We start from the raw sequence: 120,376 nt of genomic DNA, 5'->3' as shown, positions 1-120,376 counted from the left end.
GGATAGTAATTAGTTAAACATATTTTTTTCATTTTACTTGAGCATCTACACTTCACTTGATTATGACATTTCGACTGTTACGTTTAAAACGGCGGAACTTCACTGTATTTGCTACAAGCTGATGCATTTAAATGTTATTTTTCCAAGAAGATCGAGCAACATCGTGAATCCAAATGCACCACGATGTCGGCATTAAAGTTCAAGCCTAGGCAGAGCAACGAAGGCAAAAACCTCAATCAACTGAGGACATTTTATTGTATTTTATGACTTTACTGCCACGTTTGTGTTGGACACAATCAATTATTGATACATATTTCGATTTTTACCAGCATACTACAAAAAAAAGTTTAAAATCCATCATGTCGTCATGAGTTACTTGAGACAAAGCCAGAAGAATGAAGTTGTTGGTGACAAGGAGCCATAAACTGCTTAACTGCTGCCATCTGCTGGTTAAAAGATATTTTTAAGTTCACTCAATAGTTCAAAAGAAATTAAGAGTAATTTATAGCTATAATTAAATTTTTTAAAAAAGCAAGTCTGAGTTAATGCAGTTGTGGTATGACTTAATGTTATACTAGCAATTAAAAGCTTCCATCTTTAATTGTTTGAAGTTAATCTAAATTCATTATAAAAACACAAGACGTGCACAAACAATCCACTGCTTCACCTATGGGGTCCCTCACACAGGAGTCAATCCAACTGAGGGGCCCCTCGTACAGCTCACACACGGATGACCTCCCATGAATCCATTCCGACACCACATGTAGCACAAACACACTGCCATAATTCCTTGTGCCATTTTAATATAGTTAATTCAAAAAAAAAGAATATATAAATCACAATTTTTTTTTATTGGACACAGTGCTGGCATTCAAAAATGACCATCACTTCAAATGGATATGAAAATGACGGCTCACCAAACTGCATCAGGTGGTTTGTGTACAGGAGCTGATGCACGTATTTATCAGGTAGTAGTTTGGTAGTGGGGTAGAGGAAGTTTGCTGCAATTACAACGACGTATGTCAGTTCCCACATTTCTGACATCAGGAGGTTATTAACTCGTCTCTCTCTTTGCCTTGAAGCCGCTGCACTCATCGGTTCTACCAGGGCAGCTCAGCGCCATTCCAGCTGTAAGCTTTGCCCGTCTTTTCAACATCCAGCGCTTCTATGATGCTCATCAGACAGTTGACGGAGTGTTCGGGACTAAATAGATTTTCCTTTGGTACGTTCTTGTGATACGGTCGAGAGAGGTCGGTGTTGACTGTTCCTGGGTGTACGGAGACACACACAACCTGGGGAAACATCAGGGGCGAGTTAGTCAACTCTCTGGAAGATACAGTAAAGTTCATTGGCAAAGACAGGCAGACAGAGGACACCAATTCACCACTGTCACATTTGTTCATTGTGAGACGCAGGATTTTGCGGACTGTTTTAAAGAGGGTTGTTTAAGGTAATCATCCATACTTTGGGTCACCAGGAGTTGTGTTTTAAAATGTAAAAAATGTAGAATCAAAAGAAAAGATTGTCACAAATGGATCTCGTCGCGTGGGTATCCGACCCCACTTCAGTTATTCCCAAATATCCCAGTCAAACCCACCTTGGGTCGAGTGCGGCCCAGCTCTATGGAGAGATTCCTGGTAGCCATGTTGAGAGCCGCTTTAGACATTCTGTAGCTGTACCAGCCACCGAGCCCTGAAGGGAGGAGGAGAGGTGGCGGTGAAGGCACCTTCATTTGCTTTTATTAGCCTCAAAACTGAAATGAAGACCTTTATTTTTTAATTGAAAGGTAAGAATAGTCATTTTTGATAAACATATTTTGCAGCGTATCCAACTTCAGAGTAATGCACGCACAGACGTAATGATTGCGACTTCGCCACAGACTTCTGAAGCAAAGCTAGGATTTGTTTGCCGACCTCCGAGCGTCGGTCAGAGGATTCCTCACCACTCCCTACCATTGTCGCCAATCGATCCCACTTTGGCGGTGATGTTGACGATGATGCCGCTGTGCTGCTTGGCTTTCTGTGACGGCTGCTGACCGAATCCCCCTCCACCCTTCTGAAGGAGGGGCGCAAAATACTTTGCCATGACAAGCGGACCCACTGTGTTGGTGGTCAAGGTGGAAATGATGCCCTGAGGGAGAATACAAGTCATTCAATATATGGGTTGGGCAATTAAGACATTGGGATGGATACTGGGCGGAGCTCCGGGGGACGAATGAATTGGTGTGTTTAAGGTAGACCAGCTGAGGCCGAAACTCAGCAAATAATAAGAAACATAAAAGCAAGCGAGCAAGTTTACTGATAGACAACGCAATTAATGATATAAATGCAGCGTCAAGAGAACATTTAAAGAAAATAATAACACTGTCAAATTCATCAGTGCTTATTGAGTGTTTCTTCTTCCTTCTTATTTGCGATTAGGTAAAAAATGAATAAGTGCAATGAAGGATAATGTAACCTTAAAGGGAAACGAGTTTTTTCAACCTGAATTCTATTGTCATAACTTTTTTGTCCAACCAAGAGATGGAAATAATCTTTTTTTTCTCCCCTTTTCTGCATGCAGCTACAAAGCTGCTATAATCTCATCCGATGGGGCAACTGGCTACTGTCAAATTATTCACTAACAGTGATGCCAGGCAATTATAACACCAACCTGAGCCTGTCTGTGTGAAAAATTCACTTTTTAGGATGTGTAATATCATAAATATGATATTTTGACGGTACAATATGTGCATTATTAACATTACATTAATGTCTCATTCATTACAAGACTGGGTGGCTGTCTAAACCTAGTTTCATCCCAGAGCAGGAAGTAGCTAATGACTCGTAAATTGACCTTTAAAGTGTTTGTTCAAAGTGAGTGTTTTCCTTAAGCAATGGAATTTGACTTGAGAAGAACTCAAATGAGCAAAAACTAAGGGATTTGTGGCTTATTGAGGATAAGTTGTGTATTTTCCCTGATTTCACTGTTAAAACCCCATGAAAAGATCCGGTCACCTGAGCAGAGACGTCCCTCAGGCTGGTCTCTCCTTTCCCGGAGGGGTGGAGCATCGCCGAGGAGTTGACCATCAGATCAAGCCGACCGAAGTTCTCCTTGACCCGCTCAGCGGCTTCACGAATGTCCTCCTCCCTGTTCACGTCCAGCCTGAGGAGGGTAAGCCTGCTCGGGTTTTGACCGACCAGGTCCCGCAGCTCTGCCGCTCCGTTCGGGTTCCGACAGGTCGCGATAACACAGGCGGGAGGGTAGTTCCTCAAGATGTGTTTGCAGAATTCCAGCCCCAAGCCTCTACTCGCACCCTGGATCAGTGCAACAGGGACGGCCATGACTGCTGCGCGTGGTGAGGTTGGAGGTGAAGGGAGAAAAGTAGCATGTGGTGCCTTCATGATCCACCAGGAACGTGGGTTTTTCTATTTTTCGTAAAACAAAAAAGAACGGTGATATTTTATGACAAATAACTTGGCACAGTATTTACTTCGTTTTGCTATGTATTACTGTGGTATTACCTGCAACATTTTTCCAATATATCATTCATATTTTTAGTTAAAGTACGCCGGGGAAGGAAGGCAACGAGGAGTCCGCGAAGGCAGCACGTTTCACAACAAGCACACTACGCCACCCGTAGGTCACTAGGAAGACACTTACACAACTCTACACATGCACTTCCTCCCACAGGAGGATGTCCACGATTTGATGGGCTAAGGAGCAAAAAAAAAAAAAGTAAATAAGACAAAAATAATTCTTCTCTGTTGAAATTTTTATTTACACATTTGGTGAATTGATCCGATGAGTCAGAGGTTTTGCAGTGACACCAATAATCATTGGAGAACTCTGAAAAAAATTGAAGTGTAAATGCTAAAGGCTGTGATGCTAAATCACGATGTGGAAAAGTGTCATATTATGAATTATTCATGAATTGTTTGGAACAAATGAAGTTTTGCTTGTTGGGTTTTTTTTTTTTAAAACACCGTAGGCCAGACTGAAATTTAGTTTGACTGTTTTTAATGTATGAGATGTATTTCATGCCTCTGTGTTTGACTAGTACCTGAATAAAAGTAAGCTCAAATATTTTAAAAAGTGTAAAATTTTATCAAAAAAACGTAACAATTCCATAGCTGGGACAGTGGAAAAGAGTCTAAGTAAAATGATAGGGACGGAAAGTTGAAATATTTGGAACATTGGAGGATTTGACAGTAGTTTCTAGGCCAAATGATGAACTCGATATTCATTGCAGTTGATCACCATGATGTTTGCCTGTCCCTCTGACCTTTGACCTTTGGCCACCAGAATCTTTTAAGCTCACCCTAGAGTCCCTGTGGTTGTTTGTTACAATTTTGAAGGTATTTCCTGAGATATCACAAGATAGAATTAAAGAGCGTGAGCACGTAAAAAAAAAAAAAAAAAAGCAGTTCCAAACTTGAAGATAAAGTAAAAAAGAAGGTCACCAAATTACTTTTGCGCTGGAAATGCACTCTGCTGTACTCGCATCTGTATCTATAAAAGGCTCCAGACTATTCTTCAATAAGGGAAACAAAATAAATGAAAACCCAAAGTGGTCCAGAATAAGCTGTTGCTACTGCTTTGGATAGCTAATATCCCTACATCCCCTGCAGATTGTTCTGCTATAGCATGTAATGGCACTAGATGACCACAGGGGGGCAGACTGAACCAGTTAATCTACAGGAGGAAACAGTTTTTTCGGTTGGCAGGAGGAGAGGGGAGATGGAAGGACTGCAGGCATGACAGGGGTCAGAGGTCTATTCAATGATGTGCAGACATTCTATTCATTCAGTCAGAAGCTATTATGAGCGGGGGGGGGGGCGTAAACAAGTTTATCATTTGAAGCTTAATGTGGTGCATTATTGTACCATTCAGAAGGACTGAAGGTGCAGCTCCTGCCATGTTCAAACTGGTAAAGACACACATGTTGACTCAAAGTTATTTACTGGGGTGTTGCTGAAATCAAATGAGCCCATGCTGCCTAACTGGGTGACGGATTGAGGGAAATCTGTTCTGATTAGCCTTCTCCAACAGACGGGGATTAAGCTTTTAGTCTGTAATTATGATAAAGCATACGTCAGCAAATATCCACCCATTTCAGGGGGGATAGAGGAGCGGAGGGATGTCCTGCGAGGTGACTGCGTCTCCGTCAGTCTACTGAAGACGTGGAGTCTCTGGAATAGCAGCAGCAGCGGCAGCAGCGGCAGTAGCAGCAGTAGCAGAACTGGAAAATCTTCCTGAGTCAGTCAGTGCCACGACGCTGACGCACCGCCGCGCTGCGCCGCGCTCACCGGCAGGCAGGGCCACACCGCCTCCGCTCCCACAACCAGCATCCGAGGCCATTCACGATCAAGATGGCGGTGCAGGCAGCGGAAAACGACGGAATAGTGAGTGTTTTGACGCTGCCGAGTGAGCCGGGCTGATGAATGGGGCGTTGTGTTTATTTCTCTGCATAATTAGAGAGTAGGTTTGATTTAGGCGCACCGTTAGCTCGATTATCCCGTGCTTAACTCTTTAATGCGGGGCGCGTTGCGCAGCGCGTTGAATGCGACTCCTCTTTCATGTGGGAGGAAATTGGAAACTAGATTGAGAAATGTAGCGATGCTGCGTGCTCACCTGGTTCGTTCAGTCGTTGCAATAAATGTGCGCAGTGCAAAATGCGGCCAACTTGGAGCCTGTGTGTGATTTACGAGCAGCAGCGCCGTTAACAACGTGACACCTCGTCTTTGTTGGGGACAGCAGGGCCACACCGCGTGCATTTAAACACAAAAAAGGGTCTCATGTGTGTTTTACTAGTGTTTATGAGATGCCTGATGTATGCACCGTGTGTGTGTTCTGTCACTGCGGGCTTTGTTGAAGAATGTGGAAGACGACCAGCTGAATGACTCGCTAGGGAACCCCGGCCTCATCTCACCTGACAAGGAGGATATATCCCGACTCCTGGTAGGATGAGAGATGATTTATGGCTCTTCTGGAGTGTGTAGAGCTCGCCGGGAGCTGTGCGTCATTCCCTCATTCATTCATTCATTCAACTCTACAGACGGTGCCGTTCAGCGGACGCATCCGGGGCGGCATGCGTCCGGGGAAGAAGATCATAGTGATGGGCATTGTCGACCTGGAGCCAGACAGGTAAGATTACATTTGCACGTTATCTGGATGTGTTTCATCAGCCTGTCATGTGCACGCTGATTAGTTTCGGAGATGGTGGGGGTGGTTTTATTTTTGTTTAGTTTTAAAGGCCAGTCGGACTTGCACAGCCATTCCAGCCACAGAGAATGGTGGCTCCTTAAGTATGCAGAGACAGGGCGTTCCCTCAGCTCCAGGGAGAAGAAAGAAACCCCAGTGACTTGCCTGGGTGTGTCCTAACCCTACATGGAAACTTGTGTCAAACTCTGAAGAAATCTCCCCATGACCTCATCTTGTTCAGTGGCTGCTTGCAAAATTCAAGCCAAAGTTCATGTGAAAAGAATCTCTGGCTGGATATTTTCTTTTGCTGCATCTAAGCTACCAAAATGCTTGTGTGTAAACACAGCTGCAGGGGAGGAGGGTGAACCCAAACTAGCTGCAGGGATTATACCTAATTAGCAAGCAGTTTTGATTTTGTTCCTCCACCAGCAGAATTATGACTGATCCCAGATTAGACTCCTACATCTGACATCACCCCTGCTCCCCGTCTGACTCCTCTGTTCCCCTCTCCTTCAGCTTTGACGTGAGTCTGACCTGCGGCCGGGACTCAGAGAAGGATGACCGTCCGTACGATGTGGCCCTGAAACTCACTGCCCGCTTCACCGACCGCCAGTTCCTGCGTAACGCCCGTGTCTCTGGGAAATGGACAGAGGAGGAGGCGTCAACTGCTTACTTTCCCTTCATCCCTGATCAGCCTTTTAGGGTAAAAAAAAAAAATCCTTTGAATAATTCACACATCAGATTATGCAGAAACCAGTGTGCTAGCATGTTCAGGTTGAGAGTCTTTGTCATGCAGGGACTGAACTTGTGATCTCAGATGTTGTTGGGTGCCTCGAGGCATCATTCTTTGTTGTCCAGACTTCAGTCTATGGTACACTTGGTATTTCACCTCCTGGATTTTACTTTGATTGAACCAAATCTGACAAATCACTTTAGTTGCTGGCAAAACAACTGAGAATACAAAAGTCATCTTCATTACATTTATTTTTTGGGTCATTTTTGGAGCAGAAGTACTCAAACATACTTGTTCTAGTGTTGGTTTTCTGCTACTTTTTTGGTGACAATTTATTGTTTCCATGCAATTTTAGTGGAGGCAAAGGGACAGAAGATAGAGGACATTAAAAAGCATTGATATAGATAATGTACACTTGAATATTTAAGTACAAAATCGTGATAAAGAGAATGTTCAAAGTTATTGGAGCGATTCACATCTATTGTGTATCTCTTGGAACATTCAAGTCTTTGTATACCTGAGTGATTGCCAGTTACGAGAGGAACACAACAGATGTCTTCAGATGCTGCTTCCTGATTGTGAGACTAAATCAAGGGTTAAAAAAGTCCTAGACATTCTTTTGTCCTCATCTTGGGTCGCAGTCTGTGGTACAGAGCTAATATGTCATTTCTTAATTAAAGTGTGAGCTATCCCAGATAGCAGGCACATTTGGGCCTAATCTGGGACACTCTGGCACTTTCGACTTACTTGCAGCATTGACACGTGCAGACATGGCCCAAATATAATGAACCCAACCTGATTCAAGGTCATGGCAGATGTGGTCCCTAAGGTTGGATTCAGACCAAATCAGGTGCTGCAGTAAAGACGGGTACTCGGGTATTTGAATGGGGATAGTACAGTTTAGCTGTGGCGGTCGAGGCCTCAGCGGCGCTATAGTGTAGTAAAAAAGTTGAGGTACAGTCAAAGTGGGAAGAGATGCAATGCGGTGCCGTGCTGGAGCACCTGGCAATCTGCATTCTGCTGTTGCACCGAGTAACTGGGAACATGGAGGAGACTGTCATTGTCATCCGGTGACAGTTTATGTTGATTTGTTGTTGAGGAGATGAAATGGTGGCAAGGATCTGCTGGAGGTGTTGAGAATGTTCTTCCTCTCGTTGATTAATGAGGGATTGTAATCTGCCTGTAGGTGAATATTACCACCACCTTCTGAATTATGGGGGGTAAACTTGATTTGTTGGGTACGTAGAGAATATGTTGCTGTAGCCTTCTGTGTATCCTTATAAGCACCTCCTTGGAAAACGTAACTATTACTTATGTGGATGCAGACCGCAACAGTACCCTGCTACCAACTAATGTTTTGGCGGGTTATCGTCACAGCCAGAAGTTTAGAGGCTCGTCCTCGCCTTAGGTCACATGATCAAGCTATGACGTAGATCCAATGCACAAGTGTAAATCAAACTGTACCAGTGACACTGGTGCACAACCGTCGCAGCGTGTCATTTGGTCTGAGTGCGCCCCAATGCATTGCAGAGAAGGGCTCGACCAAGGCCAGATGTCGGCCATATAAGGTGTGGCTCAGTCATTCAGGGCTAAATAAGTGCCACAGCAGGACTAAACGAGAACAGATGTGTGCCACAAAACATCCGCTGCTATCTGGAATGTGTGCTAAATGGACCGAAACGCAGAGTTGTTAGGAAGTAACTTGTAATCCAGATGTCAGAACCACAAGCAGCCATCATGTTACAGTTGTAATGTGAGCGAAACAGGAAATGCCTCTCCACGCTATATCGTATCGCTGCTTCCTGTGTAGCGGTGTGTTAGCTACGTGATGGGCAACATCAGCTGTTGGTGGTGGATGCGGGGGGGGGGGGGGGGGTAGCGGCACATGTGCACGATGAGTAAATGTCTTCAGACCCGAGGACCTCATAGCACTGTGAGGTCATATATTCTGCTCTAGTAAATCTGAATGTGAAAAACACACATGGTGCTCTACTAAAAATAATTTATACCCTTAAACAGATGAATGGAAATGTCTCTTTTTACTACACAGTGAAGGTTTAGTCTGAAATTCCCCAACAGAAGTGCATCATTATCTCAACCTCAGATGGCAACACAACAAATGCAATCTCAAAATGTGTTTTTAGAGGCCTTCTCTCTGTCTGGTTATGTAATGAAAGCTGTGTGACGGTGTCAGTGTGGTCGCGGTATGACCCGGCAGTCATGACTCCGTTGGAGGCAGGAGGCTGCAGATTAAAGCCTGTCATGCAGATTGCTTCAAGCGAACTGCCTCGTGAATTTGGAGGCATGTGGATGAACATGTGTGACGCAGACGGCCCTGGAGTGCAGCTCCACCGGCGAGTGTGGTTTCTTGTGTCCAAAGTACACAGAGAATTGTTTACACAGTTGAAAATTGACTTCCCGTTAGCAGGTCATGTCTCCGGCGGCGTCTGTTTATTTGTCTGTCAGCAGATTTACACAGAAAGCACAATACCGATTTTCTACAACCATGATAGATGAGCCAAGAAAGAATATTGATTTAAATTTTGGGCCTGTAGCGCCACCTGTGGCAACAACAGGATGTTTCTTAACATTTTGATGTACTCCTGGTTCTAGTGGGTCAACAGATCCATCCAGATTTCTGAAGAATCTGGTGATTGGTTCCTGTGGAGACTGTCAGTTTTGGTTAAACGGTTTTTACCCTGGTGGGGCAGCCAGTTTTCGATATTTCAGCACAGAACAAGAAATGACATGATCAGATCTTTGCCGGACTTTAAAAGTTTGACAGTCCCAGCCTGAAGACGTCCACTAGCTGAATTGAAGTCATACTCTTAGCGCCCCCTCGTGGTTACGTAAGAGAAGCCAACATTTGATTGAAGTGGTGTAGGAGAATTTGTGTTCTGTAGTGCCCTCTAGTGGAGGCAGGAATCGATATTTGCCCTGCATTGCACGCTTTGGTCTGCTCCCTCATGCAAAGGCTCGCTTAGCATTGCTTGTTTTGGGCGTTGCTCACCTTGGCCAAGGTATGCACTCACAGATTTTTTTGATTTTGCTGTGGAGTACATAAAATATCGTATTTACGCTTTTTTTGTTTGAATTCCTTTTCCATTTTTCCTTCCTATTCATTTTATTTCTGTCTTTACATTTAATTTTGTTTCTTTCTTTTAGTTTGTTCTGCTCTAAGAAAGTCCCCAAACATCACTTCCTTGTATGTCTTCAGTGACCAAGTCTTGACTGCTCTTTTCCATGTCCTGCAGATTGAGATCCACTGCGAGCACCAGAGGTTCCGAATATTTGTGGATGGACACCAGCTCTTTGACTTTTATCACAAAGTAAAATCTTTGCCCTCTATCGACACAGTACGGATACAAGGAGATCTACAGATCACCAAGCTCGGTTAACTTCCCCCTCCAGTGCTGAAGGTCCAGTGTGTGTGTGAAGAAAGGACTTGATCACAGATGAACACGCGCACACACACACACATATACTCACATACACACACACACACACACAAACACATATGTGTCACCATCAACCCATCGTGCAGCACAGCAGCATCATAGCAACTGGAAAATAAGACTCCTGCAGCGATAAGTTAGAGTTCCTCTCTTTCGTTTAATCTTTTTTTCCTCTCCAACCAGGATCCTAATAATATGATTTCTGGGAGTGTTGGGTCTTCGTAGCACAGTTTTGTTAGAGCAGGGATTCCACAGCTTAACAATAGCGGGTTTTTATTATGTTGAATTCACATTGAGATAGAAGCAGGTTTGCAAAAACAAAAAAATTGGCTGTTAAGGAACCAAATACTCAGGAGTAAATGTCTGGTGCTTGGAAAACGCTTGCAGATGGGTGAAAATTTGACGAGACTCCTAAACAGCACATTCCGGTTGGATTTCTGTAATTTTGCCCTTTCCTGAATTCGTCATTTTCTGATTAAGACATATGGGATATGTCTTAATATGTATTTTCGGAATATGCATCTCATATCGTTCCGTTTTTTTTTTTTTTTTAATGTTCGGGTTTTTTTGTCGTTTTTTTTTTTTAGCACCATTTTCAGACCCTGTGGCACATGGCTTCTCACTTGTTTACGGTCAGATGTGTAAATGTGCTAACGAGCTATAACTCGAACTCAAAATCGTATTAAATTTGTTGTAACAAAGTAATCTTACACAACACTTAACATTCCTTTCTTTTATTTAATGACCTCACATTCAAAGAAGTTAAGTTGGAAAGTCACATCGTGTGCACTGCTCCAACCAGACGGAGGGCAAACGATGACCGCTTCAACTTGAGTTCCTCCCTCAGTTGCTGACAAACCTCGCTACTCTGAATTTGTGTGGCTGGTAATAAACGGCTTAGTTAGAATCCTGTCATTTTAAGAATAAAGGCACAGCGGAATGATATTGGAATATTGAGTGCATGTAAATGTTGCCGTTGTAAGTGGGCATGTAATTGGGATTCGACATCTCTCGCAAACACGTTGATCAGGATTTTCCCCCCCAACAACAGAGAGATGTTCTGCGGTGTCGGATCTAACCAGAGATTCATCCTCATTCCCACGGGGGTAGAAATAAAAACGTCTTTTCTTCACAGAGGCTCATTTAAGGTCGTTTGCGGCTTTTATCTCACTCAGCTAGAGGTTTGATCCTTGTTGCCGTCATCTTCTAAAACACCGCAGATGACAACAGTCAAGTATTCCACCCTGTTCTCTTTGTGCTGATAAATTTCCAACTCCTTAGGCAATCCCCTGCCATCCCTTGGGTTTGTTCCAGTTGTCATGGTAACACGCTGCAGTCTCACCGACCTAAATGCCCAAAAATGAGGATTACATACATCCCATACTGTACACTGCTGTGTGTGTGTGTTTGCACTCAGCTTGAGAATTCACTGCAGACGTTCTCCTGTAGGTGTTTGGCAAGTGGACAGGAAGTAGAACTATGACTGATGTGCGATGAGGCTGCGGACTCTCAAAGATGTTTTCTGAATTGGAATCTGCCCTGTTTTTTTCTGTTTTACTCATTTTGTTTTTTGTTTTTTTTTATGCAGACCTCATCCAGGCTACATGCTGATACGATATGCAACTTTTCCTCTCTCTCAAAAAAACACAAAACAAAAAAAAAAACCACACACTAGAAACTAATTAAGAGGAACTGTTCTGTCAAAGTGTATCACGTGGGACACATTCAGCTCTAAGTTTGATTAGTCAGTTGGTTGTTTGGAAGCAGGGTCAGGTCCTGATGACGGTATTTTTGAATGTATAGTGTTCATGTTTCTGTAGTAGCATAGAAAATTTACATGTAGTTGATGCACAAATTAATTCCTCAGTGTTTTTGGTGGTGTGTAACTCCATTCCGACAGTATGTCTAATGTGTTTGCTTCCTGAATCATTCCACATCTGTTTCTTCTTTTTTCCCTTTCTTTTATTTTGGAGTTTATAAAGCAGCTTCATTCTTGTTAAATGCAGCTAGCAGATCTTTACAGGTCAAACAAGCACTGTTATATGCATCTAGAAGTACTTCACTTTGCATAGATGTGGGATAAAATAACAGCAGATGTTACCTTAAAAGTAAAACTCAAGTACTATGGTGCTGTGTTTACTCCTCTCACATGATGATCAGTATGCACTGTTAAGTTTTTACACAAATAATTAGGTAAGAATGTGACTGCATAGATTTATGGGTACCCATTATAGAGCGAGTCACCTGGGTTTATAAATTATTACATGTTCTAGAGCAGATACAAGCCATTAATAAAAACGTTTTGTTTGTCCACTTATGACAAATCCCCTTGTGTTTATCTCTGTAAGTCAGTAGCGATGCATTGAAGTTGGTCGTCGGTGAAACAGTTCATTTGGTAGTTTTACATGTTAGCACCAGCCCGCCAGTCAGGGAAGGAACGTGGGTGCGCGCTCTGCTTCCTATGATCAGGCCTCCGCCATTTTTCAGCTCCTCAGCACACTTCCAAATATTTGTCTCTGCCACTTGCACAATTGTGACTAGAGGTTTCAGTGCTGTACTATCATGATGTATTGCCTGGTAACGCAACTGGTGACATTTGTTTAGAGCAACAGCTGTTTGAAAAAAAAAAGCAATTTGGCATTGAAGTATCTATATGGAATCTTCAAAGTATTTCTATATATTGGGAGATCAATATTTTGTCCCACCTCTAGCTGGTGCTTATCAGCCGACTCCTGCTAAAAGCCTGCAACAGTAGGTGTGTCCAAGACTACATTTTACCTTGATCTTTCTTACACACACACACACACACACACACACACTCACAAGGTGAAAACAGTACCATACACACGATGTCAGGCCTGGAAAAAAATAGTTAACAGTATGACGCCAAAGGGATTTTTACAAGCTGAAAGTAGGGATGCTCGCTAACATCAGTATGTCATTGGTCATTAGTGTGTGTGTGTGTGTGTGTGTGTGTGTGTGTGTGTATGTGTATAATAATGTGTATTAATAATTCTTTATGATCACTATGTTTGCGTGTGTTTTCAGAAAATGCATCAATGCAAATAACATTTTAAAGAGCTGACAATGACAAAAGATGTCTGATAGCTGCGATAAAAACCCAGTATCATGCATTTCTACTTTGCAGGTCAAAAGTTCTTATTAAAGGCTTCTAATGGCTCTATGAAAATAGCTATTTCCAACCTATAAACCAGGGTGACTAACAAGAAGGTTTGAATTAGATGACGACTCTAAACCTGCTGAGGGAGAAGCAATATTGTACTTCATAGTCAAACCAGAGTGTGAAATGAAGGGGGGCTCTTCATCGAATGTCACAGTTCTGCCTGACGCAGCCAAGATGCAGTGTTGTGTTTCACGATGCTGCACGGAATTAGAAGCAAGACTTGTTTTTTTTGGAAATGTAATATTCAGAGTTAACAAGCTCAACATCTTTTGCTGCTGTGAATCTGGAGTAAGCCATGACGTCTGTGCAGATGTTCTCTCTGCAGGGCTCTGACTAATTGATGCCTACCATCACTCACATTAATGAAGCTGCATTTCTGAGCTGCATTTGCTCTTCGGGCTGAATTCATTCAAATGCAGAGTAATTGCTCTCTGTGTGTAGATGCACTGTGCATTAAGTCATGGTTTCATGAAGCAGTGAACTCGCTGCTCTGCAACGACTGCTCTGGAGGCAAACTTGTTTTCTCCTGGTTGGTCAGATGGACTTCTCCCTCCGTGCCAGCGCTCTTGTTTTCGCTTGGCAAGCGCTGGTTTATTTCGGATGCAAACAGGAAATGAGTTCAGTTTGGTATGAGGGGGCAGTTGGAGAGGATATGAATTAGTGCGCTGCATCACCACTTCAGTATTCCAACAGAACAAACGTGTACAAGTGTTATGTAATTGTGTTGACGGGTGTGTCTTTGGATACAGCTCTCGTTTGTGTTCTCTCTAAAACCCGTGTGTAATACTAAAGTTTCCTGTTGATATGCACCATGAAAAAATGATCACCATAACTCAGTAGTACGTTTCACTGTTGTAGAAGAAACAAAACATGTATAAAAAGTGGGTTGATAGGACTTTTGGGGGAAGGAGATGAGCAATTCAAGACTTTGTGTTAAAGGGCTCAAACCAGGGAGCGCTTTGTGTGTGTTTTGCTGGATTTAGCAGAGTCTACACCAGCGTTAGCTAATTGTATTTTGGGGTCGTTGTGGGGTTTTAAGCATGGAGTGTTTGTGGTTCGGGTACTATTATGTGTGCAGGGTACTTCAACTTAGTTATTTGGTACTGATGCACTTTAAAGGTTGACTAAACAAAGCCAGCACATGTGCCCGTGTATTCAAAAAACCTCTACATGAATTGTTTCTTTTTGTAAATGTGTTGAATGCAACATTTTCTGATCTCCTAATGATCCCATGTCCTTTTAAAGAACAGTCCTGGGAAAACTGAAAATTATAGTCACTTAAAACCAGAGCAGAAAAAAGCTGAATGTCATTCTCTCCCTGATTGTAATCTGACGATAAACTCCCAGGTGTTGGTAACACTTTATTACCTCAAATATTCAGGATTCAAGTTTCATACCTGGAATTGACGTTTACAGCCTTCCTACCTTCCCTCACAACAACACGGCAACTTTTTGGAACATTTGCTTCTTTTTTTTTCTTCTCTACCCAGAGCCAGAACAAGTGTTAGGGACCTGACACCTTCAGAGACCTGCTGACTGCTAGTTAGCTTAGCGCAATAAATGGTAGTGGATGGGAAGGCTTAGCATTGCTCAGTAAAAAGGTTATTAAATAGATAAAGTATAGGATCTTGATTTGTCCATAAATAATCCTACTCAGAGGCCATGAGAAACCTTAAAATTGTTTTGATTAAATGTGTATCTGATGATTTTTGACAAAGTTATGTTTTCCCACCTACTAGCATTCACTGCTAAGCTAACTAGCGGCCTGCCAGTCAATGTGGGTCTCAGCTGCAGGAGGACAGAAGGGTCTGGGTTGGGGAAGGACGGCAAATGGACGTATTTCCTGAAAAGTTGCCACGTTCCTTCAAACATTGAGGGCATCTGATGGAGGAGGGACAGTTGGACTTTGGATGTACATATTTATGAACACAGGTTTTATTTTAAGCTGAGTAAGAAGCAGAAAGCATTTTGGTGGGCGTGTACATTCATACCTGGGGAGTTGTGGGTTTTTTTTTTTGTGTGTGTATATTGAATTTTTGAGGTTTTGTCAACTTTGCTCCGGTCAGGCATGCTCTTTCATTTTTTAAACCATTTATCAGAGCGTATTTTTGTAGTTGGATCTTTCTTTGCCCTGTGAAGCTTTTATAGTCTTACGATGATTCCAGTTTTTTTGTAGCTGCTTACCAAATTACAATCCATGCTGTCATAATCATTAAAGCAAGAATTTAAACTCAGTTGCATTTTTTCCCCCATGACTTTCAAAAAGTAGATCAACAAAACGACTTTCTAGAAGGTCCTACATGGTTAAAGGCTTCATCGTGATGTTCTCTGAGTAGAAGTAGGCTGATCTAACGTATTGTGTGGTTGTGCAATCATCTCATCATTTATTTATTGCCGTGTAACCAGCAGGATTGTGTGTGTTGGTACTGTATTGGTAGCATACTGACTTTTGCTATTTATATGAAAGCGTCTTGAAAAGTGTTTTATATGGAAGTAATGAAACCGATTATGGAAGAACAAATATTACACACTTTGCTTTCTAGATTCTCTCTCAAAAGTTGAACCTAATGAGAGATTTTAACCCCTAAAAGTTAACAAGTTATGAAATGTGTGTGTGTGTGTGTATGTGTGTGTGTGTGTGTTCAGACATTTAAGGGTATCTTTAATCTTCTAAAAAGTTTTTCAAAAGCAGTTACACACACACACACACAAAAAAAGGAGCACTGAAAATCCCTGCAGGGACTGCGATCTGACGCTTCATTGAGAATACACACTGGAGCGGCATTTAGATGAAGACGATGCATTCTACCGTTGTGTTTGGCCTCTCCTCAAGTTTTTTCTCCTCATGCTTTTGTAAAAACTGCTACTTTGCAAACCAATAAACTTCTCATCTTGGTAAATACTTGTGCTCAGTGTCTCTGTGTGGAAAAAAATTACTAATACTATTCAAATATACAAGTATGCAGGGTCACTTAGCTAATTGTACAAAAATATTGTATACTGGTCTTCAGAGATGGGAAGAAATGAAGAACAACTTGTCCTGCAGTAGATTTTGCAATTATCTGTACTTATTTATTTTTTTTAAACTTTGTACTTCTATTCACTTATTTTCAACATAAATATCTATACTTTCTACCAGTTACTAATATATAACAGACTTGTTAGTTTGTTTTTTTCACTCACAACAGACAAAAACATAAAAAACACAATAGGAGGCATGTTGGTTGCCACTTGAAAGAACATTTTGAACATTTTCGAAGTACTGTTTTTCTTTACACGTTTGAGTACAGTTAAGAGCCTGTTGCCTTCTTTACTTTTACATCTTAGTGGTATATAAATACTCTGTCTTTGGTAAACATTTCTAGCTTTATTTCTATTCGTGTCTCCATTTATATATCTTTATACTCGCACTTTGTCATATTTAGAAGCGAATCTAATCCAACAGACTTCTCATGTGCGAGTCTTGGGCTGTGGAACTGGGCGTACAAAATTAAGCACAAAGCTGGATTTGTCTGGCTATCATTTAACTATTTAATAACACCAAATTCCATAGATATAGGGTGCAACAATGGAGGCCAACACACAAATAAGACAATGTTCATGGACTGAATCATTCTATTCCATCCATTTTATGTTTAACAATGCAATTCATAATTTGTGTAAGTCCAAAATGGAAATCTCTAACCAGAATAGTAGAAAAATAGAATTCATACGGTTAAACAATAGAATTCATCTGTCCTGGTTTAGTTTTTGCAGTTTTATTAAAAATGCACTGTAGAACAGAATACAATAAACCATGGATTTGCAACTGATGGAGAAACACGGTGTGTATTCCTCAATAGCTTTAGTCATAGCTATTACTTGAGTACACCACCAAAAAGGATTCAATAAATATTCTTATATTTAATAGATGCCAGAGGAATTCCAACATGCAGCTGCGGCAGAGGTGAAATACATTATTCCTATGAAGAAAAAAAAAAAGAGGGCAGAAATTTAGCTCAAAGCATGACTGGAGGCCAGTTCCTCCAACTGTGTAAAAATAACTTTACAATGAATCAACCGCCACCGGTCAGGTGCATTAATGAGCAGCTGCACATACATGAATTACAAGACTAGAGGTTCAGTTCAGCCATGGGTGTCTCCTGTCAGTCCGCTACTGGTTCAACACTCATGGACCAGCTGTGCAGTGGAAACATCCGATTGGTGTTTAGCCATGTTTGCTGTGCCTGCGCTAAAAAAGATATTGCAGTTATAGGACAGCCAGAGTACAACTGAGCATTCCACTGCAGAGACAACCTGCTGGTGCATCGTCATCATTCCTGGTTCTGCAGCACCACAATACTTCATTTAGAGTGGTATATTGACAGATTTTGCCCTAAGCAATTATTTCGTAATATAAGAGAAATGCATGCCATGAGATCTGTAAAAAAAAAAAAAAAAAATTAATTTAAAAAGATAAAAAATAAAAACTTCAGTTGTTCTTAAAGTTTGATACTTTTTCAAAGCAGTTCCAGATGGCTGCATATTTTTGCTGTTTTACCTTCAATAATTGATAAAAAGGGTAAATAAAATAATTATCTGAGTATTTCAGGAAAACAAGCGTCATCTCATGGTAACAGGGTTATTGTCCAATTATCTCAAAATTATAGATTATGATAATGAGATGTTATCTCATTTCGATGAGCTTCTTCGTTCAAAAAACAAAAAAGTATTACAAGCACAGTTTTCCCCAGCTTCAGTACTAAATGATGGCAGCATAAAAGATTTCTGATAGCAGTATGCTAAAATATAAGATTTGTACATGTTTTATTTGTGTTAGAAAACCCAGAACAGGTCCCCCCAGTTCCTCCATGCTGAATCCCAGCCGAAACTCCCCCTGTAGATGGTGTCTTCCGCCCCAAGCACCTGGGACAACTTGGTCAAAACAAAGATCGTCTATGTAAAAAAAAAACCCGCATCTTTCCAGGCAGCAACATGGCCGCCGAAGTGTTCTGTCGAACCTGACGTCACACTCGATGCCGGCTCATGGAAAAGGGGCCCGAGTGAGACGTCTTAACATTTCAACTGCCGCTGTTAATACCTACCAATAAAGATGTTGAGCGATGATGAGGAGCAAAGCAGCACCACTGATATTAAAGAAGTAAAGGAACGGTAACGTGAATGATTGCGAGTATAGAATAACTAGCAGGTTTTGTTCCGAGCAAGCTGTTAGCGTGCCGTTGTTTTGAATTTGACGGTTGCTAGCTGCCCTTAGTGGCTAGCTAGTTATGTTGGCTAATCGCTCAGTGTAAAGAGATAAACGGAATTCAAGGAGGTGGGTTTTGCGCCGTATTTATAAATAAATAAGTGTTGACTTCTAAATGTACAAATTCACGTGAATTGGCTCCGGTGAGGTGTGCGATTACAGCTTAATAACAGCTCCTGTTACATAGCTTCACACTCAGACATGACACCTGTCTATCTGTCCAAGATGAAGGGTGCAATGGCAGGGTGGTGCTCGTCTTTATCGCACTGTGCCGTCGATCACCAGAGGATGATGATAATGTAATACCGTGGAATTATATTTCGAGACATGAGCAGATCCAGGCATTCATCCATGGTTCTGATCTGGCTTCTGTCCTCCAGGATTTAGTGAGTCTAAGTAGCGCTAAGCTGCGGATACTGTTTCCTGTATCAGTTTACTGACTCGAGTCCGGACACTTTTTCCACTCCAGGTTTAATATCAGCAGAAGAGTCACAGTGACGGTACAATCACGGTTTATTTTTTTTTATTCCTCCCCAAAAGAGGCACCATATAAGACATTTAGAAGGTTGATATTGTGCCGTCAATTTGTTGCGGTTAAGAGTTCAGACATTTATACTTTAGGGGAAAGGTTAACAAATATGATGAAGTCCAAAATTTCAATTATTCTCATTGCTGTTGAGGAGGTTTAATGGTAATGGTGTAACTTTTAGGATGAGCTCTTTCAAACAGGACGTCTCTGCAGCACCACAATATTTATTTTAAAATGATATTTTGAAATCGCAGAAGGCCAGGTTGAGGTTAATTTTCAATTACTTGTGCCAACCTGGTGTGTATATTTCTTTAGTTTTAGTTTACTGGAAATGTGAACTGGACTGAAATCTACAGAAGAGAATTTGGGCAACACGTAAATTGTAATTTGTTTTTATTTGAACGTCAAAAATTGAACAAGTCTATTTGAATTATGACGATAAACCGAATGAATCTGAGTTTAAGATCCGGTTAACTCCTTCTTAGAATGAAGTCAGAATTTTCAAAAGCTTTCATGACAACACGGCAACATCCATTAAATAGAAATAATATGGGATATAAGTATTTTATTAGTTAGTCAGCCATGTCAGAGTTCAATGTGATGTAGTTCTGCCAGTTCTTAACTGAGTCAAAAGAGAACAGCTGGATGTTTCATGTCTGAGTCAACTCTCCAAGGTAATCTGGCACCATGAAGATCCTCAAAAGCAAAAAAACTCTTTCCCAAACCTAAAACAAATAAATAATTCAAAGAAAGAAAATGACAAGTGGAGAACAGAACTTTTTTTCACTTTTCATTTTAGAAAAGAGCCTCACCATTACACACAGGGTTGTACCATCACCAAACATGAGGACAATGTCCCCCTTTACCACTTTAAACTCTGTTCATTTCCCTCCTCAAGTGAATGAAGCCTTCAAGTCTTGCTAGGAGAACCCATGGAACCAGACATCATGCCTTTGCATTCGTCATCCCCGCCTCCATTAGATGATGATAATGTGGAGGCGGGGTCAGAGGAGGAGGAGTTTGGGGGCTTCTCTGATGGGATGCCCCGCACTGCCCTCCACTCTTCCACTGAGCCTCCAGCCAGCCTCATGAAGCCAGCATCCACCCTCACGCCCGACTTTAGTCCATCTAAACACACAACCTCCATTAAATCCAGCAGGAGCCAGATAGAAGTAGAGGGGCAACATTGTAACAGTGAAGCTAACGTGCACTTGGTGAATGGTTACGCTGAGGGACACCACAACTCTCACGCTGCTTCCACAGCCAGCACTTACTCTCGGGAGGAAGACGCCGGCTTTGCTGATTTCACTGTGTTTACAGAGCAGGCAGCTCACCCCTGGTGCTGCGGCTTCTCGCCTATGGGTGACACTGAGCAGTGGGAGGGTGGCGTGACAGAGAGAAACACTTCCAAGAAGTGGAGTGGACCAGTCTGTGATCCAGAACATGAGGTTATATTAGACTCTGAGCCCACATCTCATTGTGCGTGCAAGCTTCAAGAAAATGGTTCCACTAAGGTCAAGCATTGCACGAAAAGAGACGCAGCTCTCGTGCAATCATCTCAGGAGCACTGTCGGTCTCAGGAAGCTGCTTTAGGTTGCCATCTTGGGGAGGGGAAAAGAAGTTTAAACTGTTTACAAGTGACAGAGATGCAGAATTCTAGAGAGAAATGTGGATTAGATCCAGATGAGAGCATTTCTGAGTGTGCTACCGAAGACCAGGCGTCCCTCTGTGATGATATTTCCTTTGATGGGCCCTCTGAGGACATCGAACCAAATGTTTCATCCCTTGTTTCTCAAGAGGATCAGACTGATGGGGACCAGACTGACGTGGAGGAAGAGGAAATGGGAGACTACAGATACACTGACTCTTGGGTCAACAGCAGGACGGCTGCTCTGTCACACTGCTGCGGACAACCTGCAACTCAGGAAACTTCTGCTACCTCGAACCGGTCATCTGTAACATACACGGAAGATGAATTTGCAGAGGAGCATCACAGGAACCGTGATCATGCCCATACAGGGGTGCAGATACTCAGTAGTCTCCCTCCAAGTGACAGCTTTGCCGATTTCTGCTCAGCACCCACGCAGGAGGATGGAGATGGGTCATGGGCAGAGTTCCAGGACCAGAGGGCTCAGGAGGAGGGGAAAACCTGGACACAGCTGAGAGAACAAGTCAGCAGACTGCAGATAGATGGAGAGGAGGAGCAAGGCAGGACGAGAGAACACAGGGGTTCCAAGAGCAGTGAGGTCAGAGACGTTTCTGTGTGAAATCAACTGGGTTGTAGACATTATTGTCAGTCTTTGATTATTGTTCTTGATCTTTTATCGTCTGGACAGGAGTCTCTGTCCTGTCGTGTTCAGCAGCTCCTCCAGGCTAGTTTCCCTCAGGCAGAGGTTGCAGCTGTGGAGGGTGAGGAGCCCAGCCTGGGGGCTCTGCTTCACCCTCAACACCTCCCTGACAGTGAGGAGGAGCAGGAGACACCAGCACGCTGTGCCAGAGCTCAGTGGTGAGGAGGAGTAAACAACAATGTTCAACATTCTGGAGTTAAGATGTTAGCGTCTGCCTTCATTTAAAACTCAACTCCTATCTCTGCACGATTTTTAGGTTCCAAAAAAAATTGAAAACATGTTTTGAAAAGTGTGAAACAAAAAGTTTTTAGAAAGTCTTCTGTTACACTTGTGAAAAAAACAGTGAAACTTAAATATCCTAAAAAACAATTATGTGTAAAAAAAAAAAATGTATGAAATAGAGCCAGTCGTCACTGTTTCCATGCCATCGACACTGATGTTGTCTTTGAATACACACTAGTAAAGTTGTATGCTTCTCAGGGTTCAGCAGAGCGTCTGCTGGCCACATCAAGATGTCCACAGTGCAGTTGGCCTCCAGTTCCAGTGGGGCGGCTCCCACTCTAACAGGACTCTGCTCAGGTGCCTCGGGGTGGACACAAGCAACAGAGTGAGTTTGGATTGATCCAGTGAATACATCACCAGTCATTGGAGACAAGGAGGTAAAAATATGAACGGTTACATTTGTTTTAATGGCCTGTTTTTTCTTAAAGGTGTTCATTGGCATGAAGAGGCAGCCGGTGTCCGTGCCTGCGTTTGCATCCAGCCTGGTGAGTCAAATCAGGAAAATGTGCGCTAAATTTTTTTAGTTTTTAGTGCAATGAAGCATTACAGTGCTGTGAATTTAGCAGATTTGGTGGTGTGTGATAGAAGACACGTTTAGAGTTGCACTTTTGCTCTGCATGTGTTTTTTTATTCTGTGTCTCTTCCACTGACATTTTTAAAAGCTTTGCTTATCTGTATCCACCCCACTTTCATCATTCATCAGGGAATGCTAGAGCCCACCAAAGACTTTGTGCCAACTGTCTGTTCTCCAGGACACACAGCGGTCACAGCACAAGCACCTCTGGGGCCCAGAGACACACACGGCCCCTCAACACACTCAGAGCAGGTATCTGGCCTCGACTGCATTCATTACAGCTGTACAGCTTTATACTACCAGACTTGTTTTCTGTGGCTTGCAAGTATATTTATAATCATGCTTATTATTGATCCTCCCCGGAGCCAAGACGAGACAATAGAACCCCTTCTCTCCTCAGAAAGTCGGCCACGTTTAGAAGCAGCAGTCGCTCTTCTAGTCGTCAGCAAACATTTTCATTTCTTGGCCAAAGTAGTTTGGTAGTGGTTTACTTTAACCAAAGTAGTTCTGGCTATGTGTCCGATTCTAAAATTTCAATCTTGTCTTGAAAACATCTTTTTCATTTAACTTATTGCAAATGTTAAGTAGCATCCCAGCTCTATGCATGAAGGTAAAGGATGTTTTGGAGAGAAGTATGTTGAATTACTTTTAATGGAGTTAAGCTAACACCTCCCATTCACTGCCATTCATCATGCTAAGCTAATTAGCGCTCAGCCGGTCTCTGTGGGTCTCAGCTTTCTGATGCGGTAAAGGTGAAAGAAAGGTATCCAGCTTCTGGTCCGGGGAGGGTGGCAACTAAGTGCATTTAATAATTTTAATAAAAGTTGACATGTTCTTTTAAGTGACGGCATCACTAAGTTCACTCTTCTGTCTACTTTATAGGAGCCACTCCCCTCCAGGCAGCTGGATCAAAGCAGCTGTGGCCTTAGCAGCTCTCAGGATGGTACGTCCCCTCGCTGACCCCCCTCTCTTCTGGGGTCAGAAGTAGACCACAGTACCAGCCCTCCCATACATGACTTCCTCTTCCCCTAGCAAGTTGGCTCTTGGCTCCTGTGGACTTGCTCTTTCTTCAGGACTTTTCATCTTTTTATTTATGCTGTGTTTCCCCTTCATACTCTCATCAGAAGAGCGACACCACAACAACAACAAAATCACTGCTGCAATCGGTGCAAACTTGCTCAATATGGTGAGAGGAATAAGACAAATATGTAACTGGAGCAAAACACAAAACAAATACAAATGATCCCCGATTATTGCGAAACGTTACAGGGGAAATGCTGTACTGAGGTCTCGCTCACCTGTCCTTGCTGTTCCTTTTGCAATCAGAATTTATCTCAGTATTTATCACAGTTGTGATAAGGAAAGTTAAACCTTCCTGTAAAGTTGTATTTTTATTGCGCTTCCTTTGAATTTCTACAAAACGTGATATCTGAAGGTCATAAATCATCATCAATATCGCAACTGCAACGCTGAGCGTGGGGGGTCGTTCTAGGGGAGTGTTCGTCCAAACCAAACCACCACCGGGTGCATGAACATATCACAGATTTATGAAAGGAAACCCCAACCCTCCAGTTAACGGCTCTGATTTGCTGGAGTTTGACACCTGGAACATTTTCATGTGTTCATATTTGTTTGTGAAGGATTTCATAGGATGCTTGACTCATTTGGAGATATGGTAGAGACGTTTTCCAAAGAAACAATGTGAAGTTAAATCTTAGCCTTGTCCCCGTGAAATTTGATTCAGTTCGTTAAAACAAGAATCAGGTTTAGCACAGCAGCATGTGTGCAGTATTTGTACAGAAACGATTTATTTCGAATCAGTTGTTAAAACGGTGAATACGATTATAAGCAAAACTATTCACGTGAAGCATGTTCTTTAGTAAATTCAATCCACACCTGGAAATGTTGTGTGTGATAAAGTTCAGAGAAGACGAGGACGTCTAAGAAAAGCGGCAGAAAAGTGGAAAACGTAATGAAGGAGCCCATTTGGCATGAGGTTGCTGAGTTAATTGAATTTGTTTGTGGCCGATAACCTGCTGCTAGTTCTGAAATGATAAAATCTTAATGATGATTTAACGGCTCCATTAAAACAGCCCTGATTGACTTTGCAGCTGAATCAGTTCTCCTGCTGAAGGTTTTTGAAATGGCTGACGTGACGGCGTAGCTGATGAAAATAATTGGCTTGCGGTTAAAAAAAAAAAAAAAAATTGCTCCTCTGCAACACGCCACGGTGTAATTGTTCAGCGCTCATGACTGAAATTTTGATTACTCAGCGTGACCGCGAGCTGGACGGTGGTTTATGATGGTGGTTTATGGCATGCAGACACTTGTCCGCTGTCAGTGGAGATGAGAAACCTGTTTTCGCTCACTTGTGAAAAGACGCCACACTCCTCGGGTGCAGCGGCACCCTCCCATCCCGTCTGCATCCACAAGCAAAGCAAGAGAAATTCTCAATGAACACGATAACATGAAGGGACTATGAAGCAACAAGTAAACCTCAAAACGCAACACAATGTGTCGTGCGCACAGCAGAGGACGGCGCAGGTCCCTGGCTCAAAAAGTGGGCGTGTAATTTCTGGGGGTCGAAAACGGTTGTATGAAAAATATAAAAAAGAAAGGAATTTTTTTTTTTCCCTCCAGTAACCTTCAGCATGGAATTGTGTGTGAGAGTCAGAAGTGTGCCTGCACTTAAAAACCATGACAACTAGTATTTAAAAACTATGAAACTAGTTCTTAAATTACAGCTTGTACCACTTCAAAGCTACAGCTTTCTATATACAGTAATTGGGGCACTTAGCGCACTCATATGAGGATCTGTTTCTTTCACTTATTGTTCTTTTTGAGCCTTTATGACGCATGTTGGCTGTGACGCTGCAGCAGCTGTTAAAGAACATCCAAACACTGAAGATAAAATGGAATCAGTTATTAAAAAAACGTGCAGTGAGTGCTTCGGAGGGGGTTCACCAACACCAAGCTGATCATTTTGGGGGGGGGGGGGGGGGGGGTCGCGTCTTGAAAAGGTTGAGGACTGCTGGTGCAACGACATATTACTGTATTTGTCCCTGGGTTAGAAACGGAAGACTTCAAAGTCAAGGGGGTACTGTAGTAAAGATATGCACTTCGCTTACTGTATGTTCAACTATGTTTGTCGCCTGTTATTTTGGATTATTGTCATGATCAAAAGTAATAATCCAGCTATACAGTATTTCATTAAAAAGAAACCCAAGATGAACTGAACTCTCAAATGTGCAATCCACCTCCTCGGTATTTCATGCGTAAGTGTTCCTACATTTCTCTCATCAGTTACACTTTTTCATAAGTTGTGCCTTCATGCCGGCTGCGGCTTTCTAAAAAGTGTGCGATTTTTGTTGAATCATGACGTTCTCACTGGACCTACAATTTATCCACAAAAACATGCTCAGATCCAAATTAAATGCACTGAATTAAGGTGTGAACTCCTTGTAAATACTGAAATAAATCAGCTTTCACCTCTATTCCTCCAGCTTCTCTCTCTCTGTTCCTTCCGTGTTTGAATACTTTGGGTTTTTTTTTTTGTATGAATTGTGTATGAATGATAGCGGTGTCATCCAAAAGTTTGATAAGACACAAAACGAGATATTTAAGAGGGACCTGACAGTAAAATCTCAAGCGTCTCATCAAATAGATGAGATGGTTCATGTTGGTTTAACTTCCCTCTGTTTTTATATTTTTATTGTATTCGTACATTTATTTTAATGGCAAAATCCCCATTAAGGCGCTACTGAACAGGGTCTTAAACTCTTGTTTTAACCTCTGCTGGTTTAGCTTCAGGGTGCCATGATAGAGTCCTCTTGTGCCCCCTTTTCCCAAAGACTGGGTCTTGACCCACATGCAGATTTAATTTGAGTAACCAAATATATTTGCAGTATATTTTCTTTAATTTGCTGCAGACATTCAATGTGACCCTGGAGCTTCCTCTGAACTTCAAATTAAATTTGAATTTGCGTAGCCTGGCTGTGTCTCAGTAAAATGAGCGACCTCCCTCCTCACCCACCTTCTTCCTTTGCAAGCGCAGGCTGCTCTGCTCTGGACTTGAATTATTTTGGTCCTGAGGAGGAGGAGAGCAGTTCCAGCAGCTGTAGCAGCACTCCCCCACCAGGTCAGCACCAGACACTGCACAGATGTACATCTGGAGCACTTTACATGTGATTGACTCTGTAAGAAACAATCTGGCAGCAGCCATGATCACAACTTTAGGGTAAACGAGTGTTCTGTTGCTACATTTATTAGTGCTGTGATATGGAAGGTGTCCACTGAGTGCTGTGTCCCTTTTTAATATTCTGTACAAACACACACACACACACACAAAGGAGTTGACCGTGAGCTGTATGAGCTGACCATCATCAAAATTGAAACCAGCCTTAGCAGCAGCCATCTAGAGGACACTTTGAAACAGCTGATGTCCACTGCAGAGAAGACCAGCACGTCACTCAGGTCAGATCTGGTTTTTGGCTGTGTACAAGTTTCTCCCCCGGTATTGATAATTCAGCATCTTTGTATGTGTGGTGGTCGCCAGGACACCTCTGCAGGATGAAGAGCTGAGCGAGGAAGCCGGCCAGCTGATGTCTGGACTGCCCAACTTGTCTTTCATGCACGCCAAGGTCCTCATGTTCCCAAGCGTTCTCCTACCCAAAGAGTGAAGTCACCCAACATGAGTGTGACGTTCACATACGCCGAATACATAATTAATGACAGCCAGCACAGGATTCTGCTTCATAGGTCTCAAGGGGTAATAGGTCTCATTGAAAGTCAAAATGCTCCACCTGCTGGTTATACTCTGTTTTTAGAGTGACAGAATAAGCTCATGTCTCAGCACTGTAAACGGTGAAAAGTATAGAAGGAGGTCTTTTTTTTTTTAACTTAAACACGTCCTGTTGTGAATTTTTTTTTTTTAATTTTTCACTTTAATTTGCTCCAGAAACTGTTGGCAAACTCCGGTGTTATGAAGCGTGTCACCTTGATTTTTGATGGTGAGACAATGATAGACAAATATTGTAGTGTACTTCGATCTCTTGATGGTTTGATATGGAAAATATAGAAATTAAATATTTTCTTTGCATTCATTTTTTTGCACCATTGTAAAAGTGACAATCGGTGGATATTTGAGTATTGTTTTAAAAATATTTCTACAAGAACTGAATTGTTTCCACTATGAGTGTGAGTCGCGCTTGAAAAGGCAGTACATATTAAAGCTATTGTGTGTTAATTGTAGTTGTTTTTAGCTGTGAGCTTTTATCCTTACAACTCGATTTTTCCATTAACATCCTGTGTTTTTAATATTTGAGTTGACACACTTGTTTGTACTTGGATTACTTACATTGCAATTGGTGTATTATTATTATTTTGATCCCATTAAATGTAACATTGAGAAACTGCTGTGTCCTTGTTTACATAGCCCCCCCCCCCCCCCCCCCCCCTTCTGGAGGGAGGGAGGGGCCGTCGTCGGCTCTTGCCTGACACGCACCGGATGAGCACCCTTCCCTTCCTCCTCTTGTCCGGGTTGGCGTGTCTTCCTTCCGGCTTGCCGAACAAAGTTGAGGGAGGTTCAGAGGCAACTGGGCTTTTACATAATGGACAGCCAGGGCAGGAAAGTGGTGGTCTGTGACAATGGCACCGGGGTGAGTTTATAATATTTTAGATTAATATGTGTCCTATTTATTTGGTGCAGTTATGTCGACCGACTTGCCGAAACAGGAAGTGGGTCTGTCTAGCTAGCGTTAACTGGGTGGGAAGCCAGCTAGCATGCTAGCCAGCTAATTTTCATTCATCCAGACCCGACATGGAAACAGCACGTATAAGCGTTGTAGATTTTTTAGAAAAAATAGAATAACCCCCCCTGATTATAGCTCTCTTATCTGCATTTGAGCATGAATGCAGGCTAGTAGCCTCAAATCCGTCACCGACGGCTAACTCACTAAGCTAGCTAGCTACCCTGGTCATTTGAGCTGTCTGTCTGGGTTGTTCTGTCTGGCAGCTGCGTTAGTCATGTGTTGAGAAAACGACGCATACTTTACAATGCGTTTTTTTATGTGTTACCATTTAAAGTTAGTTATTTATAGCTGCTGGACGAGTTCTATGCCGACACTCAGCTAGCTTAACCACGGCTCGCTAGGCCGTGGCAGGTTAATTAAGGAGACAAGTATATATCCTGTCCATCAGCGAGCACAAACTTACCCGATTGAATCATTCATTTTAACATGTTAGAGCGGGGTTTCGATAAATGCATCGCTCTAAGGGAGCTTTGCTAAATGAATGGGGGCTTTGACGGGTCGGCAAGCACATCCAGGAAGTTTGAGGTTTGCATAGAAAACGGTAGCTCCGTCACTGTGGGGTGAGATATGAGCACCAGCCCCAGGGATGGGTCAGTCTGCTGTAGGGTGTAAAATACAGTATTTTATCCAACAGACAGAGAGTAAACACCCAATAATAATCCGTCAAATGCCTGGTAAAATCCGATTAATGAAGCTAATTATCAGCCAGTTGCATTTTATTTCCTTTACATTTTTTTTCTCGAATTCATGGCACATGAGACACTTTGCTGAACTGTGTTTTCTTAGGCTTGCACACAGGTGTCAGAGAGCTGAGACTTCCTGTCTTCTTTCTTGTCAGCAGTGAAAGAAGGATGTCGGCTCAGCATGTTACTGATTAATATGGGTTTTTTTTAGCTGAATGTGTGAAGCGGGGAGTGCAAAAAAAAAAAACCCATTGAACTGAGACGCCAGGCACAGGCCAAACGATTCATCTCACATTTCCGCTTTGACAGTTGATGCAAAGTGAGCCAGAGAGCTGTGAGCATGCACCAGAAAAAGTTACAATCTCATCCTAACTGGTTCTTTAAGATGGTCAAATAAGAAGCAGTAGAGAAAAGTGCACTCTTGGAAGAAAGTGACAATTTTTGAGTGTTTTTAAAGTTTTGCATGTTTGTGACTATGACACAAATGGTGAATGAGTCCAGCAGCACAAAAGCAAAACGTATTTGCCGTGTATGGGGCTGCCGTTGGTAGATCGCGAGGGCAGATGTGTTAATTAGGCTTGGGACAAATAATCCAGATATGAGTTTTGGTTTTAGTCATCATGATACATAATTAAGATGCTATCTTTTCTGCCCTTGGATGCTGCTGTACAGTTAACAGATTTAGAAAAACATTAAAATAAATGTTAGTATTCTCTTCAAACATTCATTTTTTTCCGCTGTGTAGGTGCTGACCACAGTTGTTCAGACTCACTGAAGCAGTGGTTCCATTTTCCTCTCAGGCTAAATGCTAATTAGCCTCTTTTCCACTGTTACTAGCAGAATGACGGTGATGCATGGCAGCTGATCTTATCACTACTCAAATGTCTGTCCTCAACCCTTCCTCTCTGCTGTGTCTCTCTTGTTCTCGTCTTTTAGTTTGTCAAGTGCGGCTACGCAGGCTCAAACTTCCCAGAGCACATCTTCCCTGCCCTCGTCGGGAGGCCCATCATTCGCTCCACAGCCAAAGTGGGAAATATTGAGATCAAGGTACAAACACTTCCACTCAGTGCTCCTGGAGTCAAATAAGAAATGACAGAAAGTCATTTGCAAACAAGAAGAAATTTCATCTTAAGTCTGTGAGCTCAAACGAAAGTTAAAAATGGATATTCTGCTAGTTTGTTCTAGATAAAGCAAAATGTAAAAACAAAAATATGCAGCGTCTGTGCTGCATTTCTGTAAAACCACACTAAACTTTGAATAGATACTGCAATATGACTAAACATCACAAATGGACCAGTTCTTGAGATTTTATCATGAAACCTTTCCCAGTCTTGTTCTTTCTAAATCTTTGATTTACAAAATCCTTTTGTTTTTTTTAATTTATATACATATATATATATATATATATATATATATATATATATATATATATATATATATATATATATATATATATATATTTTATATCTACCTTCCTCTTCCTCCATGTTTTGTTCCTCCTCGATGAAGTAGAATGCCCAGAAGATGGTAAGTTCAGGTTGGTGTGTGCCTCCTGTTCTTGCCTGCTGAAGAGTTGTCATATTTTGATCTAACAGGAATTTAGTTATCTTTGTTTTGTTATTGATTTTTATTCTTTTATTTATTCTTTCCTACTCACACGGTCACTCCATTCCTTTTACATCCCAACTGGGTTGGTTGTATTCAGTGTTGAGTTTGAGTGTTCTCCATACGCGTGGCTGAGAGTCCGATAGATCTACAGCACCTTCCACTAATGCATCCCCCTCTCAGGCTCAGAGTGTTGCAAAAATGGCTGCAATGAATCATCGGCCAGCTGTTATCGATGGAGTGCTAAAAGAGATTTTGGACCGGTTCCACTCTCCGTCTCTGATCTGCTGGTGCATCCTGACAGCGATAGCCCCCTCCACGATCCCACTTCTATTTATAAGGCCTGATGTAATCACAACAGTTTTCATCCTAAAAGATCACAAATCCTTTTAACCGGACTGTTATGAGGCAGTTAATGTTTTCATTTGAGGAATGTGGAGCTGTGAGTGTTTCACCTTGTGTCCACACTCGAGGATGCACAGCAGACAGCTGAACGCTGGAGACGGAAGCACATCTGTTTTCCTTTTTAACTTTTAGTTATTGAAACCACATGGAGGCAACTGGCGGTACTTAGTTAATGCCAAAGCACACAGGATGAGCCCGTAAAATGGCCGCCTTCAGTAGGCTTTTGATGTCTCCAAATGGAACATGAGATGCTTGACTGTGTGGCTAACACTGAACGCTAACAGAGTTGACATTGCCAGGCTGCTTTGCATGCAGCTAGCTGGATGATGCTAGAATGAGTGGATTACTGTAGCAGAGGAAACACACGTGTTCATGCATGGAAAGTAATGCCTGGTTGTGCATGCTGGGTACCAGAGCTTTAAAGGGAGTGATGGGAGGCCACTAACCTGACAGCTGGCTCCCCTCAAGTCAAGGTTGTTGATCCTCTCTGATTTTATTAGACCAGCAGGTCAAGGGGGGCAATTTCCCAGCTCCCAGTGACCCGAATGATCCGAACAGAGTTTTGGAAATAAAGAGCCACTTCAAAGTATTTATGAGTTGACCCCCACCCCACAGGATCTGATGGTGGGGGACGAGGCCAGTGAGCTGCGCTCCATGTTGGAGGTCAACTACCCCATGGAGAACGGCATCGTAAGGAACTGGGACGACATGAAGCACCTGTGGGACTACACCTTCGGCCCAGAGAAGCTCAACATAGAATCCCGCAACTGCAAGATCTTGCTGACTGAGCCACCCATGAACCCCACCAAGAACCGTGAGAAAATCATAGAGGTGTGTGTTTCTCTTTGTCTCCACAAGGGGGGGTACACAAAATGAAGCAAGATTAAATAACTGTCCGAGATTTGTGTGAAACCATTCTGATGCACTCTTTTTAATGACTGACCTTTTTATTGATCAATAGATAGGCTTTCTTAACCGTGAAGGGTCACTGTAGACAAGCCAGCACCTCCCCTAACAATCAAAATGCCCCAAACACATACAGCAGCACAGTCGTCCGTTTGAGCTCTCCCTTCATCAGTAACAGCTCGTGCCTGCTGTCTCTTTCTCCTCTCCAGGTGATGTTTGAGACTTACCAGTTTTCAGGAGTCTACATCGCTATTCAGGCTGTTCTGACTCTGTATGCCCAAGGTAAGATGACGCATGATTGAGCTGCACATCGCTGTGCGAGTGACAGTCTCTGTATATTACAGGCTTCTCCAAGCATCTCACACTTAAAAGTAGATTTACCTTGACGGCAGGATTGCAGGCCGCCAGAAGTTTTGGGCATAGGCCCTAAACCTGTTTGAACCGTCAATGCTCCGTGGCGACCATTTCATCGTGGAAATATTCTTGCAGTTTTGGAGCTGTATTTAGTCACCACACCTTTGTCAAATACTTTGTTCATGAATTAGTTATGAGATTTCCTAGATGGCGGATAAGGATACTCATTATCCCAGAAAGTCAACACATGCATGATTTGAAACGGTTGCAATGACGGATGATGTCATAACATTATCTCAGTGATTCACACTCCACCTGTGTCGTTGCTTCAAGTGGGTTCCAGTTTAACTCTGCACTTTAAAACACGCATCACTGTGTGAGGGGTAGGTGTGCAGATGATTGAGTGTGTGTGTGTGTGTGTTTTCTAGGCCTTCTGACCGGTGTGGTGGTAGATTCTGGCGATGGCGTGACACACATCTGCCCAGTGTATGAAGGCTTCAGCCTGCCTCACCTGACGAGACGTCTGGACATCGCAGGCAGGGATATCACCCGCTACCTCATCAAGGTATCCCACCAAAACGCTCATCAACTTCCTGTCACAGTGCAGTTCTGTTAGAAGAAAAAAAAATATATAATATGTAATTCACTCAATTCTATATTTAAAGTTGTTGTGAGCGTAGAATTCTATTTAGGAGGCAACGGGGACGATGTCTGTGAAAGGAATGGATGAATTTCAGTCAGAGGATCACGATTTCCCAGCCTCCTCACTCTCTCTCACCCTGTGTTTGTCTCCATCTCTGGGTGCAGCTGTTGTTGTTGAGGGGCTACGCCTTCAACCACTCTGCAGACTTTGAAACCGTACGCATGATGAAGGAGAAGCTGTGCTACGTGGGCTACAACATCGAGCAGGAGCAAAAGCTTGCGCTGGAGACCACCGTGCTGGTGGAATCATACACGGTAACGGAACTTCCCAAATCATCTATGTGGATGTGTCATTGCCCGCTCATGTTATGATTGACACCTGCAGTGTAACTGTACACAGACGTCAAGGTTTGGTTCAGGTTTAGTTCACGGTTTTTTACAGAGCTGTTCAACTGCTGCTGAGTGAGGGTGTAACTTGGTGTTGGTGGATGTGTGCAGGCGTCTTCATCCGTGTCGGTTGCTGCCCCCCCATGGACATTGTGTGCATTATTGATTACAGCTCAACCGGCATCAAACAGGAATAAACACATTTGATAGGATAAATACAAGCAAACAAGGAGAGTCCTCAGCGACTCGATATCCAGCGACCAGCATTCAATGTCTTGATCAGTAATTCTGCTAAATAACGGAGAGAAACTCCACACTTGGCCACCTTATGTGTTTTCTCAGCAGTCCTTGCCCCCTTAGTCCCACCCACTCTTCTCCTGTTGGTCAGTGAATGAATCAGTTAAATAAATCAGAAGCAGAAACACAAGGCAACCAGTCAGGACAGGAGAAGAGAGCGGCAGACAAAGGAGTTTTTCATATTTTTGCAATAAATTGTCGAAAAAGCTCTTGACATTTGTTAAAACATAGGGTCTAATCAGTTTTACACGTGAAGCGTGCTCAGGTCTTATTTTAGCCAAATATTTCAGGGATTTTTGATGAAAAGATATTTTTGCTCACTCTTTATGAACAAGTTTCTTATTTCTGCCCACGTGGTTGTTCAAATGTGGCACTATTTTTAAAATAATCACAACTAATGGGGAAACTAAATCTGTTTCTTCAGAGTTAAGTAGACTACCACATGGCTGTCGTCAGCTCGGCTTGCTTCTGTGAGACGGCGCAGCGCTGCTGACTGTCCTGTTTTCTCTGGGACTCAAACATGTGGGGATGCAGCGCTCCTCCACCAGTCTTGCTTTTCTTTCCAAGGCCCCTTTTTTTCCCCTGCAGAGGGAACCACAGAATCCAAACGCAGGTCCTGAAGTCTGTGTTTCTGCACGCCTTACCGAGCACATGTTGTGTCTCCGAGCTCACTGTGACCATGTGTGTTTGGGTTAGTGTAGGCGGGCCTGTGTGTAGGTGTGTAAATATGTAAGTATCGTTTTGTGTGCATGAGTGTGGCGAAACAAGGAGGGCAATGTAGCTATGGCCGCAGAGCTCTGAACCATGCGTTACATCATTTCCTGTGCAGCCACTTTGCGGTGGTGGCTGGGCTCCGCTTCCTCCCACTGCCCTCGGCTGAATGAAGCCTTTTTATGGTCGCACACACACTCGGCTCAGTTTGGAGGCGACACGATCTGTGTTTTAACTCGCGGTACACCGTCCCAGAGAACACTCTAAGATCAGCAAACAGGACCTTTTTTTCTTTATGTTTTGAGCAACTATCACAGTGAACACGACCCTTCAACATTTACATTCTTTCATTATGTTGAGTCACTCTACTCCTTTTTTTCCCCCTTTCTTTTCATCTCATCCCACCCACACATCTCCAGCTGCCAGATGGCCGTGTGATCAAGGTGGGAGGAGAGCGGTTTGAGGCCCCCGAGGCTCTATTCCAGCCCCACCTCATCAACGTGGAGGGCGTCGGAGTGGCCGAGCTGCTCTTCAACACTATCCAGGCGGCAGACATAGACACCAGGTGAGGTCAACCAAAGTGCTGAGACACATTTCACTGTCATTAAATATATACTCCGAGAGTTTGAACTTCCAACACTCGTTGATAGTGTTTACATGCACTCAGTATTCCACTATTACTCTAAAAATAACAATATTTCAGTGAAGGAAAATTATTATTCCTAATAATCCTGTTCACATGCTGCCGCACAGACTGCAACTAGCTTAGCTTGTCAGAAAGACAAAGGGCGGAACTAAAGTTAGCTGTCGTGGTTTCCCTCCTGTCAGGTTACAGTATTACACACTATGAGGCATCCAACCAAATATGTATTATACTCTGGAGTTCTAGGTGGAAAATGATGAAAATTGATCTTGAGGTATGTTCTAGATAATGTATGTTTGGAAAAACCAGTGCCACAAATTGCTAGTTGTTGAAATATTCAAGTTATGTTCATGAAAATCCAGTTTCCTAAAAGCATTTTCAGCACTTTCGGGGGCCAAATTGGGAAGATTGAAGCTTTATTGGGACTCAGAATAAGAACAAGACAAATGACAAGATGCTACCAACATGTCTGCTAGTTCTGGAAGGAGAGCGTGGAGGAGTTATGTTAAGATGTTCTCCGTGTGTCTTCCCGTCATCAGGCCTGAGTTCTACAAACACATCGTGCTATCAGGAGGCTCCACCATGTACCCGGGTCTGCCGTCTCGGCTGGAGAGGGAACTCAAGCAGCTGTACCTGGAGCGCGTGCTGAAGGGAGATGTGGACAAGCTCTCGGTGAGGAACTGATGCCTCATCTGTAATTACGCCATTGACTTTAGGGAAGGACTCTGAGCTAAAATAGCTCCGATGCGGTTCACAAGGAGGAAACTAGGTCATTCACTCGTTTTCAGCCCAAATTAGAATTTGGTAAATTTCGCTTGTGCTGCGCCCCATGAAATCTTCAAAAAGAATGCCAGTGAGGTCCCTCTAATGAGCACAAGTCTAGACGTGTGCACCAGGCCTCTCTGTTGCTGTGAATTAGTATTTCCAGCTGATCCCGGTGGGTTTGTTTGAGTTGGCCTGGGTGGGGTCGTCCCACATGTGAGAGAACTGAGAGGAGCAGAAAGGTAGCAGCCGCCGCAGGGAACATGTTTGATTCCGTTTGGTGAGTAAACTGTGACTGACAACTGCCAGTTAAGCTCACAGTCTGGCCTTTGTCCTGGTGAGGAGTCTCACACACCTGCACGAATACATTAAACACCTTAGATGTGCCGCGACTCCTTTTACCATGTGTGTGTTGTCGGAAAGGTTCAGGAAAGTAAATGAAGCGTGCTGCCGGCCGGTGCAGTGCACAGAGACAGCCACCAGATGGGGCCAGAGGTCAATGATGCTGCTGCTTCCTTTTTTTTTTTTTAACTGAAAAGGATAATTTGAAAACGATGTGGGATTCATCTCCCAATGCTAAATATTTGTTTTTGGAAAAACATTGGCTCAGAACATTTGGTTTTACAAAGGTGGGCAGTCAATGTCTTTTCCAAGTAACTCATATTTGTGCTTTCTGTGAAAAGCAGAGGAATTTGTAGAAAGATTCCCGAGGAGGCCGGATGAGTCTTCAACTAACTCCACCTGTTGGCTTGAAAAGTCTCTGTTCGAAAAAAAAAAAAAAAAAAAGGTTGAAATCATTCCAAAAATAGTCATTAAAAACATCTTAAACTCTGCCTTTCCCCTGATTTGAGCTCGTCGTGGGTAGTGGCTGCTTGCGCGGGGGTGGTGTTGTGATGTTCATGCTGATGTGGGGGTGTCTCCAGGGAGCGTCTCCAGGGAGCGCTGCTGTCACCACTCATGTCCAGGCCGACTGTCGCGACGTCGCCCTTCAAGTTCACCGCTCAGTGATTCTTTCTGAGGAATTATTGAAACGATAAATGTGTCAAATCAACTTTTAGACATTTGCTGGATCCTCCAGCTTCAAAATCACTCGCTGCCTCTGAACCGCCACCTGACGGTAATCCCTCCTGGTTTGGATCATCTTACTAGATTATACGGGAAGTTTATTGTGATTGTGAATCCAGAACAGACTTTAAGTAGAACACCTTTTTCAAGTCACGTCGAGGCAAACTGCAAACATGTGATCTAAGTGCACTCCAGGTGTTTTAGTCCTGTCATGAATTCGTCCCTCCATCTCTTTTATTCTGGTGTTCTTTCACGTGTTGGTTCAGCTGCTGCAGGCCAGGAAGTTTCACCGTGACAGCAATTACAGGATTAGATTAGAACGAGCTAACACAGGTTGAGGCCTCTGGGTCTGATGTAGATTGAAATCTCCATATGAAGCCCGAGACTCGACCTTCACACGTCCGTGGTCCAGACAACTCGCAGCTGGGACTTTTCGGACCCCTGCGCTTGAGTAAAATCTCGTGAAACGTATTCTTGTCATCAGGTGTCTGGATCCAGGAAACCTCACCTGAAATATTCAGAAGGATACAACATTTATTGACTGCTGGATGAAAGACAGACTCGAAGGCTGCACTTGTAGTTGTTTTGCTGTCTTTCTACTCTCAAAGAAATCGGTTTGTGCCGCTTCGCCATGTTTACGTGCACCTGGAGCCACCTGGAACGCTCTGAGGTCAGAGTTTCCACCTGGGAAGGTCTCTGGTTGTGTGGAATGCAGCTTTACTAGAAGAGCATGGGGCCACTTTGACCTGCAGCTCCAAACACAAGCAGGATGTTTCTTTGTTACTCCGAGACCTCCCATATTGTCCCTGTCCCCCTTCTCTTATAGAAATTCAAGATCCGGATAGAGGATCCTCCCAGGCGAAAGCACATGGTGTTCCTGGGCGGAGCCGTGCTGGCTGACATCATGAAGGACAAGGACAACTTCTGGCTGACTCGGGAGGAGTACCAGGAGAAAGGAGTCCGTGTGCTGGAGAAACTCGGCGTCACCGTCAGATAAAGCACTGAACGGACAGAACACACACGAAACACAACACGCACGCACATACACACACATGGAAACACACACACACACACACACACCCATTGCAGAGAATATATCTATTTATCCTTCTTCTTCTTCGGCTCTTGATGCTCCTCAAACATCCGAGGGAATCCAGCCGTCACCCTCTTACTCTCCACCTCTTCTTTCTCTTTCTCTTTCTTGCTCTCTCTCTCTTTCTCTCTCCCCCTCTCCCTCTCTCTCGGTTTGGGATTGGCTCACACTTCTTTTCCTTGCAAGCCCTGAGAACCATCTTTGCAGATTTCCACTCTTTCTTTCTTTTTTCTTTAACGAGGAATATAAAAGGGTTCACGTGGCCCTGCTGATCTTTCAGGCGAGGACTGGTGGCGAATGTTCAAACCGTGTTAGCGCTGCACGTTTACCTGCCACTTAATCATGCAAACAAATGTAGTTAGTTCAACTCGGCAGGTAAACGAACGGAACCGTCTGCAGCGAGCGTTCAGGTTCTCCACAGGTTAAACCGCTGGAGAAGGTGATGCACAGTTTCTTTAATCTCACAATCAGGGTCCATCAGAAACAGCCACGGGCCGCTTTCAGCGTCTGTTCCAGGTGAGCGAGAACTGATCACGTTTTTATGTCGCTTTTTATAAATAATGAGGTTTTTCTTTTCTGGGAGAGGGATGACTTTCTTTTTCTTTTTCTTTTTTTTTTAATTGCTTTTTCCTTTTTTGTTGGATGTATGAGTTCAGTTTATATCTTTAAATATAATATTTTTCTTTTCTTTTGTTGCTGTGCACTACTACCATTGTAAATGGAGTGTCATGTGGTGACAGAAGTTCCTCCATTTTTTTTTTTTTTTTTTAAATGAAGAATTGATTTATAAAGGGACGGAACACATGAAGCCCCCCTGAGCTTGATAACAGTTGTGTGACGGTACTTTCGGGGGGGGAGGTGGGACAAGGGGGGGGGGGGGGGTGGGTGGTATTATTTGGTCACCATCACAAAGCCTGGCCTCTCCCTTTTTCTGTGGGTGTAAATCTCGAGCAGATTGAGCGGCTGCGTACAGTTGCAGCCGGATTACAGAGCGCGGCGGCGCCACACCTGTCGCTCCTTACCCCACCCCCGCCCTCAGATCAATCAGAGGTGGTTGCAGGTTTACCCATGATTCGAATCCGGTCAGAGAACGTCGCACAAGCACGGTATTGAAGTCGAAATGCTGTTGAGAGAGATTAAAGTTCTCCAGTCTTTCACTCCCAGCGGTCATGATGAATACTGGAGGCACTTCTATTTTGAGTATGATAAATGTGTATATTTTTCTTTTCCTCTTTCCACGAGCGTCTATCCAGTGCCAAGTGCAGTTAATGTTAACTGGATCATCATGTTTTAATGTCTTGCTTTTTTTTTTTTTGTCTGTTTTTGTTTTTATTTTGTTGTTCATAGCATAACTGCCTAACGCTGATTTAAATAAAGAAAAGTGATTTATAAGGATGTTTGTGTCACACGTTCTTTGTTTCTACGTCAGTCACACTGAAGAACATCTGGAATTACTGCAATCCAAACGTCTGATACTGCAGGATATCGGCAGACTTTTTTTGTTTTCTGTCGACAGCCTCCTTTATTATCCGCATCTTCATCTTTGAAAGGAAATAAAACTGTGAGCCGCATTTTCAATGAAAGTCAGGTGTTTTGTAGCCGAAGCTTTTTAAAAAAAGAAATAAACGAGTACAAATACAACTGTGTGATGAAATTAAATCCGTTAAGTAGAAGCATTTGAACTTGTAAAAATATTTATAACTGTATTACATAGGAAATAAAACTAATGAGAAAAGTGCATTAGTGAAAAACTTTAATTATGGGAAAGTTTTAAAGTTTTTTTTTTTCTTTTCCCCAAGACTGTCCTTCAATACTTTAATTACACAACATGTAAAAGGAACTTCCTTGCTTTTTTCCCCTGTGATGAGTATTGATAGTAGTAGTACTGGTTATCACAATCGTTTTTGCTTTCATCGTGTGTCATTGGAGCGGACCCTCATCTAAGTTTGTCATTATTCTGATGTGCCACGTGTAAAGTGAATGTTTTTATCCTTCCTTGTGTATTTTTTGTCTTTTTCTACCTGTTTAAATGTGTTTTTCTTTTATTTATATATATATATATATATATATATTTATATATATATATATATATATATATATATACATATACACACACAGAGCTGGAAGAAGATAAACCAACGGAGGAGAGGATGGATGTGTGACGGAGACAGAGGATGAGGGGCTGCGAGAGCAGAAGGAGGAAGAGGAAATGGAACAGTGGCAGAGGACTGGCGCCACCAGAGGAAGAGGCTCTCTTTCCGTGCCTGAAATAAAGATCCTAGCCAGACTCTTCCGGCCCTGTTCCATTTTAATCCCTTGACTCCTGCCACTTCCCTCCAACCCTGAACTGTTACCTCTGAAACCCCGTTTGAAGTTTCCTTCATCGCCGGTGGGAAGCAGCACAGGACATTTACTGCAGTATTGTTTTCATGTGTGTATTTGAGATTCCTCTGCATCCAATCGAGCAGAAATAGTACATGTCTTTTACCCCATCCGTGACGTAACACTCATTTTTCTCTATTCAGGTGCCTCTCTCTCACCCAGACGTCAACTCATGAACTTTCCCAACAGAGAAGATTATCATCCCAGTTTGTGAACCTGACGTGTGCTGATTTAATTGTCTTACTTTGGTGTGTGCGAGTTCAAATATTTTCACGTCTTATACAGAATATTAATAGTTGTAAAAGCCCCAGTAGGGACAAGAGTTGCAAATTAGTAATGGATACAAACGTGGTGCAGCACACATCAGGAACACGCTTAATCATTTTGGAGCCTTGTTAATTGCATCATCCCCACTGAATAAAATCAAATTTTAAAAAAATGGCACGTTAACAAAATCATAAAAGTTCTCACACACACACAAAAAAAGTCCCATGATGATGTGGATGAAGGGTGGAAAAAACATTCCAACATGATAAAAACTATTTCATATTTCATCTCCAGTTTTGGACTCTTGATTTCTAAAAATGATAACAAAAAAAATACCCCCCCCCCCTCAGAAAAAATGTTTTTTTTTACCAATACGCTTTCATTTTTACATCTTTTTTTTAAAGGACTGTTAAAGTAGTCTGAGTACATTCTGCAGAGGAACATGCTAACGTGCAACCAGCTGAAAGCTCTTCTCCATCTTCACGATATTCTCCGGTGGTAAAGCTTCACCAGCTGATCATCTGTGATGCAGTTTATTGCAGATGTGCATTAACATTTACATGTTTTTTAAAGGACTTTTGAAATGATTTTTTTTTTTAATCTAATTGAGCACATTAATGTGTGAAGGACTAAATAACGGCCAAAGCTGCAGGTTAAAAGTTTTGTTTTCAGGTATTCTTGCTCTAACAGCTTAACTCTTTTCCACAGGGTGGGAGTAGAGAGATGGCTTATCTCAGGTGCAGGGTATGAACTCCTTTCCAAAGTATGCTGAAACAATTATGTGGCTCCTTTTCAAGCTTCACTTTTGCAACGACTTGACCTCGGCTGGGTTTGGGGGAACGCGACGGGCTGAGAAGACACTGGAGTAACGCTGACTGCATGCAGATGTGGAGACATAACTTGAGAAATGTAGCAAAAGCTACAATCCCTGTCTATCTTTGGACATGAGACCACAGCAGAAGCCACCCATTGGTGTGAACTGTGCTGGGAAGTGAGCCCCGGTCCTCCATGCACCCAGAGAGGGGCCACGCTGACCCCATTACAAGAGCAGATATCTTAAATGTTTGCACATGTGGACTGGGATGCTGTTTGCAGCCGTTGAGCTGCTTAGCAGGCCCCCAAAAGCCCTCGGGGACCTTCTTTTTCTTCTCTTCTCTCTGTACCCCCCCTTCTCTCTCTGCTCCATCATTATCGCCCACATGCTTTTCCAGAGACATCCTGAGCGAGCAGCTCGACGATGGCTATCACATGTTCCTGCTGAGGAGGGAAAGGCATCTTGGAGAGAATGAAACAGGGTCTACAAGGCTGACTTTTCTTGTTCATGTGGGTTTGTGTGCAACAAATATGGAAGTTCTGAGGGAGAAAAAGAAGAGAGAGAAAAAAAACGTTTGGAAACTTCAGGCTTTGACTCTGGATCCCCTCATGAAGTCATGGGTGACATCTCCTCTCCCTCAAGTTTGAGCCTCTTAAAGTGATACTTCACCCAAAGTGTGTTTCAAGTTCTCACTGATAGTTGTCTTGGGTTCATAGTCATTTTCCTTCCTGTGTTACTTTTGATTGTAGAAGGCAGGAAGAGGCAGCCATGTAGATTTAGCTTGAAGCTAACAGCAGCTACAGAGACAGAAATATCTCGTACATCTGCAGTGCTGGTTTATGCGAGGTGTTTTGGTTTGTTTGGGCTCAAATCAAAGTGTTTGTGGACAAATGAAGATGTGGATTAGCCTGGACGAAGCACTTTTGTAAACGGACATTTCGGCTGTAGTTCACCGTCAGTTGCCGTTAGCTTCAAGCTAAATACACATTGCTGGTTCTTACTGCATTCTGGAGTCACAAGGAAGAGATGCGGATTGATACCTCCCAGTCTTGTTAACACTGGATGTCTGAACCTCCTTCAGAGAATCACTGCAAATCAGGAGCAAACATCCACCGGGACTTGAAGATGGTTTTGGCTGTCAAAGGTCAGGCACCCACTGCACAGGCATACAACCACAATGCATCATTTCTGGTCTCGTGTAAATCCTCACACATTTAAATTGTGAGTCACTTTACAGTAGAAAGAACAGCAGAACAGCTGTGGTGTGTTACAGTCGATAAACCTGGTTCTTTCAAACTAATCATTGATCAGCACACTCGGTGGTAGTTCCCATGTTTTCTCTCATTTTATTGGAGGCGGAGGGTAAGACACACATTTCACTTCAGTTTTTTTTTCTCACAGGCCTGGCCACCCTTCAGTATCTACAAAGTACTTCCTGTTCCTTCCCCAAAAGCAAGAGCTACATCCATTGTACATGTTAGAAAGTTATTTTAATAAAAAAAACAAATAGAAATAAAAATGTACAACATACACTTGATATATATAATATAATTTTTGCTCTTTTTTTTTTACAGAGGTAAAAATACTAAGCGTAAAAAATGGGTCTAATTCAATACAGGGAGTCATTTCTGTACTTTAAAATTTTTTTTTTTAAATACACAAGGCGATAAAGAGGATGCATTCAGGCACTTGTAAATGGCTCTGACATGTGAGGACACACACAAAAACCAGACAGAGAGAAAGGATTAAACACTGACTGACACACACGCACGCGCGCACAAACACATACACACACACACACACACACACACACACACACACACACACACACACACACACACTTACTTTCCAATTTGATTGAAACATCACATCATTGAAGGGTCTGATTGTACTGGACAAGAAGTGAGAGCATATTCAGCTGATCCCAGTAGCTTAGGATTAGTAGGGGTGTGTGTGGGTGTGTGTGTGCCTGTGTGTCTCACACACAGGCACACACACAAACAGACATTCAAGCTGGTACACAGGACAGGATGTATGAAACAGACACAACCAGAATAGGAAAGAGGACATCCTCAGGCATTCTGTATTTCAACTACAGTAAGTGACATTTCCTTGGCACAACAATCAGGGATGGATGTTTGTTTCCAGGACGACACAAACACCCTGTTCTCTTCAAACGGGACGCTCCTCACATCCTGCTTCTTTAGAAAATATAAGATTTAACCGGTTTATGTCGTTTCCCAGCTCACATCGCTGTCGTCGCTGTCATCCAGGCTGAGACAAAAGCACCCGAAGTGGTTGTTGGTTTAGTGTTCTACTTTCAGTGTGGCTGCGGTGTCACCTCAGACTGGAGATGACACAAGCTGGTTGGAGTTTTTAACTTCAAATATTCGATCAAGTCATTTGTGGCCAAAAATTCTGAGCATCCAAGTTACACTCATCTTAATTTCTCACTTAAAAAAATATATACTTCTGACCTTAGATGAACTGTTCAACATTTTGGGAGATTTGCTGGTTTGCTTTCATGCAGGGAGTTTGTTGATAAGATCGATGTCACTCTACTTTTGTCAGGTAGTCCATCCATTTGCGACTGCTTATCCTGTTAAGGGTTGCAGGGGGTGGAGCCTATCCCAGCAACTTTCAGGCGAGAGGCGGGGTTCACCCTGGACAAGTCGCCTGTCCATCCAAGGGCCAACACATAGAGACAGACAACCATTCATACGGTCAATTTAGAGTATCAATCAGCCTCATTCCCTCATGATGTCTTTGGACTGTGGGAGGAAGCTGGAGTACCAGAGAGAACACACTCAGGCACAGGGAGAACATGGAGACTCCACACAGAAAGATCCCATGACAGAGCCGGGGCTCGAACCCGGAACCTTCTTGTTGTGAGGCAACAGTGCTGACCACTGCACCACCCTGTCAGGTAATCATAAAGCTAAAGCTAAGTGAAGGTTAGCCGTTTAGCTTAGCATAAAAAGCCCTTTAAAGTGATGCCTCACTTAAAAAGTGTATTTTGGCCTTTCAAGTACTCACAAATTGGAGTCTTGAGCTCACATTGCATTACATCTTTGTGACTCCAGAACGCAGAAAGAGCCAGTCATGTACATTTAGCTCGAGGCTAATGGTTATTGATGGCTATCAACGGCTACAAATAACTGCAAAAGCTGCCCCAAAATGCCTGTTTACAAACTCTCAAACACATAATCCACGTCTTCTTTACCAAGCAGTAAAGCTGTATGCTGTGTAACCCAAAAGCACTTCCTGTCCACTGCTACTGTGAACCAGTGCTGGACAGGAAGTGTTGTTTTTTTCAATTGTTTTGGCTCAATTCAAAGTTTTTGCTGAACATACCGCTGAATAAGACGGCCATGGATTATGCACTTAAGACTCTGCAGACTGATGCTCTTTGTGTCTGTTTTGCTGTTGTTTTGTTTTGTTGTTGTTGTTGGACATCATTAGCTTCGAGCTAAATAAACACGGCAAACTCTTCCTGCATTCTGGAGTCACAAAGAAGTGATGTAGGGGGGAAAAAATGTCTGGGAGATCAAGACTCCAATTTCTGAGTACTTGAAAAGCCAAAATACACTTTTTGGATGAAGAGTCGCTTTAATTAACTTACTGAAAGCACCAGCACACAATGGCATCAAATATTCTTGAAAAAAATATTTTTTTCCCCCAAAACTTTATATTTCGCACAGAGACTTGAGTACGATCAACCTTCTCATCGCTCTCTCTTGGCAGGAAAACCAATGAATGTATTCCCCAAGATGTCCAACTATTTCCTCAACAACCCGACATATGTTTATTTTATGCATAAATGTGAAATAAGACTTTACTGCATCGCTGTCGTGACATTGTACAGGTCAAAGGTCATTAATTGGTTTCTATTTAAATTCTCAGTTTACACATCTGTCATAATCCTTAATAATCCTTTTGGGGGTTTTTATATCTATATTCCTGAACACGTGTTTTTAGGATGGAAGATTTTATGTTTTGAACAATAAAAATGGCTCTAGCCTTGAATATTTTAACCATTTAAATGACAGGATGTAGCTGTGGGCTCCACTGGAGGGTGAGGAGCTGATTGTACGTCGCGGCATACTTCCACTTATTGAGAACCTTATTAAGAGTTGTTTTTTTTAAGTATAAAAATAGTAAAAATCAAGTATACAAACCAAGAGTACATGGCTGATTGCTTATAGCCAAATGTCAGACATCTTCAGAGGGACGGGGTTGGAGTTTAGAGCTCCAACTCCAGCTTTTAAGGCATAACAGGCACCGATTATCTCTGATTGTTCAGTTCTTGTTGTAACACAGACTGCCGGGTGAGGTTTCTGTGGAAACCATCAGAGTAAAAGTTTTTGTGTATACCCTCAGTCATCCAGGTCATCGTAATTCTCAACAATCATCAATTTAGGCGACTGAACTCACCTCTGGTAAGTAAAGACTCTTCCAAGAAGCTTCTTCTTCTCATCCAAGAAGCTTCTTGGAAGAGTCTTTACTTACCAGAGGTGAGTTCAGTCGCCTAAATTGATGATTGTTGAGAATCAGATTAAAAATGTTAAATTACTCCATGTTAAGTAAAATAAGCCGAAATCTGACCGGATGTGTTCACGGGTTAGTTTAGGCACCGTTTGAAATCATGTGAGAAGAGAAGGGAGACAAAGTATTGACTTGAGGCACCGTCTCGTTTCCACAGTAAATCACAACCCAGCACCCTTTCGCTGGTAGATTGATTCCAAATAAATAGGATAAAAATACAAATCTTTGGAATATTTGATTAAGATGAGTACCAGTAAGATGAGGATGCCGATGGAGGAGAGCTATGTCATCTATATACATGACCTAAGCTGCGGAACAGAAAACAAAACGGCTTCAGCACACATTGTAAGCGTTCACATGTACCATTCACACTTGCACACACATGCAAAGAGGTGTAGTGTCAGGTCTATCTTGGAGCTGGAGCTGAGTGGAGCGGGCCCGGTACTGGAATATGAACAAAAATGGCCACGCAAACATCAAAGAAGAGAAAAGAATAGAAATAATTCAAGTTCTCTGATGCTGAGTCAGTGTACAAAGTATAAAGTACCTGCATATGTGATACGTGACATATAGGTCAGCTATAAAAAAAAAAAAAAAAGGGGCCCCCTGAAAAAGAGTGCTCTCTCTCCCTGGAAACAGAGCATGAAATGGCCACGTGGAGAGCTGAGAGAACTGTCTGCCATGAGGGGGAGCTTATCTTCCCAGGCCGTTCAGAAAATGCACCAACTGGTTTTGTTTTGTTTTTTTTTGGCTAATTTCAGTGTCTGGAATTTGTAGAGAAACCCAGAGAAACCAAGGCAACAGAGCGCGCAGCCATAGCCGCTTGTCCCCTCCGTGTGTTCCCCCATCCTTCCCTTTCCCTGTGCTTGCGTTGGGTTATGGTTTTTTATGTTTCCTCTGAAAGGGTTCCAAGCGCGGCGGCTCAGCTCAGGGCCTTGTGACGTCCTCCGCAGCAGCCGCAAGTGAGCCCCGCCCGGTGGCAAGCATGGAGAGGTGGGTAAAGGCAGAGGCAGGGCGCCACTAGGGACAAGCCGAGCAAGGCTAACCAGCGTGTGCCAAATCTGCCTCCTCCACTGCCCTCGCCCCCGTCACAGGAGCAGGGGTCGGAGTAGTCCCCCTCCGGGTCAGACATGCAGTGGTAGAGCATGGTGTCTGCCAACCACATACAGCTAACCCGCCTGATGCAACCCCGCACAGGGTCTGGTGCATCTTGGCACCGGCCCCTCCTGTTGTTGGAGATGTAAAACGCTTCGCCACAGTGCTCGCAATGAGCACGCTCCATCCCGTCCTCCTTCCGCCCCTTCCCCCCATTGGTGGACGGTGAGGAGCTCGGCAGGAAGGAGCGAGGTTGGGTGGAGACCACAGTGGAGAAACCGTGGCGATATGAGCCACTATGGCCCTTATTGCTCAAGGGTCCGAGGGCTGGGTCGGAGTCTGAGGGCGACAGGGCCGGTGCCAGCGGATAGGTGTAGTCGTGCTTCTGTGCCTCTGTTTTGGCGAAATGGACATAGGTTTCAGAGTCCTCCATCTGGATGAACTTATCACGCACAGTGGCGTGGCGGTAGTCCTCATAGCCCGTGAGCCAAGAGCGATCCGACGGACGTACATGGAGACGTTCGCTAGCTCGCTCCCAGCTGCGCTCCCGTGGGTTGATGCGGACGATTTCCTCATCCTCCTGGAAGGTGACACGGGGAAGTTGCAAGAAAAAAGAGTGAAACATCAACACTGCTGGTGGAGATGCTGCTTGTAAAGCTTAGCAGTAAACAACATCATCAGATTAAATTAAACTATAACCAGATAAGACAAGGCTGTTTGTCTGACCTGGTCCAAGAAGTAGTGGTCTGAAAGCCGATAGGGGTCGTGGAGGTCAAAACGATGTCCCAACATCCACTGATGTCTCTGCGGAAGAGGCGAGGACTCCAGCGGCTGCAGTGAGCTCTCCAGCTTCTGGGAGGAGTTGGATGAACTGTCTGTGGTGTTCTGGGTGGACAAACAAACACAGGATGCGGGCTGAAAGCTGACTTCTGATTGGATATGCTGAAGTGGTAGTGGGAGAGGACGGCATGATTGGACAAACAAAAACAGGAAACATAGGCTCTGCTCGGATTGGGGAAAAACAGGAAATGTGAGCTCTGTTTTTGTTCCATACTTGGATCAAGCGTGTGTGAATTAAACATTTTATTAGCAACATCTGCAGCATCATTCTGTTTGTGGATTTTTGGAGCCATCCAACCTAAAACTAGATAACAAACTTACATTGATGGGGAGAATGTGTTGCCTTTGGTGACCACATTTACTTATAACACCTCTGGTTGATGAGGTTACCTCCGTGACAAAGAATCAAAGGATTCTACATTTGTGAGGGACCTGAAGTCCAAGCCTAACAACTAGTTGCCGTGGATCATTGAGGTGCATTAATGGCCATTTTGTTCACCCTTGTTGACAATGGGGTAAACAATATAAGAGAAAGAATCAATAAATGGCAAATGACTCACAACGAGCTTCCAAAAAATTGAACTGGAAAGCTCCTGGAGGAGCATCTCTTCGACAATGGATGCAGAGTACAGATGAACAATCGTCAAAATCTGCTACCCGCCGAAAGAAGGTCGTCCAGAACGCAGTCTCTGGGAGCTTCATATTTATGTCCCTATGTTGAAACTTTTCAGAGATAAGTCATGAAACTAGATCGCAGATCAAGAACACAATCCAGATGATTTCTGGAGGACAGCACGTTCTTCGTTCAGCCATTTAACAAGAATTCCACGGACAAAGGAATTTTACCATGACATGTCCAGAACACCACTACAAGCTACATCCTGCCAATGACCTAGAACACGTTTAGCATCACCTCCAAAAGTGAAATAACAACCAGTCATCAGTTTTTGAGGTCTCCTGCTAGCAAACAACATTATCTTGTACATGGAGGTAAAGAAGCAGATCCTCTGTGTCTGCCTGGCTGATCCTTGCCAAATTTGTTTGGCAGCCGGAGCTCAGGTCACGGAACAAACTACTCAACTTTGGGGCAGATCAGACCCCTTGGTTTTGACAGAGCTATTACTGTGCTCATGACATCGTCACCAAAGTCAACAACAGGTTTACCTGTTAAATTCCTTGAGTTTTGAATGCAGAGATTATTTTTTTTAAGGATTCTTTGTGTTTGACAAAAAAAGTGATTGTGCAACTTGATATGAGGAAGCTGGTTTGAGGAAGCCTCCCCAAAATCATACTCTTCCTTTAAATCTTACTTTCAAAAACGTTCCACCTTCTATTTTCTGTTTTTTGCCAGTGTGTATGCATGTTTGTCCATCCATCATCCATCCATCCATCCATCCATCCAGTTTCTTCCGCTTATCCGGGGTCGGGTCGTGTATGTATGAAAAGTATCCTGTTCCATTTCCGTTAAAGGCCGTCGGGACTCGACTCCAAATCAAATCTTGCCAGGACATTACACAGTCTGGCTGCTGCTGTGTCGTGCCCAGTCAGATGGATTTCAGACAGGGTCAGTGTCTGTAGAGGGTGGACGGGACACCAGCTGGTATGCTGCTCTTTATACACGTGTTTATGTGTGTGTGTGTGTTGCATATGTACAAGATGTTCAATATGTATCAAAAAGGTCAAACACATCCAAAACTTAGCTTTATTTTGGAAGAGTCTGCATTTTTCTGTCTTGTTTTGATTGCCACATAGCCGCGCATCAGATGTGATGGGAATCATGCAAACTTGTATCAAAGTTCAACAACTTTGCTCTCCAAAAAGTATTTGGCGGATGCTGAGTTTTACATCTGCAACCAGAGAGCAGCCATGAGATTTCCGCGCGTCCTTGCTCCATACTGATGTGATTTGGTTTAATGAGAAAATCAACATTAGTATCAATCCAAGTGATTTTTACTGGAAAGACTACATGAAATAAATATCTAAGAGCTTTTCCCATCTATATGAGTCCTTGAGTAAGACACTCAACCCCAAAGCATTCTCTTTGTAAAACATGTGGCAAAAATGTGTTGTCCCGAGAAAAAAAGAGCATCCAACAATAATGCTATGAAAAACTGTCTCTGAATTTTTAGATTTCTATTTTAGAATATAATTCCTGCACAACAAAATTTTTTCTGTCCCCTGATTTTATTTATTTATTTTTTTTGTGAGTCTAAAATGCAGAAAGAGCCAGCCACATTTATTTAGCTTGAAGCTAGCGGCGCTTGGTGGCTAACAACAGTAAAACTACCAAAAATGTCTTTATTTTTTGCTCATTAATCCACAAAGACCTTGATTTGCTGGTGTCTTCAGCATATATAAACCCAAGCTAAATATATGAGGTTGGCTCCTCCTGAGTAACTGAAAGGTAAATTAAAAGGTACCAAGTGTACCTGATGACCTCCGATGGAGGTATATTGACCTGCCCACCCATTACTGTTCACAAGGCTAAGCTAGCTGGCGGCCAGCTGATTTCTGTGGGTTGCTGGCTTCCGACTGCACACTGAGGAGAAAAGGCCATCTGTCTTATTAGCGAGCGCTGGAGAGGATGGCAAGAAAGCACATTTCCCAAAAATGTGGTGAACTGAACCAAAATACGAGTGTTTCCACAATCAGAACCATCATTTAACATTTCAACATAACTGCAACCTGCAATCTTTGAAATGAGACTTTTTTGTGTGTCAGGTCTCACATCACCCCCTGGAAAAGTAGATTTTATTTTCAAACATGATCATACAGGCTATATCCCACTCATCTGGCTCTCCAACTAGCCTAAAACTAACACTATGAATTATTCGCCAGATTTATATGACCCAGATCTGGCGTGTGTGTGTGTGTGCGTGCGCGTGTGTGTGTGCCTGTCTGTCTGCTGTAGCCATCCCCATTATATCCTAGCTCTGTGTCCAGAGCTGTGCTCCCCACATGGATACTGCCATGCTGAGAATTTCCCCCTGCTTTCTTACAAAGCCCTAAGAGCAGCCAGCCAAAAATAACAAAACATGCTGCCTCTGCTCCAGGCCCCACCCCCCTTGAGAAGACATTACCAGGGGGAGGAGTTGAAAATGTTTAAAACCAGTCCTACTCTGGCCTCCACAGCTGAAACTAATTGAAAACACAGACCAGGCTCTCTGCTGCAAGCTCCAATTGAACAAGAAGTCAGAGAGAACGAGAGGAATTGAGGGGGGAGAGTTTATATTTCTGGACATCCTCCCTGTACACTCTGGCCCAAGGCTGGACGGAGGGCTTTTCAAGTTATTTTCTGACACAAAACATGTCCCGACTCAAAGCTCAGGAGGATTCATCCTTCAACAGGCCCGTCTCGCTCTCCTGGGATGAGCCCAGAATTGCTTCAATAGCTTTCACTCCCCCTGTTGTGAATGAGCCAAAATAGAGAGAGGAGACGTGCTGAAGGGAGGGACAGAGGAAGGGTTGGGTTAAGTTTAGGTTTGGCCAACGAGGAATAATTTAGGAAGTATGTCCAACCTAGCTCTCCCCCTTCCCCAGCCCCCTAACCGTCCTCCCCTGTCCCCCAAAAGACTGTAAATCTGCTGCTGCATTTTGTGCTGTCCACGACTGCCCGACGTGCAAACTGTGCTGCCGCCACTAAGTTTGTCAAAGGTCATTCACGGAGGCGCCCACGAGCGGTACCGGACCCCTCCATGTATGACCCGGATAGCACACGACAAGGCTCGGTGACGCTCTTTGGTCTCTGTACTCTTGGAGACCTCTCATTTGTGTTTGTGAACTCTAAAATGCTTCTGAATTCTTTGATCAACAGGTAGAAGAAACAAACGGCTTGGACTGAAGTCAGGATGGACGCCGTCAGCCCAAAGCATGCAAATCCAGCCAACGACTCCTCGTGACTGCTCCCAGTGGTTCGGCTGAGAGGTTCCTTACTTGCACCGTTGTCCCACCATGTTTGGTTGCTTTGAACCAACAGAAACTGACATGGCCCCGGCCTCTTCTTTTACATGGCAGTCCATGACAGACATCCAGCGGTCCCATTTACCGGAGACAACATTTTAACCCCGTAACGACCTCTGCTGATGTGTCAGCGGTGGGAATGATGCGTATGTTCCCTCTTGCTTGAAGATTACAAATACAGCCCATTATTACCTCCACTAAAGAGGTCATGTGATCACAAGGGTTTGTCTGTCAGCAGGACATTCCAATATCTAATGGATAGGCGACACTACAAGGAACTAGTGATTTACTGATGGAGGCGATCAGGAGCAAACTGTATCCTGGACGTTGACAACTCTTTAACACTTTGGCAGGATGTTGCTAGTGTTGTTTGCTTTTTTCCCCCACAAGGCAAAGGTATACACTGTTCCCTGGTTTCCTTCATGCACCTGGAGAACGAGTGGAAGGCTGTAAGCCATCAGCAACTTTTAACAGCAGGTGTGAATCAACGACGACTGGCGTTTAAACCGCTCAGTTTCTATTTCAGAGATGGCGTCGCCTTCACTCCTGCCGCTAGCTGCCTACGCCACAAAGCTTGGCACCTGCCCACTTCTTATCACCTATGGTTGTTTGGCCTGTCATAGTCACAAAATCTCGATGACATAATGGTCGTCGCATCATTGCCTTCCTGTACGTGTTCGGCTTTAACGGCTGACTTAAATTTGCCATACTTAAAACTCAGTAGTTTCAAAGTTGCCTAAAATGGGAATATGAACGCTACCAAGAGCGAAGAGAGTTTTAATCGGAGCAGGAGTTGAGTCTTATTTTGGAATTATTTTGCACTGGAAGTTTCTAGTTGAAAACTCTTGTTTCCAGGATTACAGAGGGTGCTCTGACAGCGCTGCCGCCTCCCTGCCCCCCCTCCTTGTGTGTTTGTATGCGTCTCTGTGGTGGCTGTACACTCCCAGCAGAGCACCTATTACTCTTGGCCCATACAGACAGCTCGAGTCAAAGATGAACCACAAGGCACTTCCTCTCGTAAATCACCGGCGCTGCACTAAGCTGGGAAACAGCTGCTAGCTGCTAGTTTGGTTGCTTCTCTTTTTCAGCTGGGGAGGGTGGGAGCTGCTGGGTCACCAGGAGAGGAGGGGTGGGTGGTGGGATACAGGAAATGACCTTGTGACCCTGCCTGCTGCTCCTGGTGTCAGGTTACAGCAAGGGGGGAGGGGGTCCTCCATGATACCTTAAGGTAGAGAGGCCCTGACACACAAACCACTCTTCATGTACTGTGGCAGGTACAAAGCCGGGGATTCAAACTGAAAACAGCCCCAGTGCAGCGGGCGTGGGGGCGTGCTGTTTAAGGTAGCAGTGATGCACTGTAACGCGATCCAGGAAGTCCAGTTGGAGTTGCAGATGAATGTGTTTAAAGGCTTATGAGAGGCCAAAGCATTACACAATAGTTTGTAATACAAACAGGCAGGATTTTACAACTCTGGATTGTTGTCATGGTGGCAACTAGTTGATGTTTTGTAACAGTGATTGTGAGGTAATCAACAACCACAACATGTAATCTTTCAGTAATGCACCATGATAAGCCCCCCCCCCCCCCACATACACACACACCCATACCTGCAACTGATTACACGTTGCATACATCTTAATACTGCTCTATTGTATTCATCTCAGAGCTCTACACACGTCTACGTTACTGCGCTTCACTGCCTTTTGTACGTCTCCTGAGACGTAAACTGCATCTCATCGTCTTAGCTGGCTAGATGACCTGATCTACAGAGGCCCCTGAATTGGTGCGTCTGCTTCATCAATGCATATGAATGACTCGGAGCTCACTCCAAGTCCTGATCAGTATGACTGGGTAGGGCAAACTAGTCAACTCCGCAGCGATGGTTGCAAAGGTTGTTTAGATGAAGACCGGAGACATCACAACCAAGGCTGAGATAAGTTGAGATGAAGTCCGGAACAAACAACCGGGACCTCTAGAGGCGGGGGGGGGAAAAAAAGATAGTTGGGAAAAAAAAATCTGCACTTTTACAAGATCCTGCAAATTTTTCATGTAGTGTGTTCACATGATCAGAAGTTAGGAGAAGAAGTATTTTGGCAGGATCTTGCAAAAGCAGTCTTTAACAAACAAAACCAGTTTATTACTTGATATTTGTAGTTGTGATACGACTTGTGATACTACTGAGAAACTTTTTTCCCCTAAATTTTAGATTTTTTTTTTTTCCTCTCCGTCTTCGGACTTCATCTTCTTCAATTATCCTGACTATTCCACCTTGATGCTGTATTTCATCAGGTTACGTCGCTGAGATTTCTGGGGATTTGTGAAGTTTTTGAGGTTAAAACTAAACGGAGTTATATCATCTAGAATTCCGTTTGTGCATGTAAGAAACCTGCTTACAGTGAAGACGTCGTCATCGCCCAGCTCGCCCTCGTTCTGGAGTGCTGTCGAGGAGGTCGTGGAACCTACGGGGAGGAACACGGAAGCACATTTTAACTCTCTAAGGTGAGTTTGAGAATCACGCTGCAGTAAAGGAGCATCTGGGTGGCTTTTCTGTTATTCTGTTGATTCAATCCATCCCTTCATGCATCTCTAAAACTAGCAGTTTAATTCCAGTGGCACTTTCTTCTTTCCCCAGGTTTCTTACTTTGACATCTTTGTACTTCTTCAATTTTAGAGATGTCAACCGCTGGATGCACATTTACCTCAAATTTCCAGTCAATACTTTTCTGCAGCATTTTTGTCCTCTAACAAAAGGGAATCTTTTATTTTGCTGACTGGTCCACAATCTAATACTCAGTTGACTCGTTGAGTTTAGGTGTTTCTTTAGTGGCGCATTTGGAAAAAATGTGGACTCTGAGAGACTTGGCAACATGTGTTGAAGGATGGACGGACGCACGGTTACCCACCTTCAGCCAGGTCCTCGATAGCTTTCCGCACCCCCCTGTCAAACGCCCTGGCATCAGCTGGACTCTGGAAGGACAGGCCACACCTCCTGTCCTCCACCTTCCAATGGTGAAATGTGGGTGTTGCTATGGTGTAAACCAGGTCCTTCCTAAGCGGACAGTCCAGGATCACCTAATGAACACACACAAACACACACACACACACACACACACACACACACACACACACACACACACATCAGGGAGATATTTTTACTTCTAAAATGAGCTTTACTGTGGTTTTGATCATCATTGTGTGTGTGTGTGTGTGTGTGTGTGTGTGTGTGTGTGTGTGTGTGTGTGTGTGTGTGTGTTTTCACCTGTTTGTCACGCAGTCGTTCACCACGGATGAGGAACTGGGAGCTACAGGAAGCTGGCACTGGTGGAAGCTCGGCCGGCCGGAGGCGACACACCCCAACTCTGGTCAGAGCTCCTCCGTCCTGAGCCAACCAGCCGCCGCTCGAGTCGTCCCGCGTCATCACCACTGCTTTCACACGCACGATGTAGCTGTCACTGGAGAGAGAGAGAGGGAGAGGGAGAGAGAAGAATTTGAGGAATGGAGCATTGAAAAAAATATGTTTTTATGAAAGGAAATGTTGAGTGTGACGGAGAAAGAGTCCAAAGTCTGTTTGAGAGGAACTGAAGCAACACTGATTGTACTGAATCGTTACGCTGATAATCTTGGTTTTGGTTGGAACTCCATTTCATTTTATCATGTAAATGTTGGATTCCTAACTATACGCCCAAGAGTTGTGATTCGACATATTTGCTTCTTTGTTAAATTCGTATTTGTCATCAGCTAACAACTAAGAGAGGGTTTAAGATTGTAGGAGCCTCTGTACAATCCTCAGTGGCTCAACACAGAACATTTCCAGGACGCAAGCATGCAACGACCTATGTACCTACCTGAAGAGGCCATTCGACCTCTGACCTCCAATTTGATCGAATTAGTAATAAATCAAACAGGTACATTGCTATGAAAAAAATAAACACAAGCCAGAATCCAACTCTTTCCTCTCAGGACCCTTGACTAGATGTCACCAGTTGTTAAATTCAGTTTCAGACAATTTACTTTCTTTTTCATGATGTGAATTATCTGAATTTATTCAAAGAATTTGGATCAGTTTATGTGATGCGATGAGCGTGAACATCCAACGGGAGACAAGACTCATTTTTGACTCAAAAGGAGTACACCTTCATAAGAAGTGCAGAAATGTGTCTTTCTCCCTTGGAGGGAGAAAAAAAACTTCATCGAGTAGCACCTACCTTTTAATTCTAATCTCAGTTTTAACTGAAGTATCTGGCAATCTCGAACTTTATCAAAAACAAATGTCTGGTGCTCTCTGGAATCCAAGGGTTTTCTAACACCGCAACAGTTTATTATAGAGCTGGATTCACATGGTGGCAGAATGTTTGAGGGCGTCTCAAGTCACGACTTAGCCTGGTCCTCGCTGTGCTGAGGTGGGAGGTGTTGCACCAGGACTCAAGTCTCTCCCCACACACACACACACACACACACACACACACACACACACACACACACACACACACACACACACACACACACACACACACACACACACACACACAAACACACACACACATTTCACAACCATAACTGTTGACTGTTAACATTATAACTGACTATTTGAATTAAGATTCCTTTTGCTGATACATTCGTGAAGATGCATCTTCACACAGAAACATCATTTTTCATGGTTCTGTCTGTAGAATTAGGACTGGATTGTAGGCAGATGAATTTAAAATCCACTGCTAGTTTGATAAGTTGAGAATCGCCTGAAACTAAATGGTGGTTAGTGAGGAGTTGTGAGGAGAAACTCAGTAACCCTGCAGGCTACTGTAGGCTCCGAGGGAAGAGAGGGGTGCAATCTGCAACTTCACCACTAGATGTCACTAGTTTGTACAAATGGTCCTTTCTTTTTCCATTTCAGATAATTACATGAATAATCAATTCTTCACTTCTTGATAAGTCATGACAACACAAGCAATTTTAAGACGAGCTGATCCTCAGCTGCTTATCTTTCTTAGCCGCAGGTCAAGGTGTGGAGGTAGCGGTCCTGGCGCGGACCCCCAAAATTCTCCTCCCCTTGCCGCATCAACCAGCTCTGACTGGACTCCACTGACACCGGAGTGCGTGCAGTGGAGTCCTGGTCTCTCTCTGTCACTCTCTGTCTCTCTCTCTCTCTCTCTCTCACACACACACGTCAAACCCACTGATAGATAACGCTGCTTCAGTTTTGTCTATGTAGCCGTTTGAAACAATACACGACAAAAACTCCCACTGCCGCCAACAGAGTTGTCAGAACCTCCAACATGAGACAATACGATTGAGACTGAATGGTAAAATACGAGGCATTGTCACGCATTAGCATGACAGCCACCACCCTCCTGGGGACACAATGAACACACTCACAATCCGCATGAATGATCTGACAAAAACAGGATGTACCTCTCTGTGCGCCATCGATGCCGCACTGCTCGTGTGTGTGTGCGCGCGCGCGCGCGCGCGTATTTACATGAAAGTGCAAAGCTTGTGGGTGAATCTGTGGTTGCTTTTCTGTGCGGGCTGTTTGTCTGCTGTCACACAGTCAGCCAGTCTGTCATTCAGTCAGTTTTATGAATGTGTGTGGGCGAGAGCTGGTGAACCAGTTTTGCCACCTGTGTGTGTGCGTGTGTGTGTGTGTGTGTGTGTGTGTGTGTGTGTGTGTGTTGGACACATCAAGTCCCTGGGATGGTCTGCAAGCTAATTATATAACAACACCTCTTTCATTCACTCCCACTTTACCTCTTTTCCCTCCCTCCCTTTCTCTCTCTCTCTATGTTTCTCTTTCACTCTTCATACCTCACGCACCCACACACATCTGTATTTCCATCTTTATGAGGACCTTCATTGATACAACGCATTCCCAGGTACCCTAATCTGAACCATCACCAACAAAACTTCCGACCCAAACGGAGTCTGAACCTCTCACCTTCACCGTTTCTCTCTAAAAGCTCTTTGGAAGTCCGTCTGAGAGTCCAACTGTCCTCACACTCCAAAAATATCCTCAACCCAGAAGGTTTAAACCACAAAGTGATGCCCTGAAAAAAAAGATTTTAAACAATTGCTTCCTCTGAACCCACTTTTTCCATTCAGATACCAGCAGTTCATTGTGTTGGACACACATTCTAAAACCTCCCTTTCCAATTATTGTGAAACAAACGAATTAATACGAAATTAGTGAGACAGAAGCTGGTAATCACTGTATTTCTCACGTGGAACCCCAACGGGTGGCGGCTGATAGTCATTCAGGTTCTATGAAGCACATGTGAAACCTGAGCAGCAACTAAAGAGTAAAACAGAAATTCAAAATAGACACATAAATGACTAATTAGACTCCCTTGATCTTGTCATCCTGGAGCAAACGAGCTTCCTCCCCACTTACTGGCCTCTTTGCATTTACTCTTGTCGGCAGTTTTTCAAATTTACTTAAGTGAAGTTTCATGCATCAAAACCCACTGCAGCAGTGGCGGAGACGGGTGATCCCAGTGGACACTAAATGAACTGACGTATTGTAAAAAGAAGAGAAAATGAAGAAAGATGATTATGGTTGTTGGTTAAATGGCTCTGCTTCTGGGAAACAAATGATCAAACATTTGGGAAAGCCATTAATGCCATTTTTATTGTCACTTACTCATCAAGGTGAAGAAATTCTTTAAAAAAAAAAACAGGTACCCTGTGGTCAGGTGTGACCATTAGCCGTCCTCTCATGAAGTCAGTGTGTGAGGAGGTTTGTGCGCAGTGAGTGCACCGTATTTTGTGGCAACATAAGTTGTATGAAAGCCAGGCTATCGAGGTGGCAGCGTTAACGCGGCTCTGCAAAGCTTGTTTTGTAGTTTCGAGATCCCACAGCCTGGGTGTGTTGTCCAAAGATGGTGACAATGTGCAGAAACATTTCATTGGATCTTTAATTTCCACTCATAATAGCCTGTAGCTCCGACACTGAAAAATGTTCCACACTTGTGCTTTAATGTCCGAGTAATTCTACAGTTCCAACATATGTACAACACATTCACATACGAAACCGCACATCCAGGCCACCCACATACAGAAATAACACCGAGCTGTGCGCTATATAAGCACACATGCTTGAAGATACACAATACCCACTATCAGCTCTCCCAGATGAAAATGTCACATTATGGGCCGTCTTGCGACCCATGTTTAGAGCCCCGTCTGCTGACGGGCCCTATAATCTGTGGTTGGAACACACACAGCCACAACCAGGAGCAACACGCTACTTCAATGCACATGGCGGTGACCACATGTTCTGGCGCACGGACAAGACACATGTAGATTTAGGGAGCTGTGAGTCTAATTCTGGTCACACAAACGTTCATTGGTGTAGAATCGCCTAAAACTGAGAATCGTTTTGTTTTCATGAGCTTATAATGAGTTCGTTATGTCTGCACGAGGAGCACGTCCTCATCCACACAGGCCGCCATGTTGCATCTACCGAAGCCTAGAATGGACAAACCTGCACCTTTACACGTGTTTCTTTAATTCTTTAGTAAGATGTGACCAATTGCTACAAGCTAGTTATTATAAACACTACATATGTTGCTGAATATATTCATGCAGTACTGTCTAACTGTGTTTACCAGCCAATGGCGGACGGTCATAGTGGCAAAAGACATCCTGGCAGAACTGGTAAGAACACACAGATGATGGCAGCAACTGTAGACCGTCACTGAACTCTAGCCTCTACTCGCCAGTCCTTTCGTAGAGTAGTTCTCAAGGTTTTTGAAGTCGCGACCCCTGAGAATAATCAGGCTGGTGTTTGTGCCCCACCTGCTCCCTGCATTTGGCTTTGGTGTTTTAAGCTTTGTTTGAATAACAGCACAGTCACATTCAACACGTGTATTTCAGCTGTAAATGAGCATTCGTGGAAAAGAAATAACTGAGGTAACTGTTAGGCCCTGTTTACATAAAAATAGAACAATGTAGCTTTATAGTCTCAGTTGAACTGTTTTCACAGCGGCTAAAGTTAAATGTTCACACTTGTTTTTAAGCACGGGCACATTTTGACTCACACATTCAATGAAATCTATGCTGGGAAATGATATCACTCACAAAAGTAAGCTCACCTTGAATCACTTCTTCCTCTCACACACGATGACCTGATTCAGTTCAAAGGTGCAGGGAGTGTGCGGTGACCACCTAACACACCCTCTTTCACTGTCAGTGTGCCCACTGGTGGTCAATACCTTGCCTACAAACCGAGTTACTCCCAGTGACTCATCGGCCTCTTCAGCCAGTGTCGACATTCAATATCATATACAGGTGGAGATACGGAGCAGTATCAATTATTCACGGCACTGACCTCAACAGCCGAGGCAAACACACCATTGAGTGTACCGCAGCTAATACGTTCACTTCACCCCACCAAGATATGAAACCGCACTGACAGCCTGTACAAGGTATGGAGATCGTGTGTCCTTGTGCAACAAATGTTGATGTTTCTTCTGTTTTCATATTTACACCTTCATACCGTCCCCCTGGTTTTATCACCCTGGTTAGCGTCGCCCCAGGTTCTCGTGGTTGAACGCATTGGATTTTTTGCTCATTCCGGAAATTAGGAGCGTTGAGGCAAACAAATTTATGAGGCTGACACTCAGCAAGATCATCCTAACAAAGGAGCAGCACTTTTGAAGCGTCCTGAAGAAGAGCAAAGCAAATGTTATTCTATGAATGAACTACGCCACAAACGCACAACTTTGGCATCACCACAACTAGCTTTGTGCTTCTTCTGCTTTTGGTGTGATGACGTTTACTGTCAGCAACCTTCATAGTCTATTTTTAGCTGCTTGTGATCAACATCCAATTTTAAAGTGCATGAAGACTTTAAATGTGTTGCATTTACTGACTGATTTTGTACTAAAGAACCAAAAAAAAAACAACAACAACATTAAAATATCTTAAGCTTGTCTTAACCAAAGACTTTACTTCAGGTGATGAAACCTCTTTCAAAAATTCCACTGACTTTGAGACAAGGGAACCAGGCGTTCAACAACAGTAACGTTAGCACTCAATTCTGCATCCAATTATGCAAACGACTCTATATCCCATATATGTGGAAGACTTGTAGTCAGTTTCCCCATTTCATACAGATATTACAGCAGAAGGCACTTTACTTTTTGTCCCTGCGCCTCGTCCACACCTTGCAACCAAATGGGTGGAGTATACGCATGCATGTTCCCTGCCAAGCCACATTTCTGTCAATTAACTCCAAACTAGTAATTGTTAATTTTATATGCTTGTAAAGTTATTTCCTGACTCTGTCTGCGGGGTTAAGAAGACACAAATAACTATTTAAATACATACAAAAGTAGCGCTAGCGGATTAGCTGGATCCTGCAAATACCTGGTGTAGTTTGTGTGCACAATAAAGCAGTAAACAGGGCTGGGAGGCTGGGAGAGTTATCGTGCCTGGAATCCAGCTCATGTGTGACAGATAAAAGGGCTAGCAATGTGTGATAAGGGCAGTTATACTTCCTCTGACAAGGAATGACTAGCCACACCTCTGCTTAATCAACAAAACCACACACACACACACACACACACACACAGACAGGGTACGCCTCTGGCTGGACCTGCACACACACACACACACACACACACACACACACACACACGCACACAAACAGACAATATGTACCATCTGCAGTTACCCGGAAGTGACTGAGTTGCCTCTCAAGCAGGATGATTTCTTTATTGATTTGCGCCTTTGTTGTGCTGATGCAGTCTTACGAAAGCGGCTGACAGGAAGAAATATGTGCAGGTAATCGAGTGAAAAATACTCTGATTGTTTTGACTGAAGGCCTTACGTTGGGTTCGGTTAACATGAGATTAACATTTGTTGTTCATTTTGACCTTTTATTTACTCCATCTTTTCATTGAAAACACAAGTTTGGGCTGACAAATTGTCATATTCCAGCATTTTACATCCAGTTGAGTATAAAAAGATGGTATATATAAAATAAAAAAAACTGTGGAGAAGAAGAGTTCTGCAAGATGTTAAAAAAAAAACAAAATAATAATAATAATAATAATACACTATAAAACAATATTTTGTACTTAGCTGCTTTTTCATGTAGTCAGGTAAAATTGCAAAGATCCCTAATCGTTAATCATCTGTAAAAAGGAACAAGAAAAAGATCCCTGCCAAGCTACAGCTCTTTGCTGCAGTTATTTAAGGTGCAACAGTTCTGCATCCGCGCTGGGAAATTTAGACTGAGGCTTTTCCAGCCACTGCTTCTTTTCTGTTTGTTTTGTTTTGAACATTACGCAGAAGAAAAATATCAAACTGAGCAGTAGCAAACTGACCTGAAATCAATAACTGACGAATAGTACAGTAACAACAGACACCAATCTGCATTTTCTTTAGTGGAACACTTACATAACGAACAGACGAGTCACGAACTGAGGGCTCACTATTGGTATTTCAATATATTTCTCAATGGAAAAAGAAGAGAAGATTGATCAAATGTATGAGGATTGCAGGATTGTTTGACCTTTTTTTCCCTCTCACAACAAATAAGCAGATTTCTGTTGGTAAGACAATTTATGTACAAGTGTGTTTCGTGGCATTTTAGTCACATACAGCATTGAGTTAAGAACTAGTGAAGTCATGTTGTTTTGGTTGACACTGGCTAAATGAAGAGAGAGGGAGAGGGAGAGAGAAGGGTGAAGTGAGTTCATTCATAACTATTGACATTGGAGGCTCCTGAGGGGAAGTTCGATCGGCTTTCTGCCAATAAAGTGTAGTTATATGGAACGCTCACATGTCTGGGCAGCACAAGACTCGGGCTGCTGGTGTGAGCGAGTGTGTCAGTTGACATGACAGAGGTCAGTAAAATACAGGGAAGCATTAACGGATGAAATCACCGATCGCGAAGAAAGTTCACGAGAAAAGAAATAACGTTACCGCACGCTAAACATTTTGAATGGCTCGGAAAAGAATTGCTCTGTGATTATTAAGCCCAAAAATATTTCAAAATCGGAGCAAAGAGAGGTTAAATTTCGAACTAAATCAAGACTTAGGAATTGTGAAATATTAACTGCGCAGCCAGAGTTCCTGTACAGACATAAAAATTTGGATTTTGCAATATGTTTGGTCCAAAAACAACTATGTTTAAAGGTTCAGGGCCAAATTGTGTCACAGATCTTATTTTATCCGGGAGCCGGTAACAGTACTCCAACAGAAAGCTGTCATTCCTAAAGTAACTCTGCAGTCCCTCCGTTTCGATTAAGGTGGAAACTTGTACTTAAAATAAGCTGATTGCTTCTAAACCTCTTACAGACGACTGAGAAGCCGAGCAAGGCCGGCTATAATGCTCCATATCCTCTTATACAGCGCTAAGGTTAACACTTTGGGTCAAATCTAAGTGATAGAGAGCTTAATAATGTTCACTTCATCTGCGAGCAACATCCGCCACAGTGTCAACCATGGTGTGTTTGATCAGGTAGACTTTGTTTACATGGACTGTCAGATGTCAGTGGTTTATCTTGTAATTGGAGGGCCTGTAGTCTTGCTGCAGGGCGCCAAAGAAATGGAAAATTATTTCCATAAAATCAACGGTAGGAAGTTTGTCCTCTTAGGGTTTCCCTTGTCCAACTATGCAGACACACTTAACATACTAAACATGATGGGCTGCAACATTTCCTGATGCTATTTGTGGTTAGCGTTTTAAATGGCCTAAAGTCCCTCTCTTTAATGTGCTGTACAAATAGCAATTTTACGTTAACAAGAAAAGATCCAGATGGAAACGATATCATTTCCTTTAAATGTTGTGTGGGATGAAAGAGCGTTATTGTCGAAAATCAGAAGGATATAACAGAGCTCACTGCAACACATACTTGTACACAAACTACGTGTGTTCTTTTATGACATAAAATTAAGTAAAAAGCTGTCATCCAACGCCCGAACAGGTTCGTGACAAACTTAAAAAGGAAGTTTGGTCAGTTGAACGCTGAGGAGAATCTTCAATAACCAGCCCGGGGGATTGTTGAACACTTGACGTGACAAGGAAATAAAACACACACACACACACACACACACACACGCACACACACACACACACACACACACAGTGAAGTGAATGAAAACTAAAGCTATTATAATCTTGGTCATCCAGTCAGCTGATGAGCAGAGATTAGTTAAAAAAAAAAGAGAGGAAGAAAAAAAAAAACAGGCAAACAATCAGGGTCCATTGTTTGGTCTTCAGATATAAACAGCTAAGGCTATTATATAAAGGCTCCGGATAGCAACCAGCGATGAGTAAAACACAGGAAACACTGTTAACAAGGATCTGTTCCACATGATGTGTGTGTGTTGGGGGGCGGGGGGGGGGGGGGGCGGGGGGAATACCAAGGTTCATTTGTGGACATTGAGTATCTGTTATAGTCATAATGACTATTATGGTTGGGTTTCTTTTTGTTCTTTCTCCGTATCGCTTTTGCTGTCTTTGCCTTGAATTTTGGAAGTTACCTGGCCTAAATAGGGACATTAATTTATCTCTTAATAAAGGTAGGCCCCGGTATTTGTTGAACCACAGATCTTTCCCAGACATTTTTTGCGGAAAATACACTTACTTGCCATCCTCCTTAGAACCCGTATGTGTGTATTAGGGAGATGAGACCGACAGAGCCCGACTGACTGCTAATTAGCTTAGCTCAATGAATGGTAGTGGATGGGTAGATGAACATACCTCATTCAAAAGTCCCTCGTGGTCTTTGTCTGCATTACTAGCATTGTGCATAAGAACAACGTAAAAACTATGAGACACTGCAATTTTAGAATCCAACACGTAGCCAGAACTACTTTCTTGACTGGGCGCAGTGATTTGATGCAGCACCTAAAAACCCCCATGGTTACAAAATGTTGTTGACAAGTTGAGTGTTAGCGGCTACTAATGGTCGACTTTGTAAGAAAGGATGAGGAGGATTACTTCTGGGTGACTTGAGATCCCGAACTTGATTAAATGACTTTTGATGGACGTATGCTGACACTTCTCATCCACTAACATTTATTGGGCTAAGCTAATTACCAGTTATCCGGTCTCTGTGGGTTCCTCAAGCGGCACAGAGGAGAGAGGGATAACTATTTTCTTGTCTGGCTCTGGGGAGGATGGCAAATAAATGTATTTCCTAAAAAGCTGTCATGTGTGATGGTACAATCACATGCAACTCATTCAAAATCATTTTGTTTTTGTCTGTATGTCTGAGGAAAGCAATGCATTGAAAGTACAGAAATGCTGGTACAGAGACAAGTGTTGACAGTGAGCTTTCCCACTGTCCTGAAATTCCACACGTCAGGTTTATTATAGTCTTAATATCAAACGCTGCGGCTAACTGGAAAAATATACATGGGAGGAACAGAACAATCCTGCTGAGGGAACACGCAGACCTGCTCACTCCTCTCGGCTGTTTCTCCCATTTGATGAGGGCTTTTAGTTTGGGGATGGATTATGTTTCGTTGCTGCGCTGACCTCAGTTGAATGTCACCCGGCATCTCCTGTCCGATACTGACTGTGCACATGCTGACCCTGCAGCAAGATCAATACATCCTCTGCTTGTGTTTTGGCTCGACAGAATGTGTATGTGCATGTGTGTGTGTGTGAGAGGTCTTATACTTCTATAAAAGGTAATAAATGTCCTAAGAAGGATAGGGCCAGTGAGGAGCACCCACCAAATTGAGGACATGATGTTTAATGGTTAGATTAGGAACGTCAGGTCATGAAAAGGCCCTCAAACACATCGCCCAATGACAGTAACTGACACACAAACTCTGATGGTTCTGCTGAGCAGGTGAGGCTTTCAGGATAAATGCATGACTTGATATACATGCACCACAAGAGGAAAAGCAGTACGGTTGCACTTTTTAAACACGACACTGAAGGTATAAAGGTGTGTTCAATACCTGACCCCACCGTAATTCCTTAACAGGGTTTTATTCCTACGATACGAGCCGCATCACACTTAAAACTTGTCAGTGAAGCAGGGTGTTGGTGTTAGCTAAACGTTTAAAAAGCAACAGGATTGCTCAGTGGTTCACTCCAATGTATTTGGTGTTACAATATTGAGCTTTCTTCAGACCCATGCATCTATGTGTGTTGCTAGCTGGGGCTTTTACAAGCACATCATGACTTGCCATGTTGTTGTTATGATCATCGTTTGTGATTTTTCCAACAAATTATTGTAATGCGTGTCACAGAACACAATAACCTGTAATTTTGCTCCATGACTTTTTGTACTTGGCCTCTTGCGAAAATGGATAAAGTCCGTTTTGTAGGTGGGACGTTCACCATTTTGCTCATTATCTTTTGCTATGGAGCGTCTTTTTTTTTTTTTTTTTAATTAGACACCATAAACCAGCATGCATTGCACAGCACCACAGTTCCCTGTCCTTATCAAAAATATTTTAATGATTGTCAACAGAAACTTACAAGTTAAGGGCAAGCACAAAATATTAATTAAGAAGTATTTTAAAACCACTTCCGGTCCCGAATCGTCAATGACGGAATGTATCCCATAATGCATTTGTGTCAACACAGCAGCGATGGCGGAAATTCAAAAGAATTGCCGCTGCGACTGTAATGCCACTTTAGTTTTTTTTTTTTTCATCTTTAAAGGCAGGGAAGTAACGTTTCCTTGTTCAAGGTAAGTTTGTCAACAATGTTTGTTAAAGAATGCGTTGATATCGCCTAGCTTACTTGCTTTTGAAGTGTTAGCTTAACAACATATCAGCTTGAAAATAAGCTTTGAACTTAACCTCTTTCCTTTGACCTTAAGTTAAAAATCCATGTAATTATTGCAATTTTTAGGGCAAAAGCTAATTTCCAGGCCGTATTTCTATCACCATAGAAACTTTAGGGGAAGCCAGTGTTAGCATCCAAAGTTACTAGTTGGCACAGTTAGCTTTAACGTCATTGGAGATGTAATCAAGTGTGTTCTACTCTGGAGAACCCGACGTAATCAACCGTCTGACTGCTTTAATGCAGATGTTTATGTCGGACAGTTCGGGTTGTTTAAATGTTTCAGAATAATAAATAACAGAGGGGATAACCGGAAGTGTCGTTTCACATGATATATGGCAGCTGTGCGTAAGCCTCCAGTCTGTTTGTAGGCAGCTATCCGCCTTAATATCGTGTTAGCATTAACGTAGCTTTCTGCTAATACACAAGCCAGGACCACGGTGCAAACCTTCCCCTCCCTCTCTCTCTCTCTCTCCCCCCAGCCGATCCGTGCGACTGGGCACAGACTCACTCACTGAACACTGAAAAAGCCGAGTGCGGCCAGCAGGCATGAATGGAGACGGCCTGGAGGTTAGAGGGCTTTTATGAATGAGCCGGCGTCACGCCACCGCAGCGCAAACATCCCCTCCGGTGCCCTTCGCCCTTCCAACCGCTCCTGCGAGCTCCTACCGTTCACAGCCACCGTGTAGCGTAACACAAGTGGGATCCATATGGCCGAGCCGATCGGTTTGTGTTTTTAAGATAGAAATAAGAGTCTCGCTTCAACATCAAAAGCTAAACCCAACACCAAGAACCGTTACAACAGCGACCCCCGCGGGGTCGTAAAGCGCACCTGTCCGCGCGGTATAAATGCACCTCAGATTAGCCGACAGTTCATTTCCATTTTAAGCTCCAGGCGCTTCCATGCGGGCCTATTGGTGCTAATGCCACATAAACAGCTCTCCCGGCCTGCACATTGTACCGCTCTATATTAGCTAGATTTCGTAACACATCCACAGAAAACACAGAGGCGTCGCTTACAATTGGTAATTTTTTAAAAAAAATTTATGAATGGAGCGCGGTAAACTATGCAAATGAGGGCGATTGAGAAAGAGATGGCGGATGAGGCATATCGGATATCTCATATCCTGTGAGACTTCCCCTTTCAGTTGGAGGCAAACACACACACACACACACACACGCAGCCAAATAACGTAGCGACATGGGCCTCTGAACACGCAGTGGGGCTCGTCCCCGTCACCAAACGCGCAAAACAGCAACCAACCGTGCCGCTATTTGCGTGTTTTAGAAAAGCTGGCCGTAACTTCGAGGAGTGTTTCTAAGTTACGCTGCAAACAGGGGCCTGCTCTCTCGCCTCAGATCCCTTTCAGAAAATGTTTCCGATCCACCCACGCTTATTCCCCTCCTCCTCCTCCTCCTCCTCCTCCTCTCCTTTCTCTCTCTCGCCTTCTCAAGACGAGTCTAAACCGAAGGTGGTGGTGGTGGTGGTAGTGGTGGTGGGGGGGATTTACAAACCCTCTTCTACAGCTCTGTCAATACTTTGCTTCCTAACAGCCTCAAGCACCAAAACCCGCATCGACTGAGTTTAATAAAAATGCAGAGAAACGCGAGAAATCAGCTTAGTGAAGGAAGAGTTTAGGCTGCACATTCCACCAAGAAGTTGCCATCTCCAAGTTGTAAAAGAAGCAAAGAAAGAGAGAGGGGGGGGGTCTTTGAAGAGGAAAGTACTTACTCGTTTGGGTGTGTTTCTTCTATCATTTTCTCGTTTCACCTCAGGTAGTGTACCACGGCGGTTGCATACTTTTCGCACGTCATTCTTTCACCGCCGATCCACCGATTCTGTCTCCAATTCCGCATAAATCCCCCCTGCGCCTTTTGTGCGAGCGTCGGGCTGCTTGACTCGCCTTCGACTGGCTGTAACCTCCCGTCTTCTTTCTTTTTTTTTCCTCACTTTTTTCCCCCCGCGGAGCCACCCAGTTGCCTTTGGTTTGCAAATGCCCCCTTTTCCTAACTTTAATACCCCATCGTCTTCAGCAGGTAACGTAGCCAGACAATCTAGAAGACAAATCTAGGTCTTCTCTCACAGCTCCACAAACACACACGGGCACACACACGCACACGTCGTCTCTTTTTCTTTCTTTCTCTTTCTCTCTCTCTTTTTTTTTCCTAACAGCCAAAAGCGCACGTCTTAACCGACGAGTCCGGTCCGAGTTGTGCGTAAAAAGCGCGTCGTGGCTGTTGTTACCGAGGGGTGGCCCCGCTAGAGCCCCATCTCTCTCTACTCCATGTTGGATTGCAGGCAGCAGAGCAGCTACAACGATGCCGGGGGAGGGAGGGAGGGAGGGAGGGAGAGAGCGAGAGAGAGAGAGAGGAGGAGGAGGAGGAGAAGAGGGTGCAGGGCGGAAGCGGTGACGTCGGTCTTCATTTTGGTAGTGGGCCCACGAGCTGCTAGCCGTATGGGGCCCTTCATAACCCCCCCCCCCCCAACACACACACACACACACACACACACACACACACACACACACACACACACACACATCCCCCCTTTCCCTTCCACGATCCTCGATTTCAAATCGGTCATGGCAGCCTTGTTCTTCAATAAAATATAAACCTTCACGCTGGAAAAATGAGTTTAATGGAAGGAAAATTAAAAACATGGCCAGTGTAATCCAACATCTCAGAATATAAATTAGATCTCAGTAGAAGTACATATTTTACTCTTGATAATGCTATTGATTGCAGTTCATTCTCCAGTAGTACTCTGATCAAGTAAAACAAAGATTAAAGATGTTTAATCACATTAATATCTGTGAGAGGCTTTCTGGTAATCTGTAGCAGCCTTCCGCTTGATCTCCCATTGCCTCTCTGAAGTGAACTTTTCTGCGGATTGAGCTCTTTAACATTTATTGATCTCCTAAAGAGTGGGGAAGTTAGATGATTAGCCACTTCTGTTTTCGTTGAGTGCTGCCAGATTTGTGTTCCTACCCCTAAACAGTTGCCAGCATTGTTTTCAGGATCATGCCTGTAATTAACATGATTTAATCTAAAACTGTGGTCTTGCAGCGCCCCCCGCTGGCGGTTTCACTGTCCAACACCTTTTAAAGATCTGACAGAAAGACTCTGTGTACAATTAGTATAAAATATACTGAAATTATTAGGGATTTTAATATTGATTAGTCTTCGATTTATTGTCTGATACTTTCTCACAATTACAATAAATTGTCCTGGTAAAATTGATGCAAACACTGGTACTTTAATAACAAACGCTGACACATTATACACAAGTATTTAGAAGCCTTGAGATATATATATACAGTATAACTATACAACCATACATAAATATATATATATATATACATATATACATATATATATATATATATATATATATATATATATATATATATATATATAACTATATATAGTTATACGGTATATAACTATATATAGTTATTTCGTTATATACCATATAACTATATATGTAGTTATATAGTTATATATAATTACATATATATAGTTATATATATATGTATATATTGTTATATATATTAATATGTACACTTATATAACAGAAGTGAAGCGTATAATTTGGATGGAGCCTCTCAGTTCTAGTTTTCAGAGGGTTTTAACCCTCACAACAACTTATTGTGTGGCAGATGGTCCAAAATGTTTGATTGGTTTTTCCTCAGCATCTTTTGGAGAACATCTGGTCTGAGGACCTGGACTTCTGATCAGGTGAGTTCACATCTTTTTAAAAGAAACCTGAATAATCTTGAAATTACCTGGCTGCTTCATGGAGTGACGCGTGCTGCCCCCCGTGGATGGGCGCTTTATATGAGATAAGAATTTATGACATGACTTTTAAGTTAACACAATTCAATTTGCATAATCACATGAGGTGTTCAAATTATTGACCGTGTGGATGGGTGAACAAGTGTTGAATGTTAACTGCCATTTTGGGACTGCACTGCCACCATGTGGTATAAATGTGATCAATCAGATGTTTGATTGTTGAAGTGTCCAGATTCAGATTCAGAAAACTTTATTTGTGGTGGTGGTGTGTGTGTGTGTGTGTGTGTGTGTGTGTGTGTGTGTGGGGGGGGGGGGTGTAATTAAGACCACTACTCTCCAGCTTACATGACACCACTTTCATGGTGAGATGGTCTTGAAGGGTTAAAGGTATGAAGTGTTGGCACATACATTAAAATTGGAAAACATTCATTCTTGCAAGTGAAACCTGTTTTTCCATTTAAATTGACTTTGCGTCTCAGTATGTAAAGTAAAAAAATAGGTAAATGTTATGAAGTTAACATCCATTCCCTCAAGTAGCAAATCTGGTTGATCTGGTTGCACTCGACTCAGTGGATATAGTACTTTTTTTATTCTTCTACTTTGTCTGTTTTCCGTCAGTGTGTGTGTGTGTGTTGTCTTTGTATTCTGCCCTAATATTTGTTTGTATTTTTTCGTGCACTTAATATAACTGAAATTTCCCCTCAGGGTATTGAAGGGTCATTTATCTAAAAGCGCCTTGTGTATATAAACATGCACAAAGTCAGCATTCATCATCAGTGGAGTAAACACTATAAATCCACTCTCATTTCTCTGTTTCCTAGCAGACATCTATCCATAATGGCTCAGTAACATAAAACTTGCATACTGTGTCAGGGTTAATTTGTCAAAGCATTCAGAGTTGTTACATCAGAATAAACTTTTAATACATATCGTTTTCTTATGAAATGGCCAAAACCTTTTGTGGGAGACACAATTTTTTTTTTCATGAATTTTCGAACTCTTACCAGGTTAGAACAGCATCACCAATATTTATCAATGCAGACAGAAGGTGCTGATTCTGGGATAGCTCACAAACATGTCAAGTCAACAACGAACTCAAGAGCGCCTGTCATCAATTTCCACCCAAAAGTGCCTCTTATTTCTTGTACAGCTTCCTTATACAGGGTGTTGCATGTGCAGAATTTGACTCCACAGGTCTGTTTTCTCTTTCACAAAAGAGGAAAGTTTCTCTGCCCTCATCTAATATCCGAGTTGAAGATGTGTACGCACTGGATTTTGAATGCTTTTTTTTTTTTTGTACATCTTGGTGTAATCGCGCAAGTTACCCAAGTGCGAAGAGGAATTTGTCAAATAAGTGAAACAATTCAATTCGAGCAGATGCATTTTATATCTGTAAGAGATCCATCCATCCATTGTCTTCCGCTTTTTACTACATTAAGGGTTGCGGGGGGGGGGGGGGGGGGGCTGGAGCCTATCCCAGCGTCAACAGGCGAGAGGCGGGGTTCACCCTGGACAGGTCATCGCAGGGCCAACATAGAAAGACGAACAACCATTCACTCTCACATTCATACCTACGGTCAATTTAGAGTATCAATCAGCCTCGTCCCCAATTGCATGTCTTTGGACTGTGGGAGGAAGCTGGAGTACCAGAGAGAACCCACGCAGGCACAGGGAGAACATGCAGACTCACACAGAAAGATCCCGTGCCTGAGCCAGGACTCTAACCCGGAACCTTCTTGCTGTGAGGCCACAGTGCTGACCACTGCACCACCGTGCAGCCCTCTGTAAGAGATCATGTCACGATTTTCAAGGTCATTCATTGGACCATTCCATTTTTAAAAAAATCTTTGAATAATGTTGTCAGATTACGTTCCCGATGTTGATAAAAAAAAACAGTGGCGGCTACACAGCCGAGCTGGCCGCGTGCATGTATTGAGCAATGTGTTTCCTCAGCAACTTTGGAAGGCAAATAGATGCCAAAATTGAAAGTGAGTGAGATGTTTGTGGCAGTATGTTGAGGTATAAATAAGCATTAGAAATAACAGCTGATGAGTAGTTTAATGGGCTACTTTTTCCTCTCATCAAAACGTGCACTAGAGTTATACTTAAAAAAACAACAGAACTCATTTGCATCAAGCAGAGAGGACCATTTGGGAGAGTGTGTGTGTTTAGGGCTTAAAAAGTTGTGTTGAATGGTGTCAAAATACAAGAAATCAGCAGCTGGTAGGCACGTACTGAATACTACTGAATACTATGACTAAAACAACAGAATAATCAAAATCCCACGAGCAAAGCAGGTAATGAAACCGCCTGACATGAAGTACACCTGGAACACAGATGGGTGAAATGAGCAGGATGTGAAGGCTAAAGGATAGAACTGGACAATGAACAACAGGTGGTAAAATGAAGGCATGCAGGGTGTTGACTGGGTAAGAGACATTCGGCTGGACTGACAGAGCATAGAAGCAACGGGACAACAGTGTAGCTGCCATTTTGGGCTGAATATGTCATTGGGAGCTGCATGGAGTAGCACCAACAGAACAACTGGATGACCAAGACACAAGTGTGGCGTTAAATGTGGCATTATTTTCTGATTGGATTTTGGGTCATGGCTGCACGGTGGTGCAGTGGTCAGCGCTGTCGCCTCACCGCAAGAAGGTTCAGGGTTTGAGCTCGAGCACGGGATCTTTCTGTGTGGAGTCATGTTCTCCTGCGTGGGTTCTCTCTGGTACTCCAGCTTCCTCCCACAGTCCAAAGACATGCAATTGGGGACGAGGTTAATTGGATACACTAAATTGGCCGTAGGTAGGAATGTGAGTGTGAATGGTTGTTTGTCTATATGTGTTGGCCCTGCCATGGACTGGCGACCTGTCCAAGGTGAACCCCGCCTCTTGGCCGAAAGCCAAGGCTCCACCCCCCGCAACCCTTAACAGGATAAGCAGAAGAAAATGGATGGATGGGTGGATGGATTTTGGGTCCAAAATGGCAGAAAATGCTGTGCACTGTTGTTGCTAATAGAGTGAAAAATAAGCTTTAACATTTGCACTAAGAATCACTTCTACGGCAGTAAACAGGCAGGAAGTCATACAATGGAAATATATTTCAAAATAAAATTGGAACTGACAAAACAAACTGAGACAGCAAAAGTCCAGAATTTAAAATTAACTGTTCAAATTAAACTGTAACAGAAAAATCTGGAGAGGAAAAAAGAATCAGCTCGTTTAGTCATAAGTTGGACTGTTTGACATCCCCAGTGGTGCTGGTGAAGCAGTCCTCGTCACAGCAGTGAATGTCCACTGAAGTTTTAAAGGGGCTCAATTTGTCTCTAATTCAAACCACACCATACTGTGCACCCCGTCTTAGAAGCCCGTCCTGAGTATCACTAAACATTCATCAGCCCTGACTCCCTGACCCCCCCCCCCCCCCAGCCAATCACAATCAAACCAGACAGCGTCTCCCAGTCTGTAATTTCTGTATACGTACATAAAAGCCTCCTTTGCTTTCAAAGCGCATATGCCCCCAAAACATGCCCCTGCACCCAGGCTGTCCCTGTAGGAGCCAACAGTGGCACTGCTCTGCACACTAATGACCCCCACCACCTCCCTTCGTCCTCCCCCCAACCCAACCCCCCCCCTATCACAACACTCCACATCCAGGTGATAAATGAGGTCGCCCCAGTCTGTGGGATCAGGTCAAAGGTCAAATTAACAGTTCTTGTGGGATTTTGAGGGCAAATGGAAGTCACTGGGACGTGGGTTACCAGTGTGGGTAAACTTCAGCGTCACCACCTCACGTCAGTACCGGTGTCCCCCAACAGAGGGAGACACAGACTCACACTCCCGCTTCTGTTCTTATACGACGATAATGATTCACTTCACCAAAATGCTCCTGTGCAAGAATTTAGCAAAACCTGTGCAAGGAACCCATGTTCTTCGCTCACCTTGACAAATTATGATCAACACATGTTAACAGTAGAAATAAGAAACATTATTTTAATTTTTCCTGGAAAGTGGTTCACATTTAGAGCCCACCGATGTGCTAGAACAGGACATTTCTCAGAGATTATATGACACTCAACTATCAGTCTTCCTTTTAGATCTAACATAAGTGGGTTATGGATCCAGCAATCGAGAAAACATATCATCTATCATAATGAATAAATTATATTCCAGCAGAAATACCAGATATTCTCTAAAACCAGCCTCTAGGTTGTTCTTCTGTGTTTCCTAATAAATAAACGAGTCTCGGGTTTGGTCGAAAAGAAACAAGCGTTTTAAAAACATTAGTGAAGGACATTGTTTTGCGCTTTTTTTCATAATTCTCTGATATTATTTTAAATGGAAAAATTATTTGATTAACCTGATAATAAACACACCACCACCACCACCACCACCACCATCATCAAGTGTAGTCTCAACCTCTTTGACAGTGCAGAGACAAGTTGGAATTTTTTTGGGGGGGGGCAATGAAACTTTCACGTTATTTATCGCCTTAAGTTACCAGAAATGTGATTGGCTTTTTGCTTTTACCAAAGCTCCGTGATTAGCTGATGAATAAATAACTGACTGAAAAATATCAAACCATTTGTTGCACCATCTCTTATCTACTTTTTCCCCTCTTGGTGTACTTTTTAACCAAGGAATACTTTTACCGAACAACTGGGAGAGCAGGTCAGAGAGGACTCACGGGGTCGGGCATGGATCTGTTTATACTGTTAGATTGCAGGGATTTGTTTCACTTTGGGTGACAAAGAGCAAGATCCCGTTACTTAAATCTCTGAGTTGTCGTCAGGAAATGATAGTAAGTCAATGTCCTCTGAAGTGACATGGAAATATGCACGTGCGTGCGCGTGTGTGTGTGTGTGTGTGTGTGAGAGAGAGAGTGTGTGTGAAAGAGAGAGAAAGGTCAGCACTGGGGTCATCAGTGTTTAGTCTGTGACTCTCTGGAATCGTGGCTCCAGTTTTCCGTCGGCATTGCTGAGATTTATAGTTCTACCTTCTCAACTATAGCCCTTTTTATGTGATGTGCAAATATCCATCCACATGTGAACGCGGTACGTATATCCTCACATTAACCCTTCCTGTGTGATCAGAATAAAGACACGAGCATGCCAGAACATGGAAGTGTGCTGCGTGTAATTATAGACATAAACTCAGTATATAACTGAAACTGATTTAGGTGAAAACATGAAAGTATGCAGACAATAACAATGGGCAAAGATTTTTCTTTAACTTTATTGCCACGCACATTATTGGCACAACAACAACAAAAAAAAGTACCTACACGCTCACTTACATACCCAATACATGACTTGGTTGGCACACTAAATCTTGCAGTACTATCAAAATACACACTGCCTCGCACACACAGCTTGGCCTCCATGGCTCCAGCAGGCGTAGTAATGGTTCTGGGAGCCAGACTCCGTCTGTGTCGCCAGGCCCCGGCTCCAGCCCCTGCGTGTGCGACAGCAATTTCCTAAAGAATCCGCAGCAAGCGCAACACTTCTCCTTTTATTTTTTACAAAAACACCACTGACCCTCCCCGCCACCACATGCACGTACACGCACATGCACATGCACATACACACAGCCACTTCTGAGAAACACTGAGCAGTCACTTGTAATTACATCTCATCCAAGAGTATGATATACAGTCCTGTCAAATAACAAGCCGCCCCAAAAAGGAAGCAAATGGTCTTTTTTGTTTGCGTCTGATCATACTCATACTCTCTATCTCTGCCTTCTCCTCAGACACACAGCCCAGAGAGACACTGCAATGTACCATAGAAAAGCGCAATTAGTTTATCCATCTTCTCTCTTAAACATGCGTATTTTATTATTCACTTCTCATCCTCATTTATGAACCACCTTTGGTTCAGTTTCTGCAGTGGTCCAGGTCATTCCCTGACCTTAAAGACTGGTTCCTGACCTTTTTGACTGCTCCCTAAAATATTTATGTATGTGTACTTTGAAGTCTTTATCGCAGGATGCACATTTCTCTTGGGGTTGGCGAATTCAATCAATCCACTTTTCAGTTTGTTTTATTTTAATAAAATTTAAAGGGCCGAAGGCTATCGTGTGTCACGCGCAAGAAGGCCCAAACATTTGCAATTGTTCATGACAGATCTGACATAAACAGCTTCTCATCTCTGTCTAAAGCTGGCTGTAAACAAATCCACTGGTGATCAACCAACCCGACTTAATCTCCCACTTAGATTTCCAAACAAACCCTGTCTGACATTCATGACCTGCAGCGTGCACGCACACACGCACACACGTACTAATACTCGCACACAAACACTTCACAGATCTTAAATCTGAGTCTGTCGGCAGCAGCAGCAGAACAAGATTAGATGGTTTGGCTTCAACTATCAAAGCAAGCAACAGCAGAAACAGTGTTCCTTAAAAAGGGATCTGTGTGTGCATGTGTGTAGGTTGTGCATGCGTGTGTGTGTGTGTGTGTGTGAGGGTGGGGGCATGGGTGACCCCATCTAAACAAGCCCCAACCACCCTTTGTTGGCGAGTTGCTCCAGGAGAGCGTGTTGATGGAACCGCATTGATGTTCGGATTAGGGCATGCCTCCGTGATCAAGTGCTCAAACACTAGATAAGAGCGACAGAAACACCCTTTAATCCCGGCTAACCCCTCTGTAAATAGGATACCATGCCACCCGGCTCACTGGATGGAGAGGCGAGCTTTAAAGAGAAGCTCAAAGTTTAGGTCCATTGTGGAACTGATTCTACTATATTTTATATTCTACATATTAAATGGGATCTATATGGAGATTCTGGATGTTTCACGGCCACATTCAAATTACTGATGGTGATTTAATTTGCTGATGGAATATTATTAAATTAGAAAAATACGTCTCATCTAGTTCTGCTTACCGTTTTAGTGTTTCTTGTACTCACATTTAAAAAGTTGCCCGGGCAAATGTTGATGGAACACTTTAAAAGGTCAAATTCTGAGTATAAGTGAGATGAAGGTAAAAAGGTAAACACAGACCTCCTCAAAAGTGTTGAAGTGTCTCCTAGAAATTTTCCCCCTTATAGGACAAAAAGAACAAAAAAAAAAAGAGGGAAAACATTCATCCATCAAGTTCAGGTCTGATTTTCTCTCCCTCCATTTTCATTTTCACCCCCACTTTTTCTCAATTGTGCCACAAAACTGTTGAAATTGGATGTTAAAATACCTTCGCTATAGCAACCTGTCAGTTTGAGGCTGATGTGTGAAAAGGTAATGTGAGCTAGGCTTTTATTCTCACTTCAGAACCCCCTCCTCTTCCTCACTACTGCTACGATGACTGCACCAAATTCACACCATCCCGCTCCGACTCATCCTAAACCAAGAACGAACACAACCCAACTGTTACTGCACCTCATTAGAAAAAAACAAAACAAAACTCTTTATTGATATGACATGAAAAAAGAAGCGCCATCCCTCAGAACTGGGTATATCTATTTTTTAACTTTGTGTTTCCCTGTGATGCATTTTTTCAAGAGAGAAATCCATAATCATCCCTCAACACAACCAATCACCATTTTATTCTTTCCGTATGATGAAGTGAATCTGAGCAAAAAAAACCCAACAACAACAATGTTGTGGGAATGTGCCGACAAGATGTGAAGGAGCAGGATCTGTAGGATCAGACAGAAATGGAGACCCTCAGCCTAAATAGTCGAGCAGATGGTTCGGGTGAGCCCACATTAGAGGCACAACTGTTGTCAGTTTGCACCTTAAACTTCCTCGATAAATGCAGGTGGGAAAGTGACGCAGTTCTCTGCCATTATCACCGTGAAGGTACCTTGAGCAAGGCCTCGAGCCCCACAATCGCATCAGTCTGCGGACAAACTTCCAGGTGAGAACGTTTAACAGTGGTGATCCTTAAAAGGAGAACTTTGAGTAAAGAGTTCGTAATGGTGCACAATTTCATCTGTCTGCCTTCACGTTGCTGTGCATCCCCACTGGCCTTGTCGTGGCTGGAGTCTTCAGGTGGTGCATGGCTCAGTTGTCTTGATGGTCCACACCTGAGGAGATTTGTAGTTTTTCACCAGAGCTGACTGGGTGGCATTTTCTGGTACACTTTTGCGTAGCTTCGCTTATTTACCTCAAGACAACTGCATTTTTGCAAACCGTAGAGCCAGTCTCCATTAGACAGAACATAACAGTTTTAGAAATATCACATTCATGGTGAACATGCAAGTTCAAAGTGTAAGAGTGGGAGAGACCCTCGTGAAGAAGTCGGCTTTTACCAGCTTAGCCTGAACGTATCACGCCCCCATCATGGAAGATTTAGTTATTTATTTTTTGCAGAAATGTTTTGTCCTTTCCAAACCTATTGGCTGGAAACACTCAATTAGGGTGACATGAGCTGCTGACAAGAAAAACGACAAGTCATTACATCTCGAACATGACAACCCTCGGGTGCCCTCACAGACAAGGACTGTTAATTCCTGTGTCTAGATTAAAAACACCTGTTGATAAACAAGACAATTATTCTGTTCAGTCCAACAGGGAGCGGCGTGTTAATCATACATGCATCCTCCCGTGTTAAAAGGCAACCTGATATTCCCCCACAGAATTCACTCTGATTAACTCGATACTCCTGGCTGTTTAAAATTCATCCCACCAATGAACGAGAAACTGATCTCTTGTGTGAGTGTGTGTGTGTGTGTGTGTGTGTGTGTGTGTGTATATGTGTATATGTGTATGTGTGTGTGTGTGTGTGTATATATGTATAATATATGTGTGTATATATGTATATGTGTATATATATATATATATTTGTATGTATGAATGTGTGTGCGTGTATGCAATTGTGTTCTTTTCCCAAGATCACGGGAAGTGCATGCGTAAAATATCCCAGTCCCCAGTGTCAGCACAATTAGCTGTTAAATAAAATGCCTACTCCACAACGCTTTTGCAACATTTTAATTAGACAAACCAGCTGAAGTGAGGACCTGTTTTAGTAAAATAAACAGCCCTGTTTGCTGAGAAAAGCTCCCTGGAGGGAGAGGCACTAAGTGGGGTTGCTTGGGGCAGGAAATGGAGAGATAGCGGAGAAACCCGAGGAGATAAAGGATGTTTGTTTTTTTGAAATAGAGGTAATGTGTGAACACTTCCTAAAGCCTCAGAAGAACCTGTTCTATCATGGTGGCTGTTGCTACTCTGCTGTTACACATCACCCACAACTCTGCAGAAGCAATAGGATGGACATTATATCAGAAATGAACTCTTTCTCATTCGTGATTTTTGGACGCTGGCTTGCCGCTGTGGGGCACTGAGAGCTAAAATGGTAGATTAGATGCGAATTTCAGTGGAATTAAATTGAATTTCTTTTTATTTTAATTTGTTTCGCTTATGGTACTGTGTTACTCCATAAATAAAGGGTATTATTATATGATCACATACATCTCAATTTACGCATCACATTGTCAAAATAGAGCAGGAAGATGACAATTCTCACCCGCCTCTCGTTCATAACTTAAACAATAGTACTTCATGGGCTGCCAGGTCAACTAATACTTACATTAAGCATTTGCACAAAACCAAAGAGTAATCTAAGGTCAACTTAAGCCTATATGTCTTCATATCATCTCATTATTCAGCTACTTGCTTTTAAGTTACTGTTTAGTGTTTTTACAGAGTTTATATTGACTGTTCCTGTGTAGGTGCAGCAAATCGCTCTTCTTGACTCGGAAGCCGAATCAAATTCAAAGGTAAAAACATTCTTGTCTGTGGAGTGTAAATGCAGAGAATAATCAGTTACTTCTGCTTTCAATTTTATGAAATAGTACTTTTGTCTTTATTTCTATTGCACTAAACTAAAATAAAAGTACTCAATGAAAATATTATTACTTACATAAAGTCAGTTTTAATCAAGCTTGGTATTCAGCATTGGTGCACACTAGTGAGGTCTGTCCTTCTCTTGCCGCTGTTCCACTGTGCTTCTCCATCATATTGTAATCTGAGTGTCAGACACATTTCTGCCACTAGGGGTCTCTCAAAACAATGAGAGACGTCATGAGGTGTCGCCCACATTACCACTAATGAATGCGACACAAGATAAATCACGTCGGAGGCTGAGGCCGTTTATTACAGTTCAGTACACCTCAGACCTCATTCATGAAATGCTCTGATTGGCCGGTTGGCCACATACGATAGGATGTTTTTAACCCTCAAACGAGACAGGAAGCATGGCGACACAACTGATGCCAGGAACTAGCAATCACAAAAAAAAAGAAAAAAAAAAGTGTTAGAACAAATTTGTGGGGAAGAACATTTCATGAATGAGGCCCATTATGTTTAGTCATGTTATGTTATAACTGCGTCATGTGGGAATTCAGCCGTTGGGGAGGCCACAGAAGAACACAAGGTTTCTGTTTAAGTTGGTGTTGTTTGGAATTTTGACACCGACATTTTTATTTACAGCAGATCGGTTCCAAACAGTCTCCTTGATCACTGCCAATCAATATCGGCCCTAAAAGAACCACATCGGTTAACTCTTAGCTTTCTGGGGTGTTTAATCTACTTTATTGAACTCCTTAAGTGCACAGCCATACAGAATACAGACACAGGTCTACTCATTTGAAATGTTTTAAGGTGGAAGTGTTATATATTATACTTTCAGATTTCAGCCAATCAATCTACAATTCAGAAGAACCAAAATTTTTCGCCTCTCACCTGCTCCAAATACCGTTCCTTCCTCTCGCGTCTCTTCTCATCCTTTATTTATCCTCCTGAACTCTTACACTTCCATTTCAACCATGACATATCACTATCCTAGTTCTCATCCAGCCATTCTCACTCTGTTCCGCAGAGAGCGTCTTTCTCAATATTTTCTCTCAATGACTCCCCATCTGTCTCTTGCATTCACATCTCTTTTTCCAGACTTTCCCTTAAAGTGACATCTGACACACTGTCATAGCCGTAATCACCTTGTCTGTGCCATTTTCAAACACTGTGAATCATTTTGTTTCCGTAGAGACGTCCCGTAGAGAGGCGGGAAAATATGTTGGAGCTCTGATAGGAAAGCAAGTCTAGTTGTGTTCGTTTAGTGCTTTTAAATTTGTGAGTTTCTGATTGATTTAATAGTTTCCAGGTGTGTTCAGGATATTGGGGTCACCTGTATGTTTTCCTGTCAACATTGTGTTTGTGTGTTTTTTCCCACATTCACGTAAACTGAGCGGAACACAGGGACTTCTACCTGTAACCTGACCTGACATTTATGATCTCTCCTGACAAAATGACTTGGACAAACTCCGTGACCTGGGATTAGAACAATAATTCAGACTCAGGGTAATTTGTATTGTAGCATCCTGGTGAATGCATGATCTCAGTCAGCCCCTCCTGTTACTTTGGCGATGCCCATTAAATGCTGAAATTTCCTTGAGCAAACCTCTTTATTCTAGTCACTCCAGATGTAACATGAGCCTGAACATTCGCTGCACTCACGCGTACGGACCGTGATACTGATTGTGTGCCTTTCACCAAGGCTGAAGCTCCTGTTCACCTTGTGTCCACTGGGGAGCAGTATAACCCCAGTGGTAAGCTGCGAGTGAGCCAACTAGACCTCCCCCTGGATGTCCTCAAGTTTAGTGTTGCCCTCTGAGGGATGCAGCAGATTCCTGCCAGCTTTTGTATTCGTGGAATGAAGGTTCCTTTTCTCATATCTTTCCAAACCTAATTGATTGTTATTATTTATTTATTTATTTTTTTTGGTAGTTTCTGTTTGTTTGAATTGTTATGGTTCCATGGAATGGACAGATTTGCCCAGTCTGGTCTTGTCTGTGTGTCTATCCTCAAATTTCCTTCTTCCATCCACCCATCCATTTTCTGTACCTCTTATCCGTTAAGGGTCGCGCGCGGGGGGGGCTGGAGCCTATCCCAGCTGACATTGGGTGAGGGGCGGGGTTCACCCTGGACGAGTCGCCAGTCTGTCGCAGGGCCATCAGGAGCAATTAGGGGCTCAGTATCTTGCTCAAGGACACTTGGACATGGTCACCAGGGGAAGTGAGGATCGAGCCAGGAACTCTTTGGTTGCTAGACGGCCACTCTACCTCTGAGCCACGCTGCCCCCCCCCCCACCCCCCATATCCTTTTTTATTTATTGAATAAGAGTTTGCTTGAGGTAAAATTAGAAATGTGTTTGTTAAGGCAGAGATGAGATCATGATCCTGAGCTGAACTTAGTACCCAGAATTACAAGTTCATTGAAGTTTCTGTTGCTGCAAAGATTTGAAAGTCTCATACCGGCACAAATCTGACAGAACACATACATCTGCCCGCGCTATAACATCATCTGTCAATTCCAAAATCGAATCCATTATTCCTCAATCTCAATTCTATCATCTTACCAGCTTCCATTAAAATCCATCCTCAACTTTTTGAGTTATTCTGCTGACAGACGGACAAACCAGCACTGGTGATCAAATTACCTCCTTGGCGGCGGTAAAAGGGATGTGATTATTTTGTTTTTGTTAGTTGACTTGTTATGTTTTTCTCCTCAAAGTAGCAGAGATGACTTTTCCTTCTGTCTTATTTTCTCCCTCCGTCTTTCCTCTCCTTACTTCCCTCATCTTCTTCCTCTTCTCCTTTCTCACTCTGTCTTGCATCTTCGCTCCAGCTATTTACGGCCACATAATACTAGCTAGATAAACTCTTTTGATGTACTGCAATCTCAGATCTCCCCTCTCTGTATCTTTTGATGCGAATAGGTTTAGACATGGCAATCAAGACATATTCACGTGAAGGGCGTTGACTGATTCTTAGATTATCTTTCAATGCAAAGTTTGGATTTCTTTCTTTAAAAGGGTTTATTTTGAACATGGCCACAATCAGCTGTGTTTTCTTTCAAAGCAGTTTCCGTCAGGGGAATTAGGTACATGGACAAAGTTGGACAAAGTTGGATCATTGGCCTTCTGAGAAATTATTTTTGGCCCGCTGAGGGCTTCTTAAGTGTAACAAGATATTCAGTTTTGTCTGTGTTTATTCAGTTTAATAATTTTTGAGTGTTTTAGTGATTTCGGGAGAACTTGAGAGATTACTGTGCAGCTTTAAGATGCGTTTTGACACTTTGAAATTGACACAAAGCTGGAAAAAGTTTTGGTGATGGACCAAGAACAATAAGTACGTTAAGAATTTTGTGGGAGCACTGCACTGAGAGACTCCACTCGTACATCTGTTGACTGTCTATCCAGACAGCAGGCCAAGAAGCAAGACGGACAACAGCCATATCAAGCTCAAAATATAGGTGCAGCATCCAGTGACAGATATTGTTTTTCAATACCCTGTTCTGAGAGAGCAAAAGAGAGAGAGAGAGAGAGATGGGGTGTGTGATAGTTCGTCAGTCCAAACAGAGTCATAAAGTGCTGCATGGTTAAGCCTGATGAATTAATAACAGGGAGGCAGATGGGTCCCAGGGGCACTGTGGGAGCAGAGCAGCATGGAGAGCGAAGACAGAGAGAGAAGCACACACACACACACACACACACACACACACACATGTACGGAGATATACATAAAAACAGTCAGACACTCATTAGCATTTGCTTAAAGTGAAGTGTAGGACAGAGAGACACTTATGCATCTACTCAGTAGTGACACAGACGCACACTAGCCGTTCACAGTCACTCAGGGTTGAGGTGATGCACTCAACACGACTCGTGTCTCCTGTTTGAAAATCTCCGACTCCCTACTTTGTTCACTAGCAGTTACACTAGCAGTTCAAGGACTAGCAGTTACACCGATAGATATTCTTCAAAATGTTGCTGCATGTGTTTTGGATGGGATTTACTTGTACGTGTGTGCCCACTTCATGAAGGCAAGCGGAGGTCAGAACGCTGATGAATAAACCCATCCAAGAGCAGCCATGTAGCTCGCAGATACATTTTTCACCGTAATCGCTTTTGCATCAAGCTGCTGGTCAGCGTTTTAGTTTTGTGTACATTAATACAAATGCACTTTGTCACCATTTACAGTCCCTGCAAGCTCTTTAATATTTGAGAATAAGAGACTGGAGCTGGTGCTCAGGTTTAATGATTATCATCTGTATCACTTTAATTGCCAAGTTCACTTCAGCTGCTTTGGGTAACAATTCACTGTTAATATGCGCCACTTTTTTCAAATTAAATCATTGCACCTTTTATTTTCTCATTATCTCATCCCGGAAACTGTCGTTACCCCATCCTGCTGACGGTCTCAGTAAAGTCAGCAAGTTGGAAAACAACAGTTAGTCCTCGACGGCTTGAAGTAAATAAGCAGTGTCTTTGAAAGTGCACGCATGATTAGTTTTGTGAGCCACGTAGGCGCGTACATCAACGGATGCTGATTGTCTAAAATTGTCAATAACTATTTCCATTGATTGGATGGTTGTCTGTGTGTGTGTGTGTGTGTGTGTGACTAATTAACTATTATTTTTACCTTCAAGAACACTAGGCATCCCCCTATAGATGTAACACACCTTTATATCCTTATAGTTTGTTTTAAGGGTTCAAAAATTCAGTCCTCATTCAAAGATGGTGTAATGAAGGCCTGAAAGACTTAAAACAGTTGGGCTTTTCGTATCGTGTTTTTTTTTTGTTTTGTTTTGTTTTCCTTGGACAAAAAGGGGAACAAAGATTAGCCACACAACATAAACAAACAAAACCCATCTGCATTGGTTTTCGGACAAAGTTGGTATTTATCGTTCCAGGATTTTACAATGGTTACATGAATCGCACCTGAAGAATTCCTGGTGGCTAACGTCTAACATTTCAAACAAGCTACAAGGACAACAGAAGCTCACCCACACTGCAAAACACGGTGTGTAATACATAAAACACACTTTCCGTTTGGTTGTTATTCACCAAGTCACTGATGTAGTGTAATGGCAGATGAGAGCAGGAGCTGATGACACACTAGAATGAGATGCCAGCAGAGGCGGTGTCGTAATTTACGATGGGCAGACGGGTCAAGGTTGCCATGTAATCTCCCGTCTGATGGAGAGCTATAAATGTGTATGCGGGCAGGGAGGGTAAGTAGATGTGTGGACATGTGTGTATAACCGCCTGATGTGTTTTTTTCCTGGGGTTGGGGTGTGGTATTGAAATCTAAGCTTATTCTGTTGTTTAACTGGCTTGTTCAGTTAATCTCTCTTTTTTTTTTTTTCTCCTAAGGATTACTTGCTGCAAATCTCATCCAAAAACTGGACTAGGATTTCCACTAATTTAGTTAGCATGATACATGAAGAGCATATTGATTTCACCTGTGTGTGTGAATACTCGAAGGTTCACTGGAGGAACGTGAATGCAAAAGAGTTCATTTTAATTCACATCCTCGACCAAAAGAGATTATAATGTCATTTCAGACGTGTCCTCTCCTGCTATTTCAACCGCACACGTTTTTGTGAACTTTCAGTGACGTGTTTTTGTCCAGAATGTCTCATTTTCCGACTCCCAACAATGACAGGACGGTTACATAAACTGATCATGTAATAAAAGGCAGATTATTGTTTTTGTCATTGTCAGTTTAATCTGTTTTATGGGAAAAACTGTCACAGTGTGACTTGGGATGTCCCCCAGAAGTCCATAGGACCATGGCAGCATAACTAGGGCAGGCCTCACTGTAAACTTGATCAAAAATAAATGTCTCAAGCCTCCTCTGACGTCCTCTGGGAGAAGTGGGGGTTGAACCCATGATTACTGGACTGCCCCTCTACCTCCTGAGCAACGCCACACATTGTATATTTTCCCTATCAGCTAAAGAATGAAAGAAAAGCTGTGATGCAAAACTATCCCAGTAATTATATATCCTGTCCAATGAAAAAGATCAAAGTAAAGATCAACATACTTAGAACATAGTGCTTAAATGCAAGAATGTTATTGTAGGCTTTCAAAATCCCGTATTCATAACTCTGTGTGTGTGTGTGTGTGTGTGTTGTTGCCATCTTGCCATGCTTTCTGACTCATCTGAGCTGCTATACCTCCCTCACTAGCTCTCCTCTTTGTTCTCCCTTTCCTCTCACCATTAAATGGGAGCGGATCTCAGCCTTCGCCTAAGCAGCAACTTGGTAATGACTAATTCTGTAGGAAACAAAACAAAATATCTATATTTTATTGGGCAGCGATGAGGGTTGTTTAGAGATGTCACAACAACTTACATGTTAAAAGGTCTTAACATTGTCTTTGGCGTCTCAATCTGCTAAGCTGAATAATTGAAAATATTTTTGCTGGCTGTCAGGACAGGAGACGGTGAGAGGAAGCTCCATCTCTACGTCTCACAGCTTTCTCGTCTCATGTTTTCACGAGCTCTTATGTGGCACTACATCGACGGTTTCTCAGTTGTGTTGCACATGGCAAGAATGTGGCTGTGTACGCACTGAGGCTGCCAGGCTTTGAATAAGACAGCCAGTTGTCTCCACACAGCCTCGAATCACTATGAATAGGCAAATATACCACAAATACAGATGACCTGCAGTAGGCAAAGCAGAGAATACACTCTGGCATAAGATGGGTGGCTGCATGCGCGAGCATTGGCACACGCTCTCACACCTGTAGACACACAATCGTAGAGGTGCAGCACAAAACCTGCATGTTTGTGAGTCTGTATTAGCTCTGTCAGGCCAATGGCAATAATGCATGTATGCATTTGTGTGTGTTGTTTATGTGTATGTGCCAGTTTTTCTAAAGTGTGTGTGTGTGTGTTTGTGTGTTTTTGTGTTGGCTGCCAAACGTGCCGAGCAGGAAGAGGAAGAGGGTAGATGGTTGGAGGGGATGTTTATTTATTCATTACCCAGCGGCCTCAGTGGTTTCAGGGGGACGTGGCAACACTTGTCCTGGGCCCTTTAGCGCTGGTCTGTTTTGTGGCCTGCTTTGGCCCCGCCAAAGCCTTCAGCTCCTACCTCCTCTGCTACAGGCTCTCTGCTATTCCTGATGCTTTTTCTTCTTTTTTTTATTTGAATTCTGCCCAGGCTCTCACTCTTGTTTCTCTCATAATCTTCTGTGTTGTCTGTCTGTCTGTCTGTCTGTCTGTCTTTAGTCGCGTCTCTCTGTGTTAGTGGAGTGATTCGTTATGTAAAATCTCATCAGCTCTTAGGATTTTAATAAGTGACCTGGAAAGGTGCTGACAGTGGGATTTCATTTACAGCAGGCAGAGCCCAGCGAGCAGGATTTCCAGTCTTTATGCTAAGCTAAGTTACCTAGCTGAAGGCTGTGGCTGCAGAGATGTTTCAATCCTGACATCTAACTGTCAGCAACGGAGCGAAGGGATGTGTTTTGTAAAATGTTGAGTCGTTCCTTTAGTAATATGCTGAACTAATTTGTATTTATCTCCTGTCTCTTAGGATTAAATCATTTACTCAACTTTTTCTTTTTTTTTTTTTTTTTTTACACAGCAACACTGACTATAATGTCTGCCTTCTTAAGGTCAGTTAATGCATAACACAATAATGACTTTGCTCCCTGGGAAAGTCAACAGGGAAATGTTCATAATGCAATTTATAAATAATGTCAGCTTGAACGGATCAAATGCATCTTTGTTTTTGTGAAGACCATACTGTGTGTGTCAGAGATGCATGATCTATCATGCTGCATGTTTTTTACTATGTTAAATAGTGAACAATACCAGTACTGTTAAATGTAAATGAGTGAACTTATAGTTTAAAGTTGGGTTTTTTTGTTGTTTTTTTTTAGCCCTTGGGAAAATGTGTGTGTGTGTGTGTGTGTGTGTGTGTGTGTGTGCTGCTTTGAAGCATCGACAATCAGCAGCTTTCTCAGAGATGCACACAACTTCCTCCCACTCCAACAAATACACTAATTCACATAATCACTTTTCACAATATTGGTCTCACGCTAACGGGCTAGACGTTGTTCTCACAAGACCTGCAAAGTTGGAACACTCACATTTTAGAGAAAGACAGACAAGTATAAACACAGATTAGCAACAATTTTGAGACAGACACATGTAGTCACATTGCGGGAGCCCATGCTGTGCTCTGCACATGACCCGGCTGGGCTAATCTCCACCACGGTGGGAGACCATCGATTCTCATGACAAAAGAACTGAGCCAGGCACCTGACCCCTCCACACTCGGCCCAAGCGCGTGTTCAAACCCCGACCTGATCAATGGCCGTGCTGGGGGATCAATTTCTCAGGCTTTGGGGTGTCAAATGTGATATGGCATCACTTTGGCAGGGTGGCGTAAAGGAGCTGACTGATGCTTCAAAGCTTTGGGCTCTTCATCAGCCAAACAATTCAAATCAAGACTCATACTGGTGTAAGGTGATGAGAAGGAACGAGATGAGACGGCCGATCCACCAGCCTGCCCTCTTTTGTTGTCAGAGGTTTGTTTGATTGAAGCCCGACCGATGCGATTGTGAGCTTCTTGTGTTTCCTTCAATTTCAGGAGGAAGCGTGGTCGACCCGACGCGCATCTGGGAACATTGCTTGAAAATTATTTAAAAGTTGTTTAAAGTAATTTAAAGTTCTGAAACTTCATATCGCATCTGTGGTTTGCAATGCAATGCCATAGTAATGAACAATTCATGGTTTTCAGATGTAGAAGTAAAATAACTACATGTCCCATTTGACCTGTATTCCACAGGGAAACACTTGCACTGCCATTGGCAATGCCTTCGTGGACTGTAGTTGTTTTGTCGTGAAGTCTATAAGAATGACTCAAAAGCAAGATTTTCCAAAATTGCTATGAAACTGCAGTAAAATTTTAATCATCACAGTGAAACTTTACAATGCAATCAATTGTCTGTAAATCTCACATTGTTTTATTCTTCTATTTTCATCTTTTGCTAGCAGTTAACAAATGTTTCAGTGTGACACCAAAGCAAAGGTGGCAGTCATCACTCCCCCCCCCCCCCACCAACAAGGAGAACAGAAAAGAGAAAACAGCACATAAAGACAATGTATGAGGAAAAATAGCAACCCTTAAAGTAAAAATGAAAACACAAAAGTATAAAAATTTAATTGAAAAATAAAAACGATGTTATCCCATAAAAACATTCCAAATGGGCTCAGTAGGGCGGTGTATGGCGGGAAGCCGCACGATGTACCTAAGGCACTGCAAAGTGTTAACATGAAAAACACATCAGAGAAGCGGAAGGAGGGAGGAGTGGGCAGCCTGTGGGGGTGAGCATGCATGGAAATGTGGCCGATATGTCCCACTTCACAATTAGCGTGCATGATATGACTGCATGTACAAATGATGTGGGTCACGTGTTTTTTTAAAAAATTTTTTTAATATATTTCATATATGGTGAGTTGAAGTGAATATAGTTGAGAGAGAAAATTACACGTGTGGTTGCAGAACATAGGAGAATTTAAATAAGTATCTTCTGTAATGAAGAATAATGAAGACTGGCCACATAGCGTGGTGATGCATCGTCTCTCTACAGGAAAAAAACTGTACTTTTACACTTGGTGCACAGAGGTTGAAGCTTTTCAGGTCCCAGGGGAAACCCAAGCAAAAAAAACCAACAAAAAACAAGACAAAAATGAAGATCTAGAAACGGCCACCCAGTACAGACCACACAACCCTCACCAGTGAGATTTCTAAACCTAGCCACACCTTAAACTTTGTGTTGTCGCACAACTGTCTTCAATTGGAGGTTAGACATGTACACAGCCATAAGGATTTTATTGCTGCAAATTTGCAGGAATAGGCAAGACAGATGCATAACTGTTCGTAAGATATCGCAGATGTTTCATTAGACTGGCAGATCAAAACACAAATCCAAAATAGACTCAAATTGCTAGATATCGTAGTTTATGCCGCTATTTGTTTTGTTCATGATACAGTGAAATTTATGCATTTGGCACAAAGACTAAACAATATGAGCAACCTGAACAGGACGGAAAAAGAATCAGATTTTTGTTCGGGAGGTTGAAGGTTTGACTCCTTACTGCAAAGTCAGCAGTGAATTGCAAATGCTGTTCAGCAGCAGACATAAAAGACAAACAGTGAATGTTGTGGTGCCAAACGGCAATCATTCCCTTTCTTTTTTCCCATTTTGTTAGAACGCCGCAGTTTCAAATCCAATTTTTAATTTCCTGTCTGGGGGAGCGAACAAAGTTGAGACTTGTCATCCCCTTGATGAGTCTAACTGGAGAAATAATCTGCCCCAAGCAAAGTTTTAACATAAAGGTTTGTTTGTGAGGTTCGTATGCGAGTGCTGGCACAACTGCCTGTCTGTTGCACACATTCACATTTTTCTTTTGTATTTTCATGATGAAAGAAAAGAGCATGTTTGTGTAGCATAGCCTGGATTCCCAGATTCTCCCACCACAGCGGATTGACTGATGCAAAGAAAGAGACAAGCAAAGAGAGATGGTGGTGGGGGGGGGGTGGAGGAATTAGTCAGTTAAATATCTCAGGGACTTGTGCATCTTTGTCTCCTCTGAGTATTTATATCAAACTTGTCAAAGCATTAAAGTTTGCAGGAAGCCACACAGGCAATCATACAACAAAACTGACAGGAATGCCCTCAAACTATTAGCTCTCCCTCTCACACCATCATGCACGTTTTCTCACTGTTTGCTTCGCTCTCCCGTCTCGTACAAACTTAAACAGAATCATTTAAGAATAGTGAACACAGGCACAGATATATGCCCGTACATGCAAGACATTTTAAATCAACCTTGTTATCTTAATAACGTGAGCTGTGCCTGTTTCTGTAGCAGTAGAAGAACCAGGTGTCTGGACTACTTTGTGCAACTTCAATGAATTAGTCTGAAGTCAAATATGTCAAGCCAATACAAACTCTGGGGGCTTGTCGCTGAAAGCTCTGACTGTTTAGTCGCCACTGAGGTCACATGAAACTTTAACCCAGCGTCTCGGTTCAGATTACACCACCACTCATTCACTGCTATAATATCAAATCATATTTGAGGATCTGATCCAGAACCTGTGGCTAACGGCCTCCTCGATCCACTCGGCTCCGGGACTTACAATGGAATGAGCAGAGCTGTGGATTTACTGCTGTTTGGCTTGAGGCTGTAATCAATTTCCCCTCGTGAGTGTCCAGGCCACAGAGTTCACTGTTTGCAGGCTTTGATAAGAGGAAGCTGAGTAGGGACCTCTAGGTTGGTCTAATGTCAGGTTCACCATCCGATAAAGATCTCAGCGCTGCAGGGAGGAGCTGACTGCTGTTGCACTCAGTGGAATTCTTACTATGTGTGCGTGTGTGTCATGAACCTAGAATTGGCTTGTGTTTTGGAGTTTCTGTGGTTGTGTGTTATAGCACTTGACTGTGTATTTATGTCAGTGTATGAATTTGTATGTATGACAGGGGACGGGCATGTCATTAATTTGAGTGCCATATGGAGAAGTTTGAAGTATTTATATATCTAAATGAGAGATACCTTGAACTCAAAAAGTTGTTTTTTTTAATGGTACCCCGTGGCCACCAACTACAAACAACAGCAAAACTGTTCAAAAATGTGTGTTAACAAACTCAGGCACATTGTTCGGTGTAACTCGCGCCCTCTTTGTTCAGCTATTTACACAGTAATCTTGGATTTAAGCAAAATAAAAAGAAACCGGAAGAGTTTGGGTTCGTCGCCCGTTCATGGTAGCACGGAGCATTCAGTCACACCAATCTGAAATTCTAATGGGCTGTAAAGTCTCCCGACCTGTTAGAAGTAAACTAATATCCATTTTTAGTTAAAACTCTGAGGTCGGTTACAGTATTTACCTCATCCATATCGGTACCTGCTGCTCTGCTGCTGTTGCCTGTGTGTACTTGTTACTCTTTGATTTGTCTTCACTTCATCTCCTTTTTGTTTCCCATGATGCTGTTTGTTGTCTTGTAATGTATTGACATGTGCTAGAGATTAAAATGGAATAATTTCATCAGTGATTTTTGTTTTAAAGTAATAACAGTTTCTCTCCAGGGGCATCGAATGGGATGTTTTATAACCAAGACCATGATGTCATGGATATCTCAGCTAATCCATGCGTCTTTGAGTCCTCTGGTCCAGGAGCTGTCATCTCCAGGGATTACCCACAGATCAGCGTTGTAAACTCACAGACGAGCACATTTGTGCAATGTCATTGTCTTAGTAAATCTGTGGCACTGAATGTCATCAAGTATGAGTCATGTAAATGAGACAAATCTAATGCTCTCATCCATCTATCCCACCATCACTTCCCTCTATTTAATTGCCTGAAACACTTCAACCAATAAACCCTCAACCTGTTCACATTAGATGAGCTCTGTTTGTGCTCTGATAACCTCTCTCAAGCGGCTTCTCAACAGGAAGGCTGATGAGAGGCTATATTAAGGCTGTTAAACAGTTGAGGAGGGCTGGGGGCTTCTGGGAGCCCAAAGAGACAGGAACCTTTATTGGAAATGTAATTTTTGTTTGTCTGCAATTACCTCCCCGCTCATTTGTTTTACAGACGCTGTTGTGAGTACGGTGGACTCTCCCAAGGATTGCTCTTCTGAGAGGCTGCAGTTTATTACAAATGGGAAGGCTTTCATTGCAGATTGCCCCAGCGCAGGGTAGAGGTACGTGACCCATCTTGGGTGCACCGGGATGGGTTCTATACAGGAGGATTTAGTAGCGTAGAAGAGAAGCTGGGTGCATGTGTGTTGTTGTACATTCACCAACATCATACAGAAGCTTGTTATGTTTTTAAATGTATAACGTTGTGTATGTTAGATGTTTGAATTCATGTAAACTGTAAAATAGGTGCGTATGGTGCAACTGTGGATTACTGCAAAATATCTGATGTCAGTTGCTGATTAAAAGAAAACGACCCTCATCATGATTGTGAGGAAGGAGGTAATAAATAACAAATGAATGCACACATTCATTCATAAAAACACAGGATCAAACCAGACTATTTACTTTTAAATTATTATGACTACTTTTTAATTGAAGTTCCTATAATATTGAAATTAGGATTTAATAGACAATCCCAATTTATCGTCTGTTTTACATTTACCTTTGAGGAATTGTTATAACAAAACTGATGAATGGAATTACAGCATTTAAACGTGTACGGGTATGGCTGTTCAGCGCTGTTATTGCAACACCGAAACGCTAATTGGCATCAGAGCTTCTCGGCCACTTTGTGGTGTTTTTTCCTGTATTTCAAGCGATGGCGGCTGAAATAGAGCGCGTCTTCTTAGAGGTCTGAAAACAGTGCTATAACTAATGAAGTAACAAAGTCTTAGCAACACACGAGCAGCTTCAGGTCTCTGGATATCCGCTGGAGGGATGAACTCAACTCTTCAAAGAGATACTCCTTCATTTGTTGGAGAGAAACGTCCAACCTTTTGCAACAAATTTCCCAGGTTGGAGATGTATAACTGCAAAGGCATTCTCATCGTTTTCATCCAACCATTCACTGACCCCTCTGACCTGTCTGGACTCGCTTTTCATACTGTCCGGTGTGTCCTCCACCCAGGCTGCCTATTAACAGTAACAAAGGGGGCAAACAGTCGATTTTATTACCATTCCATTAAAGACATTTAAAAACAAATAAAGGAGCACAAGACTGAAGCATCTAGTCCAGAATTTAAAAAAAAAAAAAAAGGCAGCTCCTCATCCCTCATGCACTTATCTTTCTAAAAACATTTCTTTTAAGAGCAAGAATTATCTAATTTTGCACCACTGAATGCATGTTTTTCCAGCAAGTAACAGCTAATCAGTTTATCATCAGTGAATTTTTCTTTAATAAGGTTACCGCCCTCCTGACCTCTGCACCTATAAAAGAACAGGCCAGTCGTAGCCATTAGTCCGCCCCTCACTGGAAGGCACCATTATCGCTGCAGGATGACTGTGTCGGAGAAACCTGGGGACTGGGTAATTTGATTGGTGCAAAATTAGGGACCCCTCTGCTGAGGTATTATGAGAGAGTTCCTGGTGGGTCATTTTAGCTTCACTTCCTCCATATTTCTCAGCTTGATTAAAAATTGATCGGCCACGGCAATGTGAATATATTATTGGGGCCATTATTCACCCCTGACAGATAATTGGATGGTACACACAACTCTATTTTCGTTGAGGGCAACACCATCACTTGTGTGTGTTCTGGTCTTAGTGTGTGTGTGTGTGTGTGTGTGTGTGTGTGTGTGTGTGTGTGTGTGTGTGTGTGTGCGCATGTGTCTGTGTCTGTGTCTGTGTCTTAAGTGAGCAGATAGGAGTAGGGAGACGGGGAGAGTGTATATAGCTGCTTTAACTGAACCTCGTTATTCCCTTTTTTCGTCGTAAGTAGAATATCGCTCCATCCTCACTTCTTTCAAACCATCCCTCCATCCTGTTCTTACCCCCAAACATTGTCTATGGCCAAGTGTGATGGATATATTATTGAAACATCACGCAAAACATAATCATTTTTGTGGTGATTCATGACCCGGTCCTGTAAAAGTTTGAAATGCAGCCTCGAAACACATCGTTTGATAAAACCAACACGGATTTGGATTTGCCTTTTATTTTCTGCTTATTCTCCGTCTCAAATGCACTTATTATCAAAGATTGAATTTTGTCCTGAAAAGCACTAGAACTGTGGAAAATGTCTGTGAATAAGCCAGTCTGATATCGGTGAGCTAGCATGGCCTCAGGCCGGATGGATTTTGAAATGAGTAAAATGCAATGTCTGCTTGGTGGCTAATGCTATTTGCTATTCACCCGAGGCTTAGCCTGCTGCCATTTTCACGCCTTTTTAATGTCTTAAATGGCATGAAGAAGGAGATGGCTTGCAGAACATGGTATGGACCCATGCACAGTTGTCTGTTAGTTTGAAAATACAATAGTCAGTGTTGTCAGGAATATGATATCCTTGAGTGTTACATTCACATTCCACTTTTTACTTGTTTATTTTGCAAGTGACTGTTGGTTGTAAAAGAAATTGACAAAATTCTGACCAAGCTGTTTACAATGAAAAGGAAAATCGATGTTCCACTAATAATCCAGATAACATGCAGCTACACAAATTCAAACTACCTGGACTTTATTAGTGTATTGTACTTCATAACATAATTTCTCCAAATGTGTGTTCATGACAGAAAAGCGTTTAATGTGTCCGTGACATTTTGATTGACTGGTTGAACGAATAATTGATTGAATGATCAATAAGACTTTGATGTGTTTGTGGAAGTTATCGCTTGTTAGCAGTCCGTATGTTAGCATCAAGCTATCACATCCCATTTCACAGAAAAGACAAGAGATCATGTACCATAAGGTTTCAAATTATGAGGTTGCAGATTGCTGTGAAGTGACTGACTTGAGTCACATATTCTGAGCAAAGAATGCCTCTAAAACCTAACAAATATTGGCATCATGTCTTTAACTAGAAAAGGCTCAATGTAGAAAAAAAGGCTAAATTCTGAAAATCCAGTGAGAATGCGCTGTGTGCACGACTACCATCAACTCCCCAGTATTTTTATTTTCATAATAGTGGAATATTAGTGAATGTGTAAAACAAATCAGTGCCATTCTCACTTATGCAGCTTATCTCTGTTTCGTTTTTCTCATCGTCTTCCACTTCTCTCCCTTCCACTCGTAACGTCAATATAATGCTACTATTTCTGCATCACTCCTTACTCCTTCTCCCTCCATCTTTCCCACTCTCCCTTTCTTTCGCTTTCCCCTCACAAAGACATTTCTCCTGAGTGGAAATTACTGGTGGAGATTAATAACAACATTAGGCAGTAATGATGCTGCACCGAATGAAATATTTATTAAAGATCCCTTTGCTAGCAATTAGCATGGCATGTAATCGTTCTGCACAAGAAATCAAGATGATTGTGCCGCAGTCCCCCATCCCCTTATCGCCCTCTTTTCAGAACCCCTCCCCATACAGTTGAAAACACCACCCTGTACACTTTCTTCGAACCCTCCCTCGCTTGTCCTCTGCTACCATTGCTGTAAACATTTGCAGTCTCTTCCCCTGGATGTCTTCTTCCCTCCATGACAACAGTAGCTTTGGGAGGTGCTGGAGTCTGTGTATATGTGTGGTGAGGGGTGGTGGTGGTGGTCCAGGGCATCCAATCTTAATTACAGGCATGCTGCCTTAAGCGGAGAAGAATACTCCATGAAGCAATTGTCAGCGAAGCAGACTACAGGATTCGCTGTTGATTGGCTCAAGAGGACGATGGATTCAGACTGCAAACCTGCCGATGAGTTGCGTCTTCTTTCCAACCTCCTGCCAAGTTGTCCAGAGCAACACTGCAGTGAGAGAGTCTCATTAGATGCTTGTCCTGCGTCTCAGGGTCTTCCTACTTTTATTGCCTAAAGGGACAGTTGATCACAAGTTGCTTAGTTTTCCCCAAGCTTTCACTTGCACAAGTTTCCAAAAACTTTTTCAAGATGTACAGTGTACATCCAAAATATGAAAGCACAATGCGAAAGTGAAATAATTGCTCAGACATTTAGCGTTTCCTCAAGATGGTCAAATCCCGCACCGACTCATTTCAAGGATGAGCTGCCCTTGAGGATGCATGTTGTGTTCACACAAGCGTGACCTCATTCTCAAGTCATCACCTGAGAAGGACAATGGAGTGAAGGAGGCGATAAACAGGCAGGAGAGGAAACGCAAGAGGGCGGGGGTAAGGTTGTTGTTACTGAAAAGGTCAGAGGTCAGATAATCAAAAGTGTCCGTTTATTGGCTACATCATCAAACCTCAAGGAGCTCATCAATGCAGTCAGTCATGCGTGTGGCTCCACTAATCAGCTCTCAAACCAGTGTTTAGCCATGCCGATGCCTTCCTCAGAATAACAAGAAAGAGACAGAATGAGTGAAAGAAAGGGGGGGGATGGCAGGGGAGGGGCACAATCAGACGGTGGGCTAATGTAATAGTAGTTCACTTCACAAACCCTGACAAAGGGTAGCGGGGAGAGACGGATCAATTTGCAATATTGTGGACTATGGCCCCGGCAACAAAGACAGGACATGAAAGCAAGCACATTAAGTGATGCTCTTGTATGAACTCTGGCAATCAATAAACATCAGGGGCAGAGGGGGAGGAAGAGGAGTGTGTGGGAGAGGAGGAAGGACAAGAGGGTGAGAGAGAGAGAGAGAGAGAGAGAGAGACAGCACAATAGATGGAGAGAGGACAAGAGATATGGTTGAAGTTAACACTCACAAAAGAGTTCTTTCCTTGACAAACTTTGTCGTTGTTCCTCACTCATATTGTTAATTAGATAGTTATCTTTAGCTCACTGATAGATTAGATAAGCTGTTAATTAATCTTTTAATCTAATTAACTGTCTTGCTATTAATAGTTTTTTTTTTTTTTCTCCACATTATCGAATCTGTAGTTGTAAAAGCACTGAATTGAACATTCGTACCGACAGTTCAAGAGTGAGGGGTTGGTTCCTTTGGCTGTTGACAGTTTTCCTTTGGGTAAAGTGCTTGTACTTTAAGTAATTATGGTTGTAATGTTATTGGCAAACCTTCTATGTCCAAAATGATTATTTTCTAGAAATGCAAGTGTATTTTTCTGTAGTAACTGAGCATTGCTGGAATTGAGCCTATATAAGCAGCTCTTGCATTTATTGTATAGAAAACTTGTCCCAAAATTGAGCTCCAATGGGATTCGAAGGTTGTTGACCTGAGAACGTTTTGTCCATCACTGATTAGAATGTCCGGCATTAGTTTCATCAGCCCTCTTAGCAGCTAATGGTGCTAGTGGGCTGCTGTTAGCTACACGAGCACTATAATTCTCAGTGTCAGCAGAGGTTACGAAGCAATCACAGGGCTTGACTCAGGAACCTCTGACCTCCAGAGACCTAAAAAAAAATCCCTCTCATTCTGGCCTCATGTCCTTTAAAATCAGTAGATTAATGTGTGCCTTGAAAGATGAACCGCTGACTGAGTTACTTTAATTGAACATAACACAAATATTGTGATTGGTTTGCCGACTGTATGATGTTGATGTCAATAAGGTGAGCCTGGTGACGGAATGGCAGGAAGACCAGGCGTAAGCAACCACAAGAAAAACATACATCAAAATCCATGGGAGAGTCTATAAGACTAGGAAGTCGGATGCAGCTGAGCTCAGAGAAACACATCTCAGCTTTTCTCAGCAAAGAACCCACAGCTCCGTAGTGGTGCAAACCTGCTGCGACGCAGAGGCCCGGCTGGACTCTACGGTGAGCGATGTGCAACTGTATACCTTTATATTCTTGTCTCCTCAGTGCTGGGTTTATACAATTAGCAGTAGTTGACTTTCCTTGCTTTTGGAAAACTTTTGACTATCGTATAATTGCATGTCTACGCCAGGATGTGCGACAGTGGAAATCCTGGAAGTTTGGAAATAAAGCTTACATATATTTTTTTATTTGCTACTGGTCTACCTATGCAGAAGTGTGTGTGTGCCTGCGTGAGTTTGTTTTTGTGTGTGTGTGAGAGAGGGAGAGAGAAAGTTTGATGATAGTATCTGAATCAAATACCTGTATTGGTAGGGGTGGCAGGGTATGTGCTTGTGTATTCCATTGAGTATAGCGAACCTACAGGTGTTTATAAAGTCCTCTGGGGAACCTCAAGGGGGATTATGTGCCCAGAGGCCTCATACATTCTTAATCCATGCCTGTGCAGGGGATATCATGGTGGGGAGGCTGGGAAGGAGTGGACATCACGCACCGCCTTCTCCTTATTCACCTCACCCCGGGAGGAAGGGGGGGACAATAACGTGCCTAACCTAAACCCAAATCTACACTTAAAACCTAGTCTAAATCTTCCTTTGACATTGTGAGGACCAATTAAAGCTTCCTGACAATGTAGAAATTACCTCACAACAATGTTTTTAAACTTAAATGTATCCTCAAAAGAACAGAGACTCCTAGAAACACACACACACACACACACACACACACACACACACACACACACACACACACACACACACACACACACACACAAACAGAGTCTGTCCCTGCTGGGACAGAGAGCTTCATTTGCATTATGATAGCAGGCAGATTAAGTACATTCCACTGCACACTAAAGGGACTCAGAACAACACACATAACACACAAACACACACACACGCACACACATACACACTTGCCAGTGAAGCAGGCCTCGAACAAAACTGGTGCCCAGCGCAGGGTACCAATCCCGTTACTTGCCCTGTCCTCTGTTTTCCCCTCCATCACAAGAGAACAAAGGAGGAACACATCGAAAGGATCTAAACCTCTCCGATTCTGGGCGGGAGGAGGAAGAGGAGAGCTGAGCGATGGGAGGAGAGAAAGAAAAGATGTGAAGGGAGGGTGTCAGGGTGGGGCTGGTGGTTGAGAGGGAGAAATAACTGACAGGCAGCTAGCGGGACAAAGCTCATTTAGATAAATTGACATCCCCAGCTGAGATAAAACCAATGATGATTTGTTCTGTATCTTCAGGGGATAAAAGCCATTCTATTGGATTTCATATGGCCCCAGAGTCCTGGGATTTCACAGGCCTTGGCACACAGCATGTGTGGGTCCCAGCGTAGAGGGACCGACCGCCGGAGAAGGGAAAAATGATGACCCTGCTTAGAGAGGGGAGAAATTCTTATAATAGGTGGGAAGTGTCAAGACAGAAGTAGAGGTGGGACCAGGGTCACTCTGGCCCTCTTCAGACCCGGTATTCACAAGCACCCTCAGAGATCAGATGACAGGTGGGCAGCTGCATGGATGGTTCATTTTATCACTACATGAGCAAGAAACCCATGTGTTGCTTGAAATAAAACACCAACTGTTCGACTTTTAACAGTTGCAAAAAGAAAAATGCAAAACATTGCAGGCTTATCTCCGGGTGCATTATATTTGAAAAATTATTTTTTAGTTTTAAAGTCGTGTTCCGGCTGAAGTAAAATTTATTAATTAAAGAGGAAATCATTGCTGACATAAGAAATCAATCATCCAGTCAACTTCTGACGCCACTGATACAAATAGCATGACTGGAAATGGTAATAATCCAAAACATACCGTCATTCAGGCTCATGTTACACTCTTTATACTCTGTATAGTTCTTCTGGGTCTGTTTGGTTTTGATGGCAGCAGTGATTCACTCATTAATAATGAAGTCAGCATGATCATTCTCTACATTAAAAACTTCTACATCTAGATTTAGATCTTCCATCCCAGCCATGCGTAGCCTCAGGTAAAGAGCCCCGAGTCTGAAAAATTAAAGAGTCTGTAAAACCTTTCACTTCTCTACAAATTAAAAAGTAATTAATGTTTCTACCTTCAATGTACAGCACTGACCTTGCTCCCTCCTTACCAAAAATATAAATGCACTGTAAAGTGGTCCCTTCACAATCATGTACTGTATTTAAGTAGAGGTCTGGAAACTAGATGACTCCATGTTGCTTGGGGGGGAAAAAAAAATCAACTCTTCATTGCATTAAGGCAATTACACCATCTTGGCCTAAATAATAAACTTAGAAACCTGCAGTCTGTGTTCAATATTTCATCTTTAATTCAGGTTCAGGGAGTGCCTCTATAGCGAATACACTTTCTCCACGGCATGGCTCTGAAAAGCAGGTATTTTTCTTAGGAGGCTTTTAGGGGGGGGGGGGGGTAGTTAGGTAAAAGCCATTGGCACGGCTCTTCCCTGCCCATTCCTGCAACTGAATAATGAATCTTTTACCTGCGTCATGTGCAAACGTTTCTTAAGCATATCCGGCTGGCCAAGTGGGAGAGAGAGTTAATAATAAAGGTCAGTTTCCCTAAGCAGCAAACTGAAAGCTGCAGGAGTTTGGTGTGCACACTAGTACTCCATTATCATTGGCACTGCAAATGCATAAATGCAGAGGGATTTACCTTAAAGTATAGTAATAAATATATATATATGTGTGTGTAGTAATTTGCATTCCCATCATCGGGTTTGGCGCGGGAAAAAAAATGGGATGTGCAGTGCTGCCAGAAGATGGTGGTACAGGTGACATTATGATGTGTGGTTGTGGCAGTAACAAACAAGAGTAGAAGGAGAGAAATCTGTCAGTGAAAAATACAGAGAGGTCTTGACAGCTGTTCTTAAGTACTTGTGAGTATTGGCTACATTTTGCACTGTCCATTGAGGAAGACAAAGTTTGACAAAATAAGCGAAGATGACAGGCAAGAAGTACCACCCCAGGTGAGCATAGTTTTTGCAAAACCGGGGGAGTCTCAACCTTCCTGTCAACCTGTTGTAATATGTTCAAAGTTGCTCATCGAAATATGTTGACGAAAAATCAACTGCTGCCTCTGTGGCTTTGGTCACAGATCTAACACAAGACGTTTGCTTCTTAGGAGAAAAACCTGAATAGCTGTACCACCCCACCAATGCATGTTTGTATTCTTGAGGCAATTTGATTTCTTGTCTTTCCCATCTTTAAAAATTGCTTTTGGTGTGTATTAGAAGGCCATGAAGAAGAAGGTGACAGGGCCAGGATATCACGTACAAGAAGTTCCCTTTTCACAGCCTGTTCAAGGTTGTGTAAAAGGGGCTATAAAATGTTCAAAGATGGAATGGGGTGGTCTTTGTTGTTCTGCTATTAAACCGTCAATGTAGATGGTCACAGAGTTGAATCGATGTCTGTGTGAAAGGGAGCGACAGAGTGACACTAGACACAGTTGCTGTCGCGTTACAGCTCACGCCTCTGATTCCAGCACGCTGACATGCTACCTAAAATCATTCTGAACCAGCGTTATGTCTGCATTCCTTAGCTTGCCGTGAACAAGCCAAATGCCATAATGTTGCGGTCTTCTTGATTGTGGTATTTTGCAGTCGCTGTGTAAAACATGCTAATGAGGCCACAATCAACAAGGGGATGAATAGCATTTCATATTTTGAAAGGGCCAGATGCCTCATGCCAAATTCCAGGCTGTTCCCTGGTGGGGAGGTTGAGTGTCATCTGGTGACATGCAGCAAGTGGAGGTTTGCAGAGATCACCATGAATCCATGGCAGCATTATTGTTGCTTCGCTTCTTTAATGATATGTAAGTCAATTTGGACAAAATAATGTGATGTAGCAGGCCGAAGCACTCTTTAATGATAACTTGTGCAGAGGGATGTCAACAAGTATTTTTGAAATACAAGAAGTTAGCAGTAGCACAGGGTAAAGGAACCCGCCCACCAAACAATCAACCAGTAGGGCAAGAGGCGGAAGAAAAGTGATCCATCATCGAAATCTTTTCACAGGGACACTGACCAAACTAACTTGGAGGAGCAAGCAGGGTTAGCGGTAATTAGCACTGGTGGGTGCCCCGTTAAATTGAATTTAACGACAACACAGCAGTCTTACTGAGTGTGAACTAATCCTGGACTCTGGAGCATTATGGTTAATGGGCCCGAAAGAAAATGATGGCCTTTCAAAAGCAAAACCAATTAACACGGAGTGGAGATGTCTACTGCTGAGCTTTCCAAATCTCATAAGAACTTCTGCCTCAAATTATATAACTGGATTTCTGTTCATTTTGAATAATGAAGGAGCTAGGGAAGCATGACATAATATAGCTATCATAACTCTGAGACCAATGAAAGAAAAGTGGAATATATTTCACAGGACAGTGGCAGTGTAAGGCAGTCAGTAATGTTTTACTCAGACAGACAAGCTGCAGCTTCACACAAGCCTTAGTATTTATCAAGAAACGCAGAGTTTTCATCTTCTTATAGCACGTGGCCATTTTCACATGTTCTAAGTTACGTTTCGTAGGTAAGTTAGTCGCAGGTTGCTTCCAGGTAGGCAGAACGAGGACAATTTTTTCCCCCAAAACAGGACACTTAGAATTATTCATTGATATGGGAAATCATGCCTTTCAAAAATTTGTACTCCAAACCAATAGGGGGTGGTGTATCATCAGAAAGTTAACATTTTTAAGGTGCATAGAAATGCTAACTTCCTTAGCATAAGCTGGGTAAGGCTTCTGCACCCTTGAACTACTGTAACTCTCACAATTGTTGGATGAAGAGCTGTCCAAAGACTTCCTTCGGCATGTACATTAACTTGAGTTTCTAGGAGTATCGGCATCTGTGTGGCACTATCACCCCTTGAGAGATAAAGTGGTACAACAAGATAAGATGAGCTTGTCCACAAGTTGTACCTTAAGTAAGAGAGAAAAACGTAAATGAAAACATATTTAATAAATCTGTTGTGTATATTTTAGGTTAATCTAAATACTGTTAGTCACACAAGCCATTATTTCTTCTTACTATTTCACTCTGAAGTCCAATGTTTTACAGATTCTGAAACCCCTCAAGGGCCCTTTTGAAAGGGCTTCTCCTCTGTTGGAGGCTACATTTACACTCATGAATAGTAATGAAACCCAACAGTACCTTTTTCAAATCTGCTTTCACCTAGTCAAGTTGTGTTTGCGATCTCACGAGGTCTTGGCTTCAGCTGCCTATCTGTCCTGAGATCCTCTCTGCCACATGCTGTGCAGGGAAGCTGTGAAACAGTGTCCGGACTTTCAGTCGAGTTTTTAAACGTCTTATGGTGGTCTAAACTTTAAAAGCTCTTTCAGGGGCCCTTTCACCTTGAGAAGAAGGAAGTCTAAATAGTTCAAAAACAAAGTCTAAATACCAAGTTTTTGCTATTGCTTACATTGGTCACAGTTAACAATAGACGTGATCGGAGTAGGATATTTGACTGGATTCTTGGCACAAGATATTGACTACAAATCAGCTGGTTCTGCCTTGTGAGTGCGTGTGTGAGTGTGTGCCTGAGTGTGCCTGACACCCACACACACTCAGGAAATACAGTATGCTCATATCTGAGAGTGTGTAGGAGGCTGAAGTCCAGTAAGACTTTCTGAATTTCCGTGGTATTGAGGCCCATCCCAGCCATATATCAACGTAATTAAAGGCTGGTGTAATGGCGCAGGGCTTCAGCAGCATGATTTCTGTCTGATCGCCATGCTGCTTCATTAAGACCACTCAAGCTAACGAGCTGTGGCTGTAATAAAGTCCTCCCCCCGGTCTACTGCAGTGATGAAGGAGTTATACCCAAAGCAAGCTGAGCCAAACCCTCGATAGAATTAGTACTGGAAAGGTTTTAGCTGAACTGTTTGATTGCTAGTAGTCTAATGATAGGGTCAAGGTGCTTTTTGTTTATGCATGACCGTTGCCAATTTTCTCCCACCCGAGCCACACCCAAACCACCACAAAATTGGATTTAAATTGTTTTGTACTTAAGTTTGGTCTGGGTGCGAAAGAGATACACTGATGACGTGTCTAATTGTCGGTGATCTACTTCGAAAAGCGATGCTGTCAGTTTCACTTGGTTGTTTCGGCCTATTGCTGCCCTACATGGTTAATGATTGATGAAAAAAAATCTAAAAATACACCTCCAAACCAGCCTCAGCCTCACTGGCATCAACTAAAGCTATGTATCTTCATCACATGTAGTACATCTAGTAAGTACAATTGGTACACGGCATGAAGTAGACGAATCGGCTTGGTTTCCTTAGATTAACTCTGTCTCTAACTCTCATGTCCAGCAGCTCATTTGGGATCCTGAGATGTTTCCGATGCTAGCGAGGATATGTCAACACTGTCAGCAGGTTCCGGGGTCTGCTCTTCGGTGTCCTTCTCATCGGACATGTCTGCACTACCTCCTGAGACTGGCAGGCATCCAGTGGTGCTATATAGTGATTTTTCTGTGTGTGTCTGGATAACACTAAAATGCAAATGGAAACCTCTCCAAAAAGACGCTGTCCTCCCAGAAAACTGTCTGGACTGGACTGGAAATGACCCATATTGACATGGACGTGTCTGATATTATCTAGCGGCTAAAGTAATTAGAGACAAAGGGTTTCTATTTTTAGGATAAATCTACAACGTCTTTCAAGGGAGTACAGAAGAAAAGTGGCCTTTTAGCTAACTGTGGTACAGTCGCAGATTTTTGTTAAATCTTGAAATGGAAATATAAGATTTAATTTTTTTTTAATGTATAGCAAGCAATTATGTTTAAGGAGGCAAGTCGTGATGGCAGTTTGGTCACACAAACTTTGGGCTCACTTCTATTTGCCAGGCACAAGTGACAATAGTGTTTTATAGGGGATTGTTTGAAACCAAACCATGTTATCTCCACCCAATTGTTTTATCCCTAACGTAACCAGACCTGAACCAAGGTACATTTTGCGTTTTGGTGTAAAGAAAATGTGGTTATGTGTCATCGTAGAGAGAATAGATTGAACCATTGGTTGTTTGGCAGGTGGGATTTCACCTAAGGCTTTGTTGACTTTGTTTTGAAGCCTCTAGTTTTGCCTCTTTGTATCTGAAGGTAACCCCTCACTTTTTTACTTCACACAATGTATTTTCATCAGTTACAACTACACGCAGTGTATTCAATTTGTTGCAACAGCCTCTGATTTCCCAGATTTTCAACTGGTTCATTGCAACGGTCGGCTGTGATTAGTCACACAATACAACATTAACCTGTAAATTAAAATTCCTCTATGCAATTTGATGGGTGATTTAATTCCAGTATCGTGCCCCTCACCCCCTCCGCATCTTCCCACCTGCCCTCCCTCTGCCCATTTCTCTGTGTCCTCATCCTTCAGACACCATCTACCCCCACACTCTCTTGTCTCGCTCTCTTTCTCCATTCGCCGTGGGCTAATCCCATTATGAATTCTTTATATAGCCTTTTCCCTTAATGATCAGTGGGGCCTGCTCCAATCCTGATTACTATTGTACACTTAGCACTACATAAAGCAGGGGATTAATATGCCCCTCTAGAATCGTTGCTATGGATCCACTCGTTGCTTTCCGAGGGATGTTGCTGCTGCTTCAATTGGCCATAAATCGTTCTCCCCAGTGGCTTCCCACATAGCAGACGGGGCATACAAGAATAGGGGTGAATTTCTCTCTCTCGTGGTCTATCTCTCTCTCCTTGGACCCAGACGAAAGTGATCTGCTCTATAATTCATGACCCAGCATTTTCCCTTTCTTCTCCTTTCAAATTTTTTCTCTCTTTCCCAAAGACGCTGTAGTAACCCCTCGCCTCTGTAGCACTTACCATGTGAAAAGGTGTTGTATAGTGGGTGGGCATCATACATGAGCACAAATTGTGAAAGAGTTGATGGCGTAATGCATTCAAGGGAGAGCTGTGTGGTGTCAAACATGGCCAGAGAGGATTTAGGGTGTTAATGGCCCCAGCTGTGTTCTGTGGTTTTAGAGAGGAAATCTGAGCCCTAACAAACCAGAGCAGAGTCACAGCAGCAAAAACAATGTACAGTAATATGTTTTCCCATATTAGTTTTTATACAATGGCTTCAAATATGGCATGAAAATGTATGGGGTACAGAGGAAATAGGACATTTTTGCTTAGTTTAAAATTTGTTAGTGTTATTTGGTATCACTCTGTTATTGTCCTGCCAGAAATAATTGTCAATAAGTGTGTTTACATGCATGCCTATGACGCAATACAGCTCGCATACAGTGGTTTCACACCAGTGCAGTTCTTGGCCGAGATTTCTGGCTCCATGCAAACCTAATATTGGACCCCATGATCAATTTAATTGAATGAGGATGGTGCCCCCATACAAAACCTGCTTGCCTGGGTTCAGACTTTTGAATCCACCAAGCTGACTCTTGTGTCAGCTCTGGTGACATGAGAGTGTGGTTTCTCATTTGAAAAGTGATCCATCTCACACTGCGGGGAGACTAAGGATTAGCTGATCAGCACTACAGGCAGGACCGGCATCATTGTCAAGCTGTGCAGCACAAAGTCATCAGGATAATATTCACCCGTAACTGTAGCATACGATCACATTGTAGTTGGGTTTTACTTCTGCTCCATTCCACTCCACTCTAAAAGACTCTAGCGTTAGGTTCAGGTGGATAAATTGGACTCTTGATTGGTGAGGGTACAGGAATTCCTCTCCTCCAGAGTGTAATAATTTGACATTTCTCTCTGATTTTAGGATAGCCTCCATTCCTTTATCCTCGCACCCTTACAGCTACTCCCTCACAGCTCGACAATGCCAAGGCTCATTGCCCTCTGTGGGGGTGACATAGTGTGGTGACTCCAGCTCAAGGCCATTAGACCCTAGAGTTGTGTTTATACAGTATGTGTAACACCCCATAGCACACACGCTCATGGACACAAACACACCCTCGCACACTGCCATCCTAGCCAGGCCCACCACCTGCCCTGGCCTTCGTTGCCTTTCCCTCAGCCAAGGAAGCTCATGCATGGGCACACTGGGCAGCAGCCCAGCCTTTCACATCCAGGTTCAGGGCCAAGAGACAGGGGCCAACAGCTGGTGGTGTGCAGAAGGAGCCTGGAGGCTTCCACAGTAGATGAATCACCATGGATTAATATTTAACTCCAGACTCCTGCTTCCCTCTAGCATCTCTCCTTCCTCCCCCTCAGTTCGTATCACCTTCCTTCTCCCTCAATTCATCACTCCATCCCCCAGTTCTGCAGGTAACTTAGCTTATACTCTACAGACATGTACTGTAAATATGTTATAGGGATGCTCTTTTTTCGAGTATGAAAGCTTTTTTGCTCGGAACGCGTGTATGGGGCCCATAGAATTTTTAAAGCATTTCAGGGCATTCAGATGATCTGTAAAGGAGTTGCAACCAAATTTTCACATTGTGTTATCTCATTTTTTTCCAAAAAAAAAAAAAAAAAAAAAATCCCCAGCCTTTGCCATGTGTATATCAAATCAATTTTAGTCATATCAAGTACATCCAGAGATTATGGAAAGCACTATATCAATCTGAAGGAATTCAGAGATCCAACCAAAAACAACAAGACGCTGGAATAAAAGCAATGCAATGAGCAGCAAGAGCTATAGAATTTAGAGGCTCAGTTTCAAAGTGATTGGTGGGACTGCTGGCAAAAATCTTCCGCTCTAATTCTTCATTGTGTGTATTATTATATTTGCATGGATTTAACATGCGTATAAATACTAATTTGCTATCATAAACTACAGTAAGCAAGTGAATTTTCTATGAATCATCAGAAGTGATAAAAACAGCAGTGTTTGTAATCCGCCCTCATAGTGACAGGGGAAGCAGGCACTTATATTAACCAGGCACATATTTTCAGCAGGTACTAAAGGCGGGTCATGGCTGAAGTAGAAATCCTCCGTGCTGGTACTGTAGGCCTGGTCGCGTTGACATCTAGAGCCAGGCCAGTAATAGCATTCTCAGATGGGATCCGTTATGATGACTGCATGGCTGCCCTGCTCCTTCAGATCTGATTTTGCGATTAAAGCACCAGACTGCTTTTTCTCCAGACTGTCTCTCTCTCTCTCTCTCTCTCTCTCTCTTTTCCTATCTCCATCGTGACCTTCTTCCAACCCTCCCTTTTCCATCTCTGCATCTTTCCCCTTTCCATCTTGCTTACCTTATTGTCTTGGTTTTTTTTTTGTTCATATCTTTTCCCCCTTCTTTTGTTCTTCCTCCCTTGTCTCTCTCTCTATGTGCATATATGTTTGTAAAGATATACCGGTCCCCTGTGGTTCCTTCTCATTCACATGCATGTTCTGTGAGCCTCAGCCATTGGAGTGTACATAAAACCCACTCTTTATGGCCAGACATAAAAGAGAAAGGAGGGAAAGAGAAAAGAGTTTACTTCTGTTCCTTAAAGAAGGGATGCTCTGATCTCACTTGTAACGGATTAACCTTTGAAGAACTCCCTTTATTTTGGCTTTTTGTTTCTCTTTTGCACTTGTAACTTTGAGCACAAAGGCAATTTTGTCATGAATAAAAAGGGCAATCTACTCATATCTGGGTCATGTTGTGACGGTGAATGAAATATTATTTTTTTGTCTCTTCCCGTCTTGCCTTTCGCCCCCCTCTTGTCCCATTATTACAGTGTTCAAGGGGAGCTGGGTGGTGCATCGCTGAATATGTAACCAACCAACGGGCCAGTGGAATTGTGGGAATTCATGGGAATCGCCGTGGGGACGGGGGTTCTTGCAGGACCACTTCCTGTCTGTCTGATTCAGAGACACTCAGGGGTGCTTGAGTTTCCCTCCACACTATCCCTGACGAGGCCTCAGCAGAAAATGTGTGTCTTTGTATGGGATGGTTTGAATACACTCAGGGGCCAGCAAACTTTGGAGTCCCCATTGTCTTTCACACCGACCAGGGTCCAAATATGAGTATGCATATTCATAAGTACAAGTTCAGTTTTCATAGCTCACACAACCCCTCCCCACCCCTCTTTTTTCATCTATTTATAATGTCCCTCCATCTCATTTTTCAATTGCAAATATGGGAAGTGAAAGGTTACTGTGTCACACCCCTGAAGGTTTTACAATTGTAGAATAAGGAAAAACTATAATTACATTCATTGCCTTTGTGATTTTATGATTATTATTGGACTTTTTTTTATTTTTTTTTTTTTTTAGCTTGAACATGTGTAGAATGATACAAGATGAGCCTCAGTGGGCTTCGAAAGAGAAAGAAGTACTTAACTGCTTAGTTTTACTCAGGGTCAATACGATCTTATTTTCTTCTGATCTTGTCGCTGTACTTAAATTGTGAGAGACTGAATCCCTCGCTGTCTGGCACAGGCAGCCCTCCCTGTCTTGTCAGCGCAATCACGAATGCTCTAATAAGACCTGATGTGAATGTGAAACGTGACCATTTAAAATATGCTCTTCTTTAGTATGTCTCACTGACATGTTAGAGCATGGAGCAAAGCAAACATTTGATACTCGGTGTAAATCGATGGCGCTATTACTAATCTAAGTTAGCGTGTTCTCCAGTGAGTGATGAGACCCTGCTGGGGGAGCCGTCATCTCTTGAAGGGATACAGTTACACTTGAAGACAAGGCGCATCAAAATTACAGCGTCCAGACAACCATGGCGAATTGTTAGAACCTTCAGCCAGTTTCAAGTATAAAGGTGAATAGGAGAGGACAGGGGGAAACCGCTTGTTGAATTTCATATTAATCCTGCTTCCTTTTAAAGACCACTGTAAAGCCTTTCACCTTAATCAATTAGAACAAAATAATTAAAGAATGGTTAGAGGGATAGAAGAGGAGGAGATTCACATGAAATCAGCGTTTCTCCTTTCCTTGATGAAAAGAGGCGGATACATTGAGACCGCAGTGCAAACAGCATCTTGGCCAGTCTGCAGAGAGGCTGTTGTTTGTATTAATTTTATGATGAAATCTACTAAACCTGCAGCTGATCACGTAATCAGCGTATGTCAGCGCCCTTGCCCAGCTGAACAATTGTTCATTCATGGGCACAAATGAATGACTTTCTGGAACCGCTGACTAACATGAAAAAGAAACAGACCTTTAGCAATTGGAGAATAGATGCATGCCAGTGGAGGACTGTAAAGCTACACCAGAGGTTCCCAAACTTTTTCTGCCCTGTACCCCCTGAAACATTTCACCTCCTGCTGTGTACCCCTCTACAACATCCGTGCTAATTCTGTCAGAAACACACCTGGACTCTGATGTACTGTGTCCACTGCAGTTTCTGTTGCTCCCGTAAGTGTTGTGGAAATCTGGATGAAGAGTTGATCAGTTTATCCATATTCAAACTAGTTAGACAACATATTGGGTGCTAAAGAAGTTTATTTTTGGCAACCCAGGAGGGAATGGACACAGGCCTTCTGGGCCCACGCTATTTGGTACCTTTGGTACCTACACAGACCCCAGTTTCGGAATCGCGGTGCTACACAATCAAAAAATTAACCACATCATGTTTTTAGGTGAACACTGAGGTGTACTTTTCATCTGAACTGGGCCCAACCTTAGCCATAGAGAAAAATAAATAAAAATTTACTGGTCACGAGATAAGCATATATAAAAAGGAGCCAGCAGGGCACTGTATGGGTATAACTATTGCTCCTTCTTGGCCTGTCACTGAACTTGTGTTTGTAAAATAGACAGCCCTGCTCGGGAAGCGTGGCTTCCACCTGTCCACACTCCCTGGATATCTGCTCCAGCTCTGCTCAGACCCCATGATGGTGGTTTGGAGATTGGAGTGAACAAGGAAAAGAATGGGTCTGAGGAAATATCTTTCCTAAGTCTGTCATTGGAGTTGCTCATCGTTTCAGCTTGTTTGTCAGCTAAGAGAATGGAAACAATCAGGTCCACTCTGCAGTGTTGTGTAATGGGAAAACGGGTCATGTCTGACTGTATCCCAGGCTCCTGAGCCTGATGGTGTCGAGCTGCACATGAGAGATTTTCAGCCATGGATGTTGTCTCTAAGAAAAACATCGGCTGAATAAATTGAAAACACTCCACTGAACGTTGGAAGCACTTCATCCCACCTGCATATTCTTACCCTACTGCCCCAGTTTTGAATATGAATTGACACGCAGCATATTACTCTACCTCCCTTTTTGTGCACGATGACAACTTGCTTTGGTGGGTGTGGTCTGACAACCATGTGTGACACTGGAAATCTGGACATGATCATTACCAAGGCCTGGAGTCAAGGCCATTAGGTCCACTCCCCCTCCAGTGAGTTATGGGTCGTCTGTCTCGGGGGCCCAGTGTCCGAGACCTGTCATGGTGAAAGATGAAGGGATCCTTGCACTCTCCAATGAGCCGTCCATGGAGATGCCCGCGACAAACGACCCATGAGCGGAGACACACCTTTCATCAGTGAGAGTGATGAGAGCAATATGACGTGTGTGTGTGTGTGTGTGTGTGTGTGTGTGTGTGTGTGTGTGTGTGTGTGTGCATAGGGCGGCAATATTTTTATTTGATCCTACCATTTAAATACCCTTCCCTCCCCCTGTGCAATCCATTTTTTTTCCTTAAAGGTGGAAAGGCTTATTCCCTCTATACGCTGATGTAAACGTACCAGGGATTCGTGTAGGAAATCCACATTTTATCATTTTTTGGACTGTGGGAAAGAAGGATACACTCAAGGCTGACTTAATGTAGAAAGGGACACGGGTGGATAAAGTACCAGAAATACCTGGTTAACAACTGAGTTACAGGATGAGCGTGTTTTTAAAAAAAAACCCAAAACAAAACAACCCCCCCCCCCCCAAAAAAAAAACAAACAAAACAAAACCCTGGTTTGTCTCAAGGCTGGAAATAAGAAATGCTCAGGGCAAAAGGCTCCACTCAAAAACCACCCACCACCCCACCAACTTCCCTTTATGGATTTTTTTGCTATATTTGAATGTCTTCTTTCTAACTGTGCTATAGCTGCTGGATGGCATTTGTCAGTTTAATGTCAAGGGCGTTCATCTTAATCTAACACAGATCCAGATTTTTTTTTCTTTACATGTGTTCCTTCTATTTTGTCCATCCCATTAATGAGTCATGGCTGGCATAATAAAAACATATCTCAGTGTAACGGCACCATACGGAAGCGTGTTCGGGGTCACCCATGAGGGAAAAATATGAGAGGGGGTAGACTTTATTTTTCATCACGCACTTTGAGAAAAGAAGTGGAAATGTCGCGAGTAAAGGCGAAATACAGTGTTGAGAATAAAATCAAAATACAATGTCCAGCACATGTGACTGCCTCTACAAAATGTTGTGCAGGCGGTTAACTGGTGAAACTTTCTCTCTTTTAACTCACAAACACGCTGTGGTTGTCAGTATGAAACTGCAACTGTTCTGGAGGAAGGAAGGGATGAAGTGTTCCAAAGGAACATCGGTCGACTTTATTCTCGATGTGGTATATTGACTTTCCTCTCCATGTTGTATGTTGACTTTTTTCTGGAAGTTTTCACTTTTTTCTCGACATTTAGACTTTTTGAAAAAAAGAACTGCTCTTCCATAGCACCACAAAGGACAACCATTTAAATAAAGACAACACGTCTCTTACAGACGCAATAAAATCGGAACACTTCAGTCTTCCTGAAATGTGGTGCTCTGTATAAAATCTTAAAAAACGATTATGTTTCGAAACAAATCTCAATACACGGGTTATAGAAAGCACGTTTTCTTTTTCATTGTGTGTAATGGCATGTTACTTCTCATGCCATCAAATGTGAATTCAAGAAACAGATGCATGAACATGACTCATGAAATGGCTTTGAACGGTCTCTGGAAACACACAGTAATTATACCCCGAGTCAAAGCAAACAACAACTACGCCACGTGTACCCCCTAAAGGCCTGCGCCGCTCATGAATCATCAGACTCTCAATCTAAAAATTACCGCTGTTTATAAACATACAGTGATATCCTGCATGTATAAAAGCAGAGATTTATATATTTGAGTATTTTCTGTATTCTAACAGTAGTCATGTGATGCTGTAATGATTTAGTTAAATGTTCCAGACGTCTTTCTTTGCATTTTGTCACCGGACACAGTAGAATGTACCTGCTGTTGCTTGCTGTTTGGACCTTTAGACCTAGGAGCAGGAACTGGCTGCAAGAGGAAGTGACACGAGCTGTTGTGCTTATTTGGATGAGAGCGGCCGGAATCCCCCTCCCCTCTCCTTTGGCAGGAGACTGGGTTGCGCTGGTTTCTATTAGGAGTCACAGACACTTTCCAATCTGATTTCTATTGGTTTCTTTCGTTCTTTCACCCTCTTTTCTCAATATTTCCCTCTTTCTGTCATACATCTTCTTCACACATCCCTCCCCGTCTTCTAATTTCTGTCATTATCTCATCGTCTATACAAGAATATCTCCCCCTCCCTAAAGTTGAGAGTGAGAGTGCCTCTTGCCATCCTTTTCCTTTCCATCATTCTTTCCAGTTGCTCTCTGCATCTTTTTGCCCTCTCTCTAACTAGCCCTACATGTCCTCTCATTCTTGATCCACACACCTCCCATCCCTCCTCTGTAGCAGCAGTGTGTGAAGGCTCTGCTGCAGTACGCTCCGGGCAGAAAAGTAGGCCAGGATTACTCTTGCTGGCTTGTCCCCAGTGAAGCGTGTGTGCATGTGTCTGTGTCTGCGTCTGTCTGTGTATTTGGGTATGTAGGTGTGTGTTCAAGCCTAGGAGAGAGTGGGCATACAGGCTGGTCAGCCAGCAGCCAGACAGCAGCCAGAGTGGAGTTGGGCATATGGAGCCTCGGTATTGGGCCAGCAGGTATTTTTCAGCGTCTGCTCCCTGCCTTTGTATAATATTTCCATGCTTCTTAGCATCTTGGCTGCAGAATGCTGTTTGCACTGCCAGCACAGACCTATATATTTCTGTCAGATGAACATCATGTATGCTCTGAACATCAAGATTTTATTAATGACAATCAATTTCATAACAGATTTGAATTGTTTTAGCGGGAGCTGCAGAAGGTCCAAAAACGAATGGTCCCCCCCCCCCCCCCCCAAAAAAAAGTGTGAAAATTAAGAAGAGATCACGATTTGTTTTGTGTTAGCAATATACTTATAAATATAAGGAAAGTATCAGAAAGCTTATCTTGTAATATTTATTTACAATTACTTTGGCCAGCCGTGTAGCTGTTTACACAGGTAGCTGTGTATTTGTGTTTACAGGACATTGTCTCATTTGCATATACAAACATGCCAAAGCATATTTGGGAGGGGCCTTAAACTGGTGATGGCGATGAGGAAAAGTGACCTTGTGTTGCAACAGCAAGCCAATTCAAGGTGCTTTACATAAGGCTCATAGTATATATACATACATGGACCAGGCGTCTCCAGCTCCTCCAAAGAAATGAAGCTACAGAATCCCTCATATACAGGACATGTTGTCTAGCACTGGTGCGCCACTCAGAGCACCTGTCCATCATCATGTCATCACAAAAATGAACAAGTGAATATATAAAAGCATAATCAGGACCTTCATGATAGAAAGCATTATTTGAAGAACTTTGATTTTTGTTTTTTTGTTAGTTTTGCCCAAATTTCATGCAAACATGATATTTTGGCTTCACTTTTGCAGAGCTCTCAATCTATATTTAAATAAAACGGCTCTAAGTCCTTAATCAAACCAAATGAATTGCCCCAAATTGAATGTTAATTTAATAACGGACGATAAACAGAGAAGTTTTAAACCTTGCTGTGAAAGAACACTTTTGGAGTTCTAGCAGACCGTGAATCTACGGTAAGCAGGGAACTACCTGATGTTCTGGGAACAGACTATATTAAGACAGACACACACACACACACACACACACACATAGATATAAAATCCTTACAGCCTCAAACTTAATTGTTCTCTTAATTAGGTTGCAGAGCAGTGCTTATGGCTGGAGGGAACATGAGCATATACAGTAAGTGTGTGTGTGTGTGTGTGTGTGTGTGTGTGTGTGTGTGTGTGTGAGCGTGTGTATCCTTGTATGCGTACAAGCACATGCATATGTGTAGAAGTCTGTATACATGTATTTGTATCGCTCTGTGAATTGCTCGGTGTGCCTGAAGGAAGTGGAGCTCTGATCTGTGAGCACTAGTCGTTCCACAGAGAGAGGTTGATGCCAAAACCTAAATTCCCACCATGCAGTCCGACACTGCAGTGTACGGGGGGTGGGGTGGGGGGTTTCCCCTCCTTGAACATCTTCTCTGCAGTAGCATCATTTTCCTCTCCCTTTCATTAATGGTGATTTTGTCCACGAAACATGTGATTGCTTTGTATTTTGCTTTCTTCTCACTGGCGTAATCACTTTTCGGTTCTGAAACATAATCGATACTTGTCTGCTTACAGTTTAAAACAGTCATTTTACTGACATTCTGGGAAATTCCCCTTGCTAGTTTGCAGTTATGAGGAATATATTATAGGCAGATTTCACTTTAAAATTAGCGACACAAATAGAGGAGATCAAATAAGAACATCTGAAAGACCTCAGTGGAATGGATTATGTCATAAAGGAGAACCTCCTTCTCCCTTTTCTGCAGCAGGGCCTCGTTTTGGGGTCTGGAGTTTTGTTGGGGTCAACCCATGAGCAGATCAATGTTGAGTCCACCTCTATGCACCATGTGGGGAACCAAACCTTTCAGGAAAAGGGTGGCGAATACTGCAGAGCATCTAGAGGAGACGCTCACAACCCTGATTAGAATAGAGGTAATGTACCTCATGAGATCGAGAGTGAAAAACATCTGTGAAAGTATAACACCTTCTTCCTCAAGGTGAGAAGTTGTTACTGTATATTGCATCTAGTGTTGTTGGCTAGTGCGAGTAACACATGGAAAATAGCTATCAGACAGAAATCCTAAAGTAGTTTCTGCTGTTTTAACAGAGCATGATTGCTGATGTTTTTGTTTTCCACTTGAACTTTCTTACTCTCCATCATAATTGAAATTTTCCATTAAACCAAGCGCATTTATTCTCTTGAGGGGATGAATCCTCTTAATTTGAATGTCCCCACGGTCCCTTCCCTGTTGTGCCACTTTGGTGAGAAACTTTGGCTTTATAATTGGCATTTGTCAAATTCAGATGTATGAAATGGAGAGGCTTTGTGTTGCAGCTGGTCCACATGTTAACAATGCCCTGTAGAAGAGTGGACTCCGCCCCGTCGCTTCAGACTTGGGTGAGCACTGTAGGGGTCAATGCTTGTATCGAAAAGAAAATGTCAGTTCTGAAAACAGCCCTTTTGGATCGCATATAGAGCCTAATCTTACTGGCAGACATGCCACAGTGTTCAAGTCGCATCAGTTCGACTTAAAACAGATCATTTATCTGATGGCTACATCTGTCACCCCCAAACTTCCTGTCATTCCAACATGATTTCTACTCAGCTCCCTGCTGGAAATATGATTAAAACTTGAAAACATTACTTTCCAGGTGAAAGTGTTTAGTGCTGGGCAATGCAACCTCTTTTGCCCCCCCCCCCCACACTTTTGCAGCTGTGCATAATTTTACTCTCTCTCTCCCTCTCTGTTTGTTGATTGCTTCACTATGTAGGAGCAGATTAGCCAGGATAAGGACGTATACAGTATAAGGAACAGCTGGCTGCTTTAATCCCTTCACTGTGATCACTTTGTCTCTTGTGCAAGCTATTTAAAGAATAGCACTTGTTTGTATGTTTTAGGTCATCATCATTTATAATAGTCTTGTATGGCAGTAATTTGTTACTTATTAATGCTGGATTAAAAAAAGAAGTCGACTAAAGCATTGAAAAGTTCACAACACTCTCAGTTCGTTCTGCTTGTCTCCAGGCCCGTGTGTCCGGTGTATACGGGTCTCTGTGAATCATAGAGGGTTGGGGACTGGGTGGTTCCATCAGCCTCCAGCCTGTAGCTTTCTGCTGGCTAATTAACCATCATTTTACCCAGAGCCTGAGCTGCACTGATGGGGGATCAGCTAGCCTTTGACGGGGTAAGGCAAGCGTGGAGTTTCCTAATCAGGGGGCCTGCAAGTGGGGTGGAAAACACCTGTTCATGGTACAGGTGTGCACCCCGGCCACATGGCTGCACTCTTCCACTTACCTCCCCCAGCTCTCCTTCCCTCTCCTTTTAAGATGATTGCTGACTCACATTCCTGCACTGTGTTTGCCTCATTTTTCCTTTGTCCTCATTTTTTTCCCCCCAGCACATCATCATCTACATGTAGAGTAACTCTGTTTTGGCAAAAAAAAAAAAAAAAAAAAAAAAAAAAGCAAGCTGCAAAATGTTTTCCTCTTACAGAAACACATCTAATATGTGAGTAAGACATTCATCGTTACTGGTTATCACATTTTAGGAGGAGTTAACCCAAACTAAACCCAGTAATGACCTTCACATGCAATGACTCAAACATGGATTAGTTGCCAGGGACAAGCACTGTCCTACTTTCTGTCTGAAACACGCTGCATTGGTAGATTTTTAGTTGGATGTTAATATCAAAAGGTAAAATTCGCAACTTAAAATAAATATAGAAGAAACTGTATATCTATATTGCGCTTATCTAAATATGAACCCTTCTTTTCGAGGAATTAAAAACATCACAAGGAAATAAAAGCTCCTCTTAAAGTCCAAAGATAACAAACTGGGAAAAAAAAGGCCAACTTTAAATATTTAAAACAGTATAAGCTTTAAAATTAAACATCTAATTTAAGAGGTTTTAGTTCTCAGCTGTGGATTAGGGAGAAGTTTCATACAACTGTCTGCTAAAAAAAAGAAAAGTCCAGTATTTTATTGAATTCAAAGGGGGAGGTTGGGGTTCGTGTCCAAAGTGATCTTACGTACTGTTTGTAGAATACATCAAGTTCTAGGTTGCGGATTTCCCAGCAGCGCCTGGTTTGTTCTTTACAGCCACGCTGTTCTTGATGTATGTAGTGAATTTTAGTGATGTTTTCAAGGTTCTCATGACGCGCATTATAATTCTCAGAGGTGTACACTTGCACGTCTGCACCCTCTCCTCCATCCTGAATTTCCTTCCTCTCGTCTTTTGTCTTCATTGGAAACAGCCCGCATCTTGCTTTTCACTGAAGGAAGCAGTGCATGGATAATATGGTTACGCCGTTACTGATGCATAAAGCTGCGTGTCTGGTTCTTGTCAAGACCTTGCCACCAAAGTCAATTTGCCCATGCCCTGGCAGAATATAATATTTCTTTAATCAGATCAACACGGAAATTACGTCGGTGGACTGTATTGATATGAGAGGAAATAATTAAACTCAGGGATCCAGGAATAATTTCACCCTCTGAGCATTACTGTAAACCCCATAAAAAACAAATCCACCCTCTCCTCCCTCCTTGGCAGGATGAGATAAAGAGGAAACCAGCAACGTAGATAGACGGATGAGATTTCATTTACCCAGCCTCTGTTTTCCCTCCAGCCTTTCAGCAGGTTCCTCTCACCCAGTCTTCCACTGCAGCATCACCATCATCCAGCATGATGTCAAGAACCTGAGTTTCGAAAGTTTGAGTCTGCAGTCGCAGTAACAGACATTGGTCGTGTTTCCGTCAACATGTCTTGAGGTGTCACGATGGTAAATGCTGGTTTTTCCTGAATGCTTGAGCTGGACTTTACTTTCTTTTTTAAAGACAGTAAATACATCAAATAGGAGATGGACAGTCCTTTGTCGAATAAGCTCTAACAAGCACATCTGTAACTCATGTTGCTGCCGCTGGCGTCTCCCGGATGTCTTTGCCACTGAACATCTTGCGACATTGCTGTTGCTAGTTGGCTCAAAAGAGCGTTTCCAACTTGCCCAACTGAAAGTAATCTCTAATGTCTCTGAAGGCTTATCAGACAGCAAAAAGCTACACAGTCACAAGAATTCACTCTGGCAAGAAATCAACTATTTCATCTTTCATCGGGATGATTGCGAGGCAAAATATGGTTCAGATTATAACACGATCCACTAGGAATTCTCATTTTGCTGAGTTCAGGCTGCCTTCCCTGGTGACATCACATTGCACTGACATAGCACAGCCTCTGTATTTTACTCACGCAGGGAGCAAGACGGCCAGACTACAGAGATGCCCATAGATTTGTTGCTCCTTGTGTCCTCTCCTGTGTGGGACAAATGAGACCGGACTGGATTCTTATTGGATCTAGCTGGAAGGGACGATTGGCCCACCCGGGTTTCCACAGCTCTCTGACTCATCACACTTTCCCTGATGTCCTGCTTTTACAAGGTCATTCTGAAACAGTTATACAGAGAAAAGATAAACAAGTATAAGTAAGTTGAAGATGCAGTAGTTGTGAATTTTGGGCTAAATTTGCTGACGCAGGGGAATCACGGTGTACGGGGGGACATCTGCTCATGGTGGCGAATCACCTGATGCTTTGTTCCCCAGCACTTGCCAATTTGTCTCTGTGCTGGTTAGATACAGTTTATCAGCTCTCATGCATGCTAGCATAACCTCACATCTCCTATGACATCTCATGTTTGACCAGTAGGGAAACATCCTAGCCATCGCCAAACCTCAGCATGATTGGCAGACATGAGTCTGTCCTCAGCGGGGACCAGCAGTGTCAGCCACCTGCTCACAAACAGGTGGACGACCTGACAGGCACCCTGTTAGCATGGGACGGGATGCCATAGGTGCCATTGAGCGGGAGTGTGTGCGTGTCCATATAGGCGAACCAGCCAACTGCCCAGAGTGGCACAATGGCAGGAGCGATGGAAATGGAATTTTGCATCGTGACCAATGACGGCACACTCTTCATTCTGTAAGCACAAATATTGCAGAGGAATGCAGCCTGATTGACCTGCTGCACCTGCAGCCGCCTGCTATGCTGGAATGCCGACCTCCATTTTATGTGATGTCATGGGAATATTAAACTCTAAACAGAGCCGTTAACGAAGCAGCTTTGTGGTCTGCACTGACAGAGAGTATGTGTCT

At 42.9% G+C, this 120,376-nt stretch overlaps 5 protein-coding genes across 12 annotated transcripts; 3 read left to right on the top strand and 2 right to left on the bottom strand.

Moving 5' to 3' along the window:
- Positions 1-786: 786 nt before the first annotated feature.
- On the bottom strand, positions 787-6,049 carry LOC147247258 (uncharacterized). The gene is made up of 5 exons (XM_086180244.1): positions 5,912-6,049; positions 2,997-3,407; positions 1,953-2,130; positions 1,598-1,692; positions 787-1,292 (listed from the first exon to the last, which is right to left on the bottom strand). The coding sequence occupies exons 2-5, from the start codon at positions 3,381-3,383 to the stop codon at positions 1,101-1,103; spliced, it is 852 nt and encodes a 283-aa protein (XP_086036370.1). The 5' UTR covers positions 3,384-3,407; positions 5,912-6,049; the 3' UTR covers positions 787-1,100.
- On the top strand, positions 5,083-16,439 carry LOC147247257 (galectin-related protein-like). 2 transcript variants are annotated; one of them, XM_086180245.1, is made up of 5 exons: positions 5,083-5,385; positions 5,846-5,940; positions 6,038-6,126; positions 6,700-6,886; positions 10,171-16,439. In XM_086180245.1, the coding sequence occupies exons 1-5, from the start codon at positions 5,352-5,354 to the stop codon at positions 10,312-10,314; spliced, it is 549 nt and encodes a 182-aa protein (XP_086036371.1). In that variant the 5' UTR covers positions 5,083-5,351; the 3' UTR covers positions 10,315-16,439. The 2 variants fall into 2 exon arrangements, with proteins under 2 accessions (XP_086036371.1, XP_086036372.1); XM_086180246.1 differs by having other exon boundaries at positions 5,084-5,384; positions 5,857-5,940.
- A 1,928-nt stretch (positions 16,440-18,367) lies between these two features.
- On the top strand, positions 18,368-27,784 carry LOC147247256 (uncharacterized). Of its 7 annotated transcripts, none has more exons than XM_086181031.1 (10): positions 18,368-19,300; positions 20,228-21,575; positions 21,666-21,835; positions 22,158-22,284; positions 22,388-22,444; positions 22,663-22,785; positions 23,416-23,476; positions 26,588-26,671; positions 26,883-27,006; positions 27,089-27,784. In XM_086181031.1, the coding sequence occupies exons 2-10, from the start codon at positions 20,262-20,264 to the stop codon at positions 27,210-27,212; spliced, it is 2,184 nt and encodes a 727-aa protein (XP_086037157.1). In that variant the 5' UTR covers positions 18,368-19,300; positions 20,228-20,261; the 3' UTR covers positions 27,213-27,784. The 7 variants fall into 7 exon arrangements, 6 of the variants coding, with proteins under 6 accessions (XP_086037157.1, XP_086037155.1, XP_086037159.1 ...); XM_086181029.1 differs by having other exon boundaries at positions 18,368-20,003; XM_086181033.1 differs by having other exon boundaries at positions 18,369-18,695.
- Positions 27,785-28,127: 343 nt separating this feature from the next.
- LOC147247255 (actin-related protein 2-B-like) lies at positions 28,128-38,761 on the top strand. Its single transcript, XM_086179773.1, has 9 exons — positions 28,128-28,190; positions 29,963-30,073; positions 31,652-31,867; positions 32,152-32,224; positions 32,725-32,861; positions 33,104-33,253; positions 34,753-34,898; positions 35,516-35,648; positions 37,630-38,761. The coding sequence occupies exons 1-9, from the start codon at positions 28,143-28,145 to the stop codon at positions 37,798-37,800; spliced, it is 1,185 nt and encodes a 394-aa protein (XP_086035899.1). The 5' UTR covers positions 28,128-28,142; the 3' UTR covers positions 37,801-38,761.
- Positions 38,762-42,685: 3,924 nt separating this feature from the next.
- Positions 42,686-68,867, bottom strand: LOC147247254 (sprouty-related, EVH1 domain-containing protein 2-like). Its single transcript, XM_086180822.1, has 6 exons — positions 68,288-68,867; positions 55,060-55,252; positions 54,704-54,872; positions 54,195-54,259; positions 47,726-47,884; positions 42,686-47,579 (listed from the first exon to the last, which is right to left on the bottom strand). The coding sequence occupies exons 1-6, from the start codon at positions 68,311-68,313 to the stop codon at positions 46,827-46,829; spliced, it is 1,365 nt and encodes a 454-aa protein (XP_086036948.1). The 5' UTR covers positions 68,314-68,867; the 3' UTR covers positions 42,686-46,826.
- Positions 68,868-120,376: the final 51,509 nt, after the last annotated feature.

The sequence above is a fragment of the Aulostomus chinensis genome, chromosome 16 (genome assembly GCF_037954235.1).
Source record: "Aulostomus chinensis isolate RoL2024-O1b breed Wild chromosome 16, RoL_Achi_v1.0, whole genome shotgun sequence".
NCBI lineage: Eukaryota > Metazoa > Chordata > Actinopteri > Syngnathiformes > Aulostomidae > Aulostomus > Aulostomus chinensis.
The sequence above is the reverse complement of the archived record's forward strand: the minus strand, read 5'-3'. Positions and strand labels throughout refer to the sequence as shown.

Coding starts and splice junctions, on each gene's coding strand:
- LOC147247256 (XM_086181031.1), top strand. CDS start 20,262: ATGGAACCAGACATCATGCCTTTGCATTCGTCATCCCCGCCTCCATTA. Junction 22,445..22,662: donor CTGCGTTTGCATCCAGCCTG/GTGAGTCAAATC, acceptor ATCATTCATCAG/GGAATGCTAGAGCCCACCAA. Junction 22,786..23,415: donor CCTCAACACACTCAGAGCAG/GTATCTGGCCTC, acceptor TCTACTTTATAG/GAGCCACTCCCCTCCAGGCA.
- LOC147247258 (XM_086180244.1), bottom strand. CDS start 3,383: ATGAAGGCACCACATGCTACTTTTCTCCCTTCACCTCCAACCTCACCA. Junction 2,131..2,996: donor TGAGGGACGTCTCTGCTCAG/GTGACCGGATCT, acceptor ATTCTCCCTCAG/GGCATCATTTCCACCTTGAC. Junction 1,693..1,952: donor GGGATCGATTGGCGACAATG/GTAGGGAGTGGT, acceptor TCCTCCCTTCAG/GGCTCGGTGGCTGGTACAGC.
- LOC147247254 (XM_086180822.1), bottom strand. CDS start 68,313: ATGATAGAAGAAACACACCCAAACGA. Junction 47,885..54,194: donor GCGATGACGACGTCTTCACT/GTAAGCAGGTTT, acceptor TTGTCCACCCAG/AACACCACAGACAGTTCATC. Junction 47,580..47,725: donor ACCACTACTTCTTGGACCAG/GTCAGACAAACA, acceptor GTCACCTTCCAG/GAGGATGAGGAAATCGTCCG.
- LOC147247257 (XM_086180245.1), top strand. CDS start 5,352: ATGGCGGTGCAGGCAGCGGAAAACGACGGAATAG. Junction 5,941..6,037: donor AGGATATATCCCGACTCCTG/GTAGGATGAGAG, acceptor TCAACTCTACAG/ACGGTGCCGTTCAGCGGACG. Junction 6,887..10,170: donor TCCCTGATCAGCCTTTTAGG/GTAAAAAAAAAA, acceptor CATGTCCTGCAG/ATTGAGATCCACTGCGAGCA.
- LOC147247255 (XM_086179773.1), top strand. CDS start 28,143: ATGGACAGCCAGGGCAGGAAAGTGGTGGTCTGTGACAATGGCACCGGG. Junction 28,191..29,962: donor TCTGTGACAATGGCACCGGG/GTGAGTTTATAA, acceptor CTCGTCTTTTAG/TTTGTCAAGTGCGGCTACGC. Junction 33,254..34,752: donor TGCTGGTGGAATCATACACG/GTAACGGAACTT, acceptor ACACATCTCCAG/CTGCCAGATGGCCGTGTGAT.